The sequence below is a fragment of the Thunnus thynnus genome, chromosome 2, assembly GCF_963924715.1.
Source record: "Thunnus thynnus chromosome 2, fThuThy2.1, whole genome shotgun sequence".
NCBI lineage: Eukaryota > Metazoa > Chordata > Actinopteri > Scombriformes > Scombridae > Thunnus > Thunnus thynnus.
The window spans coordinates 23,219,580-23,330,672 of NC_089518.1; the positions used below are offsets into that span (position 1 = coordinate 23,219,580).

General features: G+C 38.7%; 7 protein-coding genes across 11 annotated transcripts; 3 read left to right on the forward strand and 4 right to left on the reverse strand.

Annotated features, from left to right (window-relative positions):
- Positions 1-860: 860 nt before the first annotated feature.
- On the reverse strand, positions 861-10,327 carry ndc80 (NDC80 kinetochore complex component). Its single transcript, XM_067611586.1, has 17 exons — positions 10,218-10,327; positions 9,586-9,687; positions 9,136-9,216; positions 8,475-8,601; positions 7,218-7,390; positions 6,638-6,740; positions 6,357-6,446; positions 6,097-6,190; positions 5,761-5,861; positions 5,451-5,595; positions 3,766-3,971; positions 3,373-3,525; positions 3,015-3,104; positions 2,823-2,915; positions 2,370-2,500; positions 2,042-2,144; positions 861-1,529 (listed from the first exon to the last, which is right to left on the reverse strand). The coding sequence occupies exons 1-17, from the start codon at positions 10,223-10,225 to the stop codon at positions 1,401-1,403; spliced, it is 1,929 nt and encodes a 642-aa protein (XP_067467687.1). The 5' UTR covers positions 10,226-10,327; the 3' UTR covers positions 861-1,400.
- A 1,456-nt stretch (positions 10,328-11,783) lies between these two features.
- On the reverse strand, positions 11,784-40,142 carry nipbla (NIPBL cohesin loading factor a). Of its 3 annotated transcripts, none has more exons than XM_067611573.1 (49): positions 39,747-40,142; positions 38,135-38,206; positions 36,508-36,656; positions 36,092-36,257; positions 35,212-35,312; positions 34,737-34,848; positions 34,291-34,454; positions 32,913-33,061; positions 31,750-31,840; positions 31,292-31,513; positions 30,777-31,022; positions 29,929-30,680; positions 28,458-28,671; positions 28,140-28,310; positions 27,167-27,340; positions 26,774-26,935; positions 26,518-26,624; positions 26,312-26,398; positions 25,741-25,972; positions 25,124-25,275; positions 24,792-24,872; positions 24,458-24,558; positions 24,105-24,234; positions 23,902-23,984; positions 23,263-23,395; positions 22,884-23,027; positions 22,636-22,722; positions 22,056-22,276; positions 21,766-21,868; positions 21,452-21,550; positions 21,141-21,287; positions 20,041-20,175; positions 19,814-19,912; positions 19,609-19,662; positions 19,414-19,522; positions 19,166-19,296; positions 18,805-18,945; positions 18,590-18,683; positions 18,157-18,311; positions 17,836-17,926; positions 17,444-17,617; positions 17,060-17,250; positions 15,860-15,967; positions 15,200-15,400; positions 14,739-14,885; positions 14,220-14,572; positions 13,910-14,084; positions 13,193-13,390; positions 11,784-13,091 (listed from the first exon to the last, which is right to left on the reverse strand). In XM_067611573.1, exons 3-49 carry the CDS (start codon positions 36,569-36,571, stop codon positions 12,729-12,731), a joined length of 7,614 nt encoding a protein of 2,537 aa, XP_067467674.1. In that variant the 5' UTR covers positions 36,572-36,656; positions 38,135-38,206; positions 39,747-40,142; the 3' UTR covers positions 11,784-12,728. The 3 variants fall into 3 exon arrangements, with proteins under 3 accessions (XP_067467674.1, XP_067467664.1, XP_067467681.1); XM_067611563.1 differs by having other exon boundaries at positions 34,737-34,851; XM_067611580.1 differs by having other exon boundaries at positions 30,505-30,680; positions 34,737-34,851; positions 39,747-40,141.
- Positions 40,143-42,073: 1,931 nt separating this feature from the next.
- slc1a3a (solute carrier family 1 member 3a) lies at positions 42,074-57,914 on the reverse strand. Its single transcript, XM_067611597.1, has 10 exons — positions 57,726-57,914; positions 56,792-57,122; positions 55,556-55,693; positions 48,081-48,285; positions 47,715-47,757; positions 46,360-46,628; positions 46,043-46,276; positions 45,490-45,684; positions 44,882-45,016; positions 42,074-44,316 (listed from the first exon to the last, which is right to left on the reverse strand). Exons 2-10 carry the CDS (start codon positions 56,973-56,975, stop codon positions 44,109-44,111), a joined length of 1,611 nt encoding a protein of 536 aa, XP_067467698.1. The 5' UTR covers positions 56,976-57,122; positions 57,726-57,914; the 3' UTR covers positions 42,074-44,108.
- Positions 57,915-68,819: 10,905 nt separating this feature from the next.
- On the forward strand, positions 68,820-80,569 carry LOC137198019 (G-protein coupled receptor-associated protein LMBRD2B-like). The gene is made up of 18 exons (XM_067611606.1): positions 68,820-68,955; positions 70,126-70,343; positions 70,567-70,676; positions 71,783-71,881; positions 72,001-72,168; positions 74,846-75,056; positions 75,318-75,392; positions 75,505-75,609; positions 75,727-75,910; positions 76,117-76,298; positions 76,479-76,612; positions 76,879-76,984; positions 77,237-77,334; positions 77,817-77,920; positions 78,221-78,267; positions 78,869-78,977; positions 79,587-79,680; positions 79,815-80,569. Exons 2-18 carry the CDS (start codon positions 70,170-70,172, stop codon positions 79,876-79,878), a joined length of 2,064 nt encoding a protein of 687 aa, XP_067467707.1. The 5' UTR covers positions 68,820-68,955; positions 70,126-70,169; the 3' UTR covers positions 79,879-80,569.
- A 540-nt stretch (positions 80,570-81,109) lies between these two features.
- Positions 81,110-90,235, forward strand: golm1 (golgi membrane protein 1). 2 transcript variants are annotated; one of them, XM_067611628.1, is made up of 11 exons: positions 81,110-81,307; positions 83,571-83,712; positions 84,867-85,046; positions 85,212-85,266; positions 85,433-85,535; positions 85,710-85,833; positions 86,181-86,325; positions 86,427-86,654; positions 87,122-87,286; positions 87,384-87,482; positions 87,744-90,235. In XM_067611628.1, exons 2-10 carry the CDS (start codon positions 83,584-83,586, stop codon positions 87,479-87,481), a joined length of 1,227 nt encoding a protein of 408 aa, XP_067467729.1. In that variant the 5' UTR covers positions 81,110-81,307; positions 83,571-83,583; the 3' UTR covers position 87,482; positions 87,744-90,235. The 2 variants fall into 2 exon arrangements, with proteins under 2 accessions (XP_067467729.1, XP_067467720.1); XM_067611619.1 differs by having other exon boundaries at positions 81,111-81,307; positions 86,178-86,325.
- Positions 90,236-91,151: 916 nt separating this feature from the next.
- On the forward strand, positions 91,152-94,595 carry LOC137172259 (kallikrein-8-like). The gene is made up of 5 exons (XM_067576583.1): positions 91,152-92,276; positions 92,472-92,634; positions 92,751-93,034; positions 93,119-93,258; positions 93,352-94,595. The coding sequence occupies exons 1-5, from the start codon at positions 92,240-92,242 to the stop codon at positions 93,499-93,501; spliced, it is 774 nt and encodes a 257-aa protein (XP_067432684.1). The 5' UTR covers positions 91,152-92,239; the 3' UTR covers positions 93,502-94,595.
- An 840-nt stretch (positions 94,596-95,435) lies between these two features.
- On the reverse strand, positions 95,436-109,691 carry naa35 (N-alpha-acetyltransferase 35, NatC auxiliary subunit). Of its 2 annotated transcripts, none has more exons than XM_067611640.1 (23): positions 109,589-109,691; positions 107,359-107,487; positions 107,213-107,246; positions 106,828-106,942; positions 106,568-106,642; positions 106,111-106,278; positions 105,793-105,859; positions 105,621-105,664; positions 105,458-105,508; positions 104,865-104,948; positions 104,569-104,683; positions 103,926-104,104; positions 103,741-103,800; positions 101,766-101,872; positions 101,469-101,535; positions 100,454-100,552; positions 100,027-100,205; positions 98,339-98,475; positions 98,104-98,171; positions 97,863-98,003; positions 97,604-97,726; positions 96,518-96,598; positions 95,436-96,252 (listed from the first exon to the last, which is right to left on the reverse strand). In XM_067611640.1, the coding sequence occupies exons 2-23, from the start codon at positions 107,477-107,479 to the stop codon at positions 96,193-96,195; spliced, it is 2,175 nt and encodes a 724-aa protein (XP_067467741.1). In that variant the 5' UTR covers positions 107,480-107,487; positions 109,589-109,691; the 3' UTR covers positions 95,436-96,192. The 2 variants fall into 2 exon arrangements, with proteins under 2 accessions (XP_067467741.1, XP_067467749.1); XM_067611648.1 differs by having other exon boundaries at positions 107,359-107,484; positions 109,589-109,663.
- Between the last annotated feature and the right edge of the window lie 1,402 nt (positions 109,692-111,093).

Genomic DNA, 111,093 nt, shown 5'->3' on the forward strand with positions numbered 1-111,093 from the left:
TTTAATAGAGATTGGATCAACAATTTATAAGCAGAAAAAAAGTCTTTCTGACAAAATATCAGGTAATTTAATTGGCTGAAATTGATCAAATTATAGTAGAAAAGGAAAAAAACTGGATTAAATTAGATTAAATTTAAACTAACACAAATCAGCTCTGTTGGGTGTCATTCAATACAACTGGAGGGAAGAAATAGAGCAAGGAGAGAACCTACAAGAACTGAACGCCAGCGCAGTTGGTGCTTATTCTGGTCAGGAAAGGGTTCAATAAACTGACAGGCTACTTGTTTAAATTGTCTAAAAGGTAGATATTGAAGAAACTTCTGGGCAACTTTAGAAAGTTTACAGTTTACTTTCATCAGAAGGAAAGGTAAAAAAAGTGGGTAACTAAATGGAAGCAGCTCAGGTCAGACGTGATCTACAGCGGTTAAAGACAGCAGTGGTTTCTGTTTGTTTATGCTCCACTGACACAGATAATGTCAAATACTGCTTCATTTGACTAAATACATGAAAATCTAAAGACACATTTAAAGCAGAACATAACACATATCATATTCATCTCTGTTTTTCTAATCAACCTGAACACAGAGTTTGAGAAGACAGTGGTATGTGCTGTCCTCTAGTGGCTTCAGTTCTATACAATTATAGATATAATATGAGGAAGGGCTGATGATTTACCAGCAGGGCAACCACAAACACTGATGAGTTTACCGGCAACATACTGTACTGAATGCTCCTTTAAAAACTGCTTATTACTACTGATGGATGTGGACAGCGCAAAACGTGCCACTTACAACTTTTTTTCTAGTCCTGTTGACACATATTTACAGTAAATACACATATTTGACAATTTTAAATAAGGATTGGAGGGTTTAAAGCCATTTTTATTGTGCCTATGAAAGTTTATTTATTAAAACCACAAAAATGTTGACAAAATGACAGAATATAAGCACATAAAAATCTGGAGTTTGTCAATACGAGATAACTACGAGAGAGAATTCAGTCTGTCATCACCAACTGCATTAGGACTTTAAAACCTCCATCTTGATGCAACCATTTGTATTTGCTACGTCCTACTGTGATGGAGGAAAAAAATACACTGCTGTTACAAAAACAGAATAACTTATACACAGAAAACTGCCAGTGTGCAGCTTGGACAAATAAAAGTGACCATAAATGCTTTCTTTTTTTCCTTTTTTGTTTAGTTGTTGATCTATGGTTATAAGGTCATACAATACATTTCCAAAACTTGTTAATAAGATCAAATGAATGAAAATCTTTTTTTTTTATAAGATGGAAACAAACTAAAAACACAACTGACAGGAGAAATCCTGCCAACTTCCATAGTCCCTCAGATTATCTTCCACCTACAGAACTGAAGGTTTCCATTCTGCTGCCGCTCCTTATAAACTGTTTTCCTTACACATGAAGCTCTTCAAAGTTTCCCGCAGCTTCTGTACAGCTGCCTCATCTTCTTCTACAGCCTTGGAGCAAACACTCTGCACTCTGCTGTGCAGATCCTCCAGACACTTCTGTTTTACAGGAACAACAAGAGCAACCAGTGAGCAAAAAGCAGCTTAAAGCTCGCATTGCCATATTGACACTGCACATTGACATATTAGAATAATATAAATACAGGTGCAAATACAATATGAGTAAAACCACTATCGGGCCAGGCATGCTTAGCAAATTATCATGAACCAAATGTTGAATGTGTTTAGATTAAGATAGTTATTGTGCTTTAAGGGTTAAAAAACATATTTTTCTCTGTTATTTTTAGCCAAACAGTACAAATCAGCTATCATTTCTTTTGTGTATTTCATAGAATCAAATCTTTTCTGCATGTAAAGCTTAAAGACATTGAGTCAAAGATGACTAAAGTAGCATCTGAACCACAGTGAAATACTTCAAATGTCCTCGTACTTGGTTACTTGCTAGTACAAATGTACACTTTGTGTTAAGAGGAATCTGTAGATGCCGACACCCTGTAAATTGAAGCACAGGATGATATGATGAGACAGATACAGAGTTGTAAGCAAGTTACCTCTGTAACTGACAAGTGGTTAGTCGCTGTGGTACACACAGATGCGAGGTTGTTAGCCACTATTCGTCTCTTCTCCTTGGTCTCCTGCAGCACCAGGTGGTATCTGGAGAGAAAACCACAGACCATATCTTTAATTCTAAAACAAAAAACTCATCATTTAGGCAGACAGAAAGAGATCTAATGCTCACAAATAAAGCCCCATTTTATTCATATGTGAATGAAAGAGGCGGAGGTATGCTTTGTTTGTTAGTGGTCGTAGGCTCCAGCAGTATGAAAAAATAATCCTTAAGACTTTAATATTGTTGATAAATATATAATAATCACATACTGTTGTTCTGCTGCCTTCAGTTGTTGCACTGCCTCATCGTAACCAAAACTAACATTCTTCTCAAGAAGTTTACAATGGTTCTCCACTGACTCCACCTCTTCTGCCCAATCCTGTTCGTCTCGGGCTAACTCCTGTATGGACACATAGGAAAATTATAGTTAGTACATATATGACGCACTGTGCATTTTCTGTATGTTCAGCATGTTAAAAATGTTAATTAATTCCTGTTTTTCAGCTTGGAAGACTAATAGTTCAGTGCTGAATTACCACTGCAAATACAAATTTCATGTTATCTTTAATTGGTTCAGTAAACGAAAGACTGTGCGATTGTTTTTTTTCTCCAAATGTCTGTTTTCATGTGTAATCCAAAGGTCTGGTCTTTGTGTGCCATACGGTGCATGTCACTAACATGGCATTTCTACCAACATAAAGCTGACTGAATAAAGACTGTACCTGCATGTCAGACCCCAGCCATTCATCCAGCTTGCGAATCTGTTCTTTCAGCTGCTTCAGGTCATTGGACTTGTCCAAGATATTAGTATTCACCTTGAAGACACAAACACAAACATATGCAACCATTATAAATGCCACAGTGCAACCAGACTAAGATGTGGCTGTTGCTGCCGACTGCAGACGTTTTGTTACCTGTTCACAAGACTCCTCCAGACTCAGTTTCGTGTTGGTTAATCGACTTTTCTCCTCCTCCACATCACTGTTCAGCTTTCTCAGGAGCATCTACAACATACAGCGAAGATTAGAACAATGACACAGAATACCAAAATCTATCTTCTCATGATAAAATTACACAATTTCATTAGTGTACAATGGAGTAAACAATATTAAGACATTACTGAAGTTACAAATAACTGATTACAGTAAAAAGTGTTAAGCATTGGGATAATAAGCTGAACTGTGTCTCATTATCAGAAAGTCTGTTCTTACGCTCATTCAAGTGGTTGTGTAAACAAGATCACGTCTTTGGTTAATCAGAAGCATTAAGTACCTGTATCTGTGTTTTATGCTGAACCATGCTGCTGCTAGGTCCACATTGAAAAGGCCTGATCTCAAAATCATGACCACAGGCGTTCTCTGCAGACAGTGGTATCAGCTTCAGTTTACGTGCCAGCTTGTGATACTCTGCTAGCTTCAACTCCGCCTGGAATTGAGGAGAATAACATGACAGGACAGACTCAGGAAGGGCAAAGAAACAAGTCAAATCAAAGGTCAAAATGTTTGCCACTGACTGACAAACCTCTGATGCACAATATCATAATATCCTGAAATTACAAAATTATGCATTTTCCATTTAAACACTCATCCACTTAATCCCACATATTTAGGAAGAGACATCTTACTGGTCATCTTTGCGTACATACTAGACATGTATATATGGTACCTTCTCTTTCACTTTGGCCAGAGCGATCTCTTCGTTCCACTTGTGTTGTTCAGTATCTTCAAGAGACTTGCTGAGAGTGGAGATGGTCTGTTGAAGCTCCCTCTTCTCTCTGTTGATCCTCTCTACATCAGCTGGAGTAAACTTTTGGTTCTGCAGAAGGTGCTGCAGTTCATCCCGTTCATGTTTCAGAGACTCTAGATGACTGACTGCAAAATGAGAGAAAAAAACAAACAAACATGATATACAGTGCTGTGAAGTATTTACCCCCCTCCCAATCTTTTGTTTCTACTAAATCATTTCAGATCTTTAAACAAAATTTAACATATAATAAAAGCAACCTGAGTAAACACAAAATAGTTTTTAAATGATTACTTTATTTATTAAAGTAAGTTCTCCAACACCAACTGAGCATGTGTAAAAAAGTATTTACCCCCATAGTAACAACATCCACTAATCTACCAGACTTCATTGATAATTGGTTTAAGTTGGACTAAACACACCCAGGTCTAATTACTGCCAGCCCTGTTCAATCTACATATCATTTACATTGAACTTTACAGCAATGTGAAGTTGGCTAAAAGGTCTCAACAAGCAGCACACCATGCCACAATCAAAGGAAATTCCAGAAGACGCGTGGAAGAAGGTGATTAAAATACATCAGTCTGGAAAGGGTTAAAAGCCATTTCTAACGCTCTTGGACTCCAGAGAACCACAGTAAGAGTCATTATCTCCAAATGGAGAAAACTTGGCACAACAGTGAACCTTCCCAGCAGAATTCCTCCAACAGCACAGCGATGACTCATCCAGGAAGTCAAACGAGAGCAGAGGACAACATCCAAGGATCTGCAAGCCTCTCTCATCTCAATCGAGGTCAGTGTTCATGACTCCACTGTTAGAAAGAAACCGGCCAAAAATGGCATCTATGGGACAGTGGCAAGGCGAAAACCACTGCTGACCCAGAAGAGCATTACGGCTTGTCTCAGTTTTGCCAAAATGCACCTTGACAACCCTCAAACCTTTTGGGAGAAAGTTCTATGGACAGATGAGTCAAAAGTGGAACTGTTTGGAAGACAGCAGTGCCGTTACATCTGGTGTAAACCAAACGCAGCATTCCACAATGAGAACATCATACCTACAGTCAAGCATGGTGGTGTAGCGTGATGGCGTGAGGATGCTTTGCTGCTTCAGGGCCTGGGCGACTTGCCATAATTGAGGGAAAAATTAATTCTGCTCTCTAGCAGAAAATTCTGAGGGATAATGTCCAGTCATCAGTCTGTGACTTAAAGCTCAAGCGCAATTGGGTTATGCAGCGAGATAATGATCGAGAGCATAAGAGCAAGTCCAGCTTTAAATGGCTCAAAAGAAACAAAAATTAAGGTTTTAGAGTGGCCTTGTCAAAGTCCTGACTTGAACCCCATTGAGATGCTGTCACAGGAGTTCAATGCTTGAAAATCCTCCAATATGGCTGAATTAAAGTAGTTTAGCAAAGAAGAGTGGGCCAAGTACTTTTTCACATGGATGATATAGGTGTTGGATAACTTTTTTGCTTCAATAAATAAAATGATTATGATTATGATTTATATATAAATATAAATCACATCCGATTCTCAGTTCTCATTGCCCTTCCTGCCAAAGACCTGACTGATTGAAATTGGTAGGTGGAACCTTTTATTTCCCATAATTACCAGTGTTGTCCAGCTCATCATTCAGTTCTGAGCCTTTGCTCTCCAGGTTTGCTTTGAAGACATGCAGACTGCTATGATAACTCTGCAGCTTCTTGAGGTCTGACTGCAGCTTCACCTTTTCCATCCTCTTGGTCATTAGACGATCCTTTTCAGGAGAAGGAAATTTTAAAAATATTTGTTGATTTAATTGAAGATGTTTAATATCACTGGTATTTGAAATATCACATAATCAAATTCAAATACAGATTTTAAGTCTAATCTGTATTTTCTGCATGAGTGAGGATGTGTGCATATAAAAAAGTCTTCTCACCGTTTGGCTCTCCTTCTCCAGTCGTTCAACCTCATCACTTAGTATTCTGTGTTTCTCCGCCATTGAGGCCAACAGGGCTTCGTCAACATTGTAAAGCTTCTCTGTGAACATACACAAACACACACTTAAGTGTAACATACTTATATTCATTTCTTGTTGATTTGTAAACTCTACAGTACATGATTAACATAAAAAATCTAAATCGAAGTCTTAGTGTCAAAAGGAGTCAGAACAGCAAGAACAAAATTCTTTTTGTTAAAACAAACATGATGCTCAAATATAAATAGAAACCAATTCAATATTAAAACCAACTTGTTTCAGAGATGCTGTGCTTACTTAGTTTAGTGAGGAATGTGTCATCCTCATCATAATACGTGTCATCACCCTGCATGAACTTGGAGTATGTCTCGGTTGTGTAGTCCAAGAAGAGCTGCACAGGAATCCAATCCAAGAGAAGATGAAAAGAAAACGAAAGACAAAATAAGGGAAGAGTTGTGAGAAGAGTGGAAGATTTATGTGTTGTTTTACAATAGAGCATTAGTTAAAAGAAGAGTGGAGTATTCATGTGTCTGGGTGCTATTAAAAGCAGTCTGTACCTTGTTATACTCAGCTCCTTCCTCGATGTTGTCACTGTCCTCACAGAAGTCACTGAAAAGCAGCTCCTGCTTACTCGAACCCCAGTAGATCTGACACAAACACACAAAGATCAAATATAAGAACATAGTTTTTAGGAAATTTTGTGATGTATGCTAAATGAGATTGGGTTTTTTTTGTTTGTTCTTTTTGCTGCAGTTTCTATTCATATCATACCAAATCAGCTGGTTGTATATAAAACCGGTCCACTAATTTCTATTGTAAAATGCTGTTTGCTTCTAACCTTGACATTATCAATCAGCCACATGAGGGCACCCAGTGCTTGAGGCCAGGTATGGGGAGCTCCAACAGAATACATGGAAGACTTGGAGAGAACAAACGGATACCTAAAAATCAGAAACAGGGAGAGAAATAAAGACAGACAGTCAGCAATGTTTCTTAAACTATAGATGAGGAGAGGGTACTTACATGTACAGACTTCTTACACTATGCTTTTATATTATGCTGTATTCTTTTTCAAGATATTTTCTCTATTATTCTTGTATTTATATATAAACATTTGCTTTCTATGAATGTAACTTGCTTTGTTTAATATCTACCTTTCTGTACATTTGAATGGTATTAAACTACCATGTGAATACACGCAGCTCAAGTGTCCAATGCCCAGACCATTTTTTCAGAGCTAACACAGATACTGAATACTGAACTCAGTAGAGCGGGCAGTACGAGTGCCAATATAAGCATTGCTCTATTTATTGCATATTCCATCAGATAAAGTCCGGCCACCAAATGTATGTCAAAACATGAACTTAAAGGCTGTGTGGATGCTAAATCAACTTAATAATACAAATAAAGCATTTTACCTCAGGGCTTTCAGGATTGCTGGAACCTCCTCTTCTACTTTTGATTTTGGCATCTCAAAAGTTGGGTCTAGCTGGCGGTAGATGAACTCAAACATCTTCACAAACTCCTTGGTAGAGGGAGACTGGAGGGTCTTGACAGACAAGGTGCCTGGGTAGCCCTGCTCAGTCAAGAACTATAAAGATGTAAAAGAGAATATCAGGCTAGAGATTCCAACTAATATTGTCCAACATTTATATATTTTTTTTCTGCAATTGTGAATACAAAAAACATCAAGCTACATTTTAAGACCATATTATTTATAATTCAGTTGCTAATGTGCTATTTGTTCAGTCCCTCCAGGATTTCGCATATTTTTTTTGTGATTATTGCGGCCAAAAATGTTTGATTTTGCACCAACTTTTCTCAAAAATTGCATGACAGTTTCCAATTTATGTGCTCTTATAGTGGTAAAATTGCAGGATTTGGGAAAAATTGCAAGCAAAGGAAAATAATGCATTTTTTTTCAGTCATATGTTACCGCTTCCTTCAATAAAAGTATACAGCATATCACAAAAACAACTATCTGTGCTAATTGTTTAATTCATTTTCTGAAAATGACGACCATGGGCTCAAAGTTATATAAAAAAGAAAAAACTGTACTTTCATTTATGGCCTTTATTAAATAAACTTTCACATCAACATTAGCACCAAATAAAATCAGTCAATAATGCCAATAAAATAAATCCATGAACATAAAAATATAGTTTCATTTCCAAATTGCCAATTTTTATGTTTGAGGTAGATTTGATGTCTGAACAACAACTTATTCTTCTGACTAACTGAATGCAAACCTCATTTGGGAACATTTGGGAATTGTTTTGCTTGGTCTATGGCGGTAATTTTTGTTGCCAGGTGAGATCTGTCCATCTTCCACCTGAATACGCACCTCAATCCTTGCTGCATTCGCTGTGATGACGTAAGTTACCACAACACGAAATGCCACAATTGCTCCAAATCATAAATGGTCTGTTGATTTGGCCATTTCATACAGAAAAGTTGCAGTAATTTAGCAAAATTGCAAGCTCTCTCAAATATTGCAATTTCCTGGGGGGACTGATTGCTTTTTGTAATATACTCATTAGAATAAAAAGCCACTTCCACAGCCAGTCAGAGTTTTTGCAGAGGTTTACCGAACATTAAGAGGTGTTGCAATGTCAAAATAGACAAACCTTTTTGTGTGTATGTATACTATGTAGTCTGAGAAGAAGTGTTTTTACCTCATACAGCTGTCTGATACACTGCTGGACAAAAGATTTATCATGCAGAGGTCGGGCATCTTTAATCTTCTCAGTTCCTCCGAACCCTGACATGGTGCTGTTGCGACGCATGCCGGCTCCACTAGTCCTGCAGTCAAAATATACAATAAATATAAACAATATATAAACACAATATTAACACACCGAAACACATCAATTTTGTTACTTGACAATGAAACTAATTATCATGTTATTCGCATCCAAAAAATTGCATCACAGAAGTGTATGAATGGAAAAGCAAATTACACACTCATTAAGTTAGTAATTTACAATGAAACTTTGTTTCTCTTTTATAATTTACTCCATTCAGTACCCTTTCTAACTCATTTATTCTGTTAATCCTCTTAATTGTTACTACATGAAAATGGCTCAAATTAAGTAATTAAAGGCTCTGTCAGTTGATGTTTTCACAGAGGTATTGTTCTCTTTGGGATCCTATTCACAGGATATTCATATACAGAGGTGTGTAAGATAAAGAATATAAATTTTCATTGCTTACTTCATCTTACTACTACTGTAACTGTACTGGTACAATCGGTGTTAAACTAATTTTATTTGTGTGTGTATACACACTGTATGTTCTCAGTATCTTATAGTTGTTTTTAAGAAAATATTCACATACCGTGAACCAAAGAAGCTAGTCCGCCTTTCAGAGTTCACAGATTGTGGTTTGGGTATGTTGAGCTTTCCAAAAGAAGGTTTACTGTAAAGAAACAAAAAATGTAAAGAAAAAAAGGATGTTACACTTGTTGACTTACGCACATTTGAACAAACTGCCACTAATCTGTTCTTCATCTTTCTTCACAGAGTCATCAAGTTTCTAAATATCATCCAAAAATAAGCAGAGGTCTTTACTATGAAGCCTCTTACTACATAGTGTCGTGATACGTGTCCCAGTTTGACATCACACCTACAGTAAACAGAATTAAACTATACCAACATTTTGTTTGTCTCTTATTTGTTATGAATATAACCTTATATTAGAAATAGTCAAAGACTAAAGTGTATAACTGTAATATTACACCAACCACAAATTATTAGAGGACTAATATTAGAGGAACTTTAAGCCAACCTCTGAGGTGTTGTGTACACCGTGCTCATCCTGTTGCTGTCTTGCACTCGCATAGCGCACAGCTCCGATGGCCTGCTGCTCGATGCTCGACTCATCCTTCCACTGCACACAAGTTATTACACAAAAACAGATGTATTTTATTGCAAAAGCCGTCCAACATACATACAACTACATATTAGTACGATAACGCTGGCTACATATTTACATTAATGTCAGCGGATGTGATCACAGATTACGTTGACGCGATATCTGTCAACAATCTCAGTCTATGTTATGGAGTAGTTCAGCTAACCAACCAGCGTAACGTTATTCTTAACTAATACAGTTGTTGATCTAACTAGACTGAACTCAACCCGCCGAATAAAACGTAGTCTATCTAAACTTAATATAAACACACATCTTTGCCGGGTTGTAGCTTAAAGTTAAGTGAAAAAATATCATGAACGTTGATAACGAAACGTAACGTCAACGGTAACGGTAGCTAACGTTAACAGCGGCTCTTGTAAAACCACAATAAGGGCGGCTGGCTGGCAATATTTCAGTTAAATTACCAAAACCGTTACATTTTATCAAAATGTTGTTTGCTGAATATTTTCAGTGAAACAAGATAACTTTAATAACTGAAGACATACCGCTCCATGTTTCACAGCCGGAGAGCTAATGTTTACAAAACGAATCAAACATTTGAACCGTCCAATTCGGAAACCCCGCCAAAACAATACAAAACTCCGGATGATGACGTCACTACGGCGAGCCACTTGGTCCAAGAATGCGTCGTTGCGCCCTCCACAAACCATAGTACTTATCCCACAGCGTTACACACACGGTTTGTGCGAACAGTGGGCCTCATGCATATTTGTTCTTGCACAAAGCAATAAGAGAAAGTAAATCCTACGTGGCATTCATGAAAGTCTCTTAATTGCCTGAACTTGTCATAAATCGCTCGTTTCAAACCTGATAAATGCAACATGTTCATGAAGAAGTGCGCGTTCGTGAGATGTGATCATTAGTATAATCCAAGCCCCTAAAATTGCCATATTAGGATCCGGGTTGTTGTTTGTGAGCGAGTTTCACGCAAAAAATCCCAGAGTAGAAACACCACGCAGTTTCAAATCCTGCTTTCATAAATCAGAAGCCAAACACACAACAAATTGAGGAATGACAGCAGGAGATCCGAAACAATTAAAGATATGAATCCAGCTGACATGTCATCAGAACAGCTCTGCACTGTGATAGAAATAAAGAGGGAATACTTTGATCAGGTCAAAGTATTCCCTCTTTATTAGTTAGCTGCTAAAAAACGTCTTTCTAAAGCAAAGCGCTCCGTGATGGGGGGCGGTCATGTGAGTCACAGAGATATTGGAGGACAATATTAGTCTACAGTAGGTGATGTTACACTGTCTGCAACACTACATGATATGGACAGAGAGCTGCAGAGAGACACAGAGGCAGCTGTCAAGAGTGAGAGAAGTTTCTGACTGAAATCTAGAAGCTGCTGCGCCAAAATATGGCCATAAAAATCATAAAATCCAAAAAAACCTTTTAAATAAATTGGCAGCCATGATGATGAAAATATGGCACGCAGAATTAAAAAGATGATCAGAGATGATCTATTCATGAAAATTGATGAATGCCACAAATATCACATTAAATCATTCGTACGTGCTTCTTGCATGAGTCTTTTGTTCAGCATGTAAAATCTCTCAACTCATATCTGTAAATTTGAATGTGATCTAAAAAGCTATAAGGGCAAAAAAGTTAGAAGTCACATCAGTCACCAAGTTGGATGAATTAAATTATTTAAAAAGTTTGTAATGTACCAATGCATTGTCCAATGTAGCTCTGATTATAGCAAGACTATCATTTTGATCAAACATACTATTTGTATGTACTTGTCTTTACAGTTGGCATAAAAATATCCAATAAAACAACACTATCAGGTATCTTTCATAGAGGCCCGACTATCCTAGGAGCAAACCTTGTCACAAGAACTCAGAATTACATCAAAATTATAAATTAAAGTATATTCAAGTGCTATAGAAACAACACTTTTTTGTTTTGTTTGAACAACTTGTTTCAGGTGAATGATCAACTCTCTTAGTCCTTTCAGGCCTGTCTGTGTTTTAGCAGTATCCAGGTCCTACACTTTTGTTCATTTGCAAAATGAAAAGATCAGATTAACACTTGGAGCAGACAAGTGACAAAGAGAAGTAGAAAATTTATTGCAGTATTTGTTCCACCAAAAGGGTATGAATCCCCTTTCCTCTTATTACTAGGGTGACCTAATACAACAAAATCTACATTTACAAAATATCCTCCTGCAATAGGCCACATATACTGCATGCGTAGTTCGAAATAGAATAAATTATATTCAGAGCACTCTGCCATTGTACAGCATGGACAAATAAAAGTGAACAAAAATAAAAATTCTTATTTTTTTTTCTTTTTTTCTTCTTTTTCTTTCAAATATCTAAAAGCTAAAAGGAAAAACCATCAGGGTGCTAGTAGTATAATAAACTCCAAAAACACTTTAATAAGAACATCAAAAAGACTAATTTCCAACATTCACTTAAGGTTTTATTCTTTTTTTACAGCTTTTTTGTCTTCAGAGATATAAACATTTTAGTTTTTTGTCGTGTTAAACTATGATACAGTGGGAGTAGAAATGAGCGACTAGAATCTGCTGCACAACAGCGAAGGAGCTCCCACAACAATGTTGACAAAACATTTCCCTCCAGGTCTCTTTTCTGATAACCATTTTAAGGGATAATTTGGGTGAATTATTCCTTTAATGCCTTCTGGATTCTATCCTCTGCACTTGTACACAAACAAAACATAGCAGTCCCTCTAATATAATAAGTCTTATGTTTTGTGTCATTTTCATTTTTGCAAGAATAACTCATGTAAAAGTATGTAGTGTCAAATATTCTTGCCCTCTTGTGTTTTCTTACAAAAATGAGGAAGGAGAGGAGGGTAGGAATCCAGTGAAGTTTGGCTGTGTCGTTGGAGGTGGCAGGTTGAGGAGGAGGAGCAGGAGCAGGGAGGAAGAGGATTTTGATAAAGTAGAAATGGAGCAGGGGGACCAAAAAGAAACAAAAAGAAAAGGAAAAAAAAAAAAAAAAAAAAAAAACACACGGGAGCCATTAGCTAGCCCCTCCTTCCCGCGCTGCATACAGTGAGCGTAAAGTCTGTACTACTTTGTTGCTCAGTTTGTGGTTGCTGGTCAAAGCAATCTTCTTGTAAATGATGTCCGACTCCTTAATAGTGTCCACCCAAGGCACCTGTTTGCGGCCATCGCGTTTCTTGGCCTCTGCCCAGGGCCCCGAGTAGGAGCCGGCCATCCAGTGGATGCTGTATCCATTGGACGTCTTCTGGATGACTCGAGCTATTTGCGGCCGGTCCTTGTACTTGGGGCAGCAAAGGGCGATCACATCCATAGCATCCACCGTCTCGCTCATTCTGCCGGGGTCTGAGGAGTCACCCGCTCGCCTTGACCTTCGCGAGGACTGCAGAGAGGATAGAAGAAAAAAAAAAAAATGGTTGCGCTATTTTTCTCCATAGTTTAAAAATGTATTTTATAAACATCATGTATTTCTATATATCTCACCCCTGGGGTCCTTTCATCGCCATCACTGTCGTCGTCATCTGTCTCTGGTCCCGCCTGATTGCGTGGACTGGGTCCTGACATGGGGCCCATGCCTCCCAGTAGGGCGTTTATGGCTTTGTTTCTGATGTTAGCACTGGCAGACGCTTCTCCCTCCTCATCCTCCTCGTCTGGGTCCAGATGTTCCATCAGAACCTTGAACTGTGTGGAGTGAGAAGACAAGAAAATAACTTTAAGAGTCAAGTTTCACACTTTACATCGACTTCTAAGAAACAAATTTGACGGAGTGGAGTTTGGGTGCAAACTAACAGGCTTTTCAATGATTTGAAGGGCATAACTCTTCCTGGGCAGACACAGGCACAAAAATATCCCACAGATACCAGACAAGTAAAGGTCATGTACAGTATAGAAAACAAGCGGCGTCTGCACATTGCTATGCTTCCTCAGGAGAAACTTAGCAGAAGCTACCACCAGGAATGTAAAATACAGGCAGTTCACTCCTCATGTTTTATTCATTTCAAATCCAAGTTGAAAAAGAAACAAACTTTTTTTTATTAAAATGTATTTATCAGATGACTGGAAATCACTTTGCATTTAAATGCTGATTTATACGACAAGACAGAAAATAATACAACACAACAGCTCTGTAAGCAGCAGCTGTTAGTGATATACGGAAAATATTGTCAATGACTCCAAATCTGATGTAGCTTCATTACTTACATCTAGGTACTGTTTGACGATCCGCCTCTTGATATCGCTCGTCAATGTGGCGTGAGCCATGTTGTTGGAGATGAAGTCGATGGTTTGTCGTGGGTTGAAGTGAACATTGCTTTTTCTGTTCACTGCTTTATCGTACACCTTGGCTGACTCCGTTGGAGAGTACTTCTGAATTTTACTGTTGAAAGACAAAAAACTTGGACTTACAAACATGGCTGAATGTCAGAAGTAGTAAAAGTAATCCACACTAAAAAAAAGTTCAGATATATTTTTTTCAGATAAAGGCTGTAGACAGAGTTTTTGTAGCTCTTACCCATCAGAGAATCCATACTGGTTCTTCAGATGCTGTTTGAGCACCAGCAGCAACAAGATGCCCTGAACAGCATTAGCGAAGTCCAAGAGACCTGAGGGATTGTCTGGGAGGAGCCTCATTACCTTGTCCGTATCATCCACATCCAAATCCTCCAGATCAGACTCTGAGCTCTCTGAGTCTGCTACTGGTTTTCTGGCCTTTTTGGGCCGCCGTACCACATCGTCATCACTGTTGCTGTTTCCTTCCCCGTCGCTCCTGGGAGAGTCGCAGTTCATTTTTTCCTCTTCATCCTCCCCATCTGATGTGTGCTTCCACACCTTCTTCTCCTTACGCCTCGGCTCCTTCAACAGAAGCTGAACAGAGACAAAAGAAAATGTAACCATAATAATATTAATACTTTTTCTCTGTTTCTTTCTGTGATGTGCTTTTTCAGGATTTTTTTCAACCATATTTCTTGAAGAGACATGTGCCCCCAACCTAGAGGTTTGATGTGAGCTGCTTTGAAAAATGCTATCCTACCTCTTTGAAGGTTTGCAACAAGTTGCTGCCAGACACAGACAGACAGATGTCTATGTGGTGCATGATGAAGAGAGGCTCCTCCTGGCTCTGGTATGGGAAACAGGCTAGGTTGTCCGCTATGAACAGCAGCATGTTTACTTCTGTCTTCTGCAGAAGGAAAGAAAAGAGGGAAGAGCAAGGTTGAGGGTCAATGCCTGGTACAAACACACATTGCACAGCTCACTTGTAAGAATTGTTACTATTGATACTATACAAAAATAACCTATTCTGGTAGACAGAAAGGTATTTCTTTAAAAAGAATAGTGTTGTCTGTATCCATAAGAGTCATATAAAACACTTGCCACCTTTTATCACATTTCTTGCCAAGACAACTGCAACAAGACTGCTGGCAAGCTCAAGTCATTTTAATCTGACATGTTCAATGAGCCAACACCACTATACACCACTTTACATTTACTCACCGCACTGTCATCGAAGAGGTTCAGCAGTGAGATGAGGAAAGCCCTCCGGTGCTGCCTGTTCCCCCGGATCATGGTGAAAAGGTGGGAGCAGAGTGCTGAGTGGGTCTCGTCCTGTCTAAAACCTCTTATGATGGTCTTACGAGACATTTCAATGGCCTGCTGCAAATTGTATGACATCTTCATCCCTGCAACTGCCTTCATCTGGTAACAGATAAAGTGAGGAGGAAGTGTTACCAAATTAGCAGTTGAGACAAATGTTGAGACAGCTGCTGCAATGGGAAAATGCCAAGAAAATAATAATAAGTCTGATATACACGTTAGAGCATTTCTCCAGCACAAGCAAAAGGTCCATATATGGAAGTCAGTCACAATAAGTACCTGCAACAAAGCAGCTATGGAACATGACAGTTTCAAGTGGTGGATTGAAAGGGGAACCGCGCCGACTTTTCACATTTTAGTCTGTTTACAGATGTTGCAGAGTACGACTACATACAGTATGTGAAAAAAGTTGTATAAAGCCTTTTGTGGCTCCAGATGGAGCTGCACAAAGGTTATTTGAGGAGAAGAGGCTAAGTTGGAATTCCTCATTCTTCATCCAGGTACAAAAAGCTTGCCTTGTGCAATAATTATTGAACTCGACAGAAATGAAAACCAACTCACATGGATGAATCCTGTGTACTTCTTGTCAATCTCCACAAGCTGCGTGTCAGCTTTGTTCCTCATGCTGGGCTCTGGGTCTGTTCCCATGGCAATGAGGTAGGGCACACACTGTACAGATAGGACAAAAGAGATGTTATGTTAAAGCAACTATTGTGAATTGTGAAAAATCTGTATGATAAGATAATTTACATTTTAAATGACTGATGACGAGGCAGCAACACAAACATGAAAAAAAATACCGGTGCTCATACACAGCATTGGCTCTGTAAATGGGAAACAAAGAAAGAAGCTCGGGCCAAGAGCATCCATGAATTTGGAGGACAGAGCTTCAGAAGGAGCAAAAAAAAAAGAAAACAGAAATATGTTTTATGGTTTGCAAACCCTGTGTTTAAGGTCTGGTTAAGGTTTGGGCACCAAAACCACTTGGTTAGGGTAAGGGAAAGATCATGGTTTGGGTTAAAATGATCACTTGCATGTCAAAATACACTACGATATTAAAGAGCAAAAAACTCCAGGGAGAGTAAGTATTTTCGCAGCAGCGGGCCTTTGGACTAATGGGCTTTTGGGAAGTTTTTCAAACTATTGGGGTTTCAAAATAATGAGCCGTCAGACCAATGGCATGGCACTTGTTAGTTGAATGTAGCTAACATTAATTGTATTTGACAAGCAAAGCAAGCATCGCAAAGCTTTCTGTGATTATGAGCATGATGACCAACATGCACCAGGTAATCCATAGAAGTTTATAAAGTTGAGAGGCTAGAAATAAAAAGAAGTTGTGTCTTTCTTTCTCTAGCTTCCAAATCAAATGCATGTGGTGGCCAGATCAAGATCTTTACAACCCGAGTCAGTGGTGCTCATGGGAAATGCAGTCCTCATTCCGGGAAACACTACGGTTTTTGTCCACAGGAGCCGCAAAATGAACACAAAATGAAAGTTCCTTGTACTTGCTTTGACATGAAATAATGGACGTGTGTGAGTAATGTTTAAGATACTTTACTTCTTAGATTCTTCACTTAATTTAGTCTCATATTGCAATATTGATATTATATTGACAATTTTTCTACTTCTTCTGATGCAGATAATTATTCAGGAAAAGACGATATCTGCCCGTGTTTTTGAAAAGTCTACTGATTCCAAAGAATTCACGGGTGAATTCATGCTTTAATTATGAAATCTGTCTCTCTAGCTCTCACTGCTTACCTGTACAGGATGGATGAGACCCTGGTTGAGTGTGAGAGCAATGACGTTGAGAGCAAAGTGCCGTACACTGGACTGGGTATGGAAGAACGCCTCCAACACCTGTTTCAGATAAAGCTGCATAATGGAGCTGCTCATCCCTGAAGAGATGTCTCCCATCTCCTTCAGATCCTCCTGTTTTGACAGTTTCTTCCCTGCAAGGACACAAAATACAATTTGTTCATAAGCCTCTATATATGTGTGTGTGTGTGTGTGTGTATTAAACTTATGTAGCACAATGTATTTTTGCAATGTATAAATTCTAAAATCAACAATTCATTGATCACGGTGTATTAAACAGTTTCACAATCACAACTACATTACAGCAACAACCACAACTTTCCGTACATTCTCTGTCTGCTTCCTGCATCCGTGTGTCCTCCTCCTGAAGGTAAGTCTGCAGGTTTTTGAGGATCTGGATTTTGAGGTTGATGGAAGAGGAGGCATCAGCCAGGATGCCATTGTACAAGGTCTTCACCTCTGGCACAAACATCTGGCTGGGATGCATGATTACAAGGAACCCTGAGGGAAGAGAACAGCAGAGACATCTTGAGAACACTGATACAGTTTCCATCTCCAACTGCTGGAATAAGAAAATCTTAATCTTGCCTAGTACATCTCTAGTACATCTCATGCTGGCAATCAATTTAAAGGCTTAGTGGCTATAGAATTTACAGGCAAAAATATGGTGACTTTAACATTTTTCAAACCTAATCATTAAAAAAAAATGATGTTCTTGCCTAAGCCGATGATGGCTTTGGTCTTGACTTCCTCGTCCTCATGTTTGGTGAAGTATAGCAGCAGCTCGAGAACTTTCTCCTTGATAACAACCTGTACACAACACACATAGAATCATAATGTGAGACAGTGTATTCTTTATTATTTGTTGTAGCAGCAGTAAAGGTGGTAAAGCAATGGTTTTGGTCCCACATCTGACCTAATTTTGGTCATGGCGGTCACAGGCAGTTACAGTAACATTTTTCATCAGTGGCTGCAACCCATTGCTTTCCTCAACTTTAATTTCAAATCATAAACATTATTAAACATAAACTGTGGTCTACCTTGTTGGTGCCCTTGAACTCCTCCAGATCAAAGTCAAAGTGTCGGGCTAGGGCACCCACAGTGAAGAGCGATCGCAGTAGGAAAGGCTTGTTTGCTACTAACGTCGTGCTGTTTGGATCCTCTTGATGCTGAATCTTCAGCTTGTTAAGTGCACCTGGAGGAAAAAAAAAAAGAGACGTAGATTGAAGTACTTTTTAAGTATTACTGTATAACTGTATACCTGTTTGCTTTCTGGACCACCACACTGGTCTAGGTGTCTATATACAGTGTTATACTTACTGTATATCACAGTAAGTATTATATTGGTATTCTCTTTTTTTATTTTACTTTTTTTGTACTTTGGAATGTACAAGAGGTGACACTTCAAAGCTCAACATGGCAGACTGCAAAAAAAGAGCACGCAACATCAAAGTTGCTAATTGTATATCTCACCATAGAATCTGTTGAAGCAAGCCCAGACAAACTTGTAGTTGTGCGTGACTTTGTTAACAACAGCTCCAAGACAGCTCACACAGTGCTGGACCACCTAGAGAAAGGAAGAGCATTATGTCATCTCTATGCTTCAACACGGATTACATTTCACAGAGTAAACCTGGTACTACAGTGGTGCATGCAATATAAATGTCTAAAAAGCCACTGCTACGCACAGTCATGCCGTATTTGATGATGAGCTTCATGAGGTCTTCCTCGATAGTGGCAAGGAAAGTTTCACTGGGGTGCTCCATCAGAGGTACCACAAGCTCCAAGATCTTTGCCACGTTACAGATGACCATGAAGTCATTGGCAGTCTGTAGGGGACATAAAATAACACTCATTACTGGGTAAACTCCAAAAGATCAGGCACTAACAGTGACTCGATTGATGGTTCTTAAATTCACCAATGAGAAAAATCATTACAAAATAGGTGAAACAAATAAACAAACATTCAAAACAAATAAATAAAAATGTCTTAATTATGGCAGCTTCTTCATTATTACTTATTAAGTTAATTTAATGAACGCCACTTACGTTACACTTTGTGGTCAGGTAAGGCTGCATGGTCATGGCATGTTTGACCATGAGCTGGGCCCTGATCTTGCTGAACAAGTACAAGGTGGTGATACACGCCACTAGCCGTGTTGAGTTTACACCTTTGTTCTCTACAGAAGAAATAAAAACACAAACTTTTTACTCATGAAGTTCACAGATTGCTTTTTGCAAAAAAAGTTAAGTTTAAATGTTTAAGTGCAAGTACACTCTCATATGGTTTTACATACCTGCAAGAGACTCCTCATATTTGAGGATGTGTTCTACCAGATTGTCGACAAGCTGAACACAGGCTTTTTTAGCTGGCTTATACGACGCATCCTCTTCAGACTTGAGAAGCTAGAACCAGAGGGAAAATGTTCATTTTAGCAGGTTTTAGAAATTGATATATTTCGCAACAGGATTGACCAAAACCAAATACTTACATTCTGAAGAAGCTGCTCGAACCAGTCATAGCCGGTGTCTCGGCATGCTGCAACCTAAGGAAGAAATCAGATGTGACGGTTAAGAACACAGTGATCAAATTAGACAAAAACGATAAGGCATCGAGTTGATGAGAGATATAATCTTTGTTGATGTTTATTATTGTTATTACTGGATACAACAAACTGTTACGTGTGTTGAACTCACAACATCAGTGATGTTGAGGATCTTTCTGGTCATGGTCTCTTTGTCATGGGCTGGAGTTGGAGTAAACCACAACTTCTGGAATGTCTCATTCACCAATTTCTATGAATGACAATGAAAATTGATACAAACAAAATAGGCTTACACATGAGAAAAGAATCGAGTCATATCTCAAAACAACTAAATTCGTGAAGAGACAAAAGGTGCAGATTGATTGAGTGGATCCGTACCTTGATACCTTCCTCATCATTGACCCTGCGGATCATCCTCACACACATCTCAGTAATCTTACTGAAGGTCGGTTGTTCCAGACAGATGTCTCTGAGAATCTTGATCACCCGTTTCCTCACACTGATACCAGTGTCCTGTGCACAAAAAAACAACTCAATCCATACAGGTTTTTGCAACATCTTGCAAACATTTGTCTAAAACAAGGGTTTTGTTCCCATTTACAAATGTCTGCATGGGATGCAATAGCATTTTTCTTCCAATAAGTGGCAGTATAAGACTATAATGAAAAGTGAACTTCTCATGAACCCTCATGAACATTTCCATGACAACAGGCACAGCAATGTGTTCACCTCTCAGATGCTGAGTACAAAGAATGAGTGCAAATCTTTTGTGTTGGATTGCATTTCAAAATCAATAGCACGTATACAACAGTCGCCTTAATGACCTGCGTTAATCCTGCTACAGAACTTGTTCCTTATATAATTATTTCAATAAGGTAAAATCAAACCTGAAGCATCCAAAGTAAGGGACAACTTTAAGCAACTTTAAAAGCAATTCCTGTGTTGCTTACTCATGTAAACTTAGTGACCAGAGAAAATAGTATTCCTGCTACTGCAGAAGATGTGGCCCCGAAACAGGCACATGCAACAGCAGCTCCATTACCACTTACACTGGTTTTGCATGTGAAGGGTTTACCAAAAATAAGCTTCAAAAGGGTTATAAAGTGTAAAACTCACAATCTCAAAAGGTGTATGATGAATGGAACACAACTCAAAGACAAGTCATCAAAAAGTTTACTATGTAAAAGGTTGATGAACTAACATGGGGGACAACGGGCAGCTTAGGCTATAACGATCAACTGCTAGTCCACAATACAATGGTTAACGTCACAATATGCAATTGTGAAGTGCTAACAGTGTGTCTACACAGGATGTGTTCAGACATAGTGTTGAATGAAGGCCAGTATCAATAGTGGTCTGTTTTTATGGTGATTGAGCACATATTTATATTTACATATTTGCTGAAATATTCCAAATGGAGATCCAGGAACATACAACACAATACTTATAGTATTATTACGCATGAATGGGCTACTTACCAGTATCCTCTCTATAAGCATGTCGTAGTACTGCTCAGTGAGTTGGGGTCTGCTGAGCACAAATCTGCCCAGCAGCTCTACAGCTGCCTCTCGCACGCTTGTGGAGTTGTCCATCAAACGACCGTGGACACCACGCTGCATGTCCGACTGCAGACATAGAGAAGACTGTCAGCACAGTAAAAAAAAAAAAAAACCTAATACTGCAAAATAACGTTGTCGTTTTCAAAGTTTTAACAGAGCAGAGGAACAGAGGTTAAGACAGCCCATATCAAACATGACAGACTGTCTTAAAAACACAGATCCACACATACCCTTGCCAGTATGCTGGGGTCCACGGCCACAACCTCAGACAGACATTTCATGGCTTTAGTTCTTACAGCGATGGCACTTTCCCCAAGGACTCGCAAGATCTAATAAAAACAAAAAAATTAATTGTAAAAATTACACCCATTTATGATTGCACAAACTGACTTTTTGTTTTTTCATTTCAGAAGTTTACATAACAGAAACAGCCTTTGCATCACTTGTACTATATAATGTGTGTATGATTTATAGATATTTTCTGCAGCCGTTGTAAGTCATTAAAACAATTAAGATACATAAGGTAAGATTATTCATATCTTACCTGTGTTAAATAAATATCAAAGCTCTGGGCGAACGGCCTCATGGAGGCCAAATAACGCACGATCAGACAGGAGTCGTCATAGTCCACAGTGTCAGAGTTCATTCTGCAGAGAAGTGAGAAAAGGAAGAATATATTTAGGATTATAAAGTTATAGAGTGAGACTGTAACTGACAAACAGCTGTGATATCAAAAAAGACAGCGACAGGACAGTGAAAGGTTATAATTATCAAATAGGTTGATGTTTTATGACTGATATTCAAAACATTGGTAAAACATTCACATGCTCTTACTTCAGTGTGGCGAAATGAGCTGGCGTGGTCTTGATGATGTTGCGCAGGAACTTCTTGCGCTTCTCAGCACGCTGCATAATTTCACCGGTGGTCTCCAGCTCCTTGGCATGTTGTGGTCCGTCTGATGAGTCCTCATCCTTCGGATTCTGGTTGCGCATGGACTTCTCAGCTTCTGTGGTGGCATCCCGGAACCACTGGGCGATGTAGAACTTTCTAGCAAACTAGAGAGAAAGAAAGAAAAGAAAGGACGTCTGAGTAGAAGTTTAAGTTTCTAAGAAAATAAATATTTCTTTAGATTAAGTAGTCGGTAAAAAAAAAGAGAGAGAATAAAGAGAAAGATGGGGTGCACTGTTGAGTAATCTGAGTGAATTATGATGTGAGTTTATGGCTTACAGTTTTTTTTTTTTTTAAAAAAAACAACATTTTTCACTTTTATGCTTATCTGACATATGCAGGTTACCTGTGTGATGGTGCAAGAAAAATTACATCTGTGGCTAAAAATACAATTTAACAGAACATGCACATGACTGTATATATTTACACAGAGCTTAAAGTCACCACTTGTCTAATGTAAACCCACCACCAGTGAAGCATCTGTCTCAGCATTCTCTTCCAAGTAGTCCAGTAGAGCCTTCTGCAGCTGCTGGGTCTCATCATTACCTGGAGACTACACAACCAGAGATGAAGATTATAAAAAGCTACAACTCACATAATCCATATCCAAAGAGAAACTACATAAATTCTATGCTTGTTCCATTTTACTTCCTGTTGTCACTATGAATATCAACTTATAAGTTATAGTCATTAACAGTGAAATGGTTTCTCTACCTCTTGAAGAATTCGATCAATCGATCTCTGGTCCATCTTGCTGGTGACTGCATCCTTCCTCAGGCGGGCAGCCACTGTGCCCAAGTAGTCCAGAGATGCCACTCTCAGAGCCATCTCTGTCTGCTTATTACTGAACTGGTGCACCTGATGGACATCAACAAGAAATGCACAGTTGTGACACTGTTATAATATCACACTCAAGACCATGATTGACTTTCACTTGCATGTTCTTTGCTTAGAATGCAAAAAATGCATACGATTGGAGGATGTACCCACTAAAGTGTTAAAATGGCTTCTGCCAGATGATCTATTCTTGGAAACACTTAAAATACATATATTTGCATTTCCACTTTGAAAGGAAGAGCTCTGTCACACTAACCAGTAGTCTCCCAAGCAGACTGAGTAGCAGCTCTGCAGCCGGCCACTCTGGTTTATTAACTGTAGACAGCAGGTCCTGGACAAAGTTCTCAAACAGTGGCCGGTAATCTTCTTCTCCCTGCTTACTGCCACATCTGAGGGGGTGGGGAAGAGAGAAAGTGGCAGAGGAGGAAACACATAAGGCAAGAAAATAATAACAGAGAAATGAGATAACAGAAGCAAAGTATAATGAGAAAAAAAGTACTGGTAGCATTTGCAAACAGAAAATTAAGACAGAAAATTAAAATGTGTAAGGCTTAACAAGTCAGTAGAATAGATTTCAAACACAGGTAAGTGTTTGGCTATTTATTTATTTGGCAAAGGATTTCTGTATTATTTGTATTTCCTGCAGAATCAGCATGCACAGGGTGATTTGATGCACATTTCTGCTGCTTGCAGAGGGCATAAGAAATACTGGCAGTAATACACCTGAAAAGTAGCAATGTTCCAAATGAGCAGAAAGTAGCAGTTCTATGGAGATATATTATGATAACATTTAGGATAAATACCTACAGTACTGTGTGTACAGCGTTAGTACAATACAACTTTATAATCAACAAGTATAAAGCACACAGGGCAGTATGGAAATGGAAGTAATTACTTCTTGAGGAAGACTGAGAGGAAGTTCTGTGCCGTTCTCATTGCTGTCTCATACGAGTTGGTTATCAACACATCTTGATCCACCTAAAAAAAGAAAAATGAACTTGTAAGATTAGCCTGAACAGCATGTGCTAGAAAATAATATGTCTGAATACGTGTTTGTATAGACGTGAAGTGTATTTGTGTGTGAGCGTGCTCTCCCACCTTGCTGTCGTACTCATCAAAAACGTCTTTGTCATTGGGGAGGTGGACCACACACTGGATGAGCTGCAGCACCAGAGCTGTCACCATTTGGATGTACATTGGCTCTCCATCCTGGTCTGAGCTGTTCAGCCTTTAGAGATAGGGATACGAGATACATTGATCATGGGTATTATTCAGGAAAACAATGGAGTTGGTAGAAGGACGTCACTTTTGCATCGGGAAATCTTCACCTCTGCCTCATCTATCACTTGCTACATCAGTAGCTGAACAATAACCAAGCCTCTCATTTGATGCATCTTCCCTGCAACACCTAATGGTCTTAAATAAATGTGAACTCATATGAAACATCATACCTGAAGTTCCTGAGGGAGCGTTTGCTGGTGGGCAGTCTAGCCAAAGACGTGAAGATCTCCTCTAATATCAGCTGCCGATGCTTCTCATAACGTGAGAACACCTGGAGGGAAGAAATAATAAGGCAGGTTTTCTTTACCTTCACAGTTTAGTGGTTTTGTAAAAATTCATCCAAGGTGATGCACATAAAAGTCAGGAGGAGGGGGTGTTTAACTGTAAATTGCGAGGCGATAAATTGTAGGCAATAAAATATAATTCATACAGATGGTAGCAAGCAACATCTTTGGATAAGTACTGAATGTCTGTACTTTTTTGACAGGGAAAAAAAAAACTTACTGCTGTAACTAGTTTAATGGCACACAGCTGCAGCTCACTGACATTCTCCACGAAGAATGGAGTGATTCCCATAGAAGAAACCTGGGAAAAAGAGGATAGAATGAAAAAGAAGAGGAGAGAGAGAGAGAAGTAGAGCAAAAATAGAAAAGGGGGGAAATTAGAAGGAGAAAAAAAGATTATTGTAGTGAACAAAGAGGTACTGGCAGGAAAGAAGGATTCATCTTACATCATCTGGTTTCCAATGTAGTTTAATTACTTTGTCAAACACTTTTTTTCCTGCATATATATAGAAAACGGAAACCATACAGTTTTTAAGTATTTTTAGTTTTTACCTGGAGTATGGTGGTGTCTGTAAGTAGCTGGATCTCTAGGAGCTCAGAGATGTTGCTGACGATGTCACACACTTTGTTGTACAACATGACAATTACACGTTGCTTGTGTGTGGAGCATTTCGCACGCTTTGCCTTGGAGCTCAACATGCCACCTACATGGATGAGAGTAACCCTGTTATACTCATTTTTCAAAGTGCTTTTGTTCCAAGACTTTTTTCTGAACCAAGAATTTGTGGGTTTTCATTACGGAAAAAAAAAATACATATATTTTGCAGGCACTCTGTTGAGCTTAACCCTTCCTGAATTACAGGGACTCTGTGGTATATCATAACAGTCCATGAAGACAGAAAAGGATAGTGATGGGAAGTGATGGCCTCTGATTAGGAAGGAATTGCCTATGATGCCCAGACATCAGGGATCATTTTCTGACAAGGTTGTCCATCATCGAGCTTAGTTCTGCTTAGATTCTTAGATAACTTTATTGACAATCATACATTTCTACAAAATGCTGGCGAAGGGTTCTCACTCACCTACACATCAGCCACATACCAAAAACTCAATCATATTAGTTTCATTCAGATCACAATATGAGGTATCGTTTTTTTCTTTATCCTCACCTCCATGTGGGCCAACCCTGTAGACAGGGTCATACTGTGGATACAGTGTGTTCTGGAGATGGAACTTGGTGTATTGTAGCACCCGCTCTATGACGTCTTCTATGTAGACAGCCTTCGGCATGTGCGATGAGGTCATAATATTAAGGGCCGTTAGGCAGGCGTCTGCTGACTTTGTGACTCTCTCCATTATGAGGTCTCTCCACAGCTTCTCCTCATCCTCTGCATCGTGGTCCTGAGGTTGGAAAGGTTGGAAAGAAAGGTTGGAAGAGATGTTGGAAAAAAAAATGTGAATACATTTTACAGCAACTATCTGGAGCCCAAAGATTTTTACTCACTAAAGCAAAGCGACCTTGTACAGCATTTTATATATGCTATAGAAATGCAGCAAAGATCTATTTGTGAAATGACAAAACTCTAATCAATCAAAGTTTTTCTATTATCACCAGTGACCATTTCTTTAATTTTTTTACATGGATACTTTATGGATTTTTGCAATAAATCACATAACAATCACATCTCAATAAAGAACCACTGTGCAGAATATTAACACAAGAAGCAAAAGGGGGCTCACGTGGTTCATCAGGGTGGAAAGCTTGGCCCCATCCTGGATATTCTTTTCCAGTATGTTCAGCAGCTTCACCAGCTTGTCTGCTGGGATCTAGAAGAAGAAGAAGAAACAGTTATTTAGACCTGCGTAGGACACAGCAACTAGTCACTATCCATAACAGTCCAACTAAAGTCTGAGTATATTTATATTTGTAATATAGTTCACATTACCCTGCTGGAGATGCCCATGGCCTTAATCTTAGCGGACTCGCTGCCCAGCTCATTTAACTGGTGTTTACCCAGCAGCAATTCCTGAGGTATCTCATCATCATCTGCCGCTGGAAAACATACAGTGAACACATAATGTAAAAAACATAAAACAAAATCACAATAGAATATGATGAGGTTGATGTATTTGGATTTGTAAAGCCACATTTAATTTTAGCCTACGGTGATAGTTTGATAGCCAGTCAGCTATGATATTTACCCATGGCAGTAAAATCCACATCCTCCAGATTCTCCAGTATGTTGTCAATGCTTGCCAAGAACCTCTTGAATGTGGACGAGTCCATCAGCTCTTCTTGGGTAAGCTTGGGTTCATATGCTTTCCGTTTCTTCTGCTTCTCCTTCATCTTCATTTTTCTGGCAACTGAGTGAGAGAAACTTAAATCTTAACTTTTATGCTTTCTAGTCTGATGCCATGTCTTATATGTATGTGTCTCTATATGGAAATAAGAACATTAGTCCTCAATCTGTTGTGGCATTGGGTTTAACTCTGAAGATCTACGCAGTTCTATCATTTCCACACACAGTTCAAACGAAAAACAAACAAATAAACAAATTAATGTGCAATGCTGTGGTATATGACTTGAACACAGACCTTCACTCATGCTGGGTGGCGGTGAATCTTCTTCGGAGGAGTCTCGGTAGCGGCTCCCTGAGCCTCTTCGGCCGTCCCGGTGCCCGCTTTTCCGATGTTCCCCTGAACCCCGGCGTTCCCTCTCCTCAAAGTCCCAGGACCTGTCTTTGTCTCGACGCTGACGCTTCCTTGCGGCTGTAGAGATTAAACATTCAGAACTCAGACAGATCCTTTGAAAGAAATAGGCCCTAAATATATATAAAAAGAAACCGGTATATCAAAGTAGCACTAGCTCCTTGCAACAGTAACTTTAACAAGACTGAGAGTCTACAGCCAACGCTAGCAGCTCTGTGAGGCTATACATAGGCACAGCAGTGCTTTAAGCTGAATGCTAACACAGCATGCTAATGTTTGCCAATTAGCAATAACATGAACCACAGCTGAGGATGATGGGAATGTCTGATGATGTCGCTAGATAATAAATCAGGAGATAAAAGTGATTACAATTCAACCTGAGGGGGACATGAATGTCTGTACCGAATTTCATGGCAATCCATCCAATAATCCAATGGTTGTTGAGACATTTCACTAAAAACCACAAATGGAAACCTCATTGTGGAGGAAAAGTCAGAGGATACGTCATCTGGGCACCAGGAATATCTGTACAAAATTTAGTGCCAATCTAGTAGATGTTTAGATATTTCACAGGATAAGTGAAAAATTTGATCTGCTGGTGGCGCCAGAAGAAAAGTCAGGACATCAAATAATAGTTGAGATATTTCAGTCTGGACCAAAGTGGACCAACAGACTAGCACTGCTATCCTTAGATTCATGCTGCTAAATGTTCAAACAAAATGGTCTCAACAGGCTTCAACCGTCAGCTTGTGTTTTTAGGTTCGTTACATTTTAAGAATATTGTTGCAAACTAAATAAACTGTACTTTATACAAAGATTAGCAGCGAGAATTGACAAGAATTAAAATAATTTGACTCACATTCTCCATTTGTGTCTTCATCTGAGCTGACCTCAGCATATCTGGGCTTCTCATTTACAGTGCTTCGTTTCCGCTTGTTCATTTTAACTCTTTCACACAGGGGCATGGTTGACTCGATCTCTGCCAGCAGCTCTGGGGGAAGCTCTTTCAGAACTGCCGGGTCCATACCACCTAAACATGTGACAATCCATTAGGATTTCAAAGATACACACAATGCTAGCATAATAGAGATAATAGAGATGTTATTATATTCAAGTTAATTACAATAACATAGAAATGAACAAAAGTGCTTTCATTTCCATAGTATGTTGTTCTTACTTTTGCTTGACTTCCCTGAGGAGAGCCTGTTCTTTCCAGACTTGCTGTGCCGAATGATCCTCTGGATCTGGTCAACGGAGAGCTTCTTCAGAACCACCACAGGCTTGGGCCTTTTCTCAAAGTCCTGCACCAAACCCAGCCTCTCCAGTTTAACCTTTGGCTGGCACCAGATTGGGCTTTCGGTTGAATCACTGCTACCCTTATCGCGTTTGATCTGAAAGAAAAGAGTCAAGAAAGCCCTCTGAGTTGTCTTTCAATGAAGTTCAAACTTAAATAAAATTCACACTTTTAAATTTAGGACAGAAAAAATATGAGCTTTGTTTACAGACAAAAAAATAATACAAGATAATAAAATGCAAACAATGGATCAAACTGACTGACATGAGATTAGTGATTTTGATGTTAGTTTCCAATATAGTTCTGGTAACAAAGACTTAAAGGAATACTCCACAGTATTACTCTACAGAGTAATGATCAACACATGGTACATTTTCAACAATGTAGTGTCAAGGTAGCAACTCCCCCCTGCCAAAGCTGAGGATGGCGATCATGGTTGTTTCATCTACAAGGAAGTAACACTTCAATTGCTGCCAATATATTAGCATACCAAAGTTTGTGCATTCTGTAAAATACATCCAGCTGTTTGCTGTATGTTGGTTTGCAGAGATATTTTTAGAAGTGAAACTAACAAATAAAACCAACAACGCATGATTTCCTACAGACTATGACTGCAACTACAACTACAAACAGTACAATGTCATATGGTTATGTTCCATTCTAGTGGTGCAATAGCGGCCATTGTTTGGATGTTATGCATCAAAACAATGTATGTAAAATTGTGTTTGCTTTTTTGTAAGTAAACACACAAAAGCTGCGATGTGAAAATATTAGCTCTGACTAACACTTTACTGTGGTGGGGGCATGCACCTGGGTTATGGCATGTGGCTGTGGGTTGCACCTCTGAACACTGCATTGACAATAGAGTACTGTTAAAAACAAAACAACAACAACAACAACAACAACAACAAAAAAAAACCAGGCTGAAAAAAAATGGAAGCTTGACTGTCAACATAAAAACGGCTTTTTGGAGTCCAGGTGTTTGGGCTCGGCAATACTGATAAAAATCAGTTTCCACAGGGTGAATGACTGAGTCGTTTCAGGAGACATTTACCCACATGCGGCATCTGAGAAACGGCAGTGGAGCATTTCTTTAAGATTCTTGCTCTTGATTATACACACAGGATTGACAATTTAATAAATCAAACTTTTCTACTTTAAATAGATGGTTAGGTGAAGGTTAATGTGTTAATCAAATTCTTAAAACAATCCCTGGGATAAACCAAAGGCTTATAAATGGGAAAACAAAAACAAGAGTGAGCAGTGGTGTGATTTGGTTTTGTGAGATTGCAGGCAGTGACAGCTGAATGATTGGTAGGTGGGTATGTATTTGGTTTGGGTCAGCCCAGATCACCTTAGGGATCTGGAAGTTCTTCAGTGCGCCACTATGCCCTCCCAGGAGCTGAGCAGGGAAAGAATCTGGAAGTTTAGGACCAGAAGCAGATGAGGCCGGTTTGGAACCATCTTGCCTATGGCTGCTCCGACCGGGCTCTCCAATGGAAGAAGCCCGGAAGGCAGAACGATCTCGGTCACTTCGGCAGCGAGCATCAGGGGAGCGTCGGTCTCGACCACCTGTTTCACTCCGATGCCTTCTGTCTCTGTCAGATTCTCGGTCCCTGTCTCGGCCAGGTTCCCCTCGGTTTGAAGACTTCGGCATCTCTCCCCGTCTGTCTGAGGACTTCTCATCATGCCGGTGCTTTGATGACTCCCGACCTTCTCTCCTGCTATCATGTTTATCGACCCTGTTCTTGATGACTTCCGGCCGTCCATCTGGTTTCAACCGCAAAGCTGTGTCAGAACCCTCCACTGCAGCAGGCCCACTAGCTGGTTCTTCAGGCCAGCGTTGGGCCTCAAGGGCTGGAATAGGGGCAGCCAGACAGGGGTCGAGCTGGCCATCAGCTCGGCCAGCCTGCTGGAGGTCGATGCTCACCATGAGGGGAGGTCGGCTGGCACCGTTCCCAGCTGCGGTGGCCTCTTGCGGGGTCAGTTTGCCTGCATTGCCACCTCCTGTTGATCCACTGCCCGGGGCACCTGTGGGGCCACCTGGTCCCCCCGCTCCTGGCTCCAAGGGAAAAGAGTCTTGTTTCCTCTTCTTCAGTGGCTTGTCTGTAAACAGAGAGAGAATAATATAAAAACAATATACTCAAACACTCAAAGTTTTTTTCAGTTTTTATTCATACAATTTAGAGATATCCTGCACACCTTTATCTTGCACCTCCTTGGAACACTTCTCACTAGCTGCCTCTCGTTCTATCCTTTCAATTTCAGCGAGTGCATCTAGCTCTGCCTCATCATAAGGGGAACTGGGCGGCTGGAGACCACCGGCACCACCTGCCAGGGAGCCCTGTTGCAGCCGGGCTAGGTTTTGCTGGAGGACAGGCACCTGCTGAAAGCCCAGTTCTGCCTCCATATTGTCCGAGTTCTGGTCCATGCCTGGCACAACCTCACCTGAAATATTAACAAAAACACTTATATAGGGTTGTATTTAAATGGTTGATAGTTTTCATTACTAGAAGGCTTCCAACTGACGAGATTTTTTGTTTTTTTAAAAACGTACCTCTTTGTAATGCTGCTAATTGATAAGATAGTTGCAGAGGTTATTGTGTGACACTGGATGTATGTGTTGGAAACCTTATAACACAATAGAAAACTAACTAAACTGATTTTAAAAAATGAAGATCCAACTAAAATCGATCTGATCCAAAATGTTTACTTACCTGGGGGATCGGACTCATTTGACTTGACCCTGGACAGTTTGAGGGTAAGTTTGGTGGAGTCCTTGTTTGGAGAGCTAACAATGTCGTACATATCTTTCTCCTCTTTCACCGCTGGGGTTTTCTTCCTTTGTTGGAGCTGCTGTTTCTGGTCAGGTCCTCCCTCCCTTGGTGAGGGTGCATAGGGAGGTGGTGACTGCAGAATCAGTGGGGGGCGAGAACCCGCTGTGAGGAAGCAGACAGCAAACAAAAAAAAGAGGGTCAAAGGCATAAAGGCATGTAAAAATGCTCATAAAACCACATCCAACACTGTGATGATAACTGAACAACACACAAGATGTATTCAGCTCATATCATCACTTTGAGTATTTTCAGAGCCAAAAGTGGGTTCTCCCTAAATTAAAAAATATAGGTGGGGTGTTTGCATAGCAATGCCTCCCGTCCTCTTCCAGTATCCTTACATTTGGGCGTTCCTTCACTCCCTGCTGGAGAGCAGCCTGACTGTGGAGACCTCAGAGGGAAAGAAGGATTCCTCATGGTGGAGTCACCCTCCTAGATAACATACAGACAAGACAGATGTAAGCCATTATGGCATTAGCTTCACATTAGACTTCCAACCAAAATTTAGCTGGAAAAATAGCTTTATACAACTAATTTTTGTCCAAATGTCACCAATAAAGCCTATTTTAATGAGATGAGCACATTATTTGGTGCTTTGTGTTTTAAAGCTGCAGCGTTTAGTTGATTAATCGATTAGTTGTCAACAATTTAATTAATTTCCAACTGTTTTGATCATCAATTAATCGTTTCAAGTCATTTTGAAAGAAAAAAAAAGTCTAAATTCTCTGATTTAAGCTTCTAAAATGTGGTTATTTTCTGGTTCTATAAAGTATTCAGAGAATATCTTTGGGTTGGGACAAAACAAGACATTTGAGGTTGAATCTTGGGCTTTGGGAAATAGTGATCGACGTGCTTCACCATTTTCATTTTACAGAACAAACAATTGATGAATCGAGATAATCAACAGATTAACCGATAATTCAAAATTTCTCTAATTTTCTTTGGGGCCTCCTCCCTTAATGGCAAAAAAACAGAAACAAATCATCAAGATTCCACATCAAAACCTGTGTCATTTCAGAAAATGAGTAACACAAGAACAGAATTTTCAAAACTGAACTCATTTAAGATTAAGCGATGAAAAAAATAAGACTAACGCAACCACACACACACACTTGTGGCTAAATATGTGGCTCGACAGGTGTCATTCAGCAACCCGTGCCGTTGGTTGACATTACACAACAACTGCTTAGAAACTATCATTTGACTTGTTTACTCTTTAGTCATAAGCAGTTTGTAAAATCTTGAGTCTGAATTTTTTTCATCAGTTACTGCAGTCAATTGCGTAATAGATATTTATCATTTTAGTAGTGTTTACCCCCCCCCCCCCCCCCCATTTTAACAAATATATAATATATAGATATTTCAAACTTCTGGATTGAACTTCTGTTTAAAAATATCATTATTCAACACTTTGGCTTTGCAGTTCATTCATACATTTTTGTCTTGGTTGGCTAGCACATTATAATTAATTTATTCATTCATTTCTAGACTTTGTCAGTCGTACCTCATTGCCCAGTCGGTGCACAATGTTCAGGTAGTCCTCAGTGCCATGTCTGTCTGAGTGATGGTTGGCAGCATTGGCCATCTGCCCCGATACTTTGCCCTCGTGGATGTTTCGTATGCTGCCTGGAACCATGGGGCTGGCCACAGACACTTTCAGATGGAAGAAGAGAAGGAGTCATTTTTTCATCATCTATTAGTGAGTTGTTGATTATTACAGAACAAATAACAAAACATGCTAATAAAATGAACAAGCATTTACTGGACCAAGGATTTTACTAGAAACTTAAGTGGGGTTTCAGTGTTTGCAGGAATCACCGAGTGGTTTCAAGCGACCCAGCAAAATGCTAATTGAATCACTAAATTCAAACACTATACATAAAAATATACAATCAAAACTTCCAGATTGCATATGTAAAGAAAACTTGTTAGTCTATAAAACTGCAAACCTTCCTAGCTTTTAGCTGCAAGTCTGTTGAGGAAGCAGAAATTTGTTAAATTACTGCTTGAAATAAACCTGTTCCTCCTGTTATTGGTCAGACAGTTTTCTTGTGAAGTGGGAGTTTAATTTAATGCACCAGTGTAAGCACTCTAAAGGCAACAATATTGCAACCAATTACATTTCATTGTGGAAGCAATAATTGTCAAAGCCGTTATAAAATTAATTGCGCAGCTCTCAAATGCAAATTCTGTTCATGTTCAGGGGGCATGAATTTCCAAGCCAAAAACCTGGCTGATATTTACATAAACACCACAAATTCTGGCAAGCATCTTTGGCAAAGATGACTAACTGTATATTCTAAGCAGTAAAATATACCAAAAAAGAAAAAGAAAAGAAGCAGCAGCTAACAATGAAGGAACTGAATTTTGTTACAAAACCACAGCAGCAAATTATATGTAAGTATAACACTTGCATCAGAGTGCATATATAAGACAAAACAATTCAGTCACAGCCACCAAATCATCACAGTTCATGTAAAGCTGATAACATCTGCTAGAGATCACCGTTATGTCAGAAAGCAAAACTGCACCAGCAAACTATCACCAGCTTAAAATCAGAACCCCACAAATCATATCAAAAAACAAATCTCCTCAAACCTTCCTTCTAATATTTGCTCTTATTTGCAGACATTTTGTAACTTATATGAAATAAAGCATCCCAAACCTTCACATTTTATATTCTTAAAATTTTCTAATGCTACGCTGCTAGCATGTGAACCCCACACACACACAAGTCTGAAACTGCACCGATGTGTTGGAATAAATCACTGAGATGGATGTGCGCACACGCAGAGACAAGGAAGCACTTATCTATATTCAACAAAACCTTGGCATCCCCTCATGCATGCACAGGAACATACAACGCACATACACACACTCACCTTGTTGTATCTGTTGGTGTTGGTTGTAGCTGGGTGGTTGTTGGTGGGGATACTGCTGTATGTAACCAGTGGCAGGGCTCTGTGGAGTGTAGGGGCTGGGCACCGGACTATTCTGCTGGCCCATATACCGACTACTGGAACCGGTCTGGGGAGCCACAAAGCGGCTGGAGGGAAGAACAGGGAAGGAGAAAGTGAGCAAGTAGAATGATGTAGCATGGTTAACAGTTAGACATGTACCATTATTCAGTAAAATAATTATGCTATTACTGTGGAGTAATTGTGGCTACATATACATAAAACAATTCATCAATGAAACTACATATTACCAAATATTGTGATGCAACTGGAATATACTAATGAAAAAAACAGTAAACAACAATTATATCATTAGCTACTCTGTTTATATCATCATACATTAGTCAGCTCAATTTTCCAGCCTAACTCACCTTGATGGATTGGGAGAAATTGCTGCCGGCTGGAAGTTTGCAGACTGGGCCGGGCTATGCATGGAATTTTGGGTGATCTTGTATTGTTGTACCATTGGCTGCTGCATAACATCTGCTTAGAAATGGGAAAAAAAAGATTGAGATGTTAGAGACAGAGAGACAAGGCACTCACATCGCGTCAAGAGTTTCCCAGGCAACGACGCAGAGGTTGACTCACGTTTCAGAACAGTGCCACACAGAGGCTCCAAAACACAAATAATTATTGATTTCCGAATGAATGGATATTTAAGCCTTATTTGTGGTATTAAAGAAAAGATTTTTTTGGACTGGTGGTGCCTCTCGTTGGCCTGGTGGCCCACCAGGCCTGTACAATTATAGGGGAAACACTGAACACAGTAGGGCAAGAAGTAAGAAAATACAATATATTTTGCTTATAACGTCAAAATGAAACTTGTCTAGGTTGGTTTCTCCATACTTTTCTCCCTGAAGATGCCAGGGTTCCTGGCCAGCATGGTCTGCAGCAGCAGTGGTGCGTCTCCCTCTGGCTCATCGCTACCCAGGTTGTCCTTCAGCTCTCTGGAAAGACACACAAAGAATTGGTTCAGTCACATTACAAAATTGTATTTATGTATTAAACTATGACTGCTTTTACAATTATGTAGCTTACAATTTAGGGTTAAGAGATTTACTGATATACAGTATAACATGAGAAGAAAGACATTTATCAACCTGTAGATATTTTGTCATTGTACAGAGAAGCTGTGCCCTTAATATTTTTTGCTGTATGAGACCTTAATGAGCAATGTTTCAAATCAATGAGCAGAACTGCTTCATGGCAAAATTGGATTTACAGGATTTTTTGCATCAATGTAATGACTTGCATCGATTTGTTGGTTATTTATTTCAGCTGATTTATATCAATATTTCAATACCACAATATAAAATGACATACCATGATAAAAATGTTAGCCTCATTACACACCACTACTACAAATAAGCTAAAATGAAGTTGATTTTATTTTGTGTCCTTAATGGCTTTTAAAACTTTGTTTTACTATCATTTAATAAACAGTTCTCGACGAGCAATTTTGCCATTTATTCTGCTATCAGTGTTATGTCATGTCTCATAAAAAATGCATCTCTAAGTTTTCACTAGAAAAAAAGAAACTAAACATCACCCCATTTCCACAAGTCAACAGTGGCATCCCTTCAGCTGTTACCTGTTTGACTAATAATTTTTAAAGCCAAGTTATGCAGGGCCACACTCTAACACTAACAGGCCTAAAATCCTCATGCAGGACCTGTCTCTCTGGACCAAGACACAATTTTGCAAACATTCTCTTGTATAAACTCACATGTGCTCTGTGGAGACCTGGTTGAGGCCATGGGCTAGCTGGGAGGCCAGATTCTCATCCCGACAGCCCAGTAGGCAGGTAACTTCCTCCGCGATCCTCCCATTATACAGGAGGCTCTTAGTGGTGGTGGCCGGGAGAGGGGAGGGGAGGGGCAGCTGGTTCAACACTGAGACAAGAAGAGAGAGATGATGGGAAGGACAGACACAAAAAAGGGTAGGAGACAGACATGAGCGTGAATATGCAATGGTAGAAAAATAAGGATAGGGAAGTAGACATGGCAAAAGACAGAAAATGCAATCACAATTGCAAATTTACATCTGTTCAGACAGAATATTTGAGCTTGGCATTTTACACTTGAAGAGGCAGAACAAAAACTGTGACAGTGTGTGTTTGGAACATGGCGGTGTGTCACTCACAGTCTGTGAGGCTAGCGATCCCAGCGAGAGTGGTGATGGGAACATGAGGCATATCCCCATTCATGCTGAAGGTGAGGGTGGGGGAGTGTGTTGATACACAGGTAGATCGGGGGTCGATGGACGACACCCGTCCTCACATCTCCTGACACCTTGGAGAGAAGGAGGTTAGTAAGGGGGAGAGAAACAAGAAAAACAATGAGTGATGGACAGAAGAAGGGTGGAGAAAGAGAGGCAAATTAGTGGCGGCGAGAAAGCAAAATTAACAAGGGAGTTAAGTAGAAATAGAAATGAAGGGAGAAGAAGAAATTAACACAAATCCTTAAATCTTATTCGGGGATATCAAAAACATGGAGTCAAAAGCACAATGATTATTGCTGTATATACTGCCATGTCTGGCCTGATGTTAAAATCATGTTTTCTGAAGAAGTCATGGTGCCTGTTGCATGTAAGCTGCAAATCCATGTGTCTTATTAGATCTTGTCTATCAAGATAAATTGCCATGTTCTTGGCTATATATTCGAGCAGAAAATCACCCTTTCCTTTCGTACATCTAGTACATTATTATTTGATATATGTTACTGATCCATAAGGAGGGAATTTTCAATGCTCTCTGTCTGAAATACAGGGACACAGGTGTAGGAATACCATGGCATTGGCATGAGTCCAGGTTAGACTCATGCCAATTATACTATTCACAGATATAAATGCACAGAGGATTGGACCAGGCTTTTTGGTTGGAGAACAAGGTCACCTAATACCAAATATGTAATATACATCTTGGTGGCTGCCAAGCCACTGCATGGAGGGTATATTATCATACAGTTGTAAACACAACAGCACAATATTAACATGTATGTGTCATATTGACACCAGTTTAGAAATGTTTTGAATAATACAGTCCCGGTGATAATGTACTCCAGTGAATAAGCCTTTGACATTCTGACTGGCCCTAGTAAACAATACTATACCATGTGTGGGTACATACCAAAAATTAACAATATATTTCCACTATTTTCTCCCCAATTCTCCAGTAACTGAATTTTACATTTTATATATACACTTAATATCAGTCAAATGATGTACATCTTGTATTACTACCGTAGAAGTCTACACCACCTCCTTCATTTCAAATCATAGGGCTCTTCTCTCACAGCTTATTATGATAGAGGTGCACAAATTAGAACCCTGTGTTGCTCGTAATTTGTCTTAAATCCCTTTCCTTATTGGATGTCCTTGACCTCTCATGAAAGACTGTACAGTAGGTCAAAGAAAAACACAGCGAAAAACCAGTTGCAATTTTCAGAATATCTAGACACAGCCCACGCTTCACGGATAAACCTGGTTGCTACAACAAGCTGAGAGACGGCCACTACAGGGCTCTCTTGTAATCTAAAATATCTTCCCTGACAAAAAATGATAATTGGTGTGCTTTTGCATCACGGGACAAAGAAAAAGATAACCCACACTAGTCTCAACCCCTTTCTAAACACTTTATAAACAGTCTTAATTGACTCAGTTAAGTAAATAAGTAAACAGGCATTAATACTATAAATAAAGACAAGTCAATGTTGTGAACTGTGCAATGATTCAAACCATGAGCATAACCGCTGCCTTGTTTCACAAATACCTTTTTGAAGAATTCTGTGCAGTCTCGGGTGGACTCACTGACATTTCAGATAAAAAGTCTTACTCCTACAATCTGTTGAAAGAGAACATGGCACTGCATCAGACTTTTTGACATGCAACTGCATATTACACTTCTTAGGGACAATAACAGGAAGAAGTCATGTCGGTAGAAAACGGTTTAAAAACAACAGCATACAGAGCATCACAACATCCACTGTCAAACATGCATTTAATATTTACAATGACCTGTCAGTGTCGAATGCATTAGCACGCAGCTCTGCTAACCAAACATGAAACCCTCTTTTAAATTGCTACTAAGGAAATGCAACAACATTTTCAGCAACTTCAGCACAACACTGATGGCATGTAAATCTGTAAACACAAAGTTCCTACCAAGCCTGAGTGCAAGCCAATCATCGAGGTCAAATAGTAAATACGCGAAACTGATTCTGCACGACATAACTGTTACTCAGGATCAACAGATGGATTTTTGTAAACATAGAATTAGCTCGCTGCAACGTTAGCATGCTCAGTGTACGAGCTCTCACTTCAGTGCGTAGGGGCTAGGCTGACAGCTGTGAGACTGACAGGCAGGAGGCAGCACAAAGGAACAGATGCACTGTGATGGTGGCGGCAGTAGTGGGGGGCTGCATCCTCCAGTAGCAAACAGCCACCGTGCGCTCTCTGCAAGCTTGCTAACTGCAGAAAGCAACCAAACTCCATTTGACGCGGCTAGAAAGCAAAAAGTATCTACCGATTCCCACTAGCAACATTAACAAGTCCACTAATCTATGATAGTAACAGTGAAAGTAACTATAGCAGCCATAACGTAGCTTTCTGCACAGTCCGCACTCGAGTCAAAACATTTCAAAACAGGATAGCAACCAAAACCAACATTAGCCCTGCCAAAAGCTCCAGCAAACCAAAACACAACGCTAAGAGACAAACAACACAAAATAATGACTAACTAACAGTTAGCTAACGTATAGTTGACATTAGCATCCATTTCACTGTTTATATTAGTTAGCTAAAACGCCAGCTCCTGCCCGCTACTTGCAACCAAAAACCACCACTGCCGAGAAGTTGCTTGCCTGGGTCCTCCAAGCTAACCGCGAAGCTAGTGTTACCACTTACTATAGCAGCTAAGATCACTACAGCTCATTCGCTATCAACAATAGTCGTGTTTTAATAGCTAGCTAGTTATGCTAACTAGCTCTAACTGTTGTCAGTTAGCTTCTAACGCTGCTACCAGCTCAAATAAAAGGGAAGACAATTCACATAATACGAGGAAGCGCTAGTCGGGGTTAATGAATGTTAGCCAATTTCCCCCCCTGAGCTCAGGAAAAGGGTGGCGAGTTTGAGTGAGTAGATGTAGAAGCAACGGCCCAATCCTCGGGCTCGACAAATGACATACAGTTGAGGCCGAGCGCCTCGGCGGAGCGAAAACACACCTAGCTAGCTTGGCTGGCTAGTCCACTAGCTTTCCGTTACCTCCCGGTCACCGATTAACGACGCCGTAGGTGGTCCCGCAGCAGAGAATTTATTCATGTTATTATTAATAATCGCAGTTTTAAAAGTTTGCTTAATAAAGATAGGTAGGTGGATATATTTACCTTCGGGATGTTGCGCCCAAAGGGAGGGGAATGTTTTAGCTCGGTTTGTGTCCGTGTCCGTATCTCTAGCTCCCCCTTTCTTCTCTCGCTGCTCCTCCAGAAGGAACTCGACTGGTTTGCCAGCTAGCTGCTGAGCTAGCCTGCTAGCTATCAACAATAATCCGGGTCGGACTGATTCGTTCTTCTTCCGTCACTCAAGGGTGAATGTTTCAACGTACATTCACGGGGAAACATTCGTTCTTCGGAGTCTCAGTCGGTCTGCGCTGACATAAACAATGAGTGCAGCCAATTTCGACCGTAAATGAGAAATATGACGATTGTTGCGATGATCAAGAGGCTCTCCTCTCGTAGAACAAAATGCCGACCGGAAGTTCTGCCGTCTGACTGACCAAAGATCTCAGGAGTGACTCCCTCCATCGGCGCCAAACAAAATGCCATGCAACGTTTCATATTTGAGCCGCTAGAGGGCGCTGTAACACAACGATACCCTCTCTGGCCCATTTATAGCTTACAGTACAAACAACTGTAAAGTCTGGCAGCACATATATATTACACATATATAAACAAATCATTATTAAAATTGCTGGTGATGAAACATGCCAAGGAGTTACCACACATATCTATCACTTTAAATCTGTACATCCTATTTTTGCATACACTTCAATAATGCAATTATGACCCCATGCAGGATATTTAAAACGTTCATTTTAAATAACCTACAAATTACATCTTGTGTCTTTCAGATGTTCATGATAAAATGATAAATACACACCACTGATTTCATGGATTTTATTTTTAAATATCCATGATCCATCCAAAAACTACGACTATTCAGTGTGTGTGTGTGTGTGTGTGTGTGTGTGTGTGTGTGTGTGTGTGTGTGTGTGTGTGTGTTTGTCTGTGTGTGTGTGTGTGTTTGTCTGTGTGTGTGTGTGTCACGGAAATTCACGAGAAATTATCTTATCAAGGGCGACACCAGCATCTGTAAACAAATTAACTATTCTATTTCCTGAAGTGTGTGAAGGAAAAAATATATATAATTTATAATTTACACTACTGTGGTGCTATGCCAAAAAAAATGCTTGCCTTACACACTCATATTACAATATTAGTAATATTTTTAGAAAATATTTTTTGTGTGCTGTGATGGAAGAAGTATTCAGACCCATAACTTAGGTAAGATACAATTTAAAAAAATACTCCATTACAAGTGAAAGTCCTGCATTCATCATTTCAAAAATAAAAAAGATAAAAAGTGTAATATACAGTATTATCAGCAACATACTGTTTATTTAAAGTATTGAAAGTAAAATTACTCATTATACAGAATGACCCTTTTCAGAGTGTTATTGTATTATTGGATTGTTATTATTTATGTACTGACTTAAGCAAAATTTTAATGTTGAGGCATGTTGAGATGGCACTCATTTTTATATACTGTCTTTGCTGTTTAATCTGTAATAATGTATTATATTTTATAAGCTTTTTTAGGTCACATGTTTGTTTATAAAATATTAAAATCTTCAAGGTAACTATATAGCTGTCAAAAAAATCATAAAAAGTACAATATTTACCTCTGAATTGTAGAGGAGTAGGTGTTAAGTATCCTACAAATACTTCAATACTGCGCTTGATTAAATGCACTTATGTTTCCACTACTATGTGTTTCCATCTGGGTCTTGTCTGGTTGTTCACATCAAGTAGTCTACTTATGGTTTACATTTTTATATCATGGCAATTTTTAGATCTCAGCTGGCAAGGTGATCATTAGTATTTAAAATAGAAGTATTCAGGTAAAGGATAAGAATATGAACGTAAGTTAATAAATATCTTAAGATGTGCCAACAACAAGATATACAGTAATTATGTTTATGTGTAAAATAGGACATGGTTGTTTGATCAGACATTGATGGCCAATTTACAGACTACTTTGCAAAGCAAATTGTTGTGTTTGCACTCTTTTTTCACTTTAAAGGAGGTCAAATCACTGTTTGACCTCAAGGTACCAGCATTGGCATTTGTTAAATATGAAGATTATGTGTAATTTCAAATTGTCTCAAGAAACTTTTAGAAAAGGTTGTTGGAGTGAGACAGCAACAGCCTGAAGGAAGCTTGACATTTGCAGTTCCAATTACCACTAATATGACCTCAAGCAAGAATCAACCTGTACATTACAAAAACAGGTACGTGCAAACTTACCAGATAAGCAAGTATTTAAAACACCTATAGTCATTTAATTAAAATATCTATTCTAGAGGCTTAGTTTGAAAATCACAGATTACATATTGTGTCTTTCAGATTCATGACAAAATGATAAATACACACCATTGATTTCATTGTTTTTATTTTTAAAAATTCATGCAAGACAAAACTACAACTATTCAGTCTTTGCGTGTGTGTGTGTGTGTGCGTGTGTGTGTGTGTGTGTGTGTGTGTGTGTGTGTGTGTGTGTGTGTGTGTGTGTGTGTGTGCGTGCGTGCATGCATGCATGTGTATGTGCACCCACATGAGAAATTATCATATCAAAGGAGAAACCAGCATCTGTAAACAAACTATTCCATTTCCTCAAGTCTGTAAAGGAAATCATTTGGTCCATTAAATCAGCCAGTTTTGCATTTATAAAAGGAAAATGAGGGATTGTTAGTTTGGTAATTAGGTTTGATAGGAGCAGGGTTACAGCATCTTTACATACACAGTCCTCAAGTAACCTTTTACAATTTGAATCTACAATTAATGTACACTTTTATCTACATTTCTCTATACAAGTACATTATATTCAGAAGAATCTTCTATACAAAGCAGCTTCTATGTAAATGTTGCATTTGTTATGTATAATGAATTAGTTCAAATACAAAGCAGCACTTACAAATCCAAACTAACTAACTAAAAGCTGGGGAATGAAATTAAATCCATTACTTTACAACATGCATCCATATTAGACCATATGAAATAAGAATTGAAGAATATATGGAAATATTCACGACTTGAATGTAACCTCGCTAATTTAGAAAATCATATATCGGATCTACTGACTACTATTTCACTAATTTAATATAAAGTAGATATTCCACACTGATTAATGAATATTTTAACCAAATAATTAGGAGTTCCATGGCCATGTTAGAGGGTCTGCTCCGTTATAAGAGCTTACTTTTCGAGGTGTTGAGTCACAATCACCATAACTATTTATTAGAAATACACTATCTTACTATCTTCCTGTTAAAACAGTGCTGCATTATTGAGTGTATTAGCAATCTGTTTGGGAATGGGTGGGTATGATTTAATTGTGTGAAATGAAATCTTACAGAAAAATTAGATAACGTTTTTGGTGTTGTTTGTTTTTTGTTGTTGTTTTTGGTCAAAATATAATTGCTTTAGATTCTGAAGTGATTATAGTTAGAATTCTCTGCTAAGCAAATTTACAGGTAAAAGCTTGGCTGAGTGATTTTGGTTCATCAGTCTTGGCCATTGTAATGAGTGGTTTGAAGAACAAACTATTATGTTTCACAAAAAAAAAAAAGATGGCGTCACCTATTAAGATTGGTAGGGCAGGCACAATGATAGTTGCCATGGTATTCTAACAGCTTCTTTTGCCTAACAATAGCAGACTGGTTTGGACAGTTAGGGGGCGGGGAAAGCATGTGTTTAAATGACACAATTCATTCAGTTTATACCTGTACAAAAACACCATAATCACAGAAAATAAAGCCACTAATGTCTGTACAGAAATGTGTAAATAGACAGCCCTTTTCCCCCAAAGAAGTTGGCCTGGTCACAGTGTATGTGCATGATATCCAACACTCACATCAGTCCACAGATTTTCACTCCCACTTCATTGACATCTTTTCACATTCAACACCACTTGAACGGAAACAAAAGCAACAACTTTAAAGCCAGGAACAAGTCTGTGCAACTTTGGGCTGTAAATCTGCTGTGGTGTCAAGACTTGCACCAATACTGGCCTCTAGTGGGTGAGATTAGTTATGACAGTTCTGAGAGGAGTTGGATATGGCATGCAGGCCACAAACCACCAGGCTCTAGAGTAGTTCATTTTCAATAGTAAACATCTGCCACCCTATGGCAGATACATGTAGGAAGTATCATAGCATAAAACCTTAGAAAAACAATGCAACAGTGAACCATTTCTCTCTACATTACGTCAAGAGAACCCACATCAGACCTTCCACTTTGTTGGAACTCATCTTGGCTCATTTATTCTAGTTACATGTGATCAGGTGAGACCTCCAATTTTGTCAGAGGAAGGTTTTGACACTGGGAAATAAAGTAGAGATTAGAACAGAAAATGGTTCAATGTAGTGTTTTTCATAAGAATTCATGCAACCTCTGAAAAAATCTCTCCAACTACATCTTGGTCTCGCTGTCAGCAGGCCTCTCGTTCTCGTACTCATTCTCCTGGCAGATGAGCTGGTAAGGCTTCTTGTCTGCTTCCTCCACCACTGAGTTGCCCACTTCTGGGTCTTTATTCTGCAACTCGTGGCGAGACAGGTGCTCCACTATACCTGCACCGATGGAGTCTCCGAGGACATTAGTGGTTGTGCGCAATCGGTCCCTGAGGGAAAGCAGAGAATAAACAAGACAAGACAAGAGAAGACAAAGGAAGACATGATTACTAGATATTTAACATTTCCACTAAGGAGACTGCAAATTAAATCTGTGTGTACATAAAAAAAATATCATTTGAAGACTGGAGGCATAGTTTTAATTGCTCCAGGCAAACTTTATATCACATGAAACACAGCCAGTAGATAGAGGGAAGCGAGGCTTCATCGGGATTGGATGCCGACTGAATAAAAACCAGATGGATTGAGGGACGTGGAATGTGAAGGGAGTGTCTCTGGAAGTTGTCCTGTAATCCACTTGGGAGTATACAGCATGTGATCTCTTAACCCTTTAAAATCCCCCAAGGTGGAAATTGATTGAATTCATACCCTCCTCCCCCCTTTTTTTTATTTCCTTATGACAAAATCCTTTTCATTCCTCTCAATATTTCAGTATTTTGCTGCTCAATAGTTAACTGGTTCTACTAGGAGGAAAAATCTTGATGCAAAACTGGTTTGATTGTGGGTTTTTTTTTCATCAACATTTACATTTTACACCATACAGCCGATACTTACAGGAACCAATCAACTGCAATGATGAGTGTGATGTCATCAGTGGGCAGGCCAACAGAGGTTAGCACTATTACCATGGTAACCAGTCCTGCCTGAGGGATTCCAGCTGCTCCAATGCTTGCTGCTGTGGCTGTGATACTGGTGGAAATAAGCGCAAAAAAGAGAGAGAGAGACATTTAAATAGTCTAAAACATTATTTATTACAGTGCAAAAAAGACAGACTCGTCCTAGGATTGAACTCTAAACCATTCCTCAGTAACAGCATTGGATAGGGTCACTAAAAATAATTCCCTTGGCTGAAATACTATTCCCCAACTGCTTCAAACAGCTGAACTGGTGGTTGGATTGTCGCCATGAAGCTGGAACCTGTGCTTTTGTGGCTTGAAGATGCCTCACTCTAGTTGAATAGTATTTCTTGCTTTAATGAAAAAAAAATGTAATAGAAATATTCTCCTGTATATCCAAAAATGATCCAACACAAAGAGCAGGAAAGGTTTCCTGAATCAGCTCCTTTTAGGTCCATTTGAGACACAAAATACTGACTGAATGAAACAATTCATTAATTTTTAAGGAGAAAAAGGTGAATTGCAAGTGTACTGTAAGTTGCATACCTGATGGTGAGAATCTGTCCGAAGTTAAGGTCATAATCATTAACCTGAGCAATAAAGATGGCTGCCAGGGCTTCGTACAGGGCTGTGCCATCCATGTTTATGGTGGCACCTACAGGGAGCACAAAACGGGTCACACGCTTGTCCACCTTGTTGTTTTCCTCAAGGCATTTAAAAGTGATGGGCAAAGTGGCAGAACTGAGAGAGGATAGAGGGAGAGGGAGATTGACAGAAAGAGAGAGAAGGGGGAAAGTAAGTTGCTCTGACTTTTTTAACACTGACCAGTCAATTAAGGTGAGAAATAGTAGTGAAACATACTGACCCTGATCACCCTAACTGCACACCAAAGCCTAAAACAATTCTGCAAGCCAGCAATGACTATAAATTGTAACATTTGTAATTTTAAATCTGCACACTATGTAGATTTGGAAGAAACAGATTTTGTTCACCATAAACCATTACTGGGCCAAACCTACAGTACTTTTAGAACAACAAGGCCCTCCAGGTTTCAAGTGTACTTGAGCTGTATTGTGTTACACAAAATACAATCACATACCTAGAAGATGTTCCCAGGGCAGTGATGAGTGCTTGCAAAATCCCTGCAATGAAGACAAAGGGGTTCTTCCTGGTGATAACAAAGTAGAGCGTTGGCAGGACAAAGATGGCGTGGATGAGCAGGCCACAGATGACTGTCACTGTGTACATGCCCAGCTGGCCACCCATGCTTGTGATGTCGTCCATCTCCACAATCTTACCAGCAATCAGGAACAGGATACCGATAGGGGCATACCTGAGGATCAGTAGGTGTTATTGCCTGTATTTTGGAAAATCCAATAATTCATCTATCATTCATGCATCCCTGTTTGCACTTACCACATGATTATGGCAACCAGCCTCATGATGGCCTCATTGAGACAGTCGAAGAAGTCCTTCAGGGGCTGCCCCTGTTCTCTCATGCTCCCGATGATCAGACCAAAGCACATGGAGAACACCACCAGGCCGAGAGCGTTGATTCCATTCACTGTCCCCGGCACTGGGATCATCTCCTCCCGAGCTATCTCCTGGCTGCCATTGACTGTGAATATTGTATCATTCACTGTCATCTTAACACGGACTACTCTCTTGGCATACTGCGTCTTGAACTAGATTTTAAAAAAGAAAAATAATGGGTTAAACAGTGATTCAAATCTGGTTTTCGGCTGATAATGTCAGTCAGTCAGTGGGGCCGCCACATTGGCCCAGACTGAAATATCTCTAACAATTTGATGGCTTGCCATGAATTTGTTTTCCCATGACATTCACATTATCCAGAGGATGAACTGTAATGACTTTGGTGATCCTCTGACTTTTCCTGCATTTCACAGTTCACATTTCTGGTTTTGAGTGAAATGGTTTAACAACTTTTGGAAGGATTGCCAGGAAATTTGGTGCACACATTCAAGTCTCTATCAGGATTAATTGTAATGACTGTGTTAATCCCCTGACATTTCCTCTATGGCCATCATCAGGTCTGCTGACATGCTAAACTATGATGGTGAAATTATTAAATATTATGCCTGCTTAACATCAGCATGCTAACATTGTCATTGTGAGCACTGCTGTGTCTAATAACAGCTTCACGGAGCCACAAGCATGGCTGTAGAATCTTGTGTAAATATTTTCATCTAATTAATAAAAATTCTAGGGGTTCAGAGTCATTGAAGACTACCAGAACATATCTAGTTGGCTGAATATGAAGAAATCATGTCTCCAGAAAACTAAACAGTGGAAAAGATGAGTAATTTACATGAGCTCAATAAATGAGCCATTCAGACAGAACACAATTGGCTGTTTGTTGTCTGGTACAAATTTTAAAATCCTGCCAGCTTCTTTACATCTTTCCTAAAATGTACAGATTTTTCGGAATAAGGAAGTGAAAGTGGTGCACTGTAAAGGCTCACATGTAAGGTATACATCAGGTAGCTTAGAATGACTGGATCACTCTTAAGTGTCCAAAAAGAAACCATTTGAAAAAAAATAGATTTAATTCAACTTTTCTTTAACATTTACACAAGATTTGTGTTTTTATTTAGATAGAAAATATTAATTTCATTGCTGACAGTAGTATAAAATGAATTTGTATTGTAACAGGGATCTCTGCTAAGTGGTTGATAGTCCAAAATAATAAAACTTTACAGTAACTGGGCAGGAAAAGGAAGGAGAGTGTAAGAATGTGGAGGAAGAGTTACCTGATTAGTGCAAGCCTCCACAAGGTTAGGAGGGAACATGTTTCTGCAAAACAGTACAATGTTATTAGGATGAACAAATTACTTACAAATGAAGAATGCACTTCAATCAGAACCAAGTAACCTACAGTAGATGAATGGAATGTATAAAATATAAAGGTCATTGTCTGATATGGTAATGATTTGCAACTGTCAGCCCTTTTGAGCAACATCTCAACTGTCACAGAACTTAAGTCCTCCTTGCAATTAATTAGTCTTTTTACCAACACCTCCATCTGTGTGATTAGTATAGATTTCAAAGGGAAAATCAGGGGAAATCTTGTGAGTGTATGTTCGGTTCTTGAAGGTGTGGTGAAGGTGTGCGGGTACCTGATAAGGTCCAGAAAAGCATCAGCAGGGCTGACCCGCTCTATCTGCTGTTGCTTGGTAAACTCATCCTTGGATCCTTTTCCAGGGTGAATAATGAGCACCATGACGATCCCGATGAACACAGCAATCACAGTAGTGGTGGTATAGTAGATCACCGCCCTCATACCCATTTTACCAGATGCACGGCTGTCTAGAGCGGCCATACCTGAAAGGGACATATCATATATTTTACTGTACATCAGCGCTGCAGGGTTTATCCTCCATAAAGTTTTTCAAATAATTAGTTATCCACTGGTACCTGCACTTTAGCTCATATTATCAGAAGCATGACTTGACAATGAATGAGGAGAGAAGTATGCTGCACAGAATGAGAATTGATATTGGATTTTCAAACACTTCCTTTAGGTGGAGCAACAGTGCAACAGCAGTGCATGTAGCAGCTCTGTGTGTACGGATTGATCAATTGATGAATTAATTCACCAACAGTGTAGATTCAAGCATCCATTTCATTATTTTAAATTAATTACACACATTTCCTTTACAATTACATATTTGGTTTCGGTAACTAGAAAATGTTGCCAAACACAAAATAACAAATAAATAAATAAAAAATCAAATGCACATGTAATAGTATCAAGAGAGTGAAGGCATGTTCAAATAGAGTAGAGCAATCTCAGGATTAAGTTAATAATAAATCCTGCATATTCCTGTCTTTGTTGTTGTTTCTGCATTTGGAAAAAAACAAACATCCCTATCATCCCTTGTCATGCTGTCCCATGATCTCAGAGCTGCATAAATGTGTTACTGACTGTCCCTGTGAGCATACAGTTAGCCTGGGAAAAGGTGTTGTAATTATAGGTGGAATACATCCTTCCAGGTTATCTGACTAACTATCTATGACAACAAAGAGCGGCAAGAAACATAATCTGACTCTGACCTTTACTGGTGAGAAAACACCTACTGTACAACACCCAGGGGCGGATCTAATACAGAACATCTGTTTACATACTGCACATTCATATGCACTAAATTACAGAGAAACTCTTTGAAAACTTGTCATAAAGCTGTGTTTCTGTGGTTTTCAAGTTTCACTCCAAAGTGATTTGGCATCGTTCAAATCCCAGTCTTTTATTTGATAGTTCAACGTCCGCCAAGTGTGATGTAAGTTTGTTGTGAACACAGCGAGCAGACAGAGATGTCAGTTGCAGATAAACAGCCTGACCTCAACTGACTATTTGTGCCAGGGAGAAAAAGACAGCAAAGATGTTTGAATTCAGAATAAAAATCAGTTGTACTACAAGGCATCAAGCCATGGTCAAAGCTTAGAACGTACTGTAGCTGAGTAAGTACAACACTGAGCAACATTTTACACAGATGCAGCATAATGCTGAAGAAAAAGCTGATGATCAAATTACAGATAAATACTCTGCTTCCTTCTATGTCTGGCAGCGTTTGTATTCCTGCAAAAAAAGGTTGGATACTATCAAATTATACATAACCAAAAATTTGTCATCAGTTTTATTTTATAGGCCTTACTGAAAAGCCACAACTTGATTTAAGGGTGCATAAGAAATATTTTTGACAATCATGGCTTAGAATTGATAAACCGCTGCAGAGAAAATACTTTTAAAAGTTTTATGCATGGCAGAGCGAACTTGATGGAGTCACAGAGCCTCGGGGCTAAACTGTCATCCACAGCTCTAATAGTATTAAACAGACTTTGTGGGGATAATGGTGGTAAAAGAAGTACGGCCATTCAGTGGATTTGGAAGCGGACAAGCTGCCTCAATAGGAATGACACTGGCGTTGTATTTTCAAAGTGTCAGTTCCTATTATGGTCATTATCTTCATTCAGAGCAGTACAAGACGAGGCAGGCTTTGTGTGAAGAGAGATGTATGTGTTCCTTTCATATGTGTCACTGTGCATACTAAAGTGTGTGTGTGCTAGTGTGTGTCCATGGGTGTACCTATTGCCCCCGCTTTGGCCCTCTGTGTTCCTCTTGTCTCAACATGCCCAGTACTTGGGCTTTTATCCAAATCTTTTTGATCCTCTTCCTCCCCTCTTCATCCTTCCCTCCCCTCGTTCTCCTCTCCCAAATTCTTCACTCCCTCTCCCTACCACCCCTCCATCACCACCTCTTGTTACAGAGCGCCCCCAGCCCCCCCCCCTTGCTCTTCCTCTTCTCCAACCCCCACATCTTGCCTCTCTCATCTCTTTTTCATGCACGCTGATCTTATTGCTGCAATCCTCTTTCATTGCCACCCTTTCCCCCCTTCATTCATCCCCCTTTATTTCTGCTCTCCTCCTATTCCTTTTCTGACAGCCCTGGGAAAACTTGTTGACTTTGTCAGCCCCGCACGCACACAATGATCCCCGACCTGTTGTCCAGGCAACAACGGACACAGCCTCACCAATTCCATCCTCTGAAAAGAACGAAGGAACCAAGATTGAAGGAGAGCAGGGAGAATGACTTTCTTTCTCATATGGGGAATGTTCATCAAACACAAAAGTAGGCCTACTTTAGGGGGGGAGAGTTGAGGCTCAGGACATGAACTGCATGAGGTCTGTCCAGAGGGCAATTAACATCCACTGACGCTGGGCAGAAATGAAACCTGCAGCTCTGGCAAGACTTAACCTGAAGGCCTGCACTCAGAAAATATCATCACAACACGAGTTCAATAGTTGAGTGATTGATTAGACAGTTAACTGCCAACTATTTTCATAATCAATTTATTGCTTGAGTCACTTTTCAAGCCAAAAATGCAATTCATGAGTTAGGAATGACTATTTTCTGACATTTTATAGACAAAATAATTGATCAGGTAATCATGAGATGTCTGTAATAATGTCTGTAAAATATTAGTTTGGTTTGTGTAATGCTACGAATGAAACATAGCCTTGAGATGTAACCCGCGATAAGATATGAGCAACAAAACACAGCAACAAATTCCTTCTGGCTACAGAAACCTTCAACTGGCTGATTCTTACATATTCTCCAAATCTGTTTCCTCTTAATATGCCAGATGTTAAGTAAAGTCAAGTCATATTCATTTATAAAGCCCATTATCACAAATTTACGACACCCTCTATTCTTAGAACTATGATTCAGATCAGGAAAGCCTCCCCCAAGGAGTTTTGAAGAGCAACAAAGGAGGGATCACATCTTCAGATATGCAATAGATGATGTGTGTACAGAATAAACAATAACTTTGCTCCAATAAAACAACGTATATGTTTTCAGTCTCATTATGATCCCAGAAAAGCCTAGTGTCATAAGTGTCATTAAAAAGATACAGTGACAGTTGGTATGTCAAAACAATAACACGCACAGAAGTCAGTGCCTGACTGCACTCTCAGATTATTTTTGTGCCATCGAGCAGCAAAATGTCCTCAGTTTTAATGTGCTTTCACTTTACTTGAATATTTCCATTTGTGTGAAACTCTTGTGCTCTACTTAATTTAATGGGATGGTGTTTTTTACACTGTCAGATTTATAAATTATCCTTGATAAGGGAGACTGATATGTTTGAGTGATGTTTTACATTTAATAGATACAGTAAAATGTCTGCATAAGATGCATTATTGAGTTCATCTAAATTAAAAAACTAGTGCCACTTGGACTACCACCAATAACAATTTAGCTATACTTAAATTAAAAAAGAGATGTACATACTTTTTACATATTATATGTAAAATTTGTAATCCATGAGTGATCTCTATTGGACAACTTCTTCATTATTTTAATTCTACCTTTACCTTACTGCCGTTACTCAACAAACCAAAAACAATCTGTTCAGTTATTTACTATAATACCCTCCTTCATCCTCCTCTTCATTTCTCTCCTGTCTCACTCCTTGTCCTAGTCTTCCCCTTGGCTCTTTGCCCCTCAAACTTCCCCTGCAGCGAACTCCTCTGTAATCATCCTCCTTTCCTCTTTTTACGGCCCACATCCCTTCTCTCCGCGTCCAGCCTCAACTTGGCTCTATAAATACTTTGTGGTGGACTCTCAGCTTTCACAATGAAATGCCTGAAGACAATATGGATTTTGTGGCGAACACATGCAGAATTTGAAGCATCTGTGAGTGAATCAAATTGGAAGTATCTGCACTCTCTCTCTTTCTCACTCCCTCATGGAAAAACCATAAGCCATTTTCATAATGCTTGATCTCTCACTCCTCTGCCTGCCTATTTAATCTTGCTTTCCTTCATTACCTAACTTCCGGGATACCTCTGGAATCTGCTCAGACAGTTTGATTCCCAATACAACCTTACTTTCAGATAGGATCCAAATTCACAGGGAAGCCCCTCTAACTGGGACAACCCATTTCTCATAGATGCACAATTCAGTCTTGGGAGCGTGACAGTCAGTTTCTACATGGGGCCACGTGTTTGCTTATGCACTTATCCTCTAACATACCTTCTTCTCCGAGTCGTGCTCCAAGTCATGTATATAAAGCAGTCACACTATCTCACAAGTTTGTGAGTCTGCCCTAAGTTATTAGGAGGGAAACATAAATAAACATACTGCTTCTTCAGAATCAGGAGACGGTGTTGTCTTTATTCTATCTCTAAAATTCAAAGGAAATGAGGGGCTTTCAGTAACATAAGGTACGTCAAACATGTCATAAATGTGAGGTCTACAGTTGTGTCACAGGTGTTCAAAAATGTTGTCACATACAATAACATCTTGGCAAATAAAAGTTATGCAATAACCTTTCCCCCATATGAGAAAGACAATAATCATCTATTTTATAACCCGTGAATTCTTCTGTTTTATTGTTTTTGAAAGCCTAAGTTCCTCGAATTTACCACATGGTACACGTGGGTGTGCACAAAATATGCAGGTGTGTGTTTGTATGTGTGTGTTTTTGTGAAACAGTTCAGTTTCACAGCCACAGTTAGAAAAAGCTTCCTTTGTTGTTACTGTTGCTCTAGCGTCCCGGCAGGGTTGCTGTAGGAACCCGTTGCCCGTAACTTGTGCATTTTAGTGTTGCAATAATTATATCATCTGGGAGTTAGTTGCATTCAATGTGCTTACATTCTTGCAGGGTGTAACCAGATCATGTCAACCCAAAAAGCACATGCTGTACCAATATAGCGGAATCAAACTGACGACTCAAGCATCATCAACAAATTATTTTTGACTTAAACATTTATTCCATATATACAGTAGTGAATGAGATTGGCTTAGTCTGTTAAATCAGCACAACGCAGACTGTATTTTCTGATATGTTATTGTCATCATCCTTTGTTTAACAAAGTAGTCTCAATGTGGGCAACGACAACAAAGCTTTAGAAGTTAATATCATGAGATACATCCTTTCCTGTCATGGGTATGACATTTGATGCTGACAAAGGGCAACATACTCTGGTTAATTAGGCTTAACTGCAGGTTTAACAGTGAAGAGAAGGCAGTTTTACAGTTTTTAAAGTACAAACTGGTTTTAATTTTACTCAAGATACATTTTTTTGAACTTAAGGTTAATGAATATGGGTTTGGAATGACAGTGTACAGTTAAGTGTGAGAATCATTAAAAAACGAGTACCATTTAATGTTTGTCACGTGGAGGGTGGATTTTTGAGACCTGTACATGTACTGTGGTTGAACTTGGTATTTATGCGCTGTTATTCATTGATCTAGGTAACGGACTGCTACCTCTCTGGCTGACGCCGATAAAGTCTGTTCAAAATTGAGCCATCACACACGAAGTGACATAAATATAAGGTATGTTATTGTTGTGCAGTGATCCAGTGAAGACTTTCCAAACACACAGAAATAAGACACTCACTGTAATAGATTACCTAAACTCAAGCAATATTCAAGTTCACTGGAGGGTGAAAAAAATACAAAATAAGCTGCAGTTATGTAAAGTATGTTATTTTTAGTAATGTAATAATTAACTTTTTTGTATAATATATATATATATATATATATATATATATATATATATATATATATATATATATATATATATAATATACATGAAATACGAGCTGTGTGCCTAATGACTACAGAACAGCACTCTTTGTTGGTTTCCACATGTTGTAGCTGTGGTCATGTGATGATGTGACGCCCCGCTGCAACACAAAGCAGGTTATTATCGTACATTATCGGCCTGTGCCATCCCTCCAGGAGACTGGCCCCTCACTGCTCTGTGACTGGACATTTGGCCACACTCTGTCCCTCCTACATTTGTCAGTCACTACTGCTGACCAGTGTTTTTGGAAACTTGCATGTTTCATAAGTCTATCCATACTTTTACTTCCAAGACAAGTATCGGCTCTGCTCAATAACAAGCCCACAGGCCTTTGCCTCTGGAAGAAAGCATCGCTGCGTGTCTGAATGGATTTACGAACCATATCGACAGTGACGAATGAACTCACTACATCCCTGGAATAGAGGTGAAAACCTCAGTATCGTGTGTGTGTTTTTCTGAGATACAGGCCTAAATATATGTGAGCAGCTGGAGGTACAAGTTGTGTTAAAACCACAACATAATCCAGTCCACTAACTCTGAATTGTTTATTCAATAAAGACACAATATTGTTGGTCGGGTTGTATCAAGATCAAAGCCATTACAACATGGGTCAAGCATGTGACTGAGACCAGTCCGTCCAGAACATCTCTCTCTCTCTCTCTCTCTCTCTCTCTCTCTCTCTGCTGCTGTCTCTCTTTCATGAGGTCATCCTAACTCTGTCCACCACTGGACCCAAAACCAACAAACAGCATCGGCTGAACAAACACTCTGCCACTCAGAGGGCACATGGTGGTCGGTGGAGCCACAAAACACCATACAACTCTGTTACTGCTACGAACCTTGTGGACAGAAAACACATGTTAACTGCAAAACATGTGACTCAAATAAGATATAGCTAAACAGAGTCAGACAGTGGTCCCACTCTGATGCTGTGCTTCTAGCAGAAGGTGGATGGGTTTTTTTTTCAGTTTCTTTTTCTACCAAATCCTAATGTTAAGAGGGTTGTGATATTAGGAGGTAGGTACAGTAATGTCTTGTGTGGTAAGTTGTTTGATACAAATTTAGAACAAAACAATGTCACACAGCCTGGAATTGTGAGCATCTGAACTCTGTGTGCTTATTTTAGGTATCTGAGGCACGTTTGAACTAAAAATAGTCGATGAACAATTTAGTTACCGTAATGTTGTCCCAACCATGTGGGAGGATGATGTGTAAGCCTCAGGTGTGTACAACATTGTCATACTTATTGGTTAATGTCATTGATAGAATTAGTAAATTATTTAACTCATATATATATATATGCAGTGACTGAAAAGGTTAAGATGCAGCAAAAAACTTGAATACGCCTCATATGTAAAATACCAATATCTTGCTGTCTGACTGTTCAAATGTATCACATGTAAAATAATAAAATAGTGGGGGGTGAATTCACTAAATAAATGGATGCAAGGCTGTACATTTTGCTGACCTGATGCAGTATATGTTGATGCTCATACCTGTGATGAGACTGGAAATCAGCAAAGGAAGCACCAGCATCTGAAGCATTCTCATGAGCAGCTCTCCAGGAAAAGAGAAAAACTTCACTTCGCGGTAAGACATTTTGTAAGGCCGCAGGGCAAATCCCAGGATCATACCTGAAGCAGATAGATAGAGCTTTATTGTCATTGTTCAAGACAATGAAATTGCAAAACCACGAAATTGCAGCAAGGATCAGATATGGATGAAAATTCAAACTCTATTTTAAAAAATACGTTTTTTGATGCCAACAAGAATGGGAGTCCCATATTTGCCACCCGTAGTTGAATATAATCATATTACTGTATGAAAACCATAGTAATACTGATTCATTTCAGGGTCCCAAAATAACATGAAAGGTGAAAGGTGAAACATTTACTTATTAGATGTGTTTAGTCAAATAAAACACAGTGAACTCATGAGCAAAGTGGCGATAAAGGTGAAAGCCGGTCACTATGGGATCATTGCTGGGAATCCTTGTATTTCATAATAAGTCTAATTTGTTTGCACTTTGGCAGGAGGCAAGGTTAGTACATATTAAACATTTCTTTGAATCATCGATCGATTGTGCAAGACTGTGCACTTGCCACTATTCTATGGAATCATTTTTGAACCTGATTTTCGTGGGAATTTTTCCTTCATCATCAGTGAAATCTATTCTTACAACAAACACTTTATTCACTGCAGCACTAATCCAACAACAGGCCCAGGTGGCTGACCCGACAGCCTGAGGTAAAGCATATCCTGAATTTAACAATCAATCAAATGAGTCCGTCATGGCACGGTGTAATTCTACCAGGGCTGCAGATGTGCTGGCAGTGGGTGGGCCTGACTCGCTTCCTACTGCGTAAGATTCAAAGGTTAATGGAAACAGGTCAAGGGTCAGCTACAGGGTCAGATAAAGGCCAGTCTGCTAAGTTCATCCAAGTTCCTTCTATTCTCTCATCTGGTGAGTTTGTTTCTATTCTTTTCCTTCTTCCGTCCGGCCAGAAGAGTGTTGGTCACACCAAAATGATGGATTGCTGGGGCAATGCAAATCTGGAGCCTTCTTCTTTATGAGTTTGAACAGAGGAGGGGTAAAGTGGTGATACATGGAAAGGAGAGGAGCTGTAGTATTGTCACGTTTTAAATCAACTAAATCCCAAAGGATGAAAAGATTTTTCCACAATCTGAAATTGCTGAGTCAGTTAAAACGTACAAAAAATGTTCTCACTCACCTATAATAACTGCAGCGACAGTAAGTATCACAAAGGCATTTCTTATGAAGAATCCTTTGACATCACTCCTCGTGATGTTTTCCACTCTCTTCTTGGCCAGCAGCGACCGGGACTGGATGCCGGCCCGGATCTGGTGGAGACCACTCCGGGTCCTCTGAGGGTTCTCCCCGTTGCTCTGAGTCATGGCTGTGGCTGAAATCTTCAGATCTGTTATAAACGTGTAGAAACTTGAACTCCACTGATGTGAACACCAGAAAGGTGATTCACTTGCTACCTGTTGCTCTCCTCTCTGTCTGTTACACCTGTTCTCCTTTGGTTCGAGGCTTACAAGCTGTCGGATCAAAAGGGAAGGACATATTGAAAGCATTAGATTAGTGAGCTCTTGTTGCTCAACACTCTGTCACACTTTTTGGCCAGTCAGATATCAAGTTTGTTATTTTACCATTTTGTAGAGTTTCATTGCATACTACTGTTCTACAGTAGTCACTCAAAACCTCTCATCATAATCCTGTGCATGCAAACTGAATTGAAAAAAGGATACAAAATAATCAAAAAAGCCACAAAATTGGCAATTAAGTCAAATTACAAATACCTTATTGAAACTCCTCTGAGTAAGACATGTGTTCCTTTGCATGTAGAAAATGTAATGACAGTTGAACCATGCAATTTCCCAAAAAATGCAGTATAAAAACAAGAAAATACTCTAATTCACTTCTGAGTGAAGAACACATGTGTTGCAGCCATGTCTACGAAAGCATGCAGACTTCCTCATATATACACATGAGAAACTACAACACACGTGTAGAGTTTGGGTCTGTGCTGATACTGATTCACACGTCGAGTCACACACAGGCAGACACACAAAAATACAGTTACTGGTCAAATGCATTTGCAGATATTCAATGGTAAAATACTAAAAGAGAAGTTCCTGTACCTTTAGGCTTGAGCAATAACTTCCTTTGGAGTAATGTCTCAATTTTTCAGGGGGATAGCTCTGGTTTAAAGCTCGGTCAGTGTGAGAGGGACAGAGGATCTCTTTGGCTTTGAGCTGGTTGGTGTGAACAAGCAGAAATGAAGAGAGAGACGGGAGAAAGAGGAGAGGAGAGGGGAGGGGAGAGGAAAGGAAAGGAGGGAGCTGTGGCAGGGATGAGGGAATAAAAGAGCCAGTGAGAGAATGGAGGCGGCGCTATAGTAGAAGAAAAACTAGTGTTAGTCACTCACACAGTGTTGGCTTGTGGGGAGGCGAGGCGGGGACTAAAAAAAAAGTGAAGTAAGGTAGAGGAGGGGGTTGCTTTTCAGACAGAGGGGAGCTTGAGGAATAATGAGCTTTCCAAGCAGGAAAAAGAGAAAGGACCTTCTTGTTTTCTTCTGCCCCTCTCAGCCCTCCTTTCAAATGGTTTTTCACGCTTGATAAATTCAGCCTGATTGGAGATTCCTGTGGAGAGTCAGTCAACAGAAAAATAAAAGTCCTCCATCCATCAAACAAATATGGAAGTGGCCATTCATATACTTATCCATCTCCAACAGACAAACTCATCAATCAATCTCTGTTAGTCTTCTTTTACTGAATTTTATTAGATTATACATTTACACTATACAAAGTCCACTTAGTCGTCATTTTTTCATGAAGCACTGAGGAGTCTTTAGTTTGTTAAGCTAAACAGAGAGGGTAAATATTTACCAAGTGCCAGTGGTACAACTGGTGCTCTGACAACTTTTGGTTATGAAAGAAACAATCTGTGAGAACACTGACACATGTCTAAAGTTTGTCGGGGTTGGCATTTCATGAGCTGACTACCGTGCTACTGTGACAGTTTGTTACACAATAAAGACACAACATCTACCTACACAGAGGTTTAAAACCAAAACAGCTCCAGGGAGGATTATACAAGCACAACCAGGCTGTTGACCAGGAGGTATTCTGGTAGCGAAATTCAGGAATTCACACTTTGGCGTGTGGGATGTGATTAACACTGAGGGTGTGTATGTATGGATATGTGTGTGTGTGTGTGTGTGTGTGTGTGTGTGTGTGTGTGTGTGTGTGTGTGTGAATGTGTCTGGAAAAAAGTGAATGATAGAGTTAAGTGAGAGAGGCAGGGTTGAAGGCATCCTTTCTGACTCATACCAAGGGAATCCATGTTTGGCAGAGATGTTTGTTGTGAAATGTTTCAGCAGTCAGTCTACACACACGCAGTCGTGTTTCCATCACCTCAGAGGACATTACATTAACTTGCATTCATTTCCTGCATGGAGACTTATCCTAACCTTTACCATAACCACCGCATGCCTAACCCTAACCCTAACACTAACCTTACCATAACCTTAAACTAACTTTAACTTTAATCCAAGTTTCCACCCTAAAATGAATGTTTTACACTAAGCGGACTTGCTTTTTGTCCCCATAAGGGAGGTGAGTCCCCACAACACGACTGTGTAAACAGATTTACCTCCCCACAACATGAGGAGTAGCTGGACTGCACACACACACACTGTGCGTCATGCTTTATATGACCTTGGTGAAATTATATAACACCAGAATCTGGCATGTTTCCTGTATACTTCTAGAAAGCAGAAGAATGTTTTTTTAAACAAAAGGGCCAACATATTTTGCAGAGCGTTTTGAACATAGTGACAGTATAGATGAAAGGGACTGTTCACTCGAGATCTCAGTGAAATATTTTTCCTCTCACCCAGAATTTTAAGTATCCATCCAGATAGTTTGGATTGGCTGAGGTCTGAGGCTTATTTCATCACAATTGGACAGTTTAAAATTGTCCCTTTGTGAGTTGACAAACTGTTGGTAGCAGGACTTAGATCTCAATTAAATGGTAGATCCAAATAAAAACATAAATCATAGTAAGTGTATCGGTCTGTTTTGAAAGGTAAATTGCCAATGAATGTTTCAAATTAATCTTTGGCCACTTTGATCACTACAAATCAAATGTCGCATCAACCAATTTATCCAAATCTGGACAATCACACTGAAAATATTTGGATGGAGTTTTAGGGGAAAAATAAGTTTTATTTTTAATTTTGTCCCTTTAAATCATGAAACTATGTAACTGGCCTCATAACTTTCATCTCTCTTACAAAGTCAATCTTAAAAGATGGTATTTATGATTCCACTTGATTTGTCAATGTCATAGCTTTAATAAATAATGCTGTCATAGCTGTCTGGTACAGATATAAAAAGGCTTTCAAATGGAAGAACGCTAACAACCAAAAGGATATTTGATTAAAGAAATACCCCCAGTAAAGAGAAGAAAAAAACATTTCCAAAGTGGTATTTGGTCTAAAAAGTGGGGTACTGGATCATCTGCTAAATCTAAACCAGCACTGTGAGTCTGAGCAAACAAGCATGTATGAGGACACTTCAGATCAAGATGTTTGCAAGCAAAGAGCAAATATTTAGGCCTGCTACTCTTGTAATGTAATCATTATTCATAATACCATGGAGCAGCAATGAAAAGCGCTGAGTTGTTGGTGAAATCATTGTTCCTCAGAGATACTTAGATAACCATCATCGGGGTTGAACAAACAGGCAATTAACACCTGAATTGCAGGGAAGAAGAGCCTGTACTGTGATGATCCATGATCTTCCTCCGTCATCCCCTGGGCCTCAGAAACACTGAACAGCTCCTTTCAACACTTTAGTCTGAGGTTCTGACTGAGTCACTGGCTTATTAGTGCACAGCTATCATTACCGTTGGCTGTCTTGTCAGGGCTGCAAATCCCACTGGATCACTGCTGCTATGACATTTTTATTTACACAAAGAAACACTGATGAAATGAGGCTGGACATCCATTGTCCTTTCCTAAGACTGTTGCCTTTATATTGGACTCAACTCACTATTTATTTATTTTATTTTATTGCTTTATTTGACAGGGACAGTACATATTAATAACATTTCTGAAAATATGCCAGAGTTAGCCAGAAAGGCTAATTTTCATCTGTTGTCCCTGGGCAGGCAAAAAGTTGGAAGCACAAATATTACAAATAAAAGCATTGAAAATACGATCAACAATAAAAGCCAATACAAACAAGCCTGCAGTGCATAGATACACTATAATAGAGTTGTGTTCGATATGCTTTATTAGCAAACAAAGGTTGATGCATACATATTTAGACATGCTGCTTCAACAGTGTGTTAACTTATCATGTGACTGTATGTGATTTTAATTTTTACGGAGAAGGGGTGTGAAATTTTTCTGATTTTCGGCCACATGTCAAAATGTCCTTGAACAAGACAATGAACCCCAAATTGCTCCAGTTGAGGCTAAGTAAGTGAGAGGCACTGTATACGGCGCTTCATCCTACAAATGGTTGGAAAGTGCTGTTATAAGTGTGGTCCATTTATGAAAATAAATGTTTTGCTTCCTACATGTCTTTATTTTTCTAGATCTCCATGCAGATGTCCTCTGCTGCTGTTCATTATAATGACATTTGGTGCTGTTCATGAAGTAAATATTTTTGCCTCAGCATGTCTAACAATTTCTTGTTGCTATGATTCAATCTGGAAAATCATTTGTCCATCAATTGTTACTAATTATTTCTTTAGTGAATAACAGGAGGATGTTTCTTGCACAAATGTTTGTAGCAAGGAGGCATTTCTTCTCTCTCAAAGCAAACTAAATCACATGAAAGTAGTTCATTAACTGCACTAATCTAATCTTTAATCTGATTTGGTCAGAAGAGGACATTGCTCTGTGTATGTGTATCTGAAATATCTAATGTGAAAATGTCAGTGCTTCACCGCATGAGTCTCTGATCATTATTTACAAAAAGTGAAACAGATTTTCTTATTTCTAATGAATGCAGAACATTTCCAGGAAAAATATTGCAAGATCCTGTCTGAACATTGTGTTTCTGCCACCAATCCTGACAGGCCAATTCGCTAGCTTTCCCATGATTAAACCTCAGCTCATCTGGAAAGCTTTAAATCAGGACCCCACCATTCTTCTCCCTCACCGCAGCGACCCACATGGCATCTGTCACACAGCTATCCCAACAAGCAACAACAGACAACAGAGTCCTTTGTCTTCAGCAAGCAAAGTAAAGGGATTGGCTCATGGGGTCAGCAGAAGAGCAGAACTTATAAACTGAAGAAAGGAAGAAAAGAAGAATCAGAGATCCTGCCGTAAAACTGACAAAAACAACAGAGAAACAGGTGAATGTGACACATTGCCATGGATGCTGGGTGGAAAATGTGTTGCCTTTGGAGTATGTTTGTATGTACTGGTGTTACTCACACTGAGGGAACTAATATCTGTTCAGACATTATGGGGACTCAATCCCCATTTAGGGACAAAAGGCTGGTCCCCCATGAGGAGGTTATAAGTTTGTTTTTGGTTAAGATTAGGGGTAGGATTGGGGTTAAGCATGTTGTGGTTATGGGTAAACCACTGCAACATTCTCCCAGTCTGTCTATCCATTGATCCAACTCACCATCACACAAAAGGATAAGTCACAGAAATGATGCGCGATCGAATTTTTTAAAAATCAGTTTTGTTTAAAGTTTCTCACCGGTTTTACTACATCATCTTCTCTCACCCTTCCTGCCATCAAGCAATTTCTCTGCCCTTGCGTAATGATCAGTGGGTTTAGGCTACTGCTGTGCCTCCCTCGAATACTTGAGAAAGAAATGTGGTCTCAGTCCTATTAAACAGATTACAGGAGGAATGTGGAACAAAATGGGTTTATGTTTTTCCATCCTGATGTGATGATCTGTTCATTAATTGTTTACTATAGGAGCCATGTGCCTTTAATGGTATCACATGTTCTGCTGGGATTTAGTGTAAAATGATCAAAGAGGAGAATCAGATGATGAAAAACATGCTGAAGAAAACATTAAATATAGAAAATGGGCTTCATGTTTTGTTTTAGCCTTCCGAAAAGAGGAAGCAGTGGTTGCATGCTGTTGCCATCCTGCATCAAATTACATAAACATTTGGAGAGAGGGCTTTAGGAAGTTTTCTGTTTAGACAGTGAAGAAAATGAGGCTGGTGGTTGGGGATTGTCACCTCATTATAGCTGCTACCATGTAACTACAGTACATGATGTCATCAGCAACCTATAGGCTTACTATGAAAGACCTGGGCTCAAAAACTCTCTCTTATACACACATATGGTAAACGCAAACACACACAGGCCATGCCCTCAATCTCAGCACCACTGACTGTGTGTAACTCTAGCTGGCTCAGGTTGCTCTACCAGGCCAGTCGTCTCAAATGGGAGTGGTCCAGTCCCAGGGGGGTGATGTATCCAGGACAGGTTATAAGATCTGTAGTCTACAGTGGCCCTCTGGGGACACACAGAACTGGGGCCACATTGTTCGCTGGCATCATTGTGCACAAGGGTTTCCCATGGATCATATGATACAGACTTCAAACCCAGGAGTCTCGCTGCACTCGTAGCTGTTGTTCAATGAGCACGATGGGAGACGATTTCTCACTGATCTGAATGAGGCCACCCTGGACGGGCTCCCAGTGGCTCGTCGTCTGGACGTGGAGAAGGATGGGAGTGATGGTGGCGGATGGCGTGGGGATGGCGGGGGTGTAGTAGAGCAGATGCTAAAAACATGGGTAAGAGGACAAGAGCTGAACTCTAAGCCAGAGAGAGAGTGGGCAGTGAATGAGAGTGAGTAAAGGAGGCGGAAGAGACAGAGGAAGTCTAGACACTTAGTAACTGTAGCAGCATGAGCTCAGAAGCAGTTGGCCACACAGGAAAACAAACTTCCCCTGTTCACAATGAATCCCTTCTGATGTCTGAGCAAAGAGCATAATGAGACACCCTAAAAAAAAAAAAAGAAATGGTTGAAATACATGATGAGTTTTCATGGACATTTGAATATCTGGTAGACATTTTATAGTGTGCCAGTCTCAACACTTTTCCTTGGAGTGCCAGAACTCTATTGGCTGTCATCTGATTGCCCCGTGAGGTGTGAATTACCTGAAATTAATTCACCTGTGTCTTTGCTTTTTGGGTGACACCTGTTCTGCACTGTTCTAATACTTATAAATGTCAAATGGTCAATTGTCTTCTGTGAAATTTAAGATGAAGCATTTTATAGCATGCAAGGAAACTTATTCAGATATAAGAATCTAAGAAATAGGTTCAGAAGTGTGTAGAGGCTGTTATCTCAAAATGACTTCAGCTTGTATTTTGGGACCACAACACAATTATGTCATTATCATAATATCATTATAGTCTATATATCATTATTGTTTTTTCAAACTTATGACAATTAGGTGACTAATTGTAGTTGTAATATCTGTGTCATATCTTAATAATTTCACCGGTTGACTAATCATCCAATGAAGGAGGGGAAATTTGTACACTCATTAACTTTTCAATGTTTCGGTACACGTTGCCTTCTTCAAGAGCATAGCATTAAAAATAGAGATTATATCAGAGTCATGAGAGTGCAGCTTCTCTTCCTTGCTTTCAAGGAGTCTGCATGTTACTGGAGTAGGTGTTGATTTCAGTTCTTCACTGATCTCATCTGTATTAATACATGATCACATTTGCCTTCTCTCTCATGTGCAACACTGTGACAAAGTGGAGACACACACACTTTCATGCCATTTAATTGATTATCATGAGAAAAAGAAGATAATAATGTTGTGATCACAAGAGAAGAGAGGCAAAATAAATACCAGAGAAAATGACAGATCCAGACTTTGAAATGAGGGTCAACCTGATGCAGAAAATAAACTGAAGTTTTGCTTCGTCAACACTTTGTGACCAAACTAACTTAATTCACCATGTAACCTAATTAAATCCAGAACTCCAGAAATCCAATTTTTGTCATCACAGGAGTATCTGATAACTGAGTTGCAAGATAAAAAATAGAGCCAGTCGTTGCTTGTGAACATGGTCATAGCCAGGATCTTAGAAATACTGAGGTTTATAAAGTTCCCCCTGACCCCCACACCTCCCTAAATGGAGTAGCTCCTTCAAGAAAATTCCTCTGAAAGTGGCTTAAAGTCTCATCACAACTCATGAAACTCTAAATAAAAAAATACAATAAAATAACCAAAACCTTCTGTCTCCTGTCTATTTCCCCTATAATGAATACCAGATTACATTGTTCATTCAGGGCATCTTCATAATAAGTTCTTACAAAATGACACACCCATAAAATAAAGTGTGTTGCACGTAAATGTAAAAAAAAATAAAATAAATAAAAAGTTACATAAGTGACATAAGTTACATCAGTTACATAATTAGTCACACCCGTGCTTTGACAAGTCTAAATGTGTGTGCTTTAATTCCTCCTTAAAAACTAATTTGTAGACAACTACATGACAAAAACAACAGAAAAACATAATTGCAGCACAAAATTTAAAAAAACAAACATATATTTCTGAAAGGACTGTAACTAAACCTAAAATATATGCAGTACAGTGTATTTCAGATAGCTCAAGGTTTTGGTACAAGGTTTAGGGTTCCCAAGTATAATCTGTGCCCTCTGGTGCCAAGGGGAGTGACCAGAAACCTGACAGAGTCTTTGTAAAAATGTGTTTGAGGTTGCATTCTCTCCTCAAAGAATAAAACATGACACCCCTCTTTTTTGTGTAGTAAACAACTAGCCAAAGAGGCTCATCTCATCTATAAATAAAGGATTAAAGTGATAAATGACAGTAGAAACAACAAGAGAAGACAATAGCACGAAGGAGAGACGGCTAGTATCTCATTTTATCAAGGATGGTTTCATTCTCACCATCTCTGAATTCTGTGTGTCTGAGCTGTCCTTAAGATGAATAACAAACAAGTTGTTTTACTTTTTTGCATTCAAGTATTGTTTAGTTGTGATGGATGATATGCTTTCATAAAAGTTATTGTCTATCAAAGCATGTTTTTTCCCCCGTTAATGTTTATTTTGGGTGAGGTTTTTCCAAACTGGAATTGAGGATAGAAGTATAAGGATAGAGGATGTTGTTTGATGTACAGATTGTAAAGCCCCTTGAGGCAAATGTGTTATTGGCGATATCACCACATAAAGCTGTCTACATAAATAAAAATTGACTTGACTTCAGGATAGACCGATTTGTCTGTTTTTATAACCTGGTCCTGAAAGAAATTTCATTTCAGCTACTAGAAATTAGATAAAATTGAAACTTGAAAGTCTTCTACAATTGCTAAGAAGGTGTTCCATCTGGTGATCTGTGTTATCTGCCTCATTTTTTTTTTTCACAAATTTACCTCCTTGCTGAACTGTGTAATCACATTTAAGGTCAAAATCATTACCTCCATCTAGTGGTGACAACTGTAAAATAAAAAAGTAACACTATATTCAGTGCCACCACTCCTGTTAGTAACAGTTTACCTAACTGTAAAGTTAATAATAAGAGTAACATTTTCAGTGCCACCTTCCAGCAGGTTTTCTTAAATGGAGACAATGTTTTCCTGTATGTTAATATGACCCGTATCTCTGTCTGTGTGTTCAGTGTGTAAAGAGTGACTGTAGGTGTCCACAGAGGGTAAAAATAAAGGCTCAATTCAGTAATGACACAGAGTAATGATCTAAAAAACAGGATCAGTCTGTATTCTGCAATAAGCAAGGGACTGAGTCTCACTTTCACAGGTATATCGATGAGAATACTGCGGAAATGATTATGGACTGAGTGACCATACAGCTTGTTACGCTAATCCAAGAGTGAGAGAGAGAGAGAGATAGAGAGAGAGAGAGAGAGAGAGAGGGTTATGGTGAGAATATAGGCTGACAGATGGCCTCACTAAGCACCTGCCAATGCTGCCAGGTTTTATCTGCACTCTAAGTGTTTGGATCAGGGCAATTAACCGAGCACTGCAGAAACAAGACGGAGGCAGAGAAACAGAGAGGAGTAATGTGACAATCTGAGCAATCAGAGGTTGCAAAGGGTCCGACACTGCCAGCAGGAATGGACTAGTTCTCTACACTGAGCTTAATTCTGTGAAGAGTAAAGGACTTATTTGTTTTTATGTGAACCTTAAAGAGCTTTTAAACCAGATGGAGCTGATGGACGATTTTCTAGAGGATTGGCCGGAATCTCTGGACATTTTTGGGTCAGTTTGGATGGATGCACTGGGTGTGTCCACAGCAGTTGAAGACTGGTCTATTTGTCTGATTCTGGTGGAACATTTATGTCTGGACCTGTTTGGCCAGATGGACTTTTTACTGGAACATAGAGGTGTGTGCTTCAACTTGCTGGGCCCGCTTTCTTCTGACGAGCCATATGTGTGGATGTTCGACCACATCTAAAATGGATTAAAGATGTTTTCCATCTTTTGTTGCCTTTTTCTGCATGTCTCTCAAACATTTTTCAACTTTGCTGGCAGGAACTCATTTAGACTCAAAGGGAAAACCAAAGCTTTCCACCACAACCAATGAATTTTAGGAGTGTCCACTTTGCCTCTGCTTTAAGACACAGTGGACATTTAAGACAGAAACAGTGACAGCACTGTCACACCACCCCTTTTTGATTCATTTTAGGGAAAATGTAAGCTTAAACAGCTTGCCTCCATGGCATCACATCTATACATTAATTTCATAAATGATTCATATGAAAGCTTGATTGTTTTGGCTTGTTAACAATCCAATTTAGATCTATTGTACTGCTGTTGTGATGCATTGTATTATTCTCAATTATTTCGTTTGGAGCTAAGAGCTTATTGTAAATTGTAATTTCTCCAGTGAAACTGCAGTTGCAGCCAGCAGTAATAAACTGAATGTTCTAAGTCAATGTGTGACACTAAATGAATGCAAACAGTTGCTGATAAAAACTGTACAAGATCAGACATTTTTATTGGGTAAAAAGTATGTCGCAGCATGATTGTTTTTTTATTGGTTTTGGACTGAATGCAAACACATTGCCAGAGCAGAGATTCTTCAAGACAGCAGTTCTCTGCAGTTTACATCTACAGGCAACTGAGTTTACCAGGCATCTGAAAGTCTGTGCAAATCAATTATCTGACCTACAAGATTAAAAAGCTGGGATTTAATGAATGTATGTTACTGTGTGTGTGTGTGTGTGTGTGTGTGTGTGTGTGTGTGTGTGTGTGTGTGTGAGTGTGTGTGAATCTATTTTAGATGATAAAACATAATAATATAAACCTGAAAACTGCATGATTGTTTCTTTAAATGTTTTAATATTTGAATCTAAATTTCTCAAATACCCCTTGTACTCATCATATAAATGATGCCAGTTTGATAAAACATATGCTGATGTGAACTGACACTATTTCAGTCTAACAAAAGATTTATATACATCCCTTTCATTGCTGTAGCAGCTTTTTTTTTTTTTAAACGCATTAGGGTCCTGCTGAAAGACTGGTGAAAATACTGGAACAGATGGTGTCAAGTCAATCAATTTCAGTTATATAGCCCAAAATCACATTTCATTTTTCTCAGAGGGCTTTACAATCTGTACAGCATATGACAGCCTTTATCCTCAGACAATTAAATTGAATTATACAGTGCTTGAAGTTTGTGTATATAGAGTTTTATATGTATAGAAAATCTTTTGTGGCTTAAGGAACATCTAGTATAGTCACCACAACTATTGCCACTATATTTTTTGTGGTATTGTCTTCCTATCCTATAAAATAAACAAATAAACAGCTTGAAAAAGTAAGCAAATATCCAAAACAGATTAACCTAAAAGGTATGCGCACAATATACAATATGTACAAACTACACAGTCCAAATCATAAATACACGTTTGAGTTCATCTCCTTTTATTGAAATGCATTGAATTTTTTTTTTTATCATACATATTCCTTTAAGATGATATTTTTCTGTCTCTTTTCGTAGCGTGTTTTGAATTTATGACTATATAGGCCTGTTGTTGTTGTTTTTTAATTGATTGAAATGTACGTTTTAATTTCATAATATTTTGCCATACATCGTTGCATAGACTATGCATGCATCCACTGGAATACGTCAGTTGGGGGAGTGCCAACATGGATGGGTGCCAAAGCCTGGTTTCCGGTTTGGAACATCGCCTACAATATCCAGAATTCCCTGCTGGTTCACAGAAAGCACGCTTAACGGTCGTGACGTAATGTAGTTTCAAAGGTTGTGTACAGTTGTCAGACTTAACGTCTGAGGAACACGATGTGACTGTAAATACAGACAGTTTATAGGTTTACAATCTTCAGCCGGAGAGAAGAGGCGGAAAAGGTAAAGGTTCACTTCAGCTCTGAATGTTGTTATTATATGTGAAATTTTTAGAAAATCTGGGCTGGAGGATATCAACAATCTGAGACCACGTAACGTACGATATAACGTAAACACAGACTAGCTTAAATAACCGCTATGTTGTCATAGAAGTTAATTGACCACGACGCCCAACGAAGAGCAGGAATTGTGAAAATAATTAACATTAGTGGTCTCAAGTCAACTCTTGGAAGTAAAAAGAATGAGAGCAGTCTTCAATAAAAAGCTATATTACATTTATACCTGCTAGAAAAAACAGAAAAGTATTACTTTGATAATCTGACAAGTAAAAGTACTGTTAGCAAAGTATTACAATAATATAACTAAGTCCTCTGAATGTTTGTGGGAACCACTATTAAAGATATCTGATATTGTTTAAACTTCCAAGTATGCTATTAAAGGAACATATAGTGTTTCGCACACCGTTTTCAAATGTTATTCAGTGTTAGGTTTTTGGATATAAACTTCTTTATCATCATTCTTTATCATTCTAGACAGCCTTTAGTTTCCATTCATTTCTTTACCTCATGGATATCAGTAATATTCTTGCTTGAAATTAGCTTGTACTTTGAAATCCACCACAGTAAGTCTGCATTAATTGTTGGCAAAGTTATGTTGTGGGACAGCATTTTAAATGCAGGTAGATGTGAAAAATACTGCCTTATCTTATAACTATAATGTGACTTTGACAGAAATGAATGCAGATCCAATGGTCACTACAGTGGATTACACAACCCAAGCAAGTTTCGAGAGTCTGTTTATAGATTTATGTTGTGCAGAAAGAAACAGAAAGTGTGGTTTACAGAATGATTAGCTGTAATGTAAAGTGTACTAGATTTGTAGTAAAACATACACAACCAATGCTATGGCCATTTAAACTTTAAAAGACACATGCTTTTTCTCTACATCTGTCTCACTTTTTACCCTCATTTATTTCTGTCTCTGTGCTTTTATTCCTGATTTGTCCATGCTCTCCCATTCCTCACCTCCTTAGTTGTATCATGTATGTATTCTGCCAGTGCTCAGGTGATACTGTCTCTCCCATTTATCCAGTAGATAAGAGCTGATAACCAATCAGTTTGTCCAATGAGTTCCTCCCTGTTTATCTCTCCCTCCGTCTCTTGCCCCATCCAGTCTGTCACCATGAGTCCTTGACATCTGTCAGTTCAGTCATCACTATGAGTGGTGCTTCGCTGGCTGTTGTGGTTGTAGTCGTCTTCTTCTTGGCCCTCTACCTCCTCCAGCGCTATGGAGATTTGCGGAGGCAGCAGCGGTTGGTCCTGTTAGGGACGCTGCTGTCCTGGTACCTCTGCTTCCTCATCGTCTTCATCTTACCATTCGATGTCAGCGCGGTACGAAAAGTTGTTTGATGTGTATCTGAGGACAAGGTTCATTTTAGCCATGTTAACCAGAGTTGCTCATGTTTAAAAGAGGATATGAGTGAGTGTGTTTTTACATTAAGCTGTGTGTGAATGAGGTTGAGCTGCATGTTTATTTACACTGCTCTTGCCTCTGGCAACTCACCTGTTCTTTATCATGTGAGTTGAGTGTTTTTGCCGGTGTCAATTCTTTCAGACTATCTACAAGCAATGTATTCTTGACCATGAACACCACCCTTCTTCTGTAACTCCAGCAAGACACACTAATCAGACAGGAGCCAGCTCATCTCTTTATCCAATTTTAAGGTAAATAAGGCAGTTTCATTTATCGGCGCTAAAGCCACTGTTTGCTAGCTTCAAGATTCCTCAGCCAGCCAACATGATAAGTAAAGTATGAAAACAAACCTTTGTTTTGGTATGGTGTTATGTTATGAACATCTGAGCTGCACATAAGTTGGACAGTTCTAACCTAAACTGCAGATATTGACACACAAAGCAGCACTCTGTGTCTTGTTTGTTCATCTCTTACTTCCTGATGATATTTTTGATTTATCCCAGTGTTTTAAACATAAAAACTGTGTATTTTATGGTATAACGTTTGCTGTAGGCTTTAGTCTCTTGATTCTTGTATTATAAACTCAAGTCCTCTTTGAATGTTTGTTGCAGTTAAATGACAGCGAATTTATTAAACAATTAATGACATTAATCATAAGCCAACTGACAAGACTAACTAAAGGAATGACGTGATACATAGAGTAGCTGTTATCAGTGTCAGTGCCAATCATTTCATTACTTTAAGTGCTTCATACAAAGGTTTTTCTGCTGACAGAAACAGACTGTGATTATGTGGGATTAATTGCTCAATTTTATTATAATACAATCACTGTCAAGTCCAGTTCAGTAGAGTGATGATGATGAAAGCATTTCCTCACTGGTTTTGCAGACTAGTTTGGAAAACATTCTCAAGGATTTAGACTTACAACATATAACTTAAAGGGCCGGTTATCCCAATTCTCTATTGTCAAAGTTTTGTCCCTGGCACTCTGATCCAAAGACCTGGCTGTGAACTGTTTTCATAGTAGTGAGATTTTTCTGTAATTTGGTGAACTGACCATAAGTATATTTCTGACTTTGCTGACACCAAGTGGTGGTATCCAGAAATACAGAAATATCCAGAAGTAAACAGCTATGTACTCTGCTACAATTCAAATGATTGTTATTACACAGTTTTGTCATTAGTCATATGATGTCAGAGGACATTGCATTTAATGTTTGTCTTTTATAGTACCACAGCTGATAAATCCAACCATATGGCAAAGCTTCTGCTAACTTCTTCAACTCTGCGTTACAAAACTGTGCACACATTTTTGTGTATGCTCACATTTTTCTGTGTGTGCATATGTTTGTGACAGTGTACCAAAGGCGTGTGAAGAGCCATGGAGTTATATACCAGACAGCGTCCTACCAGTGTTCTGGAGAGTTGTATATTGGACTTCTCAGTTTCTTACTTGGTGAGATCCTGCTCTCACTCACAGTCACTTACTTACTTAAACCTTGACTATAACTGCTGTATTGTGTTTTGGTATATTTACTCTTCTCTATGTTTGTGCTTGATTGTTTTTTTGGATAGGCTGCTGTTGCCCTTCATGCAGTCTTATGCACAGTCAGGAGCTTTTTCCAAAGTTGGAAAGATTAAAACAGCTCTCATTGAAAATGCCATCTACTATGGCACCTACCTCTTAATATTCATCTCCCTGCTCATCTACGTGGCTGCTCACCCACAGTGGAAACTCACATGGTAAGTCAGCCGTACTTTAATTCATGAGATGACACAGTCAACACAAACTTAACCTCAAAGAAAACAACATTTGTGACTTCTTGTACTGTGTTTTAATCCCTGTACCTTTGTCTCAATCAATTTCCTAATCTGAAATGAAAATTGGAAAATGAAAAATGGGGCTTTATTAAATGATCAATATTTGTAACAACGTTTTAAAAATGAAAATAGCTGTTTTCCATTTAATTTTGTCCTGAAAATAGAATTTTGTGTTGTTTCCTTATTACGGATTTTCATACAGTGAGTCAAACACAAAAAATCCAGTCTCCATTACCACAAAATGCAAAATTGGGGCGATTTTAAATTATCTTTGTCATAAAAAGGTGAACCGCAAGCAGCCAGAGTAGTAGCAGGTGTCGGCACTGAGGGGTGGTTTGTTCAAACCCAGTTAATGCTTGCCCCACACACACCACACACCACACACACAAACACACACACACACACACACACACACACACACACACACACACACACACACACACACACAGTGAACCAGTATCAAGTTTATTAATCAAGTGTAATTATTTCGTTTCTTTAAAATCTCTTCTTTACATCACTGGTTAGATAATACAACCCCAATAACAAGAATACAGTTGAGAGAGGTTATGCAACAAGGATTCTGACTGCAGAATGGATCTGCTTTCCTCCAGTAGTTAATTCAAGACAAGATGCAAGTTAGGAAGGGGATGATGCACAAGCAGACATCGAGCTCACAAAGCGTTGAGCGTTGTGCGTGCTCCTTGTGCCACAGAAATGGATGGAGAGGCTACAACGCAAAAGCAGATGATCTGTAAGGTTCTTACAGCACATAGAAAGGCAGTGAAGGTTATGCCTAATATCCTCGCAATGAAATTTGCGTTGCCTTCGATGCCTTCACTGCTATGTATGAGCATTTATTTTCCACTGTCAAGATGACTAAAGGCAACCGCAGACCGCAACAGAAACGCCAGTGACTGACAGCGCTCAGTGGTTTGGCGTTTCAGTGCGCACTCTGGAGGCGCCTGACAGGCAGGATCCAAGCGTTCTTCTCTGCTCCATTTGCCTGTGGACTAGCTATTGTATTGTCAACATGGCTGTAAAGTGCTTATCCATCCTCTGAGGTGCCTGAAGGACTTTGATATTGGATACTAGTTTAGCTGAACATGTTTCATATAAAGTTGAGTTAAAATACTATTTTGCTGAATGGGAAAAAAAAATCTAGAGTATTTTTCTATTGAAAATGAGATATTGTTTGTTCAAGTTGAAACAAGGTAACAGCACCAGGAGGACTATTATAAAAGACTGATAATCTAACAAAAATGAATATAAAGAAAATGTAAGAGCGTTAAGTTAAACAAATATCTTCCTAAAGACAGTTATTTGACTGTACAGTACAACATAGAAAGGGGGATGTAGTGTTAGCTGAGTTGTGTTATGGTACATCACTGCCACCTGGTGGACAGATACAGCTAGTATCCTGTAATAGGGTTTTGTTTTAAGTAAAGGTGCTGAGTGAAACCTATCAGTGTTTGGTCCCCAGCTCTCTATTCTACACTCCTTTCTTGCCATCCTAACATAACAGTGATGAAAAAACTAGGATACATTATATCTGATTTACTTATTCTATGGCCAGGGATTGGTATTTTTAATGGTTGGATCTTTCCGTTTTGGCAGATCAGTCTGATGAGATTAAGTTAACTGTGATTATAGGGTGATTAGGCTATTGTAGGCAACTACTGGCTATCAATAGGATCTCTGGCCATGTGAGGACATTTATTATATTTAGTTAATATTTCTAAAACCATAGCTTATGTTCTGTAAATATGTAGGCTACAACGGAAATTTTCCCCCTGAGAAGATAATTATTTTAAGTTGATTATTGTAAGCAGCTTTTATCAGTAAGCCTATTTCCAACCAAACTATCAATAATGGACTGTGCATTGTCGGACCTATTCCACATTTTTATTAGTGCAACAGTGGAAGAAAACTCTCATATGAAATTTTAAGCCGACAACACACCACTATCAACTTTTAAAGTAGGTAGGTAGAGTCCTCAATATGAGCTGTTGTAGGACCAAGTACAGAATAGCTTTGATTGATCATTTGGCCACAGGATTAGGCTGCTGTTGACAGATTAGTGGATGTGATATATTAACAGAGGATGTGCGATTATTTTGCAGCCAATTCATGTTTGAAGCTGGAAAAGTTTAGAGTTTGAGAAATGAAATGGACACGGATAAACGATTTAAGTTTAATAAAATAGTTGGGAGATTACCACGCATATTGTTCTCTGTGGGCCATTCTACGTACAGTCTACGTATAACTGAACTGTCAATGTTGTAGCTGTTGTTAATAATGTTGAAGGGTTAATATTAACCTAGATAGGAGGCTCCTTATCAAGAAAAATGAAACTTGCAAATGAAAAAAACAGAATTTCGAGCCTTTTTCTATTAATTCTATTTCAGATTAGAGAATGCTTTTATATCTTTTTTTTTCAAATTGAGTGACAAAACCTTTTTTTTTAAAAAAAAAAACCCCGTTTTTCATTTTCCGATTTTCGTTTCAGAATAGGAAATCGATTGAGACAATGGTACACGGGTTTGTTTCCTAAGATGATATTATGCCTGTGTATTGATCTCTCTTTGTAAAACTTGTTCAGGACAGAGCTCCAGACAATCGGCATTACAGCTGCCAACACCTGGGGTCTCTTCCTTCTGGTGCTGTTGCTAGGCTACGGCTTGGTGGAAATCCCACGTTCCTATTGGCTCTCATCTTGCCATGGTCACCTGCTGGCCAAGACCTACTTCAAGACAGCAAAAATGGCCACTGAGAAGGCAGCGGCTGAGGAGAACTTAGCAGATGTTATGGAGGTGGGAGGATGGAAAGATGTGTAGCTGTAGATGCTCCCTCACTTTGCACCAATCCTGGGTTAATATTGATGGTTTTTTCAAATAAGTTTGTGCTGTACAAGCATTAGGAGTTTGGATTCCAACAGGTGCTGAATCAGAAAGCGTAGTTCTTAGAGAATATTTGAACAGCAACATTTTCTACAGAAGAAAATCAACTTATCTCCTGCATTTTTTGCCTTTAATTTCTACTTTAACAAGAACAAAAATATTTTTCATCATCAGGAGGTGGCAGCTGTCAATAAATCTGTCAGGTACAACCACTCTTTCAGGAAGTGTGTGGACACCATTTTGACAAAGGTAAGAAATGGATGAGGCCGTTCGATCATTAGATTAAGTTTAATGACAGCTTTAAAGTTTTTACAGTTAGTTTGTGGGGGACAGTTTTCATTTTAATGTCATTTCATTTCAGTGTCCTACTGAGTACCAAGAAGAGATGGGGAGAGACGTGGAAAGCTCTAGTGATGAACAGAATGGCCTTCCCACTAAAAGAAGCCTAGTTAACCTTCATAAAAAAGTAATTACTATTTTCAACATAACACTGTCATTTTAAAGGAAATTCTGCAAAAAAAATACGGTAGCTCATTGAAATTTGAATTAAGTATCATGTGCTGCTGTTGGATGTGTGTTTCAGGTGATCTCTGCAGTGCAGAGGCACGGTCAGACCCAGGTTCAGTGGTCAGTGGTGTTAGACCAGGCTTTACATCTTGAAGACGTAGCTAAGAGTCAGAGCAGCCCGGTCCGCCAATTCATCCACAGCTCCTCTTCAGCACAACACCACGGCTGGATCCGTAGGTTCATCTACACTCCTACAGTAGGTGAGTTCAGTCAGCACCGACATCTTAAAATCACAGATGGAAAGTGTATTTACTGAAATTCTGTGCTGAAGTAAAAAGTTAAGGTACTTCTGCTCGAACATATAGTTTTGTAACATTTTTTACACCCCTACATTACGACAGAGAACCTTGTCCTTTGACTGTCATTTGTATTTACTGATGGGTGTGTATGTGTGTGTCATCCTCAGAGTGGTACTGGGAGTGTGTGTTCAGGCGGGGCTTCTACAAGCTGCTGGCAGTCCTCCTTTGTCTCTTCTCTGCAGCAGTGGTCTGGTCTGAGTGCACTTTCTTCAGCACACACCCAGTCCTGTCCCTCTTTGCCGTCTTTATTCAGATGGCTGAAAAACAATACAACTACATTTGTATAGAGGTATGAGGCATGTATTAAGTGAGGCACACAATGAGGCACACCAAAGAAGCCTAAGTTTAGTAATTTTATTTGCTGTGAACAAAAAATATATAGACTCAACAATATTGAATCGATTCAAACGCTGTTGAACTGGCTAACCTGTCTACTCTGTCTACCTGTTGTTTTGTTTCTCTCCACCAGATGGCGTGCTTTGTCACTATCTTCTTCCTGTGTGTGTGTGTCTACTCCACAGTGTTCAGGATACGAGTATTCAACTACTATTACCTGGTTCCACATCACCAGACTGATGCTTACAGCCTGCAGTTCAGCGGCATGTATGTTCCTTATATGCTCAGAAATATATTTATTTCACATTAAAGGTGTAAAAGGCATGATATTGTGAAACAAAGATATAATAATACAATAAATGTACACATCAGCTTAAACCTCAGCATCAAAGTGAAAGTGAACTGTTGTAACCAGTGTAAAAGGTCAAAGTTTCAAAAGAGGAAGCACATTTCAGTCTACTCTGTGCACACCCTGTTACATTTCTGTGGTATGATATTGGGTTGCTTCTTTGTTGTTGTTTTTTTCTGCTCAGGTTGTTTTGTCGTCTGACTCCTCCTTTGTGCCTTAACTTTCTGGGCCTGATTCACATGGACTCGGCCATCTCACACCAGGACAGAATACAGACATCCTATACCTCTGTTGGTTACACACACACACACACACACACACACGTTCACAAATGCACATATCAACACGTACACAGGCATTCACACCAACAAACATGTAGTAATGCACACTCACACTGTACATACAAGCATTACACCCAGATTAGAGGCTTTTGGGACATTTTACATCATATGATCACAAAAATATGATATGTTGATGTGTCATATCCTCTGTGCAGTGAAGTAAAGGAAATGATCAATCTTCTGTTTGTTTCTCTCTATCAGATCATGGGATCTATGCATCTGCTGTCTTTCATGTCTGATGGGTTCTACATTTATTATCCCATGCTGATATTGCTGCTCTGCTTTGCCACTTTTTGCAAGTAAGACAAAGGAAACATTGTTCATCAATTCATTTTCAGAATCAGTTTTTTTATCAGCCAAGTATGCACACATACAAAGAATGGACTGTGCTATGGAGAAAGAAATGAAGTGCATGAAATATGTTAAAGAGTGAAGTGCAAAAATTAAATGTGACGTGCAATAAATGTAATACTTAATTCATATTAATGTTATTTATTATTATAATACAAGCATATGTCACAATTTCTGGAAAATGTTAGAATATTGTATTTTTCAGTTTATTTCATTATGTGTATCAAGTAGGATTATACTCATGTATCATTCCTCTTTAATATGATCAATGTGATTGATTGATGGATATGATTCATATTTGTTTGACAACAGATTTACAGTATTACACTAGAAGTTATCTGCTCAGAGTAACCTTTATTAGATGAATCTTCTTTATGTCGCACAAGAATTTACTGTGTTTTTGCAATGGTGTGTGCGTTTGGGTTTGTAGTTTGGGCTCTCGCTGTTTGAACCTCGTGGGCTTCCATCAGTACATTACTGACGATGAATTGACCTCCGACCTTGTGGATGAAGGAAAGGAACTCATCAGAAGAGGTAGTTTCATTTAATCACTATTTCTAATGTTTCTGTTCAAAGGTGCAGTGTCTGTTTGGCTCTTTTATTTACTTTTCTAAAAATGAGCCAAATAATTTCAGACGTCAGACAGCAGGTTGTTTTTCTCATTCACTGTCTCACTCTTTTACTTTACTTTAATGTATTTCTTCACCTCTCAGTAGAAATTAAGTAGTTGTACATGTGAAAGTAATTTATATTAAGTGAATTGTTCTCACTATATTTTGTGTGTGCGCACGCTATTTAATAATATACATTACAATGTTGCTCTTTTTTTTGCAGAAAGGAGGAAACGACAGAAAACAGAGGATGCAGAAAATCGAAGATTGGTTAGAAATTTGTATTCTGTTTAAGTCACCCTCTACACAAAAATCTGCTTTGCACTTTGTCCCTCGACTGTGATGTTTTTAGCTTCACTGTGCAAGATGATGTATGTGCAGAGTCTGACGCTAGACGGCTGCTGAAAGATGAAAGTTTCTCTGTGCTCACCTTAAATCTGAGTTTAATACATGTACCTACGAGCGTGATTTGCAACATCACACTGTAGCTAGTTTGGAAGCAACTAGCAAACATGATGTGGGAACGTGGAGCCTCCAGTGCACATATATACACTAAGAATGGACTTCTTTCATTCAGCACTTAAACATTGGAAATGAAAAATATTCACGCCATCATAGATTCTGGATCTTTCAATGAAGGAGAAAGAGCAGATCTATTTTAAGGATTTTAACGTGGTAATTAAATTTTTGGGAAAAAAACCCATATCAGACACATATTACTATTCAAAGCAGATTTTTAAAATATATTTTAAAACATGGTATTTTACAATTTTAAATATCATAATTTTCTAAGAAACAAACAAAAAAATCCCAACCAACCTGTTGTCTGACTAGTTCTTGATATTTATGTGTGTTTTGTTTTCTATTTCAGGCGTGGAGGGAGCGGTATGGAGCCCAGGGAGCCACAGGGCGGACCAGACCTGGTTATACAGAGTTAAATGATAACCAGAACAGCCCCGTCACAGAGATCAAGAGGAATGGTAGGGATAAAAATCATCCAGAACATATAACATAGAACTTTGTTGCTACTGAAACTAAAAGGATAAAGCATTTCCAACAGGGTTTTAATGGACAGTTTGATTTCATATTTTATTTTAAGAGTTCGTTTATAGATAGTTGACCACTGTCCTATGCAGGAAACTTAATATCTGCTATTTTAGCCAGAGGGCATCCCACTCACTCACAGTAGATAGTTGGTCGGGTTACTTTAGGATAAGCACCACCTACTGACTCTGTGTTATGTGCTTCCATAGAAATGTATTCTCAGTTTCCACCTTTGTGAAAGACTGAAGTCAAAGCAAGTTATCTTACATGCTAATGAAACATCTACCAGTCACAAAAAAAATGTAAGCAGGGCCAATCTGTTGTCCAACAAATAAGGGCAGTCTCCATGTATATGTATATGTATATGTATATGTATATTTCCAGAATCTGCAGACTTTAACCCTTTAACAAGGACCCACGGACCATTTCCTGTAACTGTTGTAGATGAGGCTCATTTATTACCATGACCAAACAAACACTGAATGTCTGTTTGCTTACAGTATACTGCACACTGTATATTGTATATTGTTCTTTGTTCTTTTCAGGTATCATGGTCACTAGGAGAGATAGAGAGACGGACGAGCAGCAGACACGTTTACTGCTAGACGATTCCAGTGATGAAGATTCACCAAACAGACGGTATGTTAATTTTTGCGAATTAAATTGAAGATATTGTTTAATTGAAGTTTAATAATAATATGGCCTACAGAGCTAGAGCTTTCTATGTCAAACAGGCAACCTCAGTCTCTTACTCTGTCTCTCTATGTTTGTAGATACACAGGAGGACGTTACCTGTCTCTGTCACCCTCTCAAACTGGAATCTTTGATGGTGTTTGACACACAGAAGAAGAGGAGGCAAAGCAAGAAGCTCACACATGATGGAAATTTTTTAAAAAAGGACTAAATATGTACATCCTCTTGTGCGAGCATATCTCAGGAAAATAAAGGAAATAAAGAGAGTGATGAGGTATCTCAAACATGGACATGCAATCAGGAAATGATTGAGAGTGAAAACATTAACTCTTAGTAAAGGGTTTTATATCCCAGGTAATTTTTAAGGGGTGTATATAGAGATCAGTAACTGTAAAGGGAGGTTCATTGTTCAAAGCCTCAACCTGTTTGTACACAGCCAACTCTTTTGAAATGTGTTTTTAATATTATTTTCTGAGCAATTGTTTGTTTTATTTGCAGACTGATGGACAAAAAACATAAATAGTTATGCATAGCAGCATAGTTATCTGCATTAACTGTGAACAGACACACATGATATTTATGGAATTCTATTGTTTGATTTTATCTTTGAATTAAATAGATCACTGTGCCTGAAACAACAAAATTAAAACAGTACTAAAAGGGAAGATACATTAGGGAAGGGAAGGAAGAACAGCCTGTTGTCTGACATTTTCTGTTTTTGGACTGTATATGAATTATACTGGCTAAACAATGTGACTTTTTGTAATGTAGCTTAAGAGTGCAGTTGTGTGTCCACTATGATAAAGCATTAAAATGTCATCTTTTTACCCATTCAGTTTATTTTCTGTTTGATTATTAATTACTTAAATGTAATACACCAGTACATATACAAACATAATGTCTCATAAATCTCTTCAACTGTTGCATGTTCCTTTGTATCATAAAAGTTATAATATAAAAGTCATTAAATATAACCTTGTTTTAAGTAAGACTAAATGACAAGTAAAAACTGACTGAGTGGTTATATCTGTCTTTCGCAGTCATCTGTGCATATATTCTGATTAATTATTAAGGACATAGTGGTTCAACAAGTTTACTGATGAGCAAATTTTAACTATAATTTGGCTTCTGTTTTGTCGAGTTTGTTTTGTCCGTGGTGCCTTCGAAACTCTTCGTAAACTACAAATCCGTAATCTGTAGCTGACGACTCGAAAAATCAAATGCTTTTAGTTTCAAGTAATAACATCAACTCTGTAACAGAAAGGGTTAGGGTGTTATTATCTAACTTTTAAATGAATCTTCTAGATATATTTTGAAACACTACACTGCTCTGTAGCGTTTTCCCACAGCACATAAAGGCAGCACTTTGACTCGCAGCCAGGGACACCCAGTCAAGGAACCTTGCACACAGGGGCTCGGCTGTTTGTATGGCCATAATGGATAACAGCTAACGGCCAACTGGTAATGCGCTGTTGACGGAGAAACGCCACCAGACTGTCAAATATCATCGGATATCACCGAGTCAACACAGCCCGACATTTAGTTCCTGTTTTGTGATTGTGGGGTCTGCGGGGTAAGTTAATGTGCGGCAAACGGGGACAGACTACGTAGCTAATGGTTGTAGTTAGCGTTAGCTAGCAACGCAGAGTGGCAACGCTGGTTGCTTGTAGCGGTGACTCGTGTATCAATTATTCAGTTCGCCACATTTATTTGACGGCTTGTCAAATTATTGATAGATTATACTGTAACGTTATATCTTCTAACGTTACACATTTACCAAGTGTGTGTGATCACAGTTAACAGAAAATTTCGCGTTGCAACTACTCGACTCGTTCCTGACCAGAATAACTTAACGGTTTTACGAAACCTTTCATTTTGGCTAGCAGTGTTGTTTTGACAGGTACCGTTTGCAATATAATGTTTGCACTCTGGTTACGATTACTTAACAGGTATAACCTTATTCCAGGCCTGGGCTGTGATTTGGTACTGGAGTTGCTCATCGGGCTGTTTGTCATCTTGAGCTGGCTGACTCCCCATGGCCAGCCTGTACACCTACATACTGTATACTACTGTATACTGCTGCTGCTGTGTTACAGACTACTACAGTAGAGACAATAATGTCTCCACGTTAATATCAGTGTCATCAGGTTAGTGCCAGTCAGATCCTTTACTTAAATAAAAGTACCAATACAGCAATGTAAAAATACTTCATTACAAATAAAAGTCCTGAATAAGTATTAGCAGCAAAATGTAGTTAAAGTATTGCAGTAAAAGTCGTGGTTTGGTCCCTTTGACTGATATATTATTATATATGACATCATTAGATTAATAATACTGAAGCGTCCGTGTGTAGGAAGCATGTTACTGTTGTAGCTGCTGGAGTTTACGTACTTTATATACAGTGAGCTAGTTTAGTTCAGTGCTTCCCGTCCTAGGGTTCGGGCCCCTCTAAAGGGTCACCAGATAAATCTGAGGGGTCGTGAGATGATTAATGGGAGAGGAAAGAATAAAAAACAACGTTCTTATACACAAATTTGTTTTCAGTTTTTGGACTTTCTCTCTAATCTTTGTTTTTTTGTGAAATATTGGATCATTTGAACATTTATTGAAATGAAACGATGTGAGAAGTTTAGAGGGAAAAATCACTATTTGGTGGAGCTGTTAACAACTGATAGACATCTGAAATGTGACCCCGACTACACACTGCTTTTTGTTAGATGTCAAAAGCCAAAAAGGTTGTAAACCACTGGTTTAATCTTTAACACTGTGTTGTATTTTAAAAGCTTGTTATATTATCCATTGTGTCAAATCTTCATCTGAAAAGTAACTAAAGCTGTCAAATAAATGTAGTGGAGTAGAAAGTAAAATATTTCCCTCTGACATGTAGTGGAGTGGAAGTATAAAGTAGCATCAAATGGAAATACTCAAGTAAAGTATAAGTACCTCAAAATTGTACTAAATTACAGTACTTGAGTTAATGTACTTAGTTACTTTCTTTCACTAGTTAGTGCATTTCACCACTCTCTCCTCACTCAGGTAAATCACACCAGATTTTCAGTATTAGCTGTTAATGGTATTTGATCTATAACCACAGTTCAGGCCTAATTTTTCTACCGTCAAGTCTGTTTGTAGTTTAGCTCATGAGAGAAGTTCATGAAATTGTTTACAGAAGTAGATTACAGTCTGCCAATCTAAATAGTTCTTTGCACCGGGTTCATGTGGTGTGATGGTTTATATTTGAAAGGACCCAGGCACGGAAAAGGCAGGGAGGGTTTTGGGCATATTAGTTACATGTGCTGTATGAGTTGCCACCACTGGACAGTATGACGCTGTCTCGGTGCAGTGAGAGCAGCACAGGCTTTGGATCTAATGGTTGAAAAGCTGTTGTTATTCAGTACCTGTGTGTGCTTTCTCAGCATCCTGCAGACAGTTAAACTGACTCATCACTTTTAGGAACAAACTGAGACCTTTTCCTGCTTCCAGTATCTGGCAGTATAAGGCACAGTTATGAGTCATAAATGCTCTTTTAAAAGAGGTCTTCATTTTTCTGCACGTATAAACAAAATGTCAGGTTTAAGATACTAGATAAACCAAGGACATGATTAGTGTGACAGTGGATTTAGCAGTAGTTTACTGCTTTTACGTGCCTTCCCAAAATATTAATATATTTTATAAAACTGGTTTTTACTGACATTTCTGGATCACAGCAGACCTGCCTGTTATTTTTCTTTTTTGCTTTTTAGCTTACACCTGTAGTATTTCAAATAGTACTTATTGTACTTATTACTTATTACTGGAAAGTGTGCTGACCCTGGCTCTGGTTTGTGTGTCTCCAGTCTGTAGACAGCTATGGGTGGGCTGGGAAACGGACGTCGTGGAGGAAGATCACCCCCTCTAATGATTGGAGCCCTGATTGCCTGTATCCTGGTTCTGGGCTTTAACTACTGGGTGTCCAGCTCCCGCAACCTGGAGCTACAGGTAGGTTCATCTGCATGTGCTTTTTCTAAATTTCTTACAATTGTGAACAGTGCAAATATCACCATTTTTACACCAAAACCGAAAAAACTGCAGTAAAACCTCAAATTATTCAGTATCGGTAATTATCAAAACATACAGTGAATCTTTTTTTCAGTTATTTAAAGGCTACTTTGTGCTCTGGACTAAACCTTATTCATCTAGAACTGTAATGATTAGTCGATTAATCAATTAGTTGCTAACTATAACTATTAAATAAACTGCCAGCTATTCGGATAATCAATTCATTGTTTTGTGTCTTTTTTTTTGTTTGTTTAATGTCAAAATTCTCAAATTTCAGCTTCCCAACTCTGAATATTTTTCAGGTTTCTTTAGTCATCAATGACAGTAAACTGAATACGTTTGTGTAACTGTTGTTCAGGACAAATGAGACATTTGAGGACGTCACGTTGGACTTTGGAGCACAGTGATCGACATGTTTCACCATTTTCTGACGTTTTATAGACCAAACAACAAATCAATTAATCGAGCAAATAACCAACAGATTAATCAATAATGATGATAATCATTAGTTGTAGCCCCACATTTATCAGAAGCTGAATGTAGTTACAAGTGTTCAGTGTTGGCAATCATTACCATTCAGTTCAGTCAGCTACTATCTACCAGTATGTGATTAAAATGTTGGTGTTTACAGTTCTTTACAGAGTGTTGGTTGTGAAACATCTTATTTAGGTTATGTAACTTCCTTTTATATCTTTCTCAATAACGATTTGCATTTATTCTGAACACTTTCTTTAATGCAAGTCATTGTAAGCAACTGACTTACCATAGGAGCTTGCTTAACTGCCTGTTGAAAAGGAAGAGATCTGAGGCCCGATCAAACATTTCTACTGTTTTGTACAAACATTTCTGACTCTTTTGTTGGTAGTTTTTACTGTCTTGGGATATATCTAACACAAAGAACATCTCCCAAAACACAGTTTCAGTGTTTTTATATTGCGTTATACATTTTTTTATGTTCACTTCACGGTCAGATTGTTGTTGTTATCCCTACCTGTGTCATCCTCTGTCTAAATATGAGTTAAGCACACATTAATGACCCCCAAAAAAGCAAAATACCTTGAACTAACCTCAGACCCTTTATGTTTCTGATACAGACTAAGCTCTATGAGTTGGAGGGCCAGGTGCGCCGTGGAGCAGCGGAGCGAGGAGTAGCAGAGATGAAGAAGAATGAGTTCCAGGACGAGATCCAGAGACAGAAGGAGCAGATCAGTCACATAGAAAGCCTCTACAAGAGACAGCTGGAAGGAGCCCAGAACACCTGCAGCCAAGAGAAGGTGCGCTCAAACACCAATGGGTGGGACAAATCGCACAATAAACTGTCACCGCCGTTGGAAACCATGGCTACCAGGAAAATTTGAGGGCAATGGAAAAAAAATATTGACTTGATACAAACTGTAAGCAAATGTGAATATTGACAGTTGCTGTGTTTTGGTTTACAGGGCACACTGCAGCAGAACATTTCCTCCAGTACCAAAACCATACAGGAACTCAAAGGTAACTGTTAACCTTTCAACTTTATTTCTCAAATATTGCTTTGCAGTTTAACAGCTAACAGTGCTCTTTAGAATACATATTATGTGCAGATGCACAAAATAAAATATGTGAATTCTATTCTTTTGTGGCACTGAGCCACTAAAATGAATGTCTCGTGTGTTTGTAGGTCAGTTGAATCAGCTAAGCGATGACCTCGGGAAGCTTCAAAAGGAGCTGCAGAGTTGCCAAGGCAACATCAACACCCTTAACAACAAACTCACTTATGACATGTAAGAAAATTAGTCCTCACATAAATATATATACTGTGTGTGCGTGTATGTGTGTATCACATCTATATGTACTGCTATTGCCACTATAAATTGCCTCAGTCTAGTGAATATATTTCCTGTCATTCCTAGTTAACATGTTTGTGTGTGTCTGTGTGTGTCCGCACACACATGTAGGACACACTGTCACTCCCAGGTCCTGTCTCAGAAGGAGCTGTGTGATGAGAGAGTGGCAGCTGCTAAACTTGAAGTTCAGAAGAAAATGGAGAAGCTCGTCCTTCCCTCTGGTGTCTCTACGCAGGTGATTTGACTTTCCCGTTTCACAGTGGACTATGTGATGGGCCATGGCTGATCAATCTATTTTAAAAAGTAATCAGTATTGGCTATATAAGCCCATTTCTAATCCTTTGGTCATTGTAACCTATTGTGCTGGGGCACCTGTTTATGAGCACAATCAAAAAGAAAAGGAAAAGCCTACTTTTCCTGCAGGGCTTCTGTATTTCTGGTCATTAAGTGAATGATATGAGGTTTAATAGCTTTGACTGCCTTTGAATTTTCCTGCTTTTATAGTTAACATCCACCCAGCTGCTCTTTTAATGATGTTAAGAAATGTGGTATATGATGTGGTATATGATGACTCCTCAGCAGGAAAATGCAGTAAAAGAGGGACAAGAAATGACTGGGCTTGACGCAGTGAAGACAGCAACAGCTGAGAGTCACACACCAAGCATCTCTCAGCCCAAAGGAAATGAAACACCTGAACTACTGACCAATGAGATCATAGTGGACAAAGGTAAAAGAGATGGCTCAGGAAAACAAGTGTATACCCTCATGTTCATTTCTTTTTTTGGATGCTCCTGCTGTAAGCCCGCTTTCTATTTTGTTGTTTCACAGGTCAGGATGACCCAGCGGACCTTCTTCCTGCAAAGGGTCCCTCACAAAAAGAGCCCCAGTCTGCTCCCTCAGCTACTGCAATCAAACAGGAAGTTGTGCTACCACTAGAGGGAGCTGATAAAACAGAGGAGGGTGAGACAGAGACCAGTAAACTTTTGACGAAGAATCTGACTGAGGATAAAGAGACAGAGGTGATGGATGCCCATGAAGAGGGCACTCAGACAGAAGGTGAGAAACCATCACTTAGTTCACTGAAAGCAGTGAGTCAGTTATTCCTATCCAGGCATTCTCAGTGAAGATCAGACTAATGATTATTTGCAGTATTGATTAATCTGTTGATTATTTTCTCAATTATTCGATTAGTTGTATAGTCCATAAAATGTTAGAAAATTATGAAAAATTATGTTTCCCAGAGCCTAAGGTGACGTCCTCAAATGTCTTGTTTTGTCTACAACAGTCCACAACCCAAAGATATTCTGGAAGACAGAAGAAACTAAAAAATACCCATATTTGAGAAGCTGGAATCAGAATTTGGACTTTTTTTTTTTTCCTTAAAGATGACTCAACACGATTAATTATCAAAACAGTTGGAGATTAATTTTATAGTTGTCATCTAATCAACTAATTGTTGCAGTTCTAGTGAAGAGGTTGTGTTATTTTTATGAAATCAAACAATAATTTGGTCCTGTCTCCAGAAGCAGACCCCAGGATGGAAGGCATGCTGATTGGCCAGGGGAAGGCAGTTGAGACTACTACTGGTCAGAAACTTGATGAGCCAGAAGATTACGACGCAGACGAACAAGTAGTGGGCGGAGTCGATTTGGACAAACAGCAACAGAGCAAACGGGTTGAAAATATAGGTATGTGTGTCTGTATAACAAAAGTGTGTGTGTGTGTGTGTGTGTGTGTGTGTGTGTGTGTTAAACTCGTTAATAACCACATTGCACTGTTTGGTAGATAAGGACATGGAGGAGGAGCTGGCTGACTATAACGGAGATGATGAGAACGAAGGCGAGTTTGAAGCAGACAAACAAGCTGAGCTCGCTCAAATTTAAGGTATACACTGAAACACACGCTGATGTCTTCCTCACTGACCTCGACTCGTTTTCTTGTTCTTTAGGTTAATATAGTATAATAATGTTGACTCAACATATCACACATAGTAATCTTTAAAAATCACTTAATTTCTACTTCCAATAAAAGATATAGATATCAGAAAAGGACTTTTTATCAGCAGCACTATTATGAAATGACTCAGTTGATTGGGACAAATTCATTTGTTTGTGGTGTTCACAGGATATTGAATTTTTCTTTCAGTGCTGAAGTTGAAGAAGGATCCCGCGTAGCACATTATGAACAAGGACCTGCTTTACACTTCAACACAACAGCCCCGTCGTACAGGTTAAAACAGCCCTTCAAACTCACATAAAACAAAGCCAAACTGAATTTATCTTTAAGGAAGAGCTGTGGTTTATTCCATTTGCTCCCTGGGATATCTTTTACTTTTCATCTTGATTGGAAGTTATACATTTGGTTTTATTACATGAAGTCAAATATTTTATAAGTTGGGATCTTTTAAGTGTTCTGTATTGGAGTAAGAATATTCATCTTCATAAAGAATTCACAATATTCTCAAAGAGCCACAAAAAAAGACTGTAATATGCAAATGTCTGCCAAGCATGTACACACGTGCTTTTTCTCTTTTCACAAACATGTGTTTCACTGCACCCATAAACCCCCTGAAATGCTGTTATTCTGGTGACTGTGCTCAAATTCATTTCAGTAGGTGTTAATCAATAGGTGATCATGAAAGTGCTCGCTACTTCTATAGTGCTTTCATTCCACCTTCTTAGTTGTTTGTACTCTTTGAGGAATGGCAAACGCAACTTAAGACATCTCAAGACACCAGTTGGATTGAAAATGTTACATCTCAACATGCCTGGAAATCTCTAGATTTTATGTCGTTTGATGTGTTGTTTATGTTCACTCCGTAATGACTGTAACTTAAATGCAATCTAAAGGATGATTATGTGCAGACCCTTATAGGGTTATGATCCCAGTGACAGAACTGCTCCATCAGAGGGCTCTGCAGCTCATGCCTCTTCTCTCACTGAGGTTCGACAGCATCTTAAACACAGCCTTAAGTTATTTCTGGACAGAGTCTCATAGAAAGGATGCTGATTGTGGATCTGTGGCCAGAACCTTCTGGTCTATAAAAAGTGTGAGTGAGTGAGTGCAAATGAAGATTTGCATAACAGCAACAAATGAAGGAAATATGCTGAAATGCTTGTTAAACTACGGAGTCCAGTTGTGTGATTATGATGCTGAACCAAGTAAAATGGAAAACGGCAACCTCTTTTGAGTCCCATGTTGCCAAAAAGTGCTGTAATAAGTAAGGCTGGCTGTGAGAATTGCAGTAACTTTATGAAAGACATTTCCTCAAAGCACTTGCAATCCAGTAGATGTGAACTATTCAGCAGCTGTGCTAAAATCTAAATCAGTCTGTTCAATTTAAAACTGCACTAGACTGGAAACTCCATGAAGCTTCAGCTTCTAATCAGCAGTCCAAGATTACACAATGTAGTCAAAAGTTATCTTTGTAGAGTGCTGTTATTTGACTAACTGAAATATCCTCTGTGTGATTAAATACAATAGGTGCTTAAAACACAAAGGGTGTGTCATACTGTGTAAACAGTTCAGTTCTTGGCTGTTACTAAGACAGGTGTGCAAGAGAGAAGTTAAATTTGATTATGTACAAACCTGTTTTCCCGCCTCTTCAACCCCAATGTTGAACGCTTAGCTGCCTCAGTATTCATCATGAAATCCCACATGACCTGTTTTATATTTTAGTCACTATCTTGAGGTTTTTTCAACATATGTTGCATTTTAGCAAAATGTGTCTAAAATAATAAAATGCTGAAGACATTTAGAAATGTTCCTTTCATGTAAAGACGCAGCCATAAAAAAAAAAAAAAAAAATCTTGGGTTTGAAAATGTCTCTCAACATAATGACATACAGTAACCTCAGCGATGCTGCACATAAAGAATATACAGTACAGTGTGTATTTTTATTTAAGTTTAGAGAATCAAGAGGAGCATTATTAGCGTCACACTATACAGGTGTCATCAAAACTCTATCATGCTTTTTTGAGAACATTTTTTACAACTTTTAATTTTCCATCAAAATGTAAAATGAGATGCTACACTGTAGACCATGATTTCATATTCTTTTCCTTGTAAGACCAGCATGTTGTTTCATGTCTTGGAAACTCAGAACTTGACTGGGATTTAAAATAAGTTTTTTTTGTTTTTTGGGGGGGTTTACAAAATGCTTTGGTTGTTATAATGGACATGCAGGAGAGTTTGTGAGGTATTATCTTTCGCTTGCCGTGCCCTGACAGCTCAGAGTCAACATCAGCACTCCTGTTTACAGTAGTGAACATGGACTCTCACTTTATGTCTGCCTTTTTGTTTGTTGTCTGTAGATCTTGCAGGAGGCGTTCTGAGATGGGATTTTTTCTGTTATGTCATTTTGTTTTCAGAGTTGCTGTTAGTTATTGTGGGTTACTGTGTCTGACACCTCAAAGTGTGGACAACCTCGGCTTTGTTTGGTCAGAAAGCTTTGTTTGCCTAATTATGTAAAAAGTATCTGTACCTGGAGAGAAAATGTTTTATGATTTTATAAATTGGATGAACGTTTTTTGTTGTTGATTTTTGTTTTATTTCATTCTGAACTGCTGAACAAATTTGAAAGGTTTAAATAAATAGGCTTTATTGATGATAGAAAATAAAGATTGTTTTTATTACCACTATCGAGACATGTGTTTCTTTTGTTTGGTGTAACTGTTTTTTTGTGATCAGTTATTGTAGTATACACAATATATGGAAGTAATAGCAGTGTAAAACAATTACTACACTGGCCATCATGTTTTAAGATGTATTTGAACAGATAAACAAATACAAAAACAATGTGTAGTCAAATGGGAAGTGATATCTGAGGATGACTGTATTTGGTGTCAAAGCATTTTTATAGCTATAGCTATCTCCACAGATATTCAGTCCTCTTGTTGAAGTTGATAAAGCATATAAGAATATTTAAAATACTACGATTGCCCGCATTCAAAGATAGAATTCTGAGGAGAGCAAATGAATATTTAATATAAAACTGTGATGAAGGTTTTGACATTGACATGTTTCTACATAAAGTGAAATGAAAAGGACTTCAATGGCATATACAGCTTTTAATTACACATGTATTACAGTCACAGTTAACATACCGTATGTAGTTGTGATTTCAAGTAAACTGTCAGTAACATGTTTCATCAGTTTAAATGTGAAATCCTTTGAAATTTTAGTAATTCTGGTTATAGTTATATTTTCCCACATAGATAAAAGAAATGGACTGATGTTTAACTGACACAAATGTCCAGGAAGCAGCCCCACACCAAAGTTTTGCAAGGCTACGTTTTCACCTTCATTAATTACTGATATTCTTCAAGATCATGTCACCTCAAATGCCGTATGAATGATAAAGAAACAGCAAAAGATGCTCATATTTCATGCGAGACTGTACTTGCTAAATATAAATAGCAAATCATTTACCATCATTTAAATGGAAACTCTGTAAAACATCAAATACTCATCTCATTAATACATAAGTCATCTGACTTAAGTATAATGCAAAAAGGACTCCAGACTTATTTATCTACAGTACAGTATTAACAGTATACAATGGTACCAATCTATTTAGTGTAACATGTTAAACAACACCTTGACATGCTATTGTAAATAGTGTTTAATTTGAAAAACATACAATATTAACTAAAATTACAAGTTCTGAATAAAATAAATGTCTTGTTTGTAGCTACCATCAATTTGATGTCTTATAAAACAAATTCTCATTCAGCCAAATGAATGGCTAACTGAAGGAGTTAATTGAAGCTTTGTACTAAATTGTACTAATAAAGGAATAAAAACATGTAGTATACACAGTCTGCAATATGTGACTCGTATTATCTAAAAAGATATAAAATGAAAAAAATACATACACATATAAACATATATACACATGCATACCTAAATGTACATATATAAATATATGTACACACATATACACATAAATACACAGTATACAATATTATACTGTCAATACACCACAGTAATTATTTGTGCACATTAAACAGTCTGATGCCACCTCCAGGGCATGAAGTGGGTGTGTAGGATTGTTCAGTATTGAGTTCAGCTTTGAGAGCATTTTCACCTCTGCAACCTGCTGAATCCTGTCCAGTTCAGTCCCAATGACGGAGCTCGCCTTCCTGATCAGTTTGTTTATTCAGTTCCTGTCTGCTGTGAGAGCGCCCTCCCCCCCAGCTCACCACGCCAAAGAACAGAGCGCTGGCAGAAGGTGCATGGTAGAGGCCGCCTGTGGATGTTAAAGGATCTCAGCTTTCTTAAAAAAAATAGGCTAGTTGACTTTGCCCCTTTTTGTACAGTGCTTCCATGTAGATGGAAATGTGCTCTGACCTGTCATTTGTGGTATTGGTGTAAAAAAAAAAAAAAATGTAAATGTAAAAAAATGTAAGTGTCCTTCCCTACAGTCCTAAACCTCTACTCCACCCTAACAGTTGCATTTGCCATATAAGGTATGTGATTAAAGGGCTGAGGGGAGTGTGCTGATGGCCACCTATGGCTTTGAAACACACATTTTGTCCACAGCAGCAGCCAATAAAAAAACTGAGTCTGATACTCGATATAAAAAGATGAAGCATCAGCCAGTGAACCGTACAGAGTGATCCACACCCTAAGGGACCATCATGAAGAGCTGTTTTGCTCTTATTCTGCTGCTTGCTGGTGAATTTTTCCTCCTCCAACTACACTTCATTCAGATTTTTATTTTAAAACATTTTTCAATGCTTAGGAAGAAGTTATTTTATCTTCTATGTCATTGTCTGAGAGATGCACTGAAATACTTGCAAATAAATTACATGCAAAAGCAAGAATTGAAGCTACAAGTACGCCGTTATCTGCTCTTCTTCCCTATGTCAGGTGCTGCATCAGGGGCTATTGTGAAGAGGATTGTTGGGGGTAAGAGCTGTCGCAGCGAGAGGCAGTACCATGTCGAGATACATTCTGTCCAAGGGGACAAGCGCTGTGGAGGAGCTCTGCTCAACACTCGCTGGGTCATCACTGCTTCTCACTGTGCAGGACGGTAAGAAACATCCAGCATCCCACATGATGCAGCTGTGATGTATTTTATAATGACGGAAAACTGGCCTCAATCTGTGTCAATCCCCAGACAACAAGTTCTTCTCTTGTTTTTTGCAGGCTTGTGAAACTGAAGTTTGGCTTAAATGTGTCAAAATTGAAAAAAGCTAAGGAATTCCTTAAACGAAACAGCCTAGGAACTGAGCAAGAAATTGCGGATCAACAACAGTTTTCTTTCAAAGACGAAGAAGGGCGTATTCATGACATCATGCTCATAAAACTGAACAAGGATGTGTCCCCTGAACATCCCACCATCCCCCTTCCTCACCATGAGTGTGAGAGGCCCAAGCTGAAACAGCAGGTTGAAGTTGGAGGCTGGGGAGCAACGACGGCCAACATGAAAAGTGAGCAGCACCAAGATACTAGATCCAGTTCTGCCTTTTGAATATAGAATTCACTTAATCTGATGTTTTGTTTTGAACCCTCAGAGGCCAAATCCAGCAGAAAGCTGAGCTGTGCCAGAACAATGATTGCTGCATGTGGTGAAAATGATAAACCTGGTGGAAAGTACTACAGTGACGAATCTACCACCATGTGTGCCTTTCAACCCGGCGTGGAGGCCTGCTTTGTAAGCAGACAGTTTTATATTTTTTATTTCTTTTGTTCATTTTTATGCCATCACAAATGTAAACTGATCACACCTCTGATGTCTCTCTTCCAGGGCGATGCAGGTACAGCTGTGGAGTATAATGATCTCTTGTATGGGATCATTGTCAGCAACCCTGTTGATAAGTGTGCAAACCCGATTGTAATGCTGGATACCTGTCACTACCTCAAGTGGATTGAAGACACCATGCGCACACATTCATGAGTAAACCTCACAGGTTATGACCGGGATCACAAATGCACTTTAAAAGTAAATATCAATTCTCATATGTTTTTCATTTATAAGTATTATTACTTGTCAAATCTACTTAATTTTATGCCAACTAGTTTTGTACTCAATATTGTGTTGATAAAACATTTTATAATTGGAAGCAAACAAAACATTTTAAAGTGCAATTAGGATATCTGTAATCCAAATATCTCTTTCTCTTCTTTTTCAATGTATGATTGATATGAAAAATACGATTCGGATATTACCATGTTATAACTATTCTCCTCCCAGTGTGCAGTTGGTAAAACCAATTTTTTTTCCTATGAATAAAAAGATGTGATCTCCCACGGTTCATGTGTTATCTGTCAATTCTTTGAAGCACATTTGAATGTCAAATGTCAAATATCCACAAGGGTTTGATAAGGCAGATAACATGAAACCGACCTGTGTCTCCACTATACTGTAGTTGTGGCTACAGCCTTATATGGTATATACAACATAGTGCATCACTTTCTCCTTGTACTCTAACACTATTTACTATATAAGACCTCAGTATGTAAATCTACACCATTAACACACTACTCACAGTAAAAACCCTAATAAAAAGTCTCCCACTGCTTTTTAATGCACCCAGTACTTCAGTATAGATTCTGTGTATTAAATGTACATATGTTAAAGGAATAGTTTGTATTTTTTTAAGTGTATGAGGTATCCATAGTCAGTGTATTACCTGTAGTAAAAAACTTTTTTTACTTACGACACGGAGGTAAAATAACAATTTGTACAAGCCAGAAGAGTCCAAAGTCTATTCATTGTGAGTCCTTTTAGAGTTCAAATAAAATGTACTTCCTTTAAAATACTGAAAGTCTTTGTGGCTTTTTTTGTTCTTCACATATTCGATTTAAGTGCCATACTGTTTGAGTTCAACAATAAACCGATGAAAGCTGGGTTTGGAGCCAGACCTTTTCAAATTGTGGATGTGGAAATTACCAAGAATGATCAGAAGCTGAATTATATAGTTGATATTACTATCCAACCCACTGAACATAAAATATAACATCAACATCAGATGCATTCATCTGTACATAAGTACCAGTTTTTCTATTTATAAAGTTTTGCATATCTGTCCAAATTAAATTCGAATGATCACAGTGAAAAAACAAATGAAATATTGTTTCTCTATCTGAGTTGCATCCCTCCAGTTTGGAGACGCAGACAGGAGTAAACTTAGCTTTGTACTGCTGTGGACGAGGCCAGCAGCAAAACGTACCTTCAGTGCCTTCAGACAGCCCTTTCCTTTGGCACTACATTTTCTCAACCGTAGAACTTCTGCATGGTGCGTGGTCGGAGTCGGGATCAAGGTTTTCTACCTGCTACTCTGACTCTGTCTCCATCACTGCATGCATATCAAGTTTTGAGAAGTGATAATGCAGTTGGTTATGTAGGGTTTGGAAGCGCAGGCTATATTAACTGGTACTGAATTAATTAGCTAGTTCGTTTTAACAACAGGATCATGGATACACATTGGTTTGATTGATTTATTTTAATGTGCAATGTAATAAAAACCCCACAAGGCTGCACTGCTGCTTCACATTGCCTCTGGTACAATGAGGTATCTATTATATCATAAGTTGATTTAATTTGAATCAGTTTTACATCAACACTCTAGGAAATGTAAAATACTAAATAAAATCTGATTGTCTGTGTCAACTAAAACGTATTTTTTTTAGAGATGTTTACATGGCTTTACATTTCTTTGATCCTTTTCACAGAAATAGCCAAGTGAAGCAGGACTATTTCCTCAAAATGTACCTTTCCAACGCAAAGTGTATGAAACTGAAACAATCATTATGCGTAGATCTTTTCATTTCAAATTAGGGAGTTCTTAACAGATTTTATTGTCTTAAAAACACTGACAACATGTGGAATTCTTTTCCAATAAGAAATTTAATGACAGAAATGAACATTAATATCACAATAAAAAAATGTAATTGTTGCAGAGATGCGTGATCGTTGCAGCTTTCTGTCTTCTGGGATTGTTGGATTATTTTTGAGGCCTGGAAGGTATCTCCCCCATGGCTGTTAGCTATCAATTTTGGATCACTAAAATCTTAAAGTTCAGACAATAAAATAAGTTATGCAGATTGTCCTGCCAAGGTTTCACAGCACAGACTGACTGCAATCTAATATTCAAGTGAATTTGTTCATCTGAGGTATAACAAGGTGGCTTTTTCAAGCTTATTCCCATTCAGATAAGCAGATGCATAGAAAGGTTAATTTTTTCATATTATTTAATGATATGCACCCATTATCATTACAGCAAGTCTTTTCAAGCCTTCACAAGATTGTTCTGGAGGCAACTTATAAAAAATACCATTGGCCAGTTCTTTGCACAAAAGCACCTTGGCTTGTCTCTGACACACACACACATACACACAAAAAGACTTTCACAGATGCAGATGTGGATATTGTCACTCATTTAAGGTCCAGTTGTGAGTTCTCTGGTCGGGTTTCATGTGTCACATCTCTCATTCGGGTGTAGAAAGAGTCGGGTGTATCAAACGGTCCTTTACACGACGTTACAGTTAGGGCGACTGGATCAGGGTCATTGCACACTTGTTCAGGTGAAAGTATGGTCTTTATGGTTGATGAGACGTTCATACCAGCCCGTGGCGCAGAGCAGAATCAGATAATCTTGACCACGGGGAAGTACTTGTGAGCTGTGAAGTCAAACTCTGGGAGAACCTAGAGATGCAGAAATTTGACATTTTTTACTCCAAAAGACACCGAAATTACAATAATCACAATTGTTGTCAATTAAACACCAGCCATATGCAAACAACACACTCTTCTACATATAAAATATCCATTTCAGAATTGGAAACTGGAAACTCATGAGGAACCACTGACACCATGTGGCTCGGATTACATTTAAATTTACACACTATAATGTAAATATTACATTACATGGAAAATAATGATAATCACGTGAATGTGTGTATTATGTTACCTTGGTCTCCTTCTTGTGCCCTCCGGCCAGGAGCTTCATAACTACAATGTTGGGTTTGGCCACTTTCAGTATACGAGTCACCTGTTAAAAAGCATTAATAACTGGTTATTGATATCCGAAGACGTGAGAGAAGGTAAGAGCTTCTTAGGTTGGTGCAATACAGCAGAAACTGTTGTGTGACCCCCCCATTGGGAGGAAGTAGCCGCTGCTGTATGTCTTTCAGCAGAGAGAGAGAGAGATAGAGATAGAGAGAGAGAGAGAGAGAGAGAGAGAGAGAGAGAGGGAGAGCAGGGGGGCGCTGTTGTTATTACGGTAATAAGAGTAGTAGATACACTCTTTTGCTGATAGAAAATATGTTCAAAGACCATTTTATTAATCCACCCTCCTGAGTGGAACAAGTGCATCTCCATATTCTACAGTTCATACATTAGTTAACTATTTTATTTTCTGCTTTACAAAAGGTAAGAAGGAAAATCAAGTCCTTTATAAATGTTGTTTCTGCTGTTTCTGACCAGGAAAACAAAAAATGTCTTTTCGTTTATGGATTTTGAAATGAAACTCAAATCGCTATTCTGTTTTCATTCATTTAATTTCTGTTTCTGAAAAGGAGAACAACAAAACAACCATTATTTCTAATAGCTTACGCATTGCAATACATTGTCTCTTTGTGCTATTTCTTATATCTTCACATCACTTCACCTGGTGTGCTGTGATCATTCAGCTGTTAAAATGGTTGCTTGCAACAGTCATTATTGGGCTTGCCTCATTTGGCATATGTGTGTAATGATTTTTTTAGACATACTCTGTAATGGTTTTGCATTTATTCCTCATACAGGCCATTTATAATGGAAATAATACTTAGCATGTCGTGTTGCATTGGGATGTGAGTTGCATTCAAATTTGATCGTCAGTGTAAGGGCTAGTATGGCATTTGAAGGCACGTCTATCTATGGTGTCAGGTTTTTTGGTTGTGTCTTACATTTTTCTGTAGTATGTGTGTTGCGCCTGTACCTCAGCAATAGGTTCATGTAAATCTATGATCTTTATAGAGCAGGAATTTATTTTATACTTGTTAAATTTCCTGACCTCTGGGTCTGGGCTGGGCACATTTTCTAGAATGAGCTTGGCCTGCTGGAAATGTTTGCTGGCTGCCAGGTAGAGGTCTGCAGAGCCTGGTGGAGGATTGTACTTCTTCAGATCGGACATCTCCTGGAGTAGACAGAGTCAGAAAGAGCAGAAAAACAGAGAAAAGTGGAGTGCGGAGAAGAAAAAACAAACATGATGGGATAAACAGAAAATGTGAAGTCCCTGCTAGATAAATTCCACCCACACAGACAAACAGTACCTTGAACTGGATGTAGTGCACAGGTGGGGGGGTGACCACGCTGTTGAAGGGGGCGAAGCGATGCTCATAGCGAACCTGCTCGCTGTCGAGCTCAAACTGAGGCTTACGCACCTTCCCGTCCATATCCAGTGCTACCATGGTCTTAGGAGACAGACAGGGTCAGAGAGATGATGGATTATACCTCAATATGTGTCAAATAGGGTAGAAAAAGAGTCAAAGTGCGTCTGTACTGGTGTCCTACCTTGTACATGCCAGCACACATGTTCTGGTATGCTTGACTCATGGTGATCTCTTTGCTTAGAGGGCGAACTGCAGAGTAAACCCAAACATAACATCAATAATGGCTCTTCGCACCTACAGAAGGATAATACTTCCACATAGAAATTATACAGTGTCTTTTCAGACATTGGCCAACATGCTGTGTTCATACACAAAGAAGAATCCACCTCAACCACGGAGACTGCAGTAGACTGTACCTTTCTTCTTCTTCTTGGTCTTTTTGCTGCTGCGTCCTTTCAGCTGCTCCTCCAGAATCCGCTCCTCTGCCATCTGAGAGGAGTCTGCTCTGCTCAGAGTGGACATCAGCCATGCGTAAAGGAACTCTGACAGGTACCTGCAGTCATAAATGGACACACACGCACCCATTCATGCTGTAGGTCTATTTCTCTGAATTGAAATCTAGAAATCACCACAATCCAAAAGTTCTCTTTAGGGTAATTGATTCTGTTATTAATGGTCCCTCCACTTCTTTTTCTGTACCTGATGTTGAGGTGTCTGATAAATTTCTTGCTCATTTTGTAAATGAAGTGGAGAATATTAGATCCCAAATCCAGCCTGACCCTTGCATTCTATTTCTCGTGTTAATTCTGCCTCTTTTTCCCAGTTACAACCCATAACAATTTCAGTGTTAAGAGAGTACAGCCTCCCATATGAACTCCTCCTCCTGCATCTCAGACAAAGGAGGTATCTTCCACTGTTAGCCCTGTTATTATGCATTTTTTTTAACAATTCTCTGGCTCCTCATTCTTTTACAAACAGTGTTAAGCATGTTATTATTCATTTGTTGCTAAAAAACCTAATTTGGACCCCCGTCCTTAACTACAGAACAATCTCGGTTCTGGAGAAAATAATTTCATCCCAACTGATATCTTTTATGAATGATAATAGTGTTTTTAACTGTTGCCAGTCTGGTTTTAGAGAACTTCATAGCACCGAGACAGCTCTTGCTGCCTCTTGGCCAGTTTATTCAGTATCATGATGTGCTTTACCATTTTTATGCTGACGACACTTAGTTATACATGCCATTAAAACCCAAAGATCCTAGCAGCCTAGCAAATCTTACAACTTGCCTCTCTGATATTAAGTGCTGGATGTCCCAAAATTTACTTAAATTTAATGATGATAAGTCTGAGGTCATCCTGTTCAGTCCCCCAAATTCCATAAGATCTTTTGGTGCTAATCTTGGTGATCTGTCAAATAATATTAAGCAGTCTGCTAGGGGTTATATGTGATGCTAACCTCTGTTTTGAGGCTAGCCTTGATGCTAACCTGTGTTGTCCAGTCATGTTTCTTTCAGCTCAAGATTATCTCTAAAATTAAGCCATTTTTATCAATTGCTAATTTACAAAAAGTTGTACATGCTTTTATCTGTTCTTGGCTTGATTATTGCTATGCACTTTCCTTGGGTATCAGCAAGGGCTCCCTCCACCATCTCCAATTGGTACAAAACACTGCTGCTCGACATATTACCGAGACAAAGAGGCATGATCACATTACCCCTGTGCTTGCCTCGCTACACTGGCTAGCCCCCACAGTATGGATCTCTGCTTGCTGAACTCAGACACACTAATGCTCAAGCTTCTTTTAAATCTCTTCTTAAAACTTTTGTCTTTGTGAAAGCTTTTGGAAATGTTTGATATATGTTCTTATTTATTTAATCTATTTATTTTATTGTCTTTTCTTTCTCTGTGCTCATGTCCTTGGCTTTATTCTCATTTTATTGGCCTTGCCTAGTTTTATTTCCTTTTTGTGAAGCACTTTGTAACATTGTTAAGAAAAGTGGTATATAAATAAAGTTTATTATTATCATAGATAGATCTGATTTTATGAGTCATAATAGTGAGCCAGTGACAACCTGCAACATATAACAGTGTGTGTGCTTTACCAGTAGATGTAGTAGTATTCATGCATGCTGTAAAGCTCCAGTTCAAAGCCACTCAGCAGGTACTGGATCATGATCCTCAGGTTATGGTAGAGGATCCAGGTGCCAAGACAGGCAAGATGCTGTCGCTGAGGCTCAAGTTTCATCAGCAAGCTATGCAGCGCTGCATCCACCTTCTCTGCCTGCAGGACCACATACAGAGGCAGAACTTAGTTGTCGTTGGGTCATTATTGATAAAATCACAACGGCCCTGAGAATGGTTGAGGAAAAACCCACAGTAAGAAGATAAGGTGCTTTGAATAAGTCAATATGTAACTAAAACTTCCTGATCATTATCTAACTTGTGTGGCAAAAAATGCATAAGTGGTGGTGTTGTGCTTAAACATAGTAAAAAAGGAGGAATACAACATAAGAAAATGCTGCAGTTAACCTCATCCTGCAGTGTGGCAAACTCTTCAAGAATGTGACCCAGCTTGTCTCGCTGTCGAGCTCGGTTATGTCCATGGATCTGGATCAGACTGCAGAATGGCTGTAGGGAGAATTAACACGCAAACACACACACACACACACACACACACACACACACACATAGTATAAACACACAGTCAGAAGACACCAGGATAGCTTCATCACTTGTTAAATTCATGTAAAGGGTTGATGGAAGAATTTCCTTCATCTCACTAGAAAACACAGCTCTCATCAAACTATCCTGATGAAACATTTTTCTATGTCTTCTCCTAAACTATTCAGCAAACTTATGCTGAAGAGAAAGCATCCAGTAAAGTGCTCTGGGCGACTGAGGTAGATCTGCAACAATTAGTTGATAAGTTGTCAACTATTAAATTAATGACCAACTATTTTGATAATCGATTAATTGTCTGGAGTCATTTTTTAAGAAAATATGTCCAAAGTCTCTGATTCCAACTTCTCAATTGTGAACATCTTCTGGTTGAAACATTGTACACGTATCTTCCAAAAATGAGATGCAAAATGCAGCTGAATCAGGTGCTTCTCACTTCGAGGACAGCAGACTTTCAGAGAACAAAAAAGACTGGAGCACAGTGATTAATTCATAGCCTTTAATTGTGCAAACAGACATAATTAAAGGCAATGAATTAATCAATGCGCTCCAGTCCCTTTTGTTCTCTGTGAATATTTTCTGGTTTCTTTAATCTTCTATGACAGTAAACTGAATATCTCTGGGTTGTGGACTGTTGGTCGGGACAAAAAAAGACATTTGAGGACGTCACCTTGGTCTTTGGAAAACGTGATCACCATGTTTCACCATTTTCTGACATTTTATAGACCAAACAACTAATCAATTAATCGAGAAAATAATCAACAGATTAATTGATAATGAAAATAATGGTTAGTGGCAGCCCTAGACTGCAGTATTGGAATGCATCAGATGTGCAGACTATAATTGAACAGTAAAAGTAACATACCCTGGAGCAGTGTGTAACAAAGGAGTCAATGTAGTCTTTAGCCTGGTGGTTGTTGAACAGACAACACCTGGAGAGGAACAAGTGCATGCACGCACGCACGCACGCACGCGCACACACACACACACACACACACACAGACACACAGACACACACACACACACACACACACACACACACACACACACACACACACACACACACACACACACACACACACACACACACACAGAGTAAGCTTAAGCTCAAGATAAGGTTCACCAGTTAAGGATTTAGTGATTTAACCAATGTTACACTTACTTGTAAGAGAGGACAGGTGGGCTGACAAAGTATCTGAGAGCATCTTTAATCATGTCCTGCATCAGGTGGGTGCCGAACACTTTCTTATTATCTATCAGGAACGTTGTCTGGGTTCAGGAAAACAATCTGTTAGTTATCATACTGGGTTTTATATTGATATTGTATAATATTGTCTGAAACACAATTTTACTTAAACTGTTTTTTGTTAATGACTGCATATATATATATATATATATATATATATATATACATATATATATATATGTACACACAGTGCTGCTTGAAAGTTTGTGAGCCCTTTAGAATTTGCTCTATTTCTGCATAAATATGACCTAAAACGTGATCAGATTTCCATTCAAGTCCTAAAACTAGATCGAGACATCAGTTAAACAAATGAGACAAAAACCTTACACTTGTTTGTTTATTTATTGAGGAAAATGATTCAATGCTACATATTTGTGGGAGGCAAAAGTATGTGAACTTCTAGGATTATCAATTCATTTGAAGGGGAAATTAGAGTTGGGTGTTTCAATCAATGGGATGACAATCAAGTGTGACCCTGGGAGACCCTGCCTTATTTAAAGAGGAGAAATCTGGGTCTTCACTGTCAAACTCTGAGCTTCACAACACAGGTTTGTGGAAGTGTGTCATGGCTCAGACAAAGGAGATTTCTGAGGACCTTAGAGGAAGAGTTGTTGATGCTCATCAAGCTGGAAAGGGTTAAAAACCATTTCTAAAGAGTTTGGACTCCACCAGTCGATTGTCAGGCAGATTGTGTACAAATTGAAAACATCCAACACCATTGTTACCCTCCCCAGGAATGGTCAAACAACAAAGATCACCCCAGAGCGGGCATGTAATAGTCCAGAAGGCCACAAAGGACCCCAGGGTAACGTCTAGGAAACTAAAGGTCTCTCTTGCAGTGGCTACAGTCAATGTTCATGAGTCCATCATCAGGAGAACATTGAACATCAATGGTGTGTATGGCAGAGTTGCAAGGAAAAAGCCACTTTTCTCCAAAACAATCATTGCTGCCGTCTACGGTTTGCTCATGACCACATGGATAAGCCAGAAGGCGATTGGAAAAATGTTCTGTTGATGGATGAGACCAAAATCAAACTTTTTGGCTTGAATGAGAAGCGTTATGTTAGGCGATGAGCAAACGCTGCATTCCTACATAAGAACCTTAACCCATCTGTGAAACATGCTGGTGGTAGTATCACGGTATGGGCTGCTTTGCTGCCCCTGAACCAGGACAGCTTGCAATCATTGATGGAGCTATGAGTTCTGAGTTGTACCAGCAAATTCTACAGGAAAATGTCAAGGTATCTGTCTGTGAACTGAAGCAGAACGTGGGTCATGCAGTAAGACAATGACCCCAAACACACAAGTCGTTCTACCAAAGAATGGGTAGAGCAGAAGAAAGATAATGTTTTAGAATGGCCGAGTCAAAGTCCTGACCTTAATCCTACAGAAATGCTGTGGAAGGACCTGAGGCATGTAGTTCATGCAAAGAAGCCCACCAACATCCTTGAGTTGAAACTGTTAAGTAAATTAAGGAGGAATTGGCTAAAATTCCTCCAAGCTGATGTGCAGGGCTGATAAACAGTAACCGGAAACGTTTGGTTAAAGTTATTACTGCAAAAGGGCGTCACATCAGTTACTGAAAGCAATGGTTCACATACTTTTGCCTCACACAAATATGTAAAATTGGATAATTTTCCTCAATAAATAAATGAAAAAGTTTATTTTTTTGTCTCATTTGTTTAATTAGGTTCACTTTATCTAGTTTTAAGACTTGTGTAAATATCTGATCACATTTTAGGTCATATTTATGCAGAAATACAGAAAATTCTAAAGGGTTCACAAACTTTCAAGCAGCACTGTAAATATATATATCAAGGGTTATAGGCATCAGACAGCCAAAACAGTGTCTCTCCAGCTTTGTGAATCTGAACGACAACCATTAACTCACCTGAAGTAGAGATCTAGAAAGCACGCAGGGAGACTGCTCACTGAATTCACAGAAGAAGTCCTAGTAAAACCACAAACACAACGTTCAAGTCAACATTAGTGTCTTCATCTTTTATATTTTCTATCAGTTCAAGGCTAGGAAATGTACTTCTCTGTGTATATCTGTTTCTAAATATTTGTATTCACCAGTATGCCGTGTAAATTGGTGGTGTTGATCACATCACAAACAGTCTTGATGCGCTCTATGAGTTTGCCAAAATAGGCCACCATGTCCTCCCTCTTAATGATCTTGGCGTAGCGAGGAAAGGTAGGTGGCAGCAGTCTCTGGTTGACCAGGGGTTCAAAGCCCATCATGATAGGGTGATCTGCAGCATACATAGGAAAAAAATCAAAGTTAACACCGGTCATATTCTAAATTATGAACTCATCTTCCATAATCAGCTAATCAGCCAAATGTGATGGAGTAAAGTGAGGTAAAAAGTTTTTAACAGGCTTTTTCAGAACAGTTTATGGAAATTTGTTGAAGTCAAGGAAGTACATTTAGTGTTTACTGTATTGTAACGGTCTGGGTTGCTACAGCAACTACTTCATTGGATGGCTGGAGAGCAGGAATGCATATAATGTATGCGCCATACTTTCTTTTATTTAGATCTACTAACTTTTTTCCACAATGAACTCTAAGCATGTGCAGTATGTGTGTCTGTGTGTTTACAACTGCTAGTTTGTAAATCCGTGCTGAGCCAAGGTATGTGCTTGACTAAATGGTTGAAGGGTGGTTATATGTGTGTGTGTGTGTGTGTGTGTGTGAGAGAGAGAGAGAACGTGTTACCTCCTTTAGTGGTGTCATTCTGTGACTGAATGCCGTGCTGAATACTGGAATGAATGGCTGATAAGAGGTCAGCAGCCTGAGCCACAAGCTTCTGGGCCTCACCCACCGAGCTGGTCTGATTCAGACAAAACATAAACAAAAACACACACATACACAAGTAAGACAATTACCCATTTAACTTTAGATGCTTTAATGGAAGCTTCTCATAGTATTAAGTAGAAACAAGCTTTAAAAGCTGTTAAGCAGTCAAGACTTCTGCCACTGTCTCATACTGTGTGTGTTTGTATGTGTATTACCTCTTTCTTGGTAAAGGCGATCAGTGCGGTCAACAGAAGTCGTGTGAACTTGATTCTATTGAAAAGTGCCAAGAACTGCTGATGCTGGGAAAAAAGAGCATATAAGGACATTAAAGGCACACACATGGCATGCAAACCTATAAATAGACATTTCCTAACAAGTCTTTGAGGCTCCGCAATACACAAGAAACAACAAAGGCTACATTTTATTTTTGTTTTGACCACCCAGAAGAAGTCCATTTTTGGAGTCTGCTTTTTTCCTTCCTTTATTATTACTGCTTTAATGAAACGGCTGGAAATTCCAGAGGAGAGTCTCTAAAGGTCGTATCAATCCCACACTCTGACCGGCAGGAGATGAAATTACAACAGCCAGAGACTGACAAGGACGACTGAGGATTTAGTTTCTTTATGACAGAAATGTGGGGATACTAGGCTAGGAACTTGCTAGCACGTGTCACAAACAAATACTGTTTTTGGCTACACTAGTTTTTAGGTTTCAGATGGTCTAAATGCTAATCTAGAAGCATTCCCATATAACTAAGAAAAAACACAATTTGCAGCAAAAATAGACATGGAGGGATTACCCGACTTACCTCTAGCTCAACCTCTGGATCTCGCTGCTCACCTTGTCGACTGCGTGTGCTCTGAAGGAGTAGAAAAGAAACCAAGAGACAATGTAATGGCTCAGCAGCAGCTTTGCTATCAACGACAGTGTAAAGGCAAAAACTGTAGCTTAAAATGGTCAAGAACAGTTACCTTAACTTTCCTCTGTAACTCATCCTCCACATCTTTCAGCATACCTGTTCAGTTGAACACGAGAGAGAGAGAGGACATCAAAAATCTTTGTATTCATTAGTAATGGCTTCAGTTGTCCAGAGTTTTTGTAAACCTGCAGACTTAATGAATTATCACAGTACTGTACTTGTACCTGTCACCCGCAGGTCTGTTACATTATTAGCCATCTTGAAGCCGTAGGTCATGGCCTGGAAATCCTCCTACAGAAAAATATAAAGCACATCATAATTCATACAAATACAACACTGAGTCATCAACAGCACACCAACAGGCAGAGCAGAAACATCATTTAGAAAAAAAATGTACACCTGTTCCCGATTTAAATACTGTAATCATGTGCATCTCCCAGCAATCCTAATGTGGCCTTTTTCAGATTTGAACAGTACGACAGATGCACCCACCCACCCACACACACACACACAAACACAAACAAACTGTAAAAGATGCGTACCTCCTCGAACACAGCAGCCTTGTTGACTTTCTCTCGGGCGATGTCACACACCTTCAGGATGCCCAGGGCAAAGGCTTTGAGGGCTGGCTCCTCAATCAGGTCGGGGTTATGGACATAAAGACAGGTGAACACAGTCTGCGCCAGGGAGTGGCCCTCCAGCCACGTGATCTGTACGTGGACAAATATACAACAACACACACAAACATGATGACTGGATTTTCCATAGTGGAGCTGATCTAAAATTCAATGGGCTTCAATGAGCCAAGTGCTGTCCTGAATTTATAGAAGTAGTTATTTTCTTTGACAAACTTATGGAGAAAGGATACTCAAATTCAAAACTCTAGATTCATATATTATACAGAAAAACCAACAGTATATGTTAACATGTATGATGACATTCGCCTTCGCATTTATTGGCTGAGAAAGGAGATTCATTGGTTGGGAGATTGAAACTCACCAAACAGCAGAAACATGTGTCTATGATCCCGATGAGTTCAGGAAGACTAAGGTCTTTCACCTTGATAGCACCTTCCTAAAAAGGTAAAAATTTACCGTTACGATGAAAGAAAAGAAAAACAACAATAAAACTCCAAATACAACTGATCATGGCAATTATTAAAATGTTGAGCTGTACAACAGAAAATTAGGTTCAGTGTCTTAATACCAGGTAATTCATTCTTTGCATTGTCCAGCAGCTGGAAGTCAGCAGTACTGTACCTTGATAGCTTGTTCAAAGTTGAGCACTTTCCTGTTGACCTGGTTTCCAATCATTCCTGCATCCATCTTAGGATCCATCATCTCTATGGCTGACATGGCCTCAAACAGGCCAAACCTGCCACCACAGCAGAAAGTTTAGTATAAGTGTGTGTTTATAAGGGTTGAACATATTTTGGCTTTTGGATGATATTTGTGGATTGGTTCAATACCTGATGCAGATGTCAATATGCTTAAATTCAAATGAGTTTATGCCAAAAACAATCACATTATTGTGTGTTTTAGTGCAAATATTTTTTCTTGTCAATGCTGTAAAACAGGATCTCCACTCTCGATTGAACTGACCCTTTCAAGAGTCAGTCTGCAAAAAGTACTGTGTCATACTCACAGCTTGTCATGAAGCAGCTCCCCAAGGTTCAATTCTGCATGAATAAAAAACAAAGTTAAAGCACAAAGAAGAGGAGGAACAAGTAGGTCTCTTTCATACAGTAACTGCACATACAACTCACACACAATCGCTTTCAGAGTCTGTACCTTTGCATGCACCCTTGAATTCATGCGTAATATCAACCCAGTTGGCATTGTTCTTCATCTTTTCTGGGATGCCCAGCCCCCAGCCAGCATCATCATCCTCAACTGATGACTTCATCACCATGTTGACTGCTAAAGACAAACACAAAGAAACCAGGACAGAGGGTTAAAATATATTGCAAAAGTGATTCTATAAACTGGGATTTAAAAGTGGTGATGGATCTGGAAGATCTGACCGTCTGGGAGCAGCAATGGAAAAAGCTTGGTCACCTTTTGATTTTGACCGAGAACGTGGAACAGAGAGAAGTAAGTGATCAGAGGATCTGAGGGATTTGGATATCAAATATGTCATGAGCAAATTTGCCAGACACAAGGCAGTGATCCAGACAACATAAAATTGACATATTTTTGTACACTGGCTTTCAACAGACTTTTCTTTCATCAGACTTTTTGGTTTATCATAGCAGTGAAAGCACAGGTTTAACTAATGACATGAACAAACGAGTCACCATGAACAAGAGTGGGACCCTGAAGCTGGCACACTTAAATGTAATGTTGCCATCATAATTTTATTAATAAAATCGGTGGTTTTACAAATCAAACTGTCCACAGCATGAAACGTCTATGGGAAAACACATATTTGCACTATGTGACTTCATGAAGAGCCTCTGGTCTAGTGGCATTGGACATTGTGTATCAGACGCTGTCTTTAAATATTTACTGTATGAATTGTGAACTGAAAAATACACATTCACACAACCATTTACAACAATTCTTCACCTTCTCCACTGGATACTCCAAAGGTTAGTTGGCTTTGAACACACAGTGCAATCGGTACAGTCAGGTCACAGGTTTAGGTTATATCTATATGTACACTGAGCAGCCATGGGTGTTGTAATAGTCCACTGTAGACCAGTGTCATAACATTTTTAAGCCTCGGTCATAAATTTAGCTTCTTGCTTATATCCTCCAGGTTGCTGCATATTCTTAATAACTTTTACACATTAATGTTCATACTTGACTTCTGCATCCAATGGAAGTGCAGTTCATTAATATCAAGGACAATGGTGAAGTAAAGGATTATCATCATGCTATCATGGTCTGTGAACTGTCTTGAGAAGCTTAAGTTGGAGCATAAAATGGTGTAAATTGCTTGCTTGTGTGTACTGCAAAGTCTTAACCTTCTAAACCAAGAACATGTCAGTACTTTGACAGCTAAGGGGGAGTTTAGAAAAATCTAATCCCATGTCTGCATGACTGAATTTACAGTCTCAAATATACATATAAATAAAAGGACAGAACTCCCCATGCACAGCCAGTATTTTCAGACAGGTGCTGGTCGGTCGCAGGAACATATAAGGTGAAAATCATACATACATATAAATAAATCATAAATAAACAAAAATAAATCATTACTTTTGAAGCAGTGACAAACCAAAGCAAGTTTATGCTGACTGAAAAGGTGTAGGCTGAAGCTTATTAGCCTACACCTATCCTTTTTACATTAATTATTTGTACAGATCCCTTTAGATTTATACCATATATGCAGCATAAATAACTGATGTATTGTGGTGTATTTGCTTTACAATGTTTATAGAACATCTACCTGAGATTCTGAATTACATTTTTACTTTTTTTTTTACTTAGTAATCTAAAAGGTAGCAGGCATACTGCAATCAGAGTCGGTTTACTATTAAATTAAAATGACCACAATGAAAACATCCAGCAAAATTGTATGTAGCTAAACGACTTACAAGTAATATAATTACGGCTTAAAAAGATATTGATGCATATCCTTCAATCTGGTATTGTGAGGCGTTTACTTGAGAGAGTACTTACAATGTCAAACAAATAAAAAAGAGTAACTGTCCACACTGTCTGCTCATTTATCATCAATAGCAACGCAATGATGCAACCTATACACTACACTGTTTCTTACAATTGCTTATGAAAGGTTAGAACAACATACAAGAAGACAAATAAAGGGTGAAGTTCAGATTACTCATGCAACTTATTAAAAGATGTGAGGCGCATGAGACAAGTTAAAGCTCTCTAACGTTAAATTAGCTCATAATATCGTGTGCTAACAAGCTAATATTGCCCAACAGTGGACATTTCCTGTACACAACGTCTGAACTTCGTCAGTTAAACAGGTCGTTCAATTTAATGATATACCCAAAAATACAAATATTGTTGTTAGAAAGCAATATTTTAGCTGAAAATGGGAACATACCGTACTATTGTGTATTAACCATGCAGCTAATGAAGATCTCTTCGAAGACTGTAGAGTGTAAGGCGCACAAATGTGACGACATAGGCCACCGTCAACCTGGGACATGTAGTTTTACATTAAAAAATATGTAGTCCTTGCGTCTAAAAAAAAGTAGTCCTTACATCTATATAAATGTGTCATCCTCAACAAATTGAGTAGTAGTACATAACAAAATTGGGCATAATATATATCCCCGCAACAAATATGTCCCAAGATTTGTGGATATCAATAACAAAGGTGATTTTTTGTAAAATTGAAGAAGACACAGATAAACGTCTATTTTATGAATGTCAGTATACATCAGGATTCTGGAAAAAAAAAGAGGATTATTTTGACACTCAAGCCAACCATTCGATTAAGATGGAAGCCAGGGATGTAATATTATACTGTTATACTATACTATAATTATGAAAACAAAACCAGAAAGTTCAACGTACTGTCAGTTCATTAATTCTACTGGGAACATTTCACATCCATAAATCCAAGTTCTCAAGGTCTCGCCCATTATTTGCATTTTTCATGATTGAATTTAGAAAATGTTTTTCCAACTTATAAAGAATAAGAAATGTGAACATACAGTTCATGCATGTGAGGAGTACATGCTGCAAGGTTTTTTTTAAGAAAAAAAATTGCCTACCTTTTCTCTTAAGTTATTTTTCTATTTATTTATTAATTATTAATTATTATTATCATTATTTACCTTTGTGATGTTAACATGTTGACTGTATCAACAAACCAAAAGTGAAGTCATGTTCTCTTATGTTCTGTTATGTTATCTTTATTTCATTATGATGCCTAATTGTTTTCTGTTACTGTATTAACGTCACACATGTTGTAAGTGACGCTTTCTGTGAATAAAGTAATGAAAAAATGTAGTTCTTACATAAGGCTATTAATAATCCTATATAACATATACCCCAGTAAAGTTTTTGTTTCCTGTTTTGCTGATGGAGATGCCAACTTTACTCTTTGTAAAAATGTAAATGAATCACTCGATCATCTCTTTTTCAACTGTAACTTAGTTATCATTTCTATCATAAACATAATTTTAAACTTTCTGTTAAAGATGCTATAATATATTTTCAATGTAAAGACCCTAAAGTTGAATTTATTGTTAATGTGATGATTATAATAGCTGATTTTTTTGTTCACAAATGTTATTTTTCAAGAGATTACTATTATCGTCCCTGTTCTTTCATGATTTGACATATTTTTTGAACTCTGTAAAATCTCTTCAAAAGCAAAAGAGTATATATACTGTTGAAAAAATCATTCATCAGTACAATTGATTATCATAATTACATTTTTGAAAACATTTAGAATTGCATTTATTTATTGTAATATATCGTTATTGCTCTCTTATTTTATTTTATTGTCATTGTCCTTGTCCGTATATTTTGTATTTCCTGTTACAAGACTTGATTATAATTTTAATTCACAATGGTTAAAGTCCCTGTCCATTCAAA

Coding starts and splice junctions, on each gene's coding strand:
- ndc80 (XM_067611586.1), bottom strand. Junction 9,217..9,585: donor GTGTACACAACACCTCAGAG/GTTGGCTTAAAG, acceptor GTTTCTTTACAG/TAAACCTTCTTTTGGAAAGC. Junction 6,447..6,637: donor GGCTGATTGATAATGTCAAG/GTTAGAAGCAAA, acceptor TGTTTGTGTCAG/ATCTACTGGGGTTCGAGTAA.
- nipbla (XM_067611563.1), bottom strand. CDS start 36,571: ATGAATGGGGATATGCCTCATGTTCCCATCACCACTCTCGCTGGGATC. Junction 21,288..21,451: donor ACCCCAGCATACTGGCAAGG/GTATGTGTGGAT, acceptor CTATGTCTGCAG/TCGGACATGCAGCGTGGTGT. Junction 19,297..19,413: donor ATATGAGGAGTCTCTTGCAG/GTATGTAAAACC, acceptor TTTCTTCTGTAG/AGAACAAAGGTGTAAACTCA.
- slc1a3a (XM_067611597.1), bottom strand. CDS start 56,975: ATGACTCAGAGCAACGGGGAGAACCCTCAGAGGACCCGGAGTGGTCTC. Junction 46,629..47,714: donor TGGAGGCTTGCACTAATCAG/GTAACTCTTCCT, acceptor TTTAAAATCTAG/TTCAAGACGCAGTATGCCAA. Junction 46,277..46,359: donor CTGGTTGCCATAATCATGTG/GTAAGTGCAAAC, acceptor ACTGATCCTCAG/GTATGCCCCTATCGGTATCC.
- LOC137198019 (XM_067611606.1), top strand. CDS start 70,170: ATGAGTGGTGCTTCGCTGGCTGTTGTGGTTGTAGTCGTCTTCTTCTTG. Junction 70,677..71,782: donor TCTCTTTATCCAATTTTAAG/GTAAATAAGGCA, acceptor TGTTTGTGACAG/TGTACCAAAGGCGTGTGAAG. Junction 75,911..76,116: donor CATCTACACTCCTACAGTAG/GTGAGTTCAGTC, acceptor TGTCATCCTCAG/AGTGGTACTGGGAGTGTGTG.
- golm1 (XM_067611619.1), top strand. CDS start 83,584: ATGGGTGGGCTGGGAAACGGACGTCGTGGAGGAAGATCACCCCCTCTA. Junction 85,536..85,709: donor AACAAACTCACTTATGACAT/GTAAGAAAATTA, acceptor ACACACATGTAG/GACACACTGTCACTCCCAGG. Junction 86,326..86,426: donor TGAGATCATAGTGGACAAAG/GTAAAAGAGATG, acceptor GTTGTTTCACAG/GTCAGGATGACCCAGCGGAC.
- LOC137172259 (XM_067576583.1), top strand. CDS start 92,240: ATGAAGAGCTGTTTTGCTCTTATTCTGCTGCTTGCTG. Junction 92,277..92,471: donor TCTTATTCTGCTGCTTGCTG/GTGAATTTTTCC, acceptor TCCCTATGTCAG/GTGCTGCATCAGGGGCTATT. Junction 92,635..92,750: donor GCTTCTCACTGTGCAGGACG/GTAAGAAACATC, acceptor TGTTTTTTGCAG/GCTTGTGAAACTGAAGTTTG.
- naa35 (XM_067611640.1), bottom strand. CDS start 107,479: ATGGTGATGAAGTCATCAGTTGAGGATGATGATGCTGGCTGGGGGCTG. Junction 107,247..107,358: donor ATTCAAGGGTGCATGCAAAG/GTACAGACTCTG, acceptor TTATTCATGCAG/AATTGAACCTTGGGGAGCTG. Junction 106,279..106,567: donor ACACATGTTTCTGCTGTTTG/GTGAGTTTCAAT, acceptor GTCCACGTACAG/ATCACGTGGCTGGAGGGCCA.